At 40.6% G+C, this 120,534-nt stretch overlaps 3 protein-coding genes and 1 non-coding gene across 4 annotated transcripts; 1 reads left to right on the top strand and 3 right to left on the bottom strand.

The window, feature by feature from the left end:
- Positions 1-7,681: 7,681 nt before the first annotated feature.
- On the top strand, positions 7,682-47,419 carry SMC4 (structural maintenance of chromosomes 4). The gene is made up of 24 exons (XM_075268729.1): positions 7,682-7,828; positions 8,468-8,612; positions 9,185-9,363; positions 9,616-9,807; positions 10,396-10,572; positions 24,478-24,642; positions 25,201-25,328; positions 27,196-27,336; positions 27,421-27,571; positions 27,743-27,907; positions 30,419-30,652; positions 34,212-34,397; positions 34,744-34,905; positions 35,005-35,230; positions 35,414-35,493; positions 35,602-35,754; positions 37,588-37,714; positions 38,968-39,157; positions 40,040-40,184; positions 41,383-41,556; positions 41,673-41,855; positions 42,254-42,486; positions 45,396-45,579; positions 46,339-47,419. Exons 2-24 carry the CDS (start codon positions 8,480-8,482, stop codon positions 46,513-46,515), a joined length of 3,885 nt encoding a protein of 1,294 aa, XP_075124830.1. The 5' UTR covers positions 7,682-7,828; positions 8,468-8,479; the 3' UTR covers positions 46,516-47,419.
- A 6,244-nt stretch (positions 47,420-53,663) lies between these two features.
- Positions 53,664-61,442, bottom strand: TRIM59 (tripartite motif containing 59). The gene is made up of 2 exons (XM_075266720.1): positions 61,367-61,442; positions 53,664-55,047 (listed from the first exon to the last, which is right to left on the bottom strand). The coding sequence occupies exon 2, from the start codon at positions 55,042-55,044 to the stop codon at positions 53,857-53,859; it is 1,188 nt and encodes a 395-aa protein (XP_075122821.1). The 5' UTR covers positions 55,045-55,047; positions 61,367-61,442; the 3' UTR covers positions 53,664-53,856.
- A 17,657-nt stretch (positions 61,443-79,099) lies between these two features.
- On the bottom strand, positions 79,100-101,862 carry KPNA4 (karyopherin subunit alpha 4). The gene is made up of 17 exons (XM_075268727.1): positions 101,577-101,862; positions 93,122-93,166; positions 91,556-91,645; positions 90,733-90,762; positions 90,010-90,062; positions 88,991-89,086; positions 88,813-88,898; positions 88,178-88,264; positions 86,324-86,493; positions 85,871-85,915; positions 85,651-85,782; positions 85,398-85,526; positions 84,801-84,905; positions 84,635-84,706; positions 83,700-83,862; positions 83,324-83,418; positions 79,100-81,009 (listed from the first exon to the last, which is right to left on the bottom strand). The coding sequence occupies exons 1-17, from the start codon at positions 101,643-101,645 to the stop codon at positions 80,911-80,913; spliced, it is 1,566 nt and encodes a 521-aa protein (XP_075124828.1). The 5' UTR covers positions 101,646-101,862; the 3' UTR covers positions 79,100-80,910.
- LOC142198732 (small Cajal body-specific RNA 7) lies at positions 85,992-86,276 on the bottom strand. Its single transcript, XR_012715390.1, has one exon.
- Positions 101,863-120,534: the final 18,672 nt, after the last annotated feature.

The raw sequence follows: 120,534 nt of genomic DNA, 5'->3' as shown, positions 1-120,534 counted from the left end.
CATACCATGGCAGTATAGATGTCCCTTTGAGAATTTCTTCCCTTACCTCTTAAGCCTTATTCACACATCTGTGTTTGTTTATGGTCAGCGCAAAATGGTCCATTTTTCTTGTCGGTTTTCCCATCAGTTTACTTTCTGTATGTCATCTATATTTAACACCCATTTAAAAATGTCAAAAACGGTTGTGAAAATGCTGTTTTGTTGTTTGTTTTTTTAGCAAAGTAACTGCACTAGCACCAGAATAAAGAATTAACTTTAAAAAAAAAAAAAAAATTAGACATCCTTTTTCACATATCCCTGAAAAGAGTAAAATCTATGAGGAATCCAGGAAAACGGGCACCATATGGATGCAAACTGATAGTGAAAGATGGCTGTTTTTTAGTCACCTTCCATCATGGTCTTGTAAATGAGGTCTAAAGCACTTGACAAGGTCACATGACTGAGCAAATGTAATTTTAGAGTCTTCGAGCAAGGGCTCTTAACAACTGGATAGCACACAGAGGGCATCCATGTGCTGCCCTTGTTTTTCATGGATTCACTGACTTGCATGTGCTTATTTGATCTATAAAACAGACATAAACTAGGACATGCTTCTGTATACATATAGAAATCAACGTGTGTGTGTATGCTATCTCTGGAAAACATTCACTTGTGTCGACGTCGGCAAAAGAGGGAAGGATTACACAGGAAACTAAGGGAACAGACTTGAAGGAAAGAAGATGAGGCTAATGCTAGCCTGTTTGGTGAATTCTTGCTAATATGGCACGGGGGCCCATCTTTGTCCCATGTACAATAGGGAACAATTCCAAACCACTGGTTGCTGTGTTAGCAGACCTCTAATGCATGTGGCTTCAGGGCTCAACCACTTACACTAAAATGGAGTCTCCAAGCTAAGATCCCCAGGACTTTGAAATTCCTGAAAGTACCATAAAGTGTCATAATCTTTTGTGGTCTTTTTGCTAAAAAACTGAATGCATCCAAATAAACTAAAAAATAGCTTCCTCCTTACATAGTAAGCCCTTTGTTTGCCATGTGTACAGGCAGAGGTAAGCTATGAAGGTCAGATTCTACAACCACAGCTGTGACCACCAGCCTAGAAAGGGTCATAAAGCAGTCACTGCAGCTGAACAGAATGGCACAGTCATGACAACACTCCACCTTTATTTGTTCTACAGTCTAAACCACGTCCGCTCATTCCTTTATAATAGGTAAGTGACAACCGTCTTAGAATGCAAGAAAAGTAAGACATTTTTCTTACATGTAAGAGCAGGTGCCAGCTAAGAGAGTGATGTTGTCTGCACTGAATTCACTAAAATAGTGTATGGCTAGTACAGAATACAGTGTACAGTACAGAACTACCCCAGGTCTAAAGTGATTGTTCGCTATCACTTTTCCAAAATCCATATAGGTGGAGGATGATACTGGATGTCAATGTACAAACAGTGGTATCTATGCCACAATGCTGGTGGAATTGTATAGGTCCTCTAAGATGTGCATATTGCATCCAAGAACGATGTCACATGTGGTCACCAGCCACCAGGACATGCACATACATGGAAAGGTAACATTTGGAATGCCAGAAAGTATCTGTTAGAGGCACACATGTGGCCCTCTCCATTGTAGTTCAATGGAGCTGTGGAAATATGGCGTTCTCTCACGTTTCTTATAATAGTACTCCCACAAAATGTTATTCTCTGGCCCATTAGATAGGTACATGATGCAAACTGTAGAGAAGATAGTCTTTCAATCTTTCTACCAGTGGCTGTACTTGGGAATTATTCACTCTGTTCTGGTTCTTAGCTGTATCATGTGACCAACACTCTGACTCTCCAAGTGACACAGCACCTTGTATAGACAGAAAGTAGGTTTCTCTATTCATTGCTACAAGACTAAAATAAGGGAGTAGTTTTTCTGGGACTGTGGGTATTTCCATCAACATAATTATATTTAAAATTGCAAACAACTAAAAGTTAAAGTGTAACCAAACTTACGGACAAGTTTTGATTCCGGCAATATTTGTGCCATTAATAAATTTAGCAAAATATTTTATTATCAAATTTTGGATCCTTTCTATGAAATTTAGCATTTTTTCACTCTTTCCCTCGTATTGAAAGGGTAACTAAACTTTCAGACAACTTTTGATTTTCTTGCAGTATGTGTGTCATAAATGCATTAACAAATTTTAGATCCTTTCTGTGAAATTCTGCATTTTTCACTCTTTCCCTTGTATTGAGAGCTTTTTCTGCCTCTAACTAAAAGTTACTATGTATGGGAGTACAGGGCTGAGTACCATGTAGAGAAAATGAGGGAAAAGGAGAGTCACTTCAATCAGTTTTTTCTCTGACATTCTAAAATGTACAAAACTTGTTTTTGGTGTCATATGAAAGAGGAGATTCTCTTCTTTCATATGGCACTAAGGTTGTAGTGCTATCGAAAATAATAAAAGAAAGTCTGTATGTTTTATAATGTTGAGATATGACTGATGTGACCCTCTCCCACCCTCATTTTCTCTACATATTACACAGCGCTGTAGTCTTGTACACTATTCACAGTAACATTCACTGAGAGGCAGAAACAGCTTTCAATACAAAATGCAGAGAAAGAGTAAAAAAATACAGTATTTCACAGAAAGGAGCTAAAACGTATTAATGTATTTATGACACACATACTGCCAGAAAATCAAAACTTGTCCGAAAGTATAGTTACGCTTTAAACAATTTTGCAAATATGAAATTAAAAATATTGCAGAGTTTTAAACAATTATCTTCTAACCATCTCAATAGTGACATTCTGTTGTCTTGATCAGTTGCCAATGGATACAACCATGAATGGTCAGCCATGATTTCCTTATTGTGGGCAGATAATCTTCTCATGCATGCAGTGTCCCAGCCTCGTAACCTGTCCATAGTAAGGAAATCATGGCTGTGTTTCAGACCATTCATGTCAGTGCCACATCATAGAAAGTTCCTATATTTGTGGTCGTATCGTTTTGCTACCGATCAAGACAAAAGACTATCAGTACTAAGGCTAGGTTCACATTTGAGCCGGAGTCTTCGTTAGAGACTCTGCCCCAGAAAATCAATGGAGAGAAAAGTCCTGCACAGAGGACTTTTCTCTCCACCGATTTCAGTATAAAGACGGCAGAAATCTGACGGACCCCAATATAATCATGGGGTCTGTGGGTAACCGCTTCTTTAGCTGTCTGGCTCTGGCAAGTGTGAAGCTAGCACAAGATAGAGAATATGTTTATACTTCAGCAAAATGTTTAAGAATTTATATCTGCAGATTTGCTAATTTGTAATTTACATCATTTCTAATCATTTATATTTATTTATCATTTATATTTGCAGAAAACTGGTTGTAAGTTACTCCCTTATTGTATGGATGGTGCCTAATTTGCATTGATAGGAAAATCTCTTTGAGGTTGGGGGGTTCACGTGGTGTTAAATCCTATCCCCACTTTGTGGGAAAATACAAAGAGTGGATGTGCTACGATTTCCAAAACCGTTGTGGTTTTGGAAATAGCAGCATATCAATTAAACCTACAGAAATGCCGGTGGTTTCCCTAAAGGTATAATGGAAGCAGAAAATCTGCAGAGAAAACTTCTGTGGACTTTCTGTGAAAAGCGCTACAGGAAGACCACAAAGCATCGTTGTTGAGGTTTTTCCCTAAGCACTTTTTTGCTGCAAAACGCTACGTAGGGCCTTAGCCTAAGACTGTAGTTTTTAATCCTAGTTTTAATAATGGAGGCAGCTACCAGGATCTGCACTCATGTTTACCTGTCTGGCAGAGAGGAAATTAAATGTACGTATACTATAAGCAGATGTAAAGCAGCGCAAATTTTCACCAAAATTTGGACAGTTTTCTCCTATTCAACAAAACCTAGCCAACGCTTCTTAAAGGGATTCTACCATTAAAAACCTTTTTTCTGTGGATAAGACGTCAGAATAGCCTTTAGAAAGGCTATTCGTCTCTTACCTTTAGATGTGATCTCCGCCGCGCTCTTCCTTAGAAATATCGGTATGTAAATTAGTTCCCTTGCAACGATGGGGGTGGGCCCCAGCGCTGAAAATGCAATGAGGGCGTCCCCACTGCTGCCCGTGAACAGGATCCTGTGACGCCTCCATCTTCTGCTGGATCCTCCCCTTCCTTCTTCATCTTTCTTCGGCGGCATCACCTCTGACGCTTGTGCAGTTGGCTCTGCCAGTGAGACACTAGTAGAGCCGACTGCGCATGCCAGCCGGTGGCCATAGTTCCGAGGCCACAATTGCGCGCATGTGCAGTCGATTCTACTAGTGTCTCACTGGCAGAGCCAACTGCGCAGGCGTCGGAGGTGACGCCACCGAAAAAAGACGAGGAAAGAAGGGGAGGATCCAGCAGAAGATAGAGGCGTTGCAGGATCCTGTTCTCGAGCAGCAGTGGGGACGCCCTCATCGCATTTTCAGCGCTGGGGCCCACCCCCATCGCTGCGAGAGAACTAATTTACATACCGGTAAAAAACGGTATTTCTAAGGAACGGCGCAGCAGAGATCACATCTAAAGGTAAGAGACGAATAGCCTTTCTAAAGTCTATTCCGACGTCTTATCGACAGAAAAAAGGGTTTTAATGGTAGAATACCTTTAATAAATGTGGGATGGGACACTGTCTTTCCCAAGCATCCTTCTGTGCAGGCACACTTCATAAATCAACCAATGGATCAGTATCAGGTTGTCATTGTAAAGGATATGCTTTGGTTCTTTCAGTAAAGAAGTCTTCAGCCTCATTGTTCTTAAACTCTATGTCTGTAAATAAAATGTAGACCTATAAGAATAGAATTGAGAGTTAACAATAGAAACAACTACATAATAATCAGTATCTTGCAGTTATATTTTCTAATTACATAAATGGGGCTCTACAGAATGTGATAAAATAAAAGATAACCTGTAGTCATCTGTTTAATCCCTCTCAGCTCTGTATTACTAATCTCATGGCTCCCATGCAGGTTACAGGGCACATGACCACTACAACCATTGATTGACTTCGGTGGACACGTCATCTGCATTTATGGCAGAGGCTGAAGGGAATGCCAGAAAGCCAGAGCTATAGATTGTCGGGGGAACAGAAAGGAGAGGATTCTTTTTTTTTTTTTGTTCTGCTTAAAGGTGATTTTAATTTTTTTTTTCCAGATAAGACTCAATTCCCCTTCACTGATTTTTCCCTACACATCGGCACCCTTAGGAGTTCACACTACCAATGTTAATGTCCGCTGCTGTCTTCCGTCATAGGATGACAGCAACAGACATAAAACTGTCACAGACTGTCCAAATGTCCATTCACACTAATTTTAACAACATGACGGATATTCTGTCATGTTTGTTTACTTTAGTAACAGAAGTAGCAACAGAACTCCTAAGGTGCCGTAGTCACATCTGACTGGGTTGAGTGTCTGCTATCAGAGGTCTCTTATCACAGGCAGCTCCACCACATCTTTATTGTATGAAATAACGGAAGCCCTGTGGCTATAGCCATATTTAGAGCACGGGCAGATACTGGGAAAAATCGATTTAGACGATACTGTTGAAAAACAGAATTGTCAGAAACCTTCAGGGTGAATTAATCAAATTAATTTCATTAATGGGCCAACCCTACTTACAGGCTATATAATATGCTGATGACTTCATGTTTGTGGCCAGGGATCAGCTGGTATGGTCAAATGCTGCTAAAGCACATCACAGCTTCATCAATGTAAACTGTATTGTAAAGAGCAGTGGGAATTAAAGCCACACTCCAGAGGTTTTTTTTTTTTTTTTTGATGAGGCATTTTGACAGAAGAACAGGGAGTAGGACAGGCAGCAGAGACACCTCTTGTCTGTACAAGGCACTAATGCTAGAAAAAAGCGGTGATGTTCTGATCATGTGACTGACCGAAGCAGATGAAGGCAGGACAAGGAAAAAAATAAATAAATAACAAGTCACTGGAGGGTCCCTGTATACAAAAAAGGTGTCGTGGATTTTCATGGTTTTGTTAAATGCAGATGGAAGTTTGTTTTATTTTTGTTTCTTGAAAGCCCGGCAAACCACAGGTAAGACTATGTTAGGACTCATCCTAGGATATCTGGCACCCCTCCACATGCTGATACAGATCCATATAATGGAGTGGTGTTGCCTGTTGTGGTTTCAGCCACAAGAAAGTATAGCCATGATGCAGAAGTTAAGAAAATCTGCACCATCTGAATTATGACGTTGTTTTTGATGGAAGCTATAAGAGACAAGCGAGGCAGATATCTATCAGTTTGCATACAATGGAGACATCCATGTGGATTATTGTACATGCAATGAAAAAAGCTGCAGATAAGCTCAACACTGACATTAGTTAGGACAAATCCTCATGTCCATTTACTTACATCTCCAAGAGCGGTCACCTTGGATTTTGGATATGGTTCCCCCCCTATAAATACAAATAGGCTTTTCTTTTCCCAGGGGATCACTTAGACTGGTTTCCTTCTATGACACAATGTACATATTAGTATGGCAGACTCCTGGTGCAGATGAAGTGGCCACACAAGGGACAGAGGTCGAGCTTTGTCCCCCACATTAGCTGTTCTGGGTTCATGCCTATGTCATGCCAGGGAATCACTGGGACTGCTTCCACCCCCCATGACACAATGTACATATTAGTATGGCAGATGACGTACAGGTGACCACTGAAGGGACAGCTGCAGAGCTTTGCCCCCACATTACCTGTCCTGGGCTCAGGCACGATGAGGCCTCTTCTCCCTGCTTCAGTCCCAGCTATGCTCCCCCTCCACTCCACTGTGGCTGCGTTCCGTCGCTATGGTTACCTATCGCGAGACCTGTCTCATCGCACGAGACTAACCTATCAAAGACTAAACTATGGAACTACGTCCCGTGTCACGTCCTACGTAGCTGAGGAATAGAGCGGAGCCACTAATCTGCATATCGTACGTTCAGAGAAGAATACACACAAAGCTAACGTAAACCAAATAGAACCCGATAACGGGACACATATAGCCGCCATATTTGATTATGGCAGAAGTGATTGGAGCCCTGTGAACCTAAGAATCCATAGGAATAGGCTCAGGGACAAGCCTCGCATTCACAGTAAAGAACGTGTCGGATATATCTGCCAGTCACATAGTGTTTATTGCACTCTCAATCTTCTTTGATCATTCTTTGGGTACTTTGTAATACGCTACAAAATACGCTTCATGACCGACTTAAAAATGGCCGGCCGTATAGCCTCCCGATAGATCACGTGACCTGAGATTGCCCTATCAGCGCTTGTAAGAGTTGGAGACCGTCACGATCCGCCCATTAGGCCATCCCTGCATAGCCACACCTCCCATAGACGTCTCTTTCCGTTGCTCCGCAACCTAGCCCCGCCTCCTCAAACCGCCTAGTAGTTGAGTAACCGTCAATTATTATCTTGCTCGTTCTAATTACCGTTATTACAGCGCCCGTGCTGGCGTCCTACGCTCATTACATCCCCTCAGGAGCCCCGCTGAATAGACGTCCTGCAGCGGCGTCACTAGCTTTCTGCCGCTTGTCTTCCTCTCTGGAAAATGGCAGCCGGCCCCATTTTTTTTTTTCAAATCTGAGTAGGCTCCCAGCATGCAGCGCGCGTTTGTAACGAACTTCGGTTCGAGTTTAGATTTTGGGCGCCATTTTCGAGTGGAGTAGCTGAGGCGCTAGCAGGCAAGGACTGAGCATCCCGCGGAAAAACAGGGAAAAAGCGCTCGGCAGCCCTCAAAAACACCTCGAAAAATCGGCAAAAAATTCAGGCGGGCTGCTGGTGAGCGGGCGGCAGCGCTGAGGCGGCTTTTCAGGTGATTTTCCTCACACTTTGTCTTTTTTTAATTTTAGCGGGATGAAGCTGAGAGAAGCCGGTGTGACAGGCGGAGGATGGGGGGAGTGTGTACACACACAGCTGTCATCCACACTCACACTCACGGCTCTTCTCCACTCACATCTATCTGCTGTATCCCGCTCCACGAGTCCTCCCTCCAGCCTGAGACACGGCTCATGGCGATACCTCTACGTTTAATTATTTCTGCGTTAGATGACAACTGGTGTCATTCATCTCACCATATAGCCTACCTGGTGCCGAGTATACTGTGCAGCACTGTATGGAGCTCTATGGAAAGGTCACTACATATAGCAGTATTTATCTATAATTGCACCTACACCAAACTTATTGGACTTGTTACACAGCGATCATCAATGGAAAGCACGGATGACACGGCTAACGCATAGTGTGATCCAAGTCTAAGCAATGCTCTCTGGCCGGATATATATAGTATATACTTCTATAGAGCCACCTTTCACTTGAGGGCAGTGAGTGCTGAGCCGATGTCAGTGATAACATGTGGAGGGCACAGGCTGCAGACCCCTGATGTGCTGGATTATACAGGGCTGTACACATGCTGCCTCTTCTCACTGGATTTGGTTTGTTTTTTTGGCCTCAGATCATCATCATCATGCCGCCTAAAAAGACTAAATCGTCCACGGCTGCAGCCAGGGAGCCCACAGCCATGGCTCTGGATGAGAGTGACACAGCCCTGCCTGCCCCTGAGGACGTCCAGGCGGACGGTGTGGAGTCGGCTACTCCAGGTATGGCTGCAACTGACAGGCACCCGATCATCTGGGCAGTGAGTGGATGCCCATCGTGTGCCAGGCAGACGTCGCACAGTGATCGCCGATCTGTTGGGGGTGCAGGCTCCGCGGCCCCCTCCTCCTGTGGCTGCGATGTTTGGGGGAGCTGGCGCTTTTCGTGCTGACTTGGGAGGGGGCGCCTTTGTGTGAGGAGCTGTGGGACAGTGACAGGCGCTTAACCCTTCCTGTGCCGGGGCACCGTGCTGGACGCGGCTGTCAACCATAGAAGTTGCAGCCTGCGGCTTTATCCTGTGTGTATTGTTCCAGGTGCTGCCGACTTGTAGCAGCTGCGATCTTACATGGGATTGGTCCATAGAACTTTTTCCCGTTATGTTGGCTGGTTGTGTGCCTACTATCTAGAAAAGGGTGTAAAATCCCAATAGGAGGGGTGTGGGCTGCGGGAGGAGGAAGGGCGTCTATCAAGATCCCAGAGCCTGTGGCACTACTCGGATGGGTACAACCTGTATCTGCCCTTGTCTTTTTAGGGCAGTTTATTCTTTTGCTGGAAGAATGCTTTTTTGTCATTTTAGAGACTCCTACCATGGTGCTGGATAATAGAAGTTTAGAGGAGATTCTGAGTAGCATCCCTCCTCCCCCACCTCCAGCAATGACCAATGAAGCTGGAGCTCCTCGTCTCATGATAACCCATATTGTAAACCAGAACTTCAAATCGTACGCAGGAGAACGCATTCTGGGGCCTTTCCATAAGGTAAGAGCTGTCCTAGAGCCTGATCCAGCAGCTCTTATATAAGATTACTGCTTATGTGGAGGCTGCTGCCCTGACAATGTAAACATCTGCATGTAATTCACTTTGTTTTATGCTGCTGTACTCCACAGTAGTTTTTTTGGCAGACTGAGTGATGACTTGGTTATAAAAAAAAAAAAAAGTGTAATGAGCGTAAGAGAATATCATATAATAAAGATGTGTATCATTGCTTACACTGTCGTTTTGTTTGCCCAGCGCTTTTCCTGTATTATTGGGCCCAATGGCAGTGGAAAATCCAATGTGATTGATTCGATGCTCTTTGTTTTTGGCTATCGAGCTCAAAAAATCCGATCCAAAAAGCTGTCGGTGTTGATCCATAATTCCGATGAACACAAAGATATTCAGAGTTGTACGGTGGAAGTGCATTTCCAGAAAATTATAGACAAGGTAAGGCTTCACCGGTTTCTTGGAATTGTCGATTTAGACATTTATGTAAATCTTGCACTTGTCATTATCTATTTTAGCGTGTCCAGATAGACAGACACCTTCTTTGTGGTGTAAGGCAACCATTTTTATTTTTTTCCCCCCTCTGTGCCCCGTCCCATTTTTTTTAAAAAGACATGGAAAAAAATATTTTTGGTTACAAAATGCGTGGCCGTTGTTTTTTAGCATGCTTCGGCATTCTATTTTTGTTCATATCTTGTCTGTCTTCTCCTCCCTGCTCTCGTTTTGTTTGTTTCCTGTTTGCATGCTGATCTTCTATTGTCCTATGCCTTTATAATACGAAGAAGTACTTCTATTTAGGCGCCCACCCTGGCATCCCCACTATCAGGGGGTAAATATATGGCTCTTCATTTGTTTCAGCTATCAGAATAAAGAGGTGTTAGTTGATAAGAGATGACGTCTTTCTCTATGCACTGAAGTTGTGTCATCTCTGCACATATGACATAAAGCTTTTATTAGGGTGTAATAAGAATCATCGCTGTCTAATGACAAGACTACCACTTACTGAGATTTTATTGTTCTCTATGACAGGAAGGAGATGATTTTGAAGTCCTTCCTAACAGCAACTTCTATGTGTCCAGAACTGCTTATAAAGATAACTCTTCAGTCTACCACATTAGTGGCAAAAAGAAATCCTTTAAGGATGTTGGGGTTTTACTCCGAAGTCACGGCATTGACTTGGATCACAACAGGTTTCTTATTCTACAGGTAATGTCAGAGGAATAATTTTGCATAGTCTGTGCATATTTCATGTGTCTTCTAATATGCGCTGGAGCACTTTTAGGTTTGATATTGTTTCTTCTTCAGGAGGGGAGAAGAGTCCTTGAAAAGCTGTAGCAGCACATCATGATTTGCATACTATACTAAAGATACTAATCATTATTTGCTGCTTCAGTATTTTATGGAAAGTGATCAGTGTCGTCAGAGTGTCAAGATGCCCGAGGAAGACAATGCAGCTGTATCTGTTCTGCTTTAGCAGCACGTAAATATTGGGTGCTAAAATAGTGGACCCCAATATTATTGTGCTGCTTTAGTGTGGCAAGAATTTGACATCATCTCTGAACGTTTGCTGGCTTCATTCACAGACCGAATGGTCAAGGCGATTAATAGGATTGGATTTTTTTTTTATTTTTTTTTCTAAAAATATATCTGTAAAAGTAGTCTGTGGGTTTTTTTTTTTTGTTTTTTTTTTTATTGATTGTGTTTAATATCTGGGGATGGGATGTTGGCATGACATAATACTTGTATGTGGGTTTTGTGTAATTATTATCAGCATTCAGGTTAAGGCTGTCACCCTTGACTTTTCTGCTATTGATATTTTCTATGTAAAATGATTTGTGCCAAGATGATATAGTGCCTGCTCTAAGTTTTGGTGCTTGGCTGTTAACTCTTTATACGCCACATGTTGGTTTTGTTTTTTGTCCAGTTGTAAAGCCATATTGCTTATTTTAGTTGTGTTCATGTGTTACAAATGAGTCTGTGTTGGTGTATTTAGTGAGTTGTCTTTGTTATATACGTTTCTATTGGTTTGCATTAGTTATTACTGTCAGATGTTTATGAGAAGCTTATAAAATAATCATTACAAACATATTTGACCTTTTCCTGGAAGTGTGATGTGTTTTTTTTTTGTTTTGTTTTGTTTGTTTTTTTTCTCACTATAAAAACAAAACGTGAAACTTTTTTTTTTTTTTTTTTAAACTGTTTAACTCCTATATTCTGTGTGGAACATTTTAATCCACCCCAATCAGGCTTTGCAAAAAAAAAAGTGATTATAGATATCTAAGATTGAGAACACAAACTGTTAATAAGTTTTTTTTTTGCCCTGCCTTGTTTTATTACTTTAGGGGAAAAAGATATAGTAAAAAAAAGTTTCAAATTACGTTGTGGGTGATCCTGGACTAAATATCTTTTGGTGCAGGGGGTACCTATCTGTATATAGATATAGAGATCCAGCCTATATTACTGATAACTAGACTATAGAACAGGGCTAGGAGGGCATGCCAGGTAACTAGGCCTATTGCAGATGCCAAAGAAAACTATTGGAATATATAAATCAGGCAACTACTGTTCTATGCCTATTAAGGTGTGTTGGGGGGGGGGGGTGACTGGTATGTGTTTACATACACATACAATATATATTCTGGATATATACATAGATATATGTATTTAGAGGTTTTTTTTTACTTGTTGGGTACAACTAATTTGGCAAAGTAGCGCACAAATATATATATATTAGCCCTGGCTATTTTGTGTGTTAAGTTTACAATTTTATTCCCCACATTCTGGAAATTTGAAGCATTAGACTTATTTCACACACACAGCATTTTCTGAAAAACATCAGATTTTTCTTGTGATTTCTGTTCTCAAAAAAGTTATATTGAGATGTTACTACAAAGTCTGTATAAATATATAACGCTACATGCAAAGTGTTTCGTTTATGGTGGAGGGTTTTTTGTTTTTGTTTTTTTTTTGGTAGGTGGCATTCTCCATTTCCCCCTTCCCCTGCACTTATGATCTAGGCCTTTATATTGGTCTTTGAAAAAACAAGAGAAAAACAGTTCAAAATTAAATAAGCACAAATACACCTCATACGCTTGTATATAAACCATTTAAAAACACCTGAATTGCAAAGCATTTTTTTGCAAGCATTTAAAAACTATTAGTGTCTGAAGAAGCCCCAAGAAAGTTTTTATGAAGTTTTCCTTTTTAAACTTTTCTTACTTTCCATAAACTTTCCTAATTGTGTTTATTCCTTTGCTTTGAAATCCACACATCCACATACAGCACTCACAGATGGGAATTCAATAGCATTTTGTTGTTTGTAGACTTTCTTTGGATGCGCATATCCTATCTATTCTAGTGATACTGACATACTTGGAAGAAGAATACAACACACTGTGAAACTATAGTATGACCCTTCTAGTAACTGAGAAGCCTTATTTTATGATCATCGCAACTACACCTTAGAAAAGGCAATTCAAAGTAAAATTGCCAAGTTGTCATGTCTGTCTGTATACTGTTCCTTAGCAGACAAATATAGTGTTAAACAAGTGAGGTTTTATTGGTGATAACACAGTGCTATACAGAAACTTTCAGATACCGCTGCTTTTCTTTGCTTGGTATTTAAAAAAAAAAAAAAAAAAAAATCCTGATTACATGATATCACCCAGAACTGATCTGCAGGTTAATGCTCATGTTCTGGAGCTGCTGAAAATACTACTTCCAACCCACAAGGCTTTATAACCGTAAAACACATTGTGCTTATAATAGTAATAATTGTCCAAGTCCAACCACTTGGTATACACTGCTGATGCCCAATTGTCACATGATGGGACTGAGGATTTCTATACTTGTAGTAATATATGGCACTGAGAAGAGATAACCACATCCAACCAGGCTGTTTGCTTTCATTTTGTAAACTGTACTAGAAAACTAATGTCTGCCTTCATTATCAGCCTTATTACCCCCCCTGAGTGTAGACTTTTATGTTCAGTGCCCCTCATTGTTGGGATTGCTTTCTGTTGCCTGTGTTTTTTCATGAATATTTTGACTGCTTTGCTAGGAGAATCTCTTTACATCATGTGTCTTATTAAGAATTGCTTCATTCGTGCTGCTTGTCTATTCTGCTACTCCTAGAAATTAACTTTCCTATTATAAAGTTACCTGAAGAGGAGAACCTTATGGGTGTAGTGTACTGGTTTAAGAGTGCTGTGCTCCCCCCCCCCCCCCTCTCTTAGTTGGCATGCACTGTATAAGTGGATGGTTGGGGGGGGGGTTCCCATGTGTTATGGTGCTTCATTTTATTTTTTTGGCTACTTATAGTCTTATTATGCATAAATGATGTATTGGTGACCTTTAGTTTGCTGTTAGTGACTTTAAATATGAGTTCTGAGTCCTTTCCATTGAATATCTTTTCCTCTGCGGAAATTGTGAAAATAAGTAAATGAAGTGTCTTGTGGTGTTTACAACTTCATTTGTGGTAACACTTTAATGAAAGTTGCACCTCTCTCACAGATGAATGAGGTTAACCTTAAGGGATTCAGGAAGTGGGTTAAGTGTTTTAGGTATGTTGGCCTTACCTCTGCTTTTTTTTTTTTTCTCCTTTTTCCACTTTCAATTTAATTTCTTTATCTACAACAACAGTCCTTCTCCATGCTCATAATCCCAATTATTCAGTGTAAATCTGTATAATCTGATAAACTGATCAGTCTAGACTTTCTCTGATCAATACTGTTTGCTTTTCTAATAATTTGCTTTAGGCCAGTTCCTTATTCAGTCATTTGGCCACCAGTCAGTCCTATGTCAATATGATTTTGGCCATTTGGCACCATAGATATTTTCATGTTGTCAAAATATAACTTCTAATGCCATAAAAGATTAATCTTTTGGATCAGTATTTAACCCCTTCCCGCCGATGGCACTTTTTGACTTCCTGACCAAGCTCGATTTTTCAAAACTGACATGTCACTTTATGTGGCAATAACTTTGGAACGCTTTAACTTACCAAAGTGATTTTAAGATTGTTTTTTCATAACACATTGTACTTCATGTTGGTGGTAAATTTTGGTTGATATGTTTTGTGTTTAATTATGAAAAAATTGGAAATTTGGTGGAAATTTTGAAAAATATGCATTTTATAAAGTTTGAAATGATGTACGTTACATACAGATAATCAGACCGCCAAAATTATATCATAAATCTCATGTTCCAGATCTCTGCTTTATGTCAGCATCAAACTTTAGGCGCTCTTTTAATTTTTACGGACATTATAAGATTTACAAGTGAAACAACAATATTCAAAATTTTCAAGAAATTTCCAAAACCCATTTTTTAAAGGGCCTAATCCAGTTATGAAGGCGTTTTGAAAGACCCTTGTATTAAAGCCCCCCCCCATAAATCACCCCATTTTCAAAACTGCACCCCTTAAATAAGCCAAAACAACATATACCTAGTAGTTTAACCCTATAAGTGCTTAACAGGAATTAATACAAAATGGAGGTGAAATTTTCAAATTTGAATTTATTTTACTAATATTTTCGTTTAGCCCTAGAATTTGCACATTCACAAGGGGTTAAAGGAGAAAACGCATCCCATAATTTGTTAGGCAAGTTCTCCCGACTACCATAGTACCCCACTTGTGGGTGTAAACTAATATATGGACGCACCGCGAGATGCAGAAGGGAAGGCGCGCCAAAGAGCTTTTAGAGGACAGATCTGGCTGTGATCAGTTTCAGCAGCCATGTCGCATTTACAAAGCCCTTGAGGTGTCAAAACAGTGGAGACCTCTAGAAAGTGACCCCATTTTGAAAACTGCACCCCTCAAAGAATTTATCAAGTGGTGTAGTGAGCATTAGAAACCCCGAAGTGAATGTGTAAGCTGTGCGGAGTAAATTGGGCACACCAAATCCTATTTTATTTTCCCACTAGCTCCTATGACACGGACGGGGAAGAGGGGCATTCTGGGGGATCAGCGCTGGTGTATTATCCCTCATAAGCTCTAAATATGGGGTGTCCCCTGAAAACGCTCGCACAGATTATACATTTCCTTCTAGTCGCAGCCACTTATGTCCTAATGATTTGGGGTTTTTGTCTTCACATTGTACAAGCTAGATTTTTATTTTTATTTTCTGGCAATGTGGCCATATGAGGGCTCGGTGTTTGCGGTATTAGATGTGCTTTTCAATGCCACCATTTTGGGACCTGTAACTTATTGACTACATTTTATTAACTCTTTCTGGGTGGGATGTAAAAGGAAACATCAATTCTGGCATTGCTTTTTAGCATTTATTTTTTTTCCCGTACAGCATAAGCAACATGTGACCTTTATTCTGCGGGTCGGTACGGTTACGGCGATACCTCATTTATATTATTTTTTAATGCTTTGCTATTTGTGCAGAATAAAATTCAATTTAAGGAAAAAAAATCATTATTTTTGCATCGCCATCTTCTGTAAGGCATAACATTTTTATTTTTCGCTAGACAGAGCTGGTTGAGGGCTTATTTTTTGCGGGAACACCTCTTCTTTTTATTGGTACCATTTTGGTTTTCATCTGACCATTTGATGAAAAGGTGGTGAATAATCATTATTTTGTGCGGTTTTCTACGTTTTTTTTTTTTTACGCCATTCGGGTTAAATAATTTTTTAATTTTATTGTTCAGGTTATTACGGACGCGGCGATACCAAATATGTAATTTTTTTTCTATTTTTCTTTATTTTACATAATAAAACATTTTATATGGGGAAAATGGGATTTTTGGGGCTTTATTTATTTCTATTTTATTTTAAACTTATTTAAACTTTTTTATTTTTACTTTTTTGTAACTTTTTTTTTTCTGTCCCCATGGGGAATTGAAGCAGTGATCGGCTGATCACTGCTTCAATACACATACGCTGCAATACACGTGTTACACGTGTATTGCATTGTATAGGAAGCTGTCAGCCTGTGTAGACGCACAGGCTGACAGCTTCATTTACGGCAGGATCAGCCAGGTGCGAGGAGGGGGTAAGTGAAGGGGCAGACCCGGGGTCACTGATGAGACCCCGGGCTGCCCCCTACGAACATCGGCACCCCCCGAAACCGGCGCGGGGGGTGCCGATCAGCAACATTTTGTAACGAAACCCCGGAGGTGCCGGTGGTCATGTTGAAAACTACAACGTTTGGGCCCACATATACAGCATATATTTTCGGTGTCAAAATTTCATTGTGAATCTGTAGGATAATTTGTGTTATATGCAGGTTTACCCCAGTATTCACCCCATGAATTGTAGTCTGCAGCATAAAATGACATGCTGTGAATTTACAACAAAAAAATTGGGTAGCTTAGTCTTGTGTTCTGGTAAATAAGACAATGGGGCTGATTTAATAAACTGAATGTATAATTCAGTCTGATCTACATGCTGTGTGTTGCTTTTATTGTGGGTTTTAGAAACTTTGTTCACCTGGTCCAACAATGGGGTGTGGTTTAAAGGGGTTTTCCCATGAACGCAACCCTGGCTACATTTTTAGACAGTTAAAAGTTAAGCATTTGTTGCACACATAAGTTATTAAAATTTTGCAGATATTTAAAGATTTTCTCTAACCTTAGTGGTAACAGGATTGGAATAGGTTGCCAATGGATCACGAATGTAGGAACTTTCTGTGGTCTGGCTCTTGTCAGAAACCTAGTCATGATTTCCTTAATGTGGCCAAGTTATCTTCTCATGCATGTAGTTCTCGTACCTGATAACCCGGCCACATTAAGGAAATCATGGCTGGGTTTATAACAAGTTCCAGGCCATAGACAGTTCCTGTTATTCATGGTAGTATCCATTGGCAACCAATCAAGACAAGACCGTCATCAATAAGATGGTTAGAGATGATCAGGATATATATATATATATATATATGTATGTATGTGAAAAAAAAATTCAATTGTCTATAAATTTTATACTAAACTTTGTTCCTTGGAAAACCTTTTGTATTTTGTTGTTACATGTCTTGTTCTTTTTTAGCTATTAATTGATTAATAAAAGGTTAAGGGTTTTTCCTATGAACATAATCCTATTTAAATTTGTAGTTTATTAAGCTTTAAAGTTGTAAAGATTTTTCTCTAACTATCTCTTATACTAGGTTCACAACTAGCATTTGAGTCTCTGCATGAGATTTCGTCCCCCATTCCGCTTAAGATCACTGGAGAGAGTCAGAAAACCCGCGGACCCCATTAGTAGTCTGTTGGTTTCTGTGGGTATACAGTTTTTAAGCAGATAGGGTTTCTGTCTTTTGGGTCTCCAAGCAGACCCCAAGGACGGACACCCAAACACTAGTGGGAACTTAGCGTTAGTGTTGACAATTTTTTGTCTTCATCAGTTGCTGATAGCTGCAACCATGAATGCAGGAACTTTCTATGGTCTGAGAATTATCAGAAACCCAGCCATGATTTCCTTATTGTGGACAGGTTATCATGCAGGGACCGTAAAGGCATCAGAGGATAAGTTAGCCACAATAAGGAGATCATGGCTTCTGTGATGTGCCAGTCGGTAGAAAGTTCCTGCTTTCATGGTCGTATCTATTGGCACCTGATCAAGACAACTGTCAGCACTAAAATGGTTAGAGAAATCTTTATAACTCAGCAAAAAAGTTTTTAACTTTAATTGTCTACAGTTTTAAATATGGTTAGGTTCATGGAGGGGAAAAAAAAATCCCTTTTACACATCAGTAGTTATTTATCCTTTTCATTATCTTGCTTGACCCTTTGCTGCACCCTTGTTTTGATGCTGCCAGAGCTTGCTGTAGGTGGTATTGCCACATAAAGAACTACGATTCCCATAATTCCTTTATCCTTTGAGGAACTGCTTTAATAAGAGTCAGTTCAAATGGTTGGCTGTGGGACATGTGACAACGAATCTACCCTGTCCTACAATCTCTCTGAAGAAGATTCCCTATGCAATAACTGTTCTGTTACAACGTGGGTTTTTTTTTTCCTCTTAAAAATTATAAATAAATTGTTGTGAACATTATTCTTTCTTGGCAGTCTGTCTTGCCACCCACAATTGGTAGTGCCTAGTTGTAAATTTATTTATAAGCCCAGCCTACAGTGAATTCTGCATTTGGTCGGTCCACAATGTGACACAATTTTATTTTACTTGTATTTTGGTTTCTAAACTTTTAGTCTGAGAAGCTGAAAGATGCCAAGGTGACTTTATATTTACTTTAAACTATGTAGGAATAGGCAACTTTCCTGATCTGATTTCCCTCCCCTCCCCCTTCTATTTATTTATTTTTAACACCCTTTTTTTCTCTCCAAACCCCCATAACCCCTCCCATTCACAGAGCCAAATCAGGGCTTGATTTTGTAAGAAAAACTGTTCATAATGGTGCCATTTAATATTCCATACAAATTACTGGGAACCAGGAATAAAATGCAGAATGGGGAATTGGGAATAAAACTATTTTGCAAGTGCGCTTTGTTTTTATGGCGTTCTCTGTCCGACTTTAATGATGTGCTACCTGTATTCTATGGGTCAGCATGATTCCTGGGATATTACATGTATATTTAATGCTTTAAACTCCTCCTCCCCCCCCCCCCCCAAAAAAAAAAAAAAAGAAAAAGCCAAATTTTTGCTTAGTCGCCATATTGACTCCTAGAACTTTCTTAAATTTATGCATATGGAATGAATAAAGAGTTTGGTTTGTTTGGATTTTTTTTTTTTTTTTTTTTTTTTCAATATCAGATCTAGTTTTTGGTTATATAATTTTGCGGAATGTCTGTTAGACTGATCTTTTTGCATCAAAAAAAAAAAAAATTGTCAGACACGAAACGAATTAAAGCATCAATTCGTGCCCCCCTTCTCTATGCAATTGTGTTCACAGTATGGGAAAAGTATTTTGTGACGTTTGTAAAAAGGCATTTTCAGACACAAAGATACCGTGTGTGTGTGTAATGAGTTGGGGTTTTTTTTGTTTTTTTTTTTGTTCTTATTTATGTATTTTATGGGTTGTAGGAAAAAAGGATGATTGAAATTTTTTTTTTTTTTTTTAATTACAAATTTTTATATATTAAGACCCCTAGAAAACATTAGAATGCTAAAGCATTGCAAAATACAACAACTTCTATTATAAGCTGCATAGAACAGCCTGTAATAGGAGGAATGATGAGACCAGTCTGAGAGCCTTCAATAGGTTCCGGACCTGCGATCCTCCCAAGCACTCCCGGGAAAATGGCATTGCGGCATTAGTATAATACAGCAGAGACCCAATGACTATGGTAGCTGTTCAGTTCCATGTTTAAAAACCCAATATCTGCTGTAATACTATGGCAAATGTCTGAAAGGGGTTAAAGAGGTTTTAAAAAGCGAATGAGAGCTCAACTAATTTGGTGTTAGAGCTATAAGCGCTTTTAGTGTTGATGCAGATTAGGGTATACTAGCCAAATGGGTGGTAACACTGGTATTTCTGTGGATGGGGATTGTGTTCTATATGTCGTGAGGTGTGTCATCCCACTTGGCTAATATACCCTGATATGCATCATTGCTGAAAGGACTTGTATCTTGAGAATGGATTTCTATGAACAAAATCCAATGAATATCCTTGGGCTTTCCAACCCTGCTGAACCTGCTTTGTTTAGCGTTTCTTGCTATAAGTTGTTCTGATATTGGGTTTTCTAGACTATAATGCTAGGACTACATGGTGACTTTTGCCCCAACCAAAAATCACTGGGTCACGCTGTGACTCCTTCACTTATGTATGTGAATGTAGTTGCATTGTGACATTCCTGACAATGCACCTCCCTAAGCTAACATTTGTGAAGGAGCCAGTGATCTTTGGTTGTGCCCAAAATAACCATGTAAATGGGCGCTGACTTTTATGCTATTTGGTCCGTTAGGCATTGCATATGCAATGTTGGCCTCAATGTGCTGCTATATGCTTAATATCTTAAAGCATAAAGAATTGAATTTTAACAGGTTTTTTTTGTGTTTTTCCTAGATTTAGCTGATATATATTGAGTTTTTTTTTTTTTTATCCCTTTACTCTTTCACTGAAACAACTGTAGGATAAGAGCAACAACATAAATAACGGAGTGATAAAAATGTAGTAGTAAAGACATGGCTGAGAGCAAAAGATTGCAGGAAATCAAACATACAGCATATTAAAACAGGAAAGCGTTATTAAAGGTATTGATGTACCCATCAATATTTGTAGGATCTACTCATTTTGGTGCACTCAAAAATACATGTGGTGTGTGGGTTTTTTGTGGTTGTTTTTTCTGTGTTTTGTTCTTGTATATGTTTGTGTATGTATATATATATATATATATATATATATATATATGTGTGTGTGTGTGTGTGTGTGTATATATATATATATATATATATATATATATATATATATATATATATATATATAAATATCACACACAGTATATGTGTGTGTAGTAGTCGCAACTGAGTTAGATGACTGGATTTATCCCTCCTCCCATGTATTGAAATTAAATACTCAGGTGGGAAAAGGAAGCTTGTCAGCATCTCTACTCCAAAGTAAAAAGTACACAATAGAGTGTATTTTTTTTTTTTCTTCTATGCTCTAGTTCGTCGGCTTGAATTTCTTGTCACTATTTGAATTAAACCTTTTGGGTTTTGCTACTTTACTTATTCCATTACTCCAGTGATTTTCAACCTTTTTTGAGCCGCGGCACACTTTTTACACTTAAAAAATCCCGGGGCACACCACCAACCAAAATGGCACAAAATGACACTAAAACAGTACATATTATACATATAGTTAATAATATAGATTCTAAATGGTTGATTCTTTGGTTGAAATAAACTGCCGCAAAATCTGCAACAAAAACGCTGCGTTTATGCAACGTGGGGCCTCAGCCTTACGCCTTCTGCATACAAGTGGCACGCATGTGGTTTTCACTGATATAAACATTAAAAATTAATTGACAGGGCCACAAATGCAGACAGATATAGGGTATGTATAGGACAGATATAGGGTAGGTATAGGACAGATATAGGACCTGTTCTATAATTTTCAGCTCTTCAATTTGACTCAGATACACAGCCACAAAAAGAATGGCTGTATATATGGGTCCTTAGAAATGTATAGGTCTGTACTCTTATCCACAGTTGTGTATAAAAAGTCTGGTCATGTATATTACAGGTTACAACTCAATATGCCTCATATTAATAGCAGTGAACCCCATCATGTCCCTCACATTAACCCCCTGTGTGCTTTACATAAGGGATACTGATATGTGAGACATATGGAGGTGATAATTAAGTAAATATCTTCATTATATAGTACCCCCATATGTCACACATGTTATTAACTCTTATGTGAGCCACACAGGAGTTAATATGAGGGACATGATGGGGTTAATTGCTATTAATGTGAGGCACATGGAGTTACTAAAACTAAAGTAATAACCCCAAATGCCTGACATTCATAAGAATAGTTACTAACCTGGTGTTTTCTTTTACTTTCACTTTGTTCAGCTTCCTCTCCTCCTCTCCTATTCAGGGCTGCAGACGGCAGGAGCTCCTCCTCACATGTAGCAGCAGGTCCCTTATCCTGTGCAGTGAGAGGCTCACCTCTGATTGGTGGGCAGGGAGAGAAGGGGGCGTGTCCTACACCTCAGCTCTAGCTAGCAGAGCAGTGAAGGGACGCTCCGTCTACATTTACACGGGGACTGGCTGCTGTGCCAGCAAAATAGGTCTCCCGTGCCAATCTTGGCATGCGTCTGGGGAACTTTCCCCGCGGCACACCCGACCATGTGTCACGGCACACTAGTGTGCCGCGGCACACTGGTTGAAAATCACTGCATTACTCCACAATATACAAACTTCGTTCTACTATTGGCGATTTAGGCGCGGCTGTGACAAGTTGTCACCCTCTAAGTTAAAGGCATGGGTAAGGTGATGGGGTATAAACAGACCATGTTAAATCTCTAAACCTCAGGGTAATGTAAATTATAAAAGATATGGGCAAATTAGGTTTTGTGTTTTAGTCTGTATTGATTATATAAAAATTCTCCCTTTTATGATACGGGGTCCCAGACGAATTTCTACTTATCTTTACTTTTGTCACTTTATTTTATTATTGTGTCAGGCAAAGGCCTTGGGGGTGGGGAAGGAAATCTTGTACAAAACGATAAGTAATGATCCTTCAAACAGCAGATATAGTGTGTGTATATGTATGTGTGTGTGTGTGTATATATATATATATCTATCTATCTATCTATCTATCTATCTATATATATATATATATATATATATATATATATATATATATATATAGGTTTTAGAGGAGGTGAATAGGGAGAGAAAAATTTTGAAGCGCAAAATGGTACAATATTTAATATATAGGAGTTGTAATTTTGCAACAGCTGCAAGGCCACATTGACAGGTGACCCTGCAGCTGTACGTGGATGCATAGAGCATTTTTTTCCGGGCTCAGATGTACTTTTTAGTTATACCATTTTGGGGAATGTCTATTGCTTAGATCACCATTTATTTAAATCAGAGGTAAAACGGTGAAAAAAAACCCGGCAGGTTTAGCACTTTTGATTTTGACGTTCACCGTACAGAAAAAATATTAGTAGACCGGGCATTTTCGGACACAGGGATTCCTAATGTGTATGTGTTTCACAATAATTTTCTACTTTTATATGTATTCTAGGCAAGGGAGGTGATTCAGAACTTTTTTTTTCTTTTTTTTTTTTATAACTATTTATTAGCCCCCTCTAGGGGACTTGAACCCGCAATCATTTGATTGCAAGTCCCGTAGACGGCAATACGAGTGTTTTGCCGTCTATGGGAGATTCTACACATTACTATTGCGGATGGTCATAGACTAGCCACAATAGTAATATAGCAGTGACAGGCCTGGGAGCCTTCAGTAGGCTCCCAGCTGTCACCAGAACAGGTCGGCTCCTGCGATATCGCCACACAGGAGCGGGCCTGCAACTTTACAGGTATGGGGCTGGTGGGGACTGGCGCCGGGGGGTATTTTACACTTTGGGGGGGGGGGAGGGGGGTGTTTAAGTTTTTATGCCCACAATTAGAATGCGGGCCTCCGCATATAGCGGAAACCCGGTTGCTATGGCGACCGCTGTTACAGACTCTGCAACCGCTGTAATAGAACGACGGATGCTGGGGAGAGTTTTAGACGTCGACACAGGTGCCAGGGCCTGCGGCATCACTACACTCCTGTCCTGCAGGAAGCCAGCAGCAGCATGGCGATGTTGCAATTCCACTCCTCCACATTCGGACTGTAAGATGCACCCTCATTTTCTCCCCAAATTTGGGGGGGGGAAAGTGCGCCTTATAGTCCGAAAAATACGGTATATGTATATATATAAAAAAAAAATATATTTTTCTTCTTCCTTCTTATTTTTCTTAAAGATTTAGGGTATATTCAGATTGTGCAGTTAAAAACCATGTTAAACAGATGTTGTTTTACTGCACTTATGAATGTGGTTTCTACAGGTCAAATGTGAAGGGCAAAAAAAATAAATCACAAAGTAAAACTGAAGCAACTTGCATCTGAATTTACCCTTAGTCTGTTGACATTTCTCTGATCATTTACACTCATCCATTGCTGCTACCATAAAGCACAGACACGTCTGCAGTACAGACCATATAAAAAGTGACAGTATCTAATATGGACGTTTGCTTTTAATCATAATAGAACAATAATTAAAGGAACTAAAATTAAATATTTGATTATTTCCCTTTTTAAATAAAATTCTTGATGTTCTTTCCAGCAATTCCTTGGGAAAACGTGTAAATATGCATCTTGCTTGGTGTTTATATCGGGATTTGTGTTGGGGAACTACACTGTACTTTGTTTTTAGAACTGTGCTCAATATTCAGGTTACTCGGAATGTAGTGTCAAGTAAGTTTGCAAAGCACAAAAAGATTGCATCAGAATTGGCTTGTAATGAAACTGGGCCCAGTGTGTGTCCTTGGGAAATTAGATTGTAAGCACCATTAGGAACAAAGACTGATGTGATCAATCTCTGTACAGTACTACAAGTTGTGTGTTGCTGTGTAAACCAAATATAATCATTTTTGTTTTTTTAATTTTGTACTTCAGTTCATATACCTCTTCCTTCATGTTAATCTGATAGGGTGAAGTTGAACAAATTGCAATGATGAAACCAAAAGGACAAACTGAGCATGATGAAGGTATGCTGGAATATTTAGAAGACATTATTGGCTCAGAGAGGTTAAAGGAGCCAATTGAACTTCTTTGTCGCAGAGTAGAAGCCTTAAATCAGCAGAGAGGGGAAAAGGTAAGTCCTTGGTTTCTCTACTAAAACCAGCTTTGTTACTCTACTGTACTGATCTCAGTTATACTTAGAAATGCAATGCGCCTGTGAACCCTTCAGAAATTGGCCTTGGGGCAACACGGTGGCTCAGTGGTTAGCACTGCAGCCTTGCAGCACTTGAGTCCTGGGTTCGAATCCCGCCAGGAACAACATCTGCAAGGAGTTTGTATGTTCTCCCTGTGTTTGAGTGGATTTCCTCCCATTCTACAAAGACATACTGATAGGAAAAAAAAAATACATTATGATCCCTATGTGGGGCTCACAATCTAAATTAAAAAAGAAAGAAATTGGCCTTATTTTGCAGTTGAAAATTTTTGCAATCTATGTGCCAGACTTTTATCTTTTACAAGACCTATATCTATATGAACTAATGGAAATGGCTGCAATATAGAAACACATGCTATGCTCTTGGGTGGAAATCCAGGGTAAAAAGATCTTTAGATAAAATAGCTGCTTAAACACTGAATTCTATAAGCAGAAAATACTGTTTTTATAGCTACATTTTTGTCTCCTTCTGAAAAGCTCAATAGAGTGAAACTAGTAGAAAAAGAAAAGGATGCATTAGAAGGCGAGAAAAATAAAGCCATTGAATTTCTTACTTTGGAGAATGAAGCCTTCAAAAAGAAGAATCAGATCTGCCAGTATTACATGTAAGTGACATAATAGATTATAAGAAAATAAAACCTGGGCCATTGTGGTTCATACTTAAAACTGACTTGCCACAACTTCTAAAATGTCTGTTTTAGTAAACTCCTGCATGCCCATGAAATATGAGAAAGTATGTTCCAGAATATCATATGTGCATTGTGTCATTCCTTGCAGAAATAGATCAATATATTGACAGCTGACTGTTGCCTTACCCTTGTAAGGGGAGTTTCTTTATATAGTCGCATAATGTCACTTTAATGTTGTCAGATTATGGAAAATCCATAATTTAAGGGTGCACACTGCAAATTGTGAGAACTGCATATGTGGACCAAAATGGTTGTTGGTAATACTGACTTCTCACAGTATGCACAGTGTCTGTAGATGGCCAGACCATCTTTTCTTTGACAAAGTAACAGATTTTCAGTTCCGCTGTACATTATACATACTGGCTGCCTCCTCTAAGTTCAAGAAGAGCATTTCCCTAGAACATCTCATCACACTACTTCTTCCCTCCCCCTTCCCTTTTTCTTTGTCTTTGCAAACTGCAGAGTAGAATCCCTTGAAAACGATGAGGAAAACTTCAGGTGGCTTTCATGTGGAGTCATGCGCAGGATGTGCCATGAAATCTACATGAAAATTCCACCATTTGATCACTACTATTACATTTCTCCATGTATAATGTGAAAGGGGACCAAAGTGACTGTGGTATTAAAGGGGTTTTCCCATCTTGGGATTTAACTTGTTACCCTATCTCTACTCCCCTCAACTTCCTGGTTTTATTAGCGTGTTAGGCAGGCCAGTCTCTGAGATGGATAGTTTGCTTGTTCTAAACTGGTTATCTCTGAACTTGAATAGAGGTAATGGAGGTACCTATCAACCAACTGTTTGAGGCCTTATCAGGGCTCAGTAGCAGAGAGCACTTTACAGAGAAAGACAATAGAGTATAGGTGGTCAGGAACAGGGATTGAACCGTTATCCTTTCCAGAGAGGTGATCTGGCACTGAGAAATGAGCTGTAAGCACAGAGAAGATTATAGATAAGGCAATGTATTGGGTAAAACACTTCAGTTGGGTCAAAGGGGTTGTGTGGGATAAAATACTAATTAACCCCTAAAGTGTACCCCCCTCCCCCTGTCTAATTTACTTGTATTAAAAATAATGTATAATTACCCATACTTTCTGATAATCCAGTTCGAAATGGAAGGTCACCAGTATTTTACTGGCACTCCATCTCTACTGCACAGGCCTCACAGGTACTTCTGGTCTGTGCACAGCCACTCCAGCCTGCGTACAGTGAAAGAGAAAGGAGGCGCTGTCTCCTAAAGCGGAAGATAGGTAAGTATAATACAGCGGGGGGCTTAGTAGTGGCTAAGATAGTTTAGCTTGGGAGATAGGGGGGTGTAACGGAGTGAGAGTTGGGAGGAGCAATAACTGTTGAGGTAGGGTGAAAACTACACCTGAAACTACATAGGAGGAAGCTAACACCCTGTAAACAAATGCAGTAGATGTCAGGAGCTCCAACAGAAACCTAGAAATCCCTCCAAACATTGCTGAAAGTATATGGGTGTACTTTTAACCCATTAATAGCACTAATAGACCCTTTTTAAAAATAAAATAAAAAATTGCTTGGAAAACCCCATTTAGGCTAAGATCCCACGTTGCTCAAAAAAACGCAACAAAATAAGATGCGTTTCTGCATTATGAGGGCCTTAGCCTTGAGCTGCAAGTTTAAATATGATCCTACGGGTGGAAATAACCCTTCTAAGGGATTAGACTTGTTTAGAGTTTTTGTCTTATATTTTGCAATATTTTTAAGTCATTGCAGCGTTGTGACCAATAACTTAACTTTTTTTTTGTTGTTGTTTGCCAGACATGATTTACAGAAACGTACTCAGGATATGGAAGCTCAAAAAGAGAAAATTCAAGTAGACACTAAAGAAATCAATGAAAAAAGTGCTTCACTCTCTGAAGAAATGAAAGAGAAGAATAAAGCTTTGAAAGATGTTGAAAAGTAAAACTTTATTTCGTTTGTTTGGCTTATGTATGATACTGCAATTATTATTTGATTAATTTTTGGGTTTATTTCCTCATGAAGGCAAATAAATAAAATCACCAAGTTTATTGAGGAGAATAGGGAAAAATTTACTCAGTTGGATTTGCAAGATGTTGATGTACGTGAAAAGCTGAAGCATGCTAAGAGCAAAGTGAAAAAGCTACAGAAGCAGCTTCAAAAAGACAAGGAAAAGGTAATGTTTAACTAAACTCTGGATTTCACTTATCCCTCCATGGCATATGGGCTTAACCATTCTCCAAAAAGATGTTCTAGATTGTAACGGCAATTCAATTGGGAGATAAAGAATGAGGGTCTTCCTTTTCATATAGGACTGTAAATGAAATTAATAAATTGTTTTCTTCAGGTGGAGGAATTAAGAGGTGTCCCTGCTAACAGCCAGAAGATCATTGAGGAGGCAAGCAAAAATAAAGAAGTTCTTGAAAAGCAGAAAGAAAAGGAGGAGGAAAAGCTGAAGCAAGTTATGGATAGTCTTAAAAAAGAAACCCAAGGTTTACAAGAGGAAAAGGAGGTTTGTAACTTTTTTTTTTTCTTAATATTTTTACCTAGGCGATATGTTCCAAAAAAGTAAAAAATTGGCAATGCAAATGGTATTCACATATGGTTATAGGATTCAAGTAGCCAATGTACCTGAAAAGATCTATGAGAATTCTTATTGTCTAGAAAAATTGAACTTACTTCTACAGTAATGTCTACACTTATGTTATAACGTAATAAGTGTTCATTAGCAGCAATGTAACAGCTTGGTCAGGATTTGATTATTTCTAAGGGCTCGTTCACATCTGTGCCTGTACTCCGTTCTGCAGGTTTCCGTTTCCTGCATAAAACAGGGGCAGGAGACGGAAACATGTCGGCATGTTTCAAGCCCATTCATTTGAATGGGCTTGAAAAGTCTCCGTCCCTGTGCGCCGGTGAGCGTTTTATGCTCTCCACGGCGAAACCGTTTGTTTTTTTTAAAACCGGACACAGTCTCGGACATGCAGTACTCTGTGTCCGGTTTATAAAAAAAAAAAATGTTTAGCTGCGGAGCGCATAAAACTCTCCCCGGCTCTCACGGCCGGATTCGGCATGACAGGTTTCCGTCTTCTGCGTGCAGAAGACGGAAACCTGAAAACTGAGATGGAACGCTGGTGTGAACCCAGTGTGAGTGGTGTAAACCTATTTAAATGTTAAAGGGATTCTATCATTTAGTAAAGTGATTCTGAAGTAAACTTATGCATGAATAGCCTCTAAAAAGACCCCACACACACAAACACACCGTAGGAAAAAACGGGTAAATAATATATGCAAATGAGGCTCACCGAGCACCCTGGGTGTTCCCTAGGGCCAGCGAGCACCCCCCGCATCATACCTCTGAAACGCCCTCCTTTGCTTGTACTCTGAAAGACCTCCTCCTCAACACGTCCTGACTGCCTATATCTACTGTAGTCTCGCAGATTCTCTGCTTACATATGTATTTTTATATAGTTCTTTGTCAAGATCAGAACTCAACTTCATTAACAGACTTCTGTACACTGCTGCAGTGTGATATATTATTGCTAAAGACAAGCAAAAACACTGAAGAGTTATGGGAAAAACATTTTCCTCACCAGAGATACACTAAAGACACTTATTGTCTCTCTGATTCATTCTCGCCTTGACTACTGTAACTCCTTACTAATCGGTCTTCCCCTCACTAAACTCTCCCCTCTACAATCTATTCTGAATGCAGCGGCCAGGCTCATCTATCAGGCTAGACGCTACAGCAATGCCTCCGGTCTGTGCCAGTCACTACATTGGCTGCCTATTCATTATAGAATAAAATATAAAGTTATCACCCTCATCCACAAGGCTCTCCATAATGCTGCACCTCCCTACATTTCCTCCCTCATCTCTGTCTACCGCCTAACCCGTGTTCTCCGTTCACTCAATGACCTAACACTTACATCTTCTATTATCAGAAGCTCCCACGCTCGTATACAAGACTTCTCCCGAGCTGCACCACTTCTCTGGAATGCTCTACCCCAGACAATCAGATCAACTCCCAATTTCTACAGTTTCAAACGCAAACTAAAGACACATCTTTTCAGACAGGCCTATCACAATTTCTAACGTAAACCCTTCCGTGCTATAATTAGAATCCCCAAAATGTAACCTTCCTCTGTCCCCGCTCCCACATTACCCCACATGATATGATGTCTTTTCAGGCTAACTTTATTTGTCCAAGCTCCATCCACATGTTACAGGACACTACTAGTGATGGCTCATAAGGTTTTGTTTGTGTAATGACAGTCACCTTTATTACAAAATTGTCTGAATACTGTATAAGCAATGCTGCCCCTGCTACCTCTTGTGTCACCCCCTCTATCTCATAGATTGTAAGCTCTTGCGAGCAGGGCCCTCAGTCCCATTGTGTGAAATGAAGTTCTTTGTTATGTATCTGTCTGTATTTGAACCCTACAAATTGTACAGCGCTGCGGAATATGTTGGCGCTATATAAATTTTATTATTTTTCTATGGTTTTTGTTGTCTTCTGTGATAAGAGATCATTCTGCAGAAGTTCAACCAATCTGCTACATCTCTATCACCATGTTCAGTTTATTTCTGGTCTGTTAAATGTTATGTCCTCCTGCTCCATAAAAGCTGGTCTGCATTAAAGCACTTGCCTATGTATGCTTTATTGTCTGTAGATTATTAAATTAAAAGATTCATTAATATTTAGATTTTTTTGTGTTGGTCAGTTTTTCAGTACATTGTACGGCTCCATTCACATCACGTCTTTTACATCCGTTTAGCAGATACAAAAACATATACCCGGATCTCTCTGTAAATGAATAGCCATCTATTTGCTGCAGATTTTTGGATTTGTTAAATGGATGCAAAAAATGTGATGTAAATAGACCGTAACATTGCATTGTTTAATGGTTTAGTATTCTATATGTTTAGGAAGAGCTAGTTTCCTTGTAGAAGATTGTAGGGTATCCTTTATGTAATATACAAACTTGTATTAAAATTGCTCTACTCTGTATCAATCTGCAATTAGGTAAAAGAGAAAGAACTGATGGAGTTGAACAAGAGTGTGAATGAAACCCGTTCAAAGATGGACGTGGCACAATCTGAGCTTGACATTTATTTGAGTCGTCATAATACAGCATTGTCCCAGCTCAATAAAGCTAAGGAAGCATTAAACACGACTGCAACTACACTGAAGGAGAGAAAAACTGCAGTAAAAGAATTGGAGGTGAAGCTGCCAAAGTCGGAGGAAGACCTTAAAAAGGTTTGTTTTTATTTTTTTGCTAACTGTCAAGGAAGGTTCTGATAATGTTAGGGCTTCTGTTGAGTGATTATCCTCTGATGTTTCTCACTGAGTTTAAGTGATTAGGTTTTCTGGTGCAGTTTTCTGAAGCCAAAGCAATGTGCGGGTTTTTGGTTTTTTTTTCATAAATCCACTCCAAATTATGGCATAAAAATGCTCTAAAATCCTGGATGTAGAAATGTATCCTAATGCTTAGAGGGTCTGTTATAAAGTACAAACTGCTAAATGACATGCCTCGTTTCTTGCTGTGCCCTTTATTAATTTGGCTTTTTATTTTTTAACCCCTTCCTGCCAACGACTTTTTTTTTTTTTTTTTTTTTTTTTTTTTTTTTTTTTAACTTTCTGCTCTCAGCCATATGAGGGCTTAATGTTTGCGGGACAAATTTTTCTTCATGATGCCGCTGTTATTTATTCTGTACAATATACTGGGAAACTGGAAAAAAAAAAAATCAATTCAGAATGGGGTGGATTTGTAGATAAAGTGCATTTGTACAACTTTCTTACGAGCTTCATTTTTACGGCATTCACTATGCAGCTAAAATGAGATGTCACCTGTATTCTATGTTTCGGTACGATTCCGAGGATGGTTTTATTTACATTTTAACCCCTTAACCACTTCAGTACCGGGCCAATTCATTTTCGGTTTATTTTGTATGTGCAGTTTTGAGGGCTGTAAAATTTTTCTCATAAGTCTCATTCAACTAATTTCTGCATCTTTTTTTCGTGGACACATAGGGCTTTATTTTTATGTTTTTTTTTTATTTTCGAATATATTTAAAAAAAAAAAAAAAAAAAAAATTATATCCGGGAATATATAAACAAAATAGGAGGGAAATCGTGTCTGCTTTTCACTTTTCTTTTTTTTTTATTTATTTATTTTTTTATTTAATAACACAATGTGCTACTGAAAAACTTTATAAAATAGTTTTCCCTCTCCATTACGTAAATTATTTTATATGGTGTTGTCAGGGGTGGGGTATTTAATAACCTTTAATAATGGCATTTTATTGGCGCATTATTTTACTTTTTTTAATTTACTTTTTTTTTTTTGTAATTTTTTTGGATATATATATATATATATATATATATATATATATATATATATATATATATATATATATATATATATATATATATATATATATATACACACTTTTTTTTTTTTTTTTTTTTTTCTTTTTCCAGATGGTGTACCCATAAGGTCGTAAGAGACCTTTGGGGACATCTGATCACTTTTTTTTCTTTGTTAGGGTGGCTGGTTTCCCCTGCAACTGGGGCTGGTACATTTAGCCCCAGTTGTAGGAGGAATCCAGCCTCCTGCACGTTGTATACACAGTATACAGAGTTGATCTGGGTCCTGTAGTTACAGCCGGCTCCCAGTGAAAGCAGCTGCACGATCTTGTGCAATAGCTGTGTTCTGTCAGGACGTACCGGCACGTACCTGGACGTATAGTGGTCCGGAAGTGGTTAACAAGAATCCAAAACTTTGCCAAAATTTATTTATTTTTTTAAAGTCACCATATTCTGACACCTGTAACTTTTTTATACTTCCGTATACGGGGATGTATAGGGCGTCTTTTTTGCGGGGTCAGGTGTACTTTTTATTTCTACCATTTTGTATAATTGCTTTTGCTTTGATCTTTTTTTTTTATTCAAATTTTTATCATAGGCAAAACAATGAAAAAATGGCGGCTTGGCACTTTTGACTTTTTTTCCCCCGCTATGGCATTTACTGTATAGAAATTTTTTTATTTATTTTTTTTATAGATTTGTGTGCGCGCGTGTTTTGGACACAGGGATACCTAATATGTATGTGTTTCACAGTTGTTTAAAGGGGTATTCCCATGTACATAATCATATCTATATTTGTAGATAATTAAAAGTTAAACATATTTGCAAATATAAGTAATTAAAAATTTTGCAAAGTTTTAAAGATTTTTTTCTTAACTTTCTTAGTGGTGAGAGTCTGTTGTCTTGATCAGATGCGAATGGTTACGACCACTAATGCAGAAACTTTTTATGCTCTAGGACTTGTCAGGAACCCAGCTATGATTTTCTTATTGTAGCTGGGTCATTAGACAGGGACACTACATGTATCAGAAGATATCCCGGACAGAATAAGGAAATCGTGGCTGATTTTCTGCCCTTAGAAAGTTCCTGCATTCCTGGTCGTATCCATGGCCACCGATCAAGACAAGACTGTGACCAAAAGATATTTAGAGAAAATCTTTCAAACTCCGCTAAATGGTTAATTACTTATATTTGCAAAAATGTTTAAATTTTAATTATCTACAAATTTAAAAATAATTATGTACATGGGAATACCCCTTTAAGTGCTTTTATGTGTTCTAGGGAAAAGGGGTGATTTAAAAAAAAAAAAAAATTAAATACTTTTAAATAAAAAAAAAAAAAATTTCTTGCATTTATTAGACCCCCTAGGGGTCTGCTCACTAATGCAATGCAGTCATAACAATGCTAATGCATTGCAAAAAAAATAGTCATTTATTTTGAAGGCTACATAGAGCAGCCTGCAAAAGAAAATCACTGCAGACAGGCCAGGGAGCCTTTTCAAGGCTCCCGGCTGTCATGCCAACGTGACGTCGGCCCTGGTGCTTGCTCCAGGCGCTGGCGATCACCGGCAAAATGGTGCCTCGGTCAGCTCCCAGGCGGCTGCCATAGTCAAACACCTGGCATCTGCCGTAATGTCAGGAAGACGTTAAATTTGTCCACCTGTTCAAAAGATATGGCCCCCAGGAAGATTATAGTTAAATTGCCTCTTATTTACTAAGTGGCTAATAACGTTTTGTTCTTTCTACAGAAAATGAGGGCTAATTTATATATAATAGGTATTCATTGTGTTTTGCTTTTTTGTATTAGGCTGACTCTTCCTGTACTGTAGAGATCAATGTTCTGTAGTTTTTATTTTGTTTTTTTAATAAGTGGACATTACAAATGAAAGTTGACCGCTATGTATAGATAACTCATGGTCAATACCATTCAGAATTGGTGGTGGTCACAACACTTCTCCTTGCGTAGGTCACAGAGCATTCCCACAACATGTTCCCATAGAAGCCAATGAAGAGCTCCCTCCCCTCCCTTATGCTCATGTGATTTCTGTAAAGCATACCTGTGAATGCTGTGAGCAGAATCTCAGGCAAGATTGGAAAACAGGATAATCCTGCACAAGCATAGAAGAAATCTGTAATAATTTGAGATTTTAAAAAAAAAAAAGACCTGAAAGCTGATGTAAGGGGCCTTGCATTTGTATTGTAATGGAAAGTGTTCCATTCGTGTCTGTCAATCTGACCCTTTAATACACTATCAGAAGAATTCCATCATTTTGAAGTTGCTCTATGCCTACATCTTTCAGACCATCTAATAAACAAGGTATCCATTGTCTGTATAATATACAAATCATTTCATTAGGCTTTACCATGTGGTAAACAAATGTTTTCTGTTTCTGCCAGAAACAGGGCTCCTTGAATTAGTATTTAATAGACTTCCTAAAATATATTTACAGAAAGAGAGTGAGTTGGAATCTCTTGTGCAAGAAGAAATGGCTGTGAAGGATGAAGTAAGAGTTATACGTCAAAAAGTGGAGGAAGCAAGAAGTTCTTTATCTGCAAACCGTAGTAGAGGAAAAGTCCTTGATGCTCTGATTCAGCAAAAGAAATTGGGAAAAATCCCAGGCATCTTTGGGAGATTGGTATGCTGCTTTTACATGTGCTCTGTGATAAATGTATTCAAGTGAGTTATCCAGGGTTAGAAATATGACCAATAGACATATAGCGAACTTTCCTTATCCTGGACAACAGCATTAAGATGAATGCATTGTGTCCAGGTCAGTGTTTAGTTTGGAGCAATTTCTTTCCTGACCTAGATATAATCCAGCCGTTTACTCTTTCACTTTTTCCTGAGGTAAGTGACCCACTTGAGGAACCGTTTTTAGAATATTATATCTTATATTCAGAGTGAAGGTTTTTGGGGGGTGTGGTGGTTTTGTTTTTTTGTTTCAGGGATTTATTGTCTCCCCCTCCCTTTTCTGTATTTAGGGTGACCTTGGAGCAATTGAAGAAAAATATGATGTTGCTATTTCATCCTCATGTGGAGCCCTTGATCATATTGTGGTGGATACTATTGATACCGCACAGGAATGTGTTAATTTTCTAAAGAGACAGAATGTTGGAGTAGCAACATTCATTGGCTTAGACAAGGTAACTACCCTGCATTGGTAAAATTAAGAAGGACATTTCTCGTTCTCAAGTATGCATTTTATGACCTGTATTAAAACAATATTTTCTGCTTCATTATAGATGAAGGTGTGGGAAAAAGGACTGAACCCTATTCAGACCCCTGAAAATATTCCTCGCTTGTTTGATATGGTGAAAGTTAAGGATGAGCTGATAAAACCAGCTTTTTACTTTGCACTAAGGGATACGCTTGTGGCAAATAACTTGGATCAGGCAACCAGAGTAGCCTTTCAGAAAGACAAGAGATGGAGAGTGGTGACTTTACAGGGACAAATTATAGAGCAGTCAGGTAATATTTTATTTCCATGCTGTGTGTGGGTTTTTTTTTTTTTTTTTTTAATTTGTTTAGCTCATAATTATTGCATGAGGAAGTCTGATGCTCCTATGAGTGTGACCTTTAAAAAAAACAACAACAAAAAAAAACGCATACAATTAATTGTATATAAATGGGTATAGTTTCCTTATTTCCCAGGTACAATGACTGGTGGTGGCGGCAAAGTCATGAAAGGCAGAATGGGAAATTCTGTTGTTGTTGAGTTTTCTGAGGAACAGGTTAGAATTAATGTGAATACAAAATTTTCCTGTTTTGTGATGCTTGGTTTTGTTGTAATGTATTTATCTCTCCCCCCCCCCCCCCCCCCCCAATATATGTACATTTAGTTGCAAAGGATGGAGGCTAAACTTAAGACTGACTCTGAAAAAGCTACAGCTATTCAAGATCGCAAGGTACATCTTGAGGAAGAGCTGGCTAAACTGCGACAGTCAACCAGAGAAATGAAAAATACATTTGAGAAGTACACGGCCAGTCTGCAGGTAAATAAGAATATTGGGGCTGATTTATCATTGGCTTTGTACCAGGAAGCTGTACAGAGGAGGAGGGGGGTGTCAATTTTTAAAAAATATATATATATATATATATATATATAAGTTTTGGGCCCCAACCTTTACTTTTCTCAAAGGGTGTTCAGCAGAGCAGGACTTGGGACTATTGGCCCCTCTAGATTTATCATGTATGCTCGTTTTCTGTAAATGATGCAGGAAATGTATGCCAACAAGGAGCTGGCCTTTAATTTCTCTTAAGGCACACCGATCCCAGAGAACACGCCAAATTTATAACTAATTGTGAGCCCCATAATTTAGGTGCAAACTCAGGTAACGGAAAAAAAATTAAGATTTGTTTTATTCACTCCAAATATGCATTAAGTTAATATTGTGGCAGCAAAGTGGTCAGTTGTGTTTCTTTGCAGAGCTGATCAGATACGTCTACCACATATACACTCACCGGCCACTTTATTAGGTACACCATGCTAGTAACGGGTTGGACCCCCTTTTGCCTTCAGAACTGCCTCAATTCTTCGTGGCATAGATTCAACAAGGTGCTGGAAGCATTCCTCAGAGATTTTGGTCCATATTGACATGATGGCATCACACAGTTGCCGCAGATTTGTCGGCTGCACATCCATGATGCGAATCTCCCGTTCCACCACATCCCAAAGATGCTCTATTGGATTGAGATCTGGTGACTGTGGAGGCCATTGGAGTACAGTGAACTCATTGTCATGTTCAAGAAACCAGTCTGAGATGATTCCAGCTTTATGACATGGCGCATTATCCTGCTGAAAGTAGCCATCAGATGTTGGGTACATTGTGGTCATAAAGGGATGGACATGGTCAGCAACAATACTCAGGTAGGCTTTGGCGTTGCAACGATGCTCAATTGGTACCAAGGGGCCCAAAGAGTGCCAAGAAAATATTCCCCACACCATGACACCACCACCAGCCTGAACCGTTGATACAAGGCAGGATGGATCCATGCTTTCATGTTGTTGACGCCAAATTCTGACCCTACCATCCGAATGTCGCAGCAGAAATCGAGACTCATCAGACCAGGCAACGTTTTTCCAATCTTCAATTGTCCAATTTCGATGAGCTTGTGCAAATTGTAGCCTCAGTTTCCTGTTCTTAGCTGAAAGGAGTGGCACCCGGTGTGGTCTTCTGCTGCTGTAGCCCATCTGCCTCAAAGTTCGACGTACTGTGTGTTCAGAGATGCTCTTCTGGCTACCTTGGTTGTAACGGGTGGCTATTTGAGTCACTGTTGCCTTTCTATCAGCTCGAACCAGTCTGGTCATTCTCCTCTGGCATCAACAACGCATTTCCGCCCACAGAACTGCCGCTCACTGGATGTTTTTTCTTTTTCGGACCATTCTCTGTAAACCCTAGAGATGGTTGTACGTGAAAATCCCAGTAGATCAGCAGTTTCTGAAATACTCAGACCAGCCCTTCTGGCACCAACAACCATGCCACGTTCAAAGGCACTCAAATCACCTTTCTTCCCCATACTGATGCTCGGTTTGAACTGCAGGAGATTGTCTTGACCATGTCTACATGCCTAAATGCACTGAGTTGCCGCCATGTGATTGGCTGATTAGAAATTAAGTGTTAACGAGCAGTTGGACAGGTGTACCTAATAAAGTGGCCGGTGAGTGTAGTTCATAGGTTTGGGATTTTCCTCCTCTTTTATTGCACGTATTGTGTGTTCCTGTGAAATTGGTCTGTGTTTTTTCACCTATGAGATAATGTTTTTGCACACTAACTGTCATTAAAGAAGTGGTAAATAAATAAATATACTATATTGTTACCTTTCAGAGTCTTTCTGAACAAGAAATACACCTGAAAGCACAAGTCAAAGAGTTAGAGGCCAACGTAGCTGCTGCTGCACCAGACAAGAAGCAACAAAGCCAAATGGAGAAAACATTAGAAGCGTTTAGAAAAGGTGAGCGTTGTGCCTACAAATACTAGTTGGTCAAAATTACTTATTATAACGTGTATATTTGGTAATAGTTTACAATATGCATGTTCAAAGGGCTCCCCATTTATCTCGTTTTGATAACTAATATCTGTATGGTCAGATGAACAAGGTGATCAGTGGGTTGTTTTGTTGTGTGATTTTTATGCAGTTTAAGACTTTTTTTGCTTCTCTCCACCTCCTCCATTCACTACGTGTGTGTGTGTGTGTGTATGTGTGTGTGTGTGTGTGTGTGTGTGTAGATAGATAGATAATATATATATATATATATATATATATATATATATATATATATATATATATATATATAATATAGATAGAGATATATACTGCTTATTGATGTATAGATTGCAAGAGAAAACATGGAGGCCGGGTGGTAATGCAGACATAATGGAAAAGACAGCTTAACATATATACCCTAAGACAGTGATGGCGAACCTTTTTGAGACTGAGTGCCCAAACTGCAACCCAAAACCCAATAAATTATCGTGGAGTGCCTGCATGGCAATTTAACCTATAAAACTCTGCGGATCCACAAATTACAGTCGTGTAGTAAGTAGTGAAGGGCCTCCACACAGTACAATCTGCTCTGCAGTAGCCCCCCCACAAAGGATTATATACTCCAAAGTACCCCCCATCCCCACTCAGTATTAAATGCTCCACAGTAATACCCCCTCCTCACACAGTGTTAAATATTTCACAATAGTTCCACCACCACCACTGTATTAAATGCTGCACAGTAGTTCCCCCTCCCAACACAGTATTAAATGTTCCACAGTAGTCCCCCTCCCCACACAGTACACACACAAATATACTTACCTGAAGAGCCGCCGGGCGTCCTTGTCCTGTTGTCCGCGGGCATTGATGACTTACGTCATCACGCCGGGGCAGAGGTCACACTCTGCAGTCAATCTACACTGACAGCTTTTAGCTGGTTGTGCATTTGCACATCCAGCTGAAAGTAGCAATCACTCCCGAACAGGGAATCCTGTACCAGATTTTCCGTTAATGAGCAATTCAGGCAACGGCACGCATGCCAAAGGTTCGCTATCCAGGCCATAGGATGAGGGGAAGAGACCTCATGGTGCAGTCTGCGAGGATGTTTTAGTCGGGTCTGTGAGGGTGGATCCCCATGCAGCAGCGATATTATATCATTTCTATATTGAGTATACGCTTTTGGAATTACATTTTTATCTTGTTGTAATTTTGTTTAATTTAAGAATTTGAGAAGGCGGCTGAAACTGCTGGAAAAGTAGAAGCGGAAGTAAAAAGACTTCACAAACTTATAGTTGATATTAATAATCACAAGTTGAAAGCACAGCAGGATAAGCTGGATAAGATCAACAAGGAGATGGATGAATGTGTGTCTTCTATAACAAAAGCCCAAGTGTCAATCAAGACTGCAGACAGGTAATGGTGCAGCACACAGTGCCACATCTGAACTATAAGTAATATGTGATGTTTGTAACCAGTGTTGCCATGGAGATCTTATGAATTTAGGACAGATTTACTAATACTGCTTAAGACAATACAAATGTAGACTTAGTTAGATCTATCACAGTTACTTCTAGGTAATATATTTGGTGCACTGTTGAAAAATGTAAGCTTACTTTAGTTGGCTTAGTTTCAAGCAGTGTGTCAAAATTTTCAGCACGTTTTTTTGGTGCAAAATGTCGTATCTGAAGCCACACTTCTTTACAGCCAAACCCCGGCCATCTTGCAAGATGTAGAAAGTGTCTAAAATCTATAGACTTTAAACTTAATGCAGCAGTTTCTTAAGAGTTCAGTTTTCCCTCATACTTTTGAATCTGTAATTTTAACATTGATAACAGAAAAAATTAAAATTTGACAAAATATTTTTCATAACTTCATATGTACATTGAAAGGACTTTATTTTATGCATGTGATTGAGAATGTTGCATCATAGAAATGGGGCTTTGGACCTCTAAAGGAAATGGTCATAAGTGGAATCTATGACACTATTTGGGATTGGTATGTAAGTTTGTATGTCTACTCTAATGTATATGGTAGACAAAAATCCTGGTATTCTGTACAATAAGTTCTTCACACGCGTGTGTTACTGATGGACAGTCATGATCCTACTTTTCGTGTGCTGTCCGTTCTTTTTCAGTGTTCAAAGTCTGTTTATATAAATGAATCGCTTCATATTCATTCTGATTCATGTGGAAGTCACCCCCTCCATATAAAACATGCATGTGCTAACCCCTTACCTTGTGTTGACAATATTGTTTTGGTTTTTTTTTTTTTTTTTTCTTTCCTACCATTGCAAAGAAACCTCAAAAAAGCAGAGGAAACCGTTGTCCGCACTGAAAAGGAAATGGTTGACAATGATAAATCCATAGAAGAATTATCTGAAGAACTAAAAAATCTGGAGGAAAAGGCAACAACCGTCATGAATGAATGCAAAGAAGCTGAGGTATTGTTTACAATTTTGTACATTGCGAAGTGCTCTCTTTTTAAATGGAAAGTTAAAAAAATATATATATATATAGATCTCCCTGATGTATTGTCAGGCTTATGAAATCCTCATGAAAAATAAGATGTGAACATGCCCTAACTTAAATCAACTTTTACATTCTTGTCTGAGGGGCTTTCACGCTACCATTGGATGTCCGCTCTGATAAGGATCAGATAAAAATGAACATATTAGCGTTAGTTATTATCTGGTCTTATATTAGTGTAGGTCTTTCTTTCTCTGCTTTCTGAGCATGTGTTTAAAAAAAAAATAAAAAAATCCTCCATTACAATACATTAGCTATAGACATTCCTGTTAAGCATCTGTGTGGTTTTTGTGGGGGTGGGGGTTCTGTTTTTAAAAGTTTGTCATAAAGCCATTGTTTTGAAAAGACCTATTATGTCCGCTTAAAAAAAAAAAAAAAAATTACGTGTAAGGGAGCGTTCACACTACAGTCGGTGTCCGACATGTAGTGTCCGCTCCTAGTGTCCGCTCAAAATCTGTCACGGACACTAGGAGCGGACACTAGATGTGTCCGTGACACCTGTCATTCAAATGAATGGGCATCGGGTGCGTTCTTTTGCACTCCGTGCCCGTCCTTCCCTGTCCGCAAGAGAAGATGTCCGACTTCACAAGCGGACAGAAAAACCCTGCATGCAGGGTTCCTCTGTCCGCTTGAGAAGTCGGACATCTTCTTTTGCGGACAGGGAAGGACGGGCACGGAGTGCAAAAGAACGCACCCGATGCCCATTCATTTGAATGACAGGTGTCACGGACACATCTAGTGTCCGCTCCTAGTGTCCGTGACAGATTTTGAGCGGACACTACATGTCGGACACCGACGGTAGTGTGAACGCCCCCTTACAGCTTTATGACAGGTCTGTTGGTGTAACATTTTGCAGTCTGCTCAGTTCCCAGATTAAATGTACCCATAAACGTCCTCTTTTTTGATTATCATCTTCATTGCTGCCCTCAAACTATTCCACACAGAGGGTTCAAGTTTAAGAGACAAAAAGACTTTGGCATCTGTTTTGTGAGCCCGCCCAGCGCATGAACTGGACACAGTTTGAAAGTAGCCTTACTACTCAGTGCATAGCTTTTAATATAACTTTTTAACTTGCTTTTTGTTTTTGTGGGTTTTTTAATGTTCATTGTATAGGGCTCTCTTGGTGAGATCCAAGAAAGGCACAAAGATTTACTGCAAGAAATTAAAGGCATTCAAGAGAAGGAACATGCCCTTCAGAAGGACGCACTTAACATCCGATTGAAAATTGAACAAATAGATGGTCACATAGCTGAACATCAGTCCAAGATAAAGTACTGGCAGAAAGAGGTAGGGTTTAGATTTGTGGATGATATGCTTAAATATTTCCTTCCTGACCAAAGTTGTGATCATTTCCTATGTATTGCTCTTGGTAATGTTTGATATCACTTGTGTCCCCCATTCAGATATCCAAACTCTCACTCCATAAAATAGAAGACAATCAAGAAGAAGTTCTTCCTGTCCTAACACAAGAAGAGGTAGAAGCAATAAAAGATCCAGATCAAATAAATAATCAAATAGCTCTGCTGGAAGCAAAGAGTAATGAGATGAAGCCAAATCTTGGCGCTATTGCAGAGTATAAAAAGAAGGTATGACCTATTTTCATACATATTTGGGTTTGGCTAACAAATCTATTAACGTAAAGTACAACAGTGTCAAACTACTTGCAGTCTGTAACTATGGAGATGCCCAGTTTTAAGAGCTGTATGCTCAAGACTCAAGGAGACTTTTAACCAAGACTGTTAACCATACTACATTATTTTTTCATATGCATTAAAGAAAGCGGTTCCCATAGCCATCAGGCCTTTGGTCACTTGCAATTTGATTTTCAGTGTTGTTTTTGTGTATGTTGCCCATGTGAACTGGCAGAAAGTTCAGAAATTGCTTCAGTCTTTGTAGAGGAGTGTTTCCATGTCTGTATTGTGAAGCTGAACGAAGTACAAAATTTCCTGATAAATTGATGTAATGAAATGTCATTTATGAATAGGAAGAACTATACTTGCAAAGAGTTGCTGAACTTGATGAAATTACAAATGAGAGGGACCGATTTAGACGAGCTTATGAAGATCTTCGTAAACAAAGGCTTAATGAGTTTATGGCTGGATTTAATGTCATAACAAATAAGCTGAAAGAGAACTACCAGATGTTAACTTTGGGAGGAGACGCAGAGCTGGAACTTGTTGACAGCTTGGATCCATTTTCAGAAGGCATCATGTTTAGGTTTGTGAAGTATTTTCTCAATATTACTTGTCTATTTACGCTGTGAAAGCTCAGTTAATGTTCAAACTGTTGAGTTTTAGATAATTTAGGCCTACCATATTTAAAGGGAGTCTGTCAATTCCAAAATGCCTTCCATGCCAATAGAGCTGTTTTTGTAGGCACCTTTTAATAGTCTTTGTAGCCACATATCAGTGAAGAAATGCAGAGATGCTAATCTTTTCAGTGTTGGAGCTCTGCCTCTAGTGCTTGGGGGAGGGGGGTGAGCCTGACTTGCCAGATTTGCCTACTGATAGCCGAAAGTGCTCTGAATGTCATTTTAAAGTTACTGCCCATTGTTTCAGTGAATAACATTTTATGCTTTTGCCCCAGCTTTTTATAGGGAAATTGAGCCCAATGCGCTTGCAGGCTGACTTGCGTATCCATATCTGCTTTGCTTTTTCAGTTTGTGGTCATAAAGGTGTGTTTTTATTCCTACTAAAACCCCTACATGGCACAAGTATTGTTTTGGGAGGCATTTTGGACCTGTCAGATTCCATTTAAAGTGGAAAATAATTTTGTCCACTTTCAAGCATTGGACAACTGATAAATGTATTTTAAGGTGATTTTTGTCAAATTGAACAGGCGAGGAAAGAAGTTGCTTTTCTATCCAGTACATGCATCATTACCGTTCACTTAAGTGTTGTATTAGGAATAACTTGCATACATAAATGACTTGTTGCCACAAATCTTAGCCATGAGAACCCTACAGATCCTGAGGACAAAGATCCCATGTCCTCTTGTATGAATGGCGCTAGGGTCCAGCATGCATACTACCACTCCATGTAGCTGTGTGGGACATGTACAGCTGGAAGATAGCTGTACTCTGCTTCTATTTAACAATCCCAGAGAGATGAACTGAGAAACCAAAATATTACCACCCACATGGCTAATAGACCTTAATTTGTATAAATACTAACCACAAATACGTTCTTATATGTTTCCAACGGCTAAATGGATTTCGATAAACAATATCAACATGCTTGTGTGAAGGTATCCATCAGATGAGGTCGGTCTTTTCATCCTATGGTAACTAGAATTACCAGATTATATTTTAGTGATATTTATATTGGCTCCATGTATTTGGGATATATTTATTTATTCCTTGCCTTGTTTTCCTTTGTGTCTGTCTGAGGACTAGATGGGTGGGGCTGCCCCTAATTCTGTCAGAGGTTGTTTGAGCTTAATTTCACTGTGTGTGGGGGGGTAAAAAAAAAAAAAATCCTGATCCTTGGATCAAGCAGCATTTCCCCTGTTCCTGGGGCTAAAGAACAGAAAGTGAGGTGACCCCTGAGGCCAGTGATTCTGGCCGTGGCACTCCATGAACTAGGGTGCACAGGAGACACACTGCCCGAACAAAGGACAAGAGGTAGCTGAGATAAGCATGGCATCTAGCTATAGCTCCTTGGCAGTAAAAGGGTTAAAGAGCATCTGTCATTGTTTAAGTTCATTAACCCCCTAACAGTCACATTAAAATTGCAAAACCCCTCCCGAAAATCATCTTTGTTATTGCAGATTTAGAATTTATGGCTCAATTAAATATCACAGGCGCATCTCTGGTGCCTTATGTACATACACATTTTATCCTTAAACCAGTAACACTTCAAATCCCTCTCTGCATTCCCACTTTCATGTTTTTGTTTTTTAAATTTTATTACAATGTAGCATTGCAGGACCTTGCATGTTGTGTGTACGTAAGACTTTTACCGATCAGTATTTTCTTACTTTTTAGTTTTTGAAAAATGAGAAACAGTAAACTTCTGAATTTTAAGGTTTATTTGGTTATCATGTAGAATAATTAACTTACTCATGTTTAGGGGTTTTTTCATGTATGGTGTTTTCTTTCATTAAAAAAAATGCCCAGGATAACCTTTTTTGTCACCTTCTCTTTTTAGTATTGGGGGGGGAGGCTGAAAACCACTATACTCTCTTGTCCCTGGTGCGTTGGTCTGTACTGTCAAGTGTAGGTGTGCTTTATGTATTTTTTTTTCAGTTTTTTTGCCTTCCCCAGCCTTATGTTTTCCTTTTTTCCCTCTGCTGTGGTCAGCATAAGAGGTTAAATGATAAGAATGCTTCTTGATTGGGAAGGAGGGGGTGATATCCCATGAGGGGGAGGGGGGGTTTAGAGATTTAGCGCTCCAAATAAAGGCAGCCCGTGTCAGAGCTCAGAATCGCACCCCTTGGCTGGTCCTGCCTGACACCGCCCCACCTTCCTGACAGTACATAGACTAGCGCAGGGGTAGGGAACCTTTGGCTCTCCATCTGCTGTGAAACTACAACTCCCAACATGCTCCATTCACTTCCATGGGAGTTCCAAGAACTGCAGAGCAAGTGTGCATGCTGGGAGTTGTAGTTTTGCAACAGCTGGAGAGCCGTACGTTCCCTACCCCTGGACTAGCACATCAGGCACAAAACTACCTAAATCACTAGCTCAGGAATGATGGAGGCTCAAGAGAAAAAAATATTCCAACTGTGTCGGTGGGGTGGTGCCCATTATATGAAGTAAAAAGCTGGACTTATTAGAGAAAGTGAAAGGTCCTCTTAAGTTGAGATAAATGACCCTTACACAGTACAGAATGTATTTACTCCAAAGTGATTGGAACAAATAAGCCATTTTGATGCTGGATGTGCCTTTAATGGAAGGTACATATTATGCGGTTACCTACCAACTACAACAAACATCTATATATTGTCTATTAGAGGAATGGGAGAATGCTTGCAGTTTGATGCAGGTAATGTTGCATCCAGTCCAAATGGTTTACATCAACCTCCAAGTCGCCATATTTTATTACATACCTTTTGCTCTTTTTATTAAGATTAGGGAATGCATATTTCTGTGTATATATTATTTCCAGTTTCCTCTTTCTTTACAGTGTGAGACCACCGAAGAAAAGTTGGAAGAAAATATTTAATCTATCAGGTGGGGAGAAGACTCTAAGTTCATTAGCTTTGGTATTTGCTCTTCACCACTATAAGCCAACCCCCCTGTACTTTATGGATGAGATCGATGCAGCTTTGGATTTCAAAAATGTGTCAATTGTTGCATTTTATATTTATGTAAGTATCTTCACAATGTTCTTATTTGTAACTTCTTGTCAACTATGAGCATTATTCTTAAAGAAAATGAAGCTGGTCATGTTAATTGGTATTCCTATCTGGGATATTTATGACGTCTGCCATACATGCCTTATAGATACAGATTCCATCCCTAGGATCCACACATTGAATGGGGGTTAGCTGTGGAGAGTCAGACTATTAAAGGGGTTACTATAACAGACACTTTTATCCCCAGTCCTTTAGATGAATTAAGTGTTACACCAATAGGTCCCTCAGCAATCTGGAGAACACAGAACTGAAAGTCCCCCATGCCTCCATGTGAATGAAGCGCCTATGCGCTCCTGTCCCCGGCACTGCAGTCTCTGGCAGCCCTATAGCCGTGAATGGAGTGCCTGTCACATAACCACACTGGTGCTTCGTTCACATGGAGGAGGCATGGGGGACTTTCAGTTCCCTGTTCTTATGATCACTGGGGGACCTAGCAGTCAGACACACAGCGATGTGACATTTATCCCCTATCCTGCAGATGGTATAAATGTCTGTAATGGGACAATCCCGTTTAAGAAAGCAAAAGTGATGTGGTCACCTCTACAGGAACTTAATCTATTGAGCATTTGCGGTATATCCTGTAAATATTCCATGTAAACATCCCCACTTAAGGTTAACAGTTTTTGTGAAGTTTTTTTTTTTTTATACTACTTTTTGGCAGTGCTACTCAAACTGACTTTACTATAATTTTTTTTTCTCTCTCTCTTTTAGGAACAAACTAAAAATGCCCAATTTATAATAATATCTTTGCGTAACAACATGTTTGAGATTGCTGACAGGCTTATTGGAATTTATAAGACTCACAACACAACCAAAAGTGTGGCAACAAATCCAAAAATTATTGCCTCAAAAGGACTTGCTGAGCTTGGTGCAACACAGTGTGCCTAAGGAGATGGTGCCTACATGCTGGTCATATGGCTGCAGGCTTGGAAATAACTCATATGGACTGCCTTTCTATTTAAGATAATCTATTAGGTTCTTTTACAGAAGACTCTCCTACCTGCCTCCCCACTTAACCTTAATTCTTTATTTTTCCTTTAAAGGGATATTATGCTTCCTGCCTTTTATGGCTAAGATCGGGATAGCCCTGTTTCTACCTTCCTCTGGTACTAGGGGTTACAAATCCAGCCAACTGCTTCTGTTCTACTCCCCTAGAGGTAGAGAAGACTCTAGAGTTACACAATGTATAGAACAGCAGCACTTGGTTGCTTCTGTAACTCACAACCCAGAGGTCGAAAGAGTGAGCGGTATACTGCCATCTTAGCCATGTTTGGCTGAGCTGGAAATGCCCTTTTTAGGATAGCCCATCAATGTATAACTCCTTGAGGTGTAAACTCTTCTGATGCTGCTATTGTGACAACAGGCCTTGGTTCTATTGTCTTTCACAAGAAATCTATCTATCTAAATCTGTATTGTATGCAGCAGAGACACTGGATTGCTTTTACCTGTGAGAGAGTTTGGTACATGTATCACCTTCTACAAATAGGTAACATACTCGGACTCTCTAAGCCAAGGCTACATAGTTTTTTTTATTTTTTGTATTGCTACTGATTTTAATTAGAGTGACAGGTGCAGGCCACAAGATTACATACAACTCAATGAATTCATTAATTCATTTGGAGTTCATCTATAACTCCATAGTTAAAGATCAACTAACAGTGCTACGAAAAGTTGCATTGTAGCCTTGGCCTAACCTTCAATACAGGTAAATACAACCCATACTTCTTTCTGCTGCAAGTGTCAATGTGTAAATGTTGAGCTTAACCCCCCCTCCTTAATTTCCCAACTTTATCGTGTGTTTAAATGTATATATTTGTTTTTACATATCATTTTCTATATTTTCAATAAAACTTAACCATTGAAGTACCCAAGATATGGATTGTTTATATTTGTAACACTCGTGTTTACTTGTTACTGTTGGGAATACAGGAATCCATCTCCAGGAATTTTTACTCCTCAGGTCTTGTTCACATCTGCGCCCGGTAGTCCATTGTGCAGGTTTCCGTTTCCTGCACAAAACTGGGCAGGATACAGAAACCTGCCGGCATCTTTTCAAACCCATTCATTTGAATGGGATTGAAAAGTGAGCGCTGGTGAGCATTTTATGCTCTCTGTGGCGAAACCTTTTTTTTTTTTTTTTTTTTTTTTAAACAGAGAGTCGGACATGCAGTACTGTGTCCAGTTTAAAAAAAAAAAAAAAAAAACTTTCGCCGCAGAGAGCATAAAAAGCTCACCAGCGCTCATGGCCGGTTTTGGCATGACAGGTTTCTGTCTTCTGCATGCACAAGACGGAAACCTGATAACGGAGTGGCGAATGCTGGCGTGAACCCAGCGTTATCCTGTTTATAAATTTACGTACAATCTATAGATAATGTATAGGTGTTACATGATCACTTTTTTGGGGGGGGATTTTTGTATTAAAATATATAGTGAATTCCTGTCAGCTGGTAGATATTTCATTTTATACATGTAAAGTTAATGGTAACACACACTGTTCAGTAGAAATAAGGAGCCTGGACTAAGCCATTAAAAACAGCGCTATGTCATTCTGTCACTGCAGGTAGGTAGGTAACATTCTCTGGGTATCAGCCAAACCAGATTTGTGCACTGACATAGTGAAAAGTGATCCATCACTCCAGAAAACATATACTTGCAGAGCGTTTTTTATTTTTATTTTTTTTATGTGACAGGTTGCTTTTAATAAAGACACAAATGGTGTCTGCAGGACATAAAGAACATAAAAATTTCATATTTATAAATATTCTGCAAGTTAATTTATACATGTAAGTCTCTATTTGTTTTGTGAAATGGCAATATTGTCAGTATTGGAGATGCATGATTACGTTATTTCTCTGCTACTCTGCCTGTTTTATATGTATCTAGTTTCAAAGGTTCCGCAGACATTTTAGAATTCTTTTGGTTGGGTACCCCTTATAGTAGCGGGATCAAGGAACAGCTACAAAGAGTTTTGCTCTGGAGGACGTGTATCAGTTATCTTGAAGATGAATGTCAGACTTGTCACTTGGTATTGTATAATGCTTAATACCTCTGGCTCAACTGCAGGGGTCAGCAGATAAGTAGTTGCCAAATAATAACCTTACCGGTGTGATAGTGTTTGTGTGATCCTTGGGATACAGGATACCATAATATGCTACCTTTTATTCTTGATCTAGTACGTTCTGTTGCAGATGAAGTTCTTGGTGTGTGGTGGTTTGGGGTTTGTTTTTTGTTTAATTCTACAACTGAGAATAAAAATTCAGCAACCCATTCTTGCCCTGAATGATTCAATGGTAAAGGTTCTGTATGTGATTGAACACTTTGCAATCTGTAACTGAAAAATGTAAATTTTGCACAAACCTATATAAACTATAAGACCAATAATTCAGGTAAAAACTTCTATATGTATAAAAATGTGAAATCAAATAATTTGTGAAAAAGCAAATCACTTAACACATCTAGTATTTACAGCTATTGAACTGACTGCGGAAAACCCCTAAAGTCAAGTCATTAAGACCTGACACAGTATTTATAGGATAAGTTAGGCTCCAAAATTATTTTTTTTTATAATATAACTTGTTTATCAGACCCCTTTAACAGTTGCAAAGAATGGTCACCCATGTTCATAGACTTTGATGATGATTGAGAGAAAAAAAAATCACAAGCCAATTTTTTTTATTGACTGACAAAGTATGGTATACTACATTGTGTCCCAAAATCTTTTTTCACACTGTGTATGTAAGCAGATGGTCAACTGTTTGTACTTTTTTTTTTTTTTTTGCATCCATTAAATAATGTATAAGGAAAATTGTTGATTTTCTACCGTGTTAGCCAGTGGGTAGGAAATATAAAAACTTGAGTCTTCAGTAGATGATACCTTTTTTAATGGCTAACTCATAATGATGACAGATTATAACGTTTCAAAGCTCTTGGCTTCTTCAGATATAACTAAAAACAATTTCTGAAGGCTGCATATTTATGTACAACAGGACACATAGGGATAGAATTTTAGGAGGAAGAGGCTTATTGGTATATACACGTAAACAATTCCACAGTTCTTATCAGTTCAGAGTGCCTTTATGGCTGTCTCAGGTCAGTGATTTCTGTAGGATGCCATGAACCCATGTGAAAGATTCATTCCATTATCCAGAGTATTAAATAGGGTCATGCACTTGTACTCATAAATCCGTCTATTCTTCTTGGATTTAAAATTCCCTCTTAAAATCAAATTTTTCATGTCATTGGTGATATTATGATCTTCATTGCAGAAATGTTTTGACACTGGAAGGTCAAATAATATAAAATTTAAAGTGTAAAATTTCAGTTAAAAAATAATTTATACACCTACAAATATTTGCCAGTAATATAGTTTATTAGAAACAGACTACCTTTAATTACTATATACATATTTGGTATCTTGGTTTCCTTTTTATGGCACAACTTTATTCATTTCATATTTATAGAATGAAAGAGAAATAGAATTGAAAAGTCAATCACATAATAAAATACGTCACAGACAAGACAAAACTATGAGGGATTGAATGACCATATGGCTTTGGTCAACAACTTCAAAGTTAGACAAAATGTCCACCCAATAGTATTCTGAGCCTGGTGTAGTGTAAGTAACCATGTAAAGGAATTGCTGAGTATTTTCCCTGTGGATTTGTAGTTAATATCCACAGCAGATACTGGGGCCGACATTTGGAAAACTCCACAAACTGAACTATAATGCAACTCTTAATCTGCTGCGTACCAACTTCTCTTGTATAATGCTCACAGATTGATAGAGGTTTATTATCGTTGACCTAAATTTGGAAGTCAAAATCTACTGTAAAATCCTCAAGCAATTGTTTATACACTGTTTTTTTTTTTTGTTTTTTTAAATAAAGCTTTTTAGGAAATCGGTCAAGTTTGCTCGACTGGTATAGACTTGACTAATACTGCAGTATGTATAAGCCCTTAATCGTTTACTAATAGAGAACAAAAAAAAAGATCTGTTTTGTCTAAACCCATCCTTGTCAGTAATGTTACATTGCTTTTTAAGTCCACTTACAATTGGTTGAACATTTTATTGCGTAGGCTTCTTTCTAATATATGGGTGAGCTCTTATTGCAGCTCATAAATTCAAGTAGGCATCAAACAGCTCCCCATCAATAAGACTTTATACACAGTAAATCATACCCATGTGTTTGGTCCTTTTGATCCTTTTACTAGAGAGTAAAGTGGAATTAAGAGCTTAATATGGCTAAATATTATTCCCATCATCATATAAAACAGTCACTAGACTACAGCATTTGGAAGTCATTCTGTAAGTAACATTTTCATGTTACCCAAATAACACTTGATAAGTGCATATATAAAACAAGTTTTCAGCTTTCGTCCTAAGACTAAGCCCAGGTCCACACGAGACCTAGCAGATTTATGCTGCAGGATTTCCCCATGACAATCCAAGAGGAATGCTACTGCAAAAACTGCCCCATTTTGTAAACAGTCTCTTGCAATAGTAGAGAAACCTCCAGGAAAATTCAGTAGAGTCATCTTGTGACCTAAGGTCAAGGCCCCACATTGCAAAAATGCTGCATATTGTTGGCTGCTGTGGGGAAAAATTGTGTTTTACAGTATTAGGGTGCATGCACACTACGTAACGCCGGGCGTGTATGAGAGCCGTACACGCCGGCGTTACAGCAGGGCTGCCGAACACTTCCCATTCACTTCAATGGGAGCGCTCGTAAACGCCGCTGTTACGAGCGCTCCCATTGAAGTGAATGGGAAGTGTTCGGCAGTCTGCTGTAATGCCGGCGTGTACGCCTGTGATACACGCCCGGCGTTACTCAGTGTGCATGCACCCTTAAGGTGATTTTGTAATTTTATCCACACATTATAGAAAATCTGCATTTTCGTTTCACTTTTTTTTTTTTTTTTCCATATAGTTTTTATTAGGGAAAGAATAAATGCATGTGCGGCCCTATAGCGTGAAATGTACGGATCAGCCAACATTAAACCACTAACATGGGGTATGAATAACACTCACTACCTTACAACAATAGCACCTAGCCAGCTGCAGTTATAAGGTGCTTTTCTGCTGCAATCTTAAGTCCTACATGCAGGACTGTGTGTCCGTGCAAAAAAACAAAAATGGGCCACGCTGCATATGGACATTGGCGGTCACCTTTAAAAACGCATTCAATTGAAAGGGTTTTAAATCTGACCACCGGCAAGCCAAGTCCAGTTTTTCCAGGGGTTAATGACAAACCCTATAACAGACAGTGGCGGTAGTATGAACGCCACTTTAGCACAAGCTACTGTTCATTTCACCTGTATTCTAACAGCCAGGAAAACTAAGGTTTCCGTTGTTAAATCCATTATCATACAGCTGACATGTATAATATGCTATCATTATGATTAAAAACTAAATGCAGTATTTGTTCTTTTTAATTATATAGGAAGAGTGCCATGTAAATGCAGCGTCAAGGGATGAGATGTATTAAGCACAATAGAAATAGTCTACAGGTTGTGTTGGAAGTCATTACATTGAGCAAGGATCTGAGTAACGTTGGCAGTGGCCAAATTGTGAAGACTGCTAATGTCTTGGTGATAGATACCACAAGACCCCTTCATGGATCCTGCTGGGTCTCCTGGAGGGAGGAGGGCAACTTCCACAATATTAGGTGAAATCTATTATCTGCATTGCACCAATATCCTGAATGTTACTAACACAAATGAATAGGATTCTCAAGCTGTTAAAGTTTTACCTTCTAGACCAGCAGCTCCCACACCAAAATGACCAATACTGCAGAACATGCATTCTATTATTACACACCTCTGCTGCATGTTATTTTACACTGTGACAACCATCTCAGAAAATGCAGCTGCATGTACAGTCAGGCCACAACGTTCTGTATAGGTTAACATCACAACAGCCTAGCTCTATGATACTTAAACCTCTACCACTGTCCTTCTTCATTTGTATAAAAAGATCATTTTATGATTAAGCCTATGGAGAGGGGAAAACACTGGCAAAGACTGGAGACAAACTATAGCATCTAGTGAGTCATTTTTCTCACAACAGAACTGGGGAGTGTCACCTCTCTCTACCCCTTCCTTTCTCCATAGACTTCTATGGTTTGCGAATTAAACGTGGGGAGATAAGTGACGTAACAGATGCTTTTCTTTAAAATATATTATTAGTTTCACTATTATGACCTGTATACTATATACACACACACTGGTCCTCCGTTTTTGGGTGTTGGTTTTTTTTGTTGTTTTTTTAAATCTGCAGGACGCTATATTTTTTTCCACCGTATAATATAATGAAAATCACTCATTACTCTCTTGTTTCCTGTATACTTAAAAGAATATCCAATAATAGACAAAATTTTAACTGCTTGATGGTAAGTAAGGCCTCACATTATGGAATTGCTGCATTTTTTGAGAATGGCTACAAATAGAATGGGAAATATAAAGGAAGCTCTTACACGTTATCTTCTGCTTAATCCACTCAAAAAAAGAAAAGAAAAAAAAGCTGTATTTCTGCAATGTGGGGTCTCAGCCTAAAGATTGTTAAAAAAAAAAAAAAGTCCACTGTGTGAACATAATTTTTCCTTGGATTTGCTTTGTGCTGAAATGCTGCCTTCTCCTTTGTGCATGCATATAGATAGAGATTATATATAGCGCTATATATAAAAATACTAAAAAAATGTAAAAAATATACTAGTCTAAGGCCTTGTTTATACAACTGTACATTTTGCGCCCGACTACTGAAACCGGGATTGCTCCAATACTGCTGTAGTATCTGGGATTCATATAAAAGTCCTGAATACACTTGTCTGTATAAAGTTATGTGCTATTTGTGTATTAACAGAAAGAGTAGGGAGTAAATAGCTTTGTTGGATATATAATTAATATATAGAGAACGTATAGTGTATTTCCATTTTTCAGCACTGTCTACCAATAATACATAGACAGCACACATATCATGATTAGAGATGAGCGAGTATTATTCGAAACTCCCGTTTCGAATAGCACGCACTCATAGGAATGAATGGACGCAGCCGGCACGCAGGGGGTTAAGCGGTTGGCCACTTCCATTCATTCCTATTTGTGCGAGCTATTTGAAATGGCCGTTTCGAATAGTACTCACTCACCTCTAATCATGATTTATTTATTTATTCTTTCCTCTCACACTAATATATATATATATATATCACCATAAAGAGATGGTGTATATACTATTTAAAACCTAAGTAAAGAATGTAGCTGAGCAATGAAGTCCATGTATAAGCTAGAAAGCCTGAGAGAGACTGTATTTACTTGATTCTCCCCGAAATGAAGCACCAGTCCCGTGACTTCAGAAAGACATGTCAAATAGCGGCTAGTGAAGTCTGATGATGATTCTGCACTAAAGTAAATGAATAAGCATATAAGACTAATGAATAGGAGAAAAGCAGCCGCTATCCATGTCCACAGAGGACTGCTTGGAACTGCCTTGTAGTCGTTCTCCTGAGAATGAATGGCAAACTTTGGTGTGGGCAGAAGGGGAATGTCCCCAATATTTGTCTTTAGCCATTTATCTTTTAATATTTGCCCAACCCTAGGGTAGATCTCAACAGGGCGAATGGGAAGCAGCTGCTGCTTCTTTAAGGCTTTCATTCTTTGCTGTATGTCATGAATAGTCTCTAGATATACCAGTGAAGATTCTTCCGTCTGAGCGGAGCTGCACAAAGACACCAGATCCAATTCTTCATCTTTGATTTGCTTCATCTCCTCTATTTGTGGGGCAAAAACACCAACCACTTGTTGGTTAAGATCATTGAGGGCAGCTAGCATATCTTGCTTCTTCTGCTCGAGGACTTCAATTAGATTGTCAAAAAACACAAGCACCTCCTTTTTGTCTTCCAGAACAATGTTTTTACAATTGGTCATCTGCTCCTCTAGTGCCCGGATGACTGGGGACACTCCGGTGAAGTTCTTATCACTGAGGGCGGCCAGTAATTTAGAAGCTGTCTGCTGCTCTTTCATGTAAGCAACATCAGGGTCATCTACAGGGTGACCTCTATGTGGTCCTACTGTAAGACACTGGCCACATATCAATTGTCTGTCTTTAAGACAATACATGTTTAGCTGATGTTTGCTATGTTCAGCACAAGTTTTAGATATTTGGTTACTTTTATATTTTTCCACAATAGCCTTTAATGCAAAGTTGACCGGCAGGGAATGAACTCCAGCGTGAATGTCAGTAATCCCTCTGCAGGCTGGACATTTCAATCTCCCCATTGACAATCTCCATAAATAGCTTTCTGTAGACCTGATTAAGTTTTCAAGGCACTTTCTGCAAAAAGAATGAGAGCACTGCAGAATTCGAGGATCGTCATATATGCTCAAGCAGACCGAGCAAGTCATCTCTTCTTCTAAATGTTCCATTTCCTAAAAGAGATGGAAGACGGTACGATTAAAGATCAGAGGTAAGAGACTATGACTAGGGTGTCACACAAGCCAAAGACTGTCAACATGTCCTCACATCAATATGAAAACTTTATCAATTATCTGAATATAACAGTGTTTCCACCACCAGAAAGGCACAGGAAAATAAAAAGCACCAAATGCGGTACTTCTGTAAGGCCAAGTGCACAGGGCAGTATATTGTAAGGCAAGACCACAGCAAGAACCTACAGAGAGAAAAAAAAAAAACTGCTGGAAAGAGTTTTATTTCTTTCATGGTTCTTAATCCACTTCTGTTTGTAGCTTACAAACCCTAAAGGAAAAGACTAATCAAAATATTGCCATTAACAAATCTTGACCCAATCGACACTAGTGGTCGCCAATCTGTGGCTCTTCAGCTGTAGCAAAATGTTCTTACGGTCAGTGAGTTTCAGGTCATGCTGGGAGAGCCATTGACTCTCCCAAGGCTGGGGCGTAGGCAACCTCAACTTCTCTTTTGCTTCACATTCTGACTCCTTCATAAATCGCTTATCTGTAATTATAAATATTACAACACTAGCATCTGCTCGCGACTTCGTCCGAGGGTTGGCGGTGGTGCTGAGCCGCGTACAGTTGGCTGTATTGGTGGGGGAGAGGTTCAGCCGTGCGCCAAGGTGGACCCTTTTCGCTGCTGTGATGTTCTCTCTCTCCTGCTACTGCTCCCGTGGCCCCCTTCCCTCCGCCCTCTTACCTCCCGCGGGTCCCCCATCTTATGGCACCGCTTGCACCCCTGTGTGGGCCCCCCTTTCTGGGGACCCCCATCCTCCCCCACGGTTGCACCTCTGCTCCCGAGGCAAGCCTTCTCCTGTGCTGTCACTGCCTCGTGTTCCCAGGCCACCCCCTTGTACCTCCCAAACTGTGGCCTGCGCACCATCCTTCCAAGCGCTACCCAGGGTCACCAATGTTTTTCAGCCCGACAGTTGGCTCACCCTACAGTCTCCAGGTGTACTTACTGAGCCGGCCGAGCCGATGGACATGTTGCCCTGCGCAGAGTGCCGCAGTGTGTTGCACACTCGCCGCCATTGTGGATAGCGTCGTCGTGGCACGCAGAGCAGGCTGCGACGCTCTGGAGCCACGAGTATCCGCCATGTTGGCCGGGTCGCACAGCGGAGCCCAGCCCGCTGTGCAGACTGCCTTGGACGTATTGGGTTGCACCGTTTCCCCGCCGGCCCGCCCAGAGCCTGCCGCGCACCAATGGGAGCGCCGCTGACAGACCTGTGATGACGTCATCTCAGGTCCTGCAGTGGCACCGGCGTATTGTTTCTCCGGTCGTGGTCAGGCTGTCGGGGGAGTGCGCGTCTCGTGAAGTGGCCTATGTTTCCTTCCGGCAAAATATCTATGTATGTGCAAAATCTCAGCCAATAGTGGAACAAACATCCAAACACACAAACTTTCACATTTATAATATTAGTAGGATAGGATTTACAGTAGTAACAGGAGGCAGCTGGATCAATCCATAGGCCCTCAATACTAAAGCAAAAAATATATATATATATTTAGTAGGAAAAATATCTATTCAGGTCTGAGAAACCATTTGTTGCCCATAGTGCAGCTTTCATATCTTACATTGCAGTTGAAAAATGAAAGCTGCACAGAGATTGGACAAATAAAAAAAAAAAAAAAAAAAAGTTTTTATTTTAGACAGTTTTCATGAATGTGATCATTGTAGTTTACCCTGGTATTATGTCACCATCATACAGAAAAATCCCAGTTCACATCTACATTCGGGGAGTCTGCTTAGGATCTCCCCAAATAGAAACCTATCCACATAAAAAGTGGCTATCTAAGGAAACCCGGGGACCCCATAGACTATAATGAGGTCTGTTTGGTTTCCACTCAATTCTTGCATGAAACATGCGGAGAGAAATGTGCTGCTACGGCCCGAATGCAGATGTGAACTGGGCCATAGCCGACCACAATAACTGGCCCTTTAGATGCAGTCACATAGTTGATGTGTTATAAGTAAATAAATTAATTAAACAGTTTATAAAAATTTAGCTTATCATAAGAGTGGACAACCCCTCTGATACATAGGACCGCCATTTTCTGCACTTCCTGTTACGTCTCAGTAAAGAGCAGGCCTTTCCTTAGCATGAAATGGCTGATTCCAGGGAACAAAAGATTGTACTGAGCTGCAAGGTAAAGAGATGAAAAGGTTTTCCAGGGACTAAAATAAATGTAGCGAGTGGTAAAAGAATACAAATTCCGAATATACTCTTGAGAATTCTTTGTGGCTTTTTGGGCTCCTGACCACATCTGTTTGGTGTTGTAGCGCCATGGGAGCAGGCCGGGCAGTCTGAGCCCGCTCCAGTGATGTGTTGGCCATACTAATGTCACTAGGGTGGGCTGGCCTAACACATAACGTGTTCCCTATGGATTACATGTCATCATTCAGGAGTGTACTGCAACCCAAGTAGTGGCAACAAAGAACTAATATGAATATATTTCTATTTTATCCCCAGTGCCCCCTAAATCAGTATATAAGCCCCCGATACACATCAGATCTAGTATGGAGGGTGTGAGGAGGGTGGTGTTTCAGACATGCGTAGATGTCTCCTCTAGGGGGAGAGCAGTTATCGACCGCTTGGATTTTTTGCTGTCCAATTCTATTGTTTCTCCTCAGAATAATCACCGCCACAGGTGACTGGCAGCTGCTCACTCCACCCTCCTCCATAGGGATTAATATGCACGTTTGGCCATGTTAAAGTGGGGAAGGGGGGAATAGGGCGTAAACTGATGACCAAAATGCCATTCTTATAAGGTTGGCCAGCTTTAGTGTCCTTTTAATTGCATTTGTCTCAGACATGATTTAACCACGTACCACTCAGACAGCGGGCAGACTATATTTAACAAGCTGTTCCTTAATTCCCCCTCCCCCAACACTCCTCCTTTCTACCCATGGGCAGATCAATACGTAATAAAATGTTTATTGAGATGAACTGTTATTTTACTATATAATTTGTGCCCGGCTTCATGGCAGAGTACCATTTAATATTAAAGAGGAGCATCACTGGGCAGGCTGGAAAATCACTGGGCCTGCAAGGGTTGAAAAACTAGATGTGCTCCTGTCTGGCCACGAATCTGCCGTCTTAGTCTTTTTAGGGTGAATCCAGACAATGAGTCAGCAGAAACAATGCAGCAGCGTCCTGTATCTATGATGGAAATGTCAGACATTCAAATGGATATGTCCCAGAAAAATAAAGTATCACCAAGATCACAGTCTACTGAATGCAATGCAGACATTTCAAAATATATACTATATATACATATATATATATATATCCCTTGTGATGTTCTAACTCAGCGTACCCCCTCTTCGTTGCATAGTAACTGCACCATATTTGGGGGTTCATAAAATGTACAATATGTTGATAAAACTGGCGCCTATGTCCTATCGGCTAGCCACGCCCGTTCTTTACATTAAACTGACCAGTAAAGTAATACATATGGCACCTATATCAAACACATTTATTTCATTTATTTATACCACACATCAATTCACAATCTCTACTTTTATAGAATAGAGAAAATATGAGAAAGCTTGCCTCATTTATTGGAAAGTACACAACGTTCTGTGCACAGCACAACAGGAGTTAAATCGGGTTTTGTTTGACTGTTCTGGAGTAAAAATTTCCAGTTTACTCTGCAATCCAGTATTTTCCTAGGTATACATATATATTATACTGTCCTAATTACTTCTCATACAGAAGAAGCGAAAATGTAAAGCATAGAAAATATATAGAGTATAGGAAAAAAACTTTGAGCAATAATTATACAGACTGTACCTTACATATTATTTAGCGTAGTCATCATTCCAATATCATCAGCATTATGTCTTGTTACAAAAGAGTTATAAAGAAAAGGAAAAAGACCTAGAAATGTGCCAGGATATGGCAGGGCTGAGGCAATGCATCGTCACTAATAAAATAGGCTTATTTCATCTATCATAGCTATGCCAAACTTATTTCTGATGGATAAAATATATCAAATAGAATTTAACATTTTATTTATTAACATTATTTTATTCTAACATTTTTTTTTTACATTTATTTTATATTGAAACAACAATAATTTATACAGTACAGCACAAACATAGGGATAGGATAAATATAAGTAAGTCTTACTGTGTCTATTAAATTATAATATATATATATATATATATATATATATATATATATATATATATATATATATATATTTTATACATATATATATTTTATACATATATATATTATACATAACACCATGATGGCCTTGTATAAAATATTCTGCTTTTCATTCTGGGAAATAAGTACTTAGTCACTGATTTCACAATTAGGCCTATAGATTTTGTTGTCAATTATTAAAACTTTTTAACAATTGAGAATAAATTTTTAAAAAAAATCATATAATTTTAAATAAAAATGTCTTCTTTTTTTTTTTTTTTTTTAGGTCTTGTAAATATAAACTCCAAGGCAATATAAGGACACAGCACCTTCCCACATTTCACACTATATCTCAAATGGATACAGTACCTTTTCTTTAATTTGTTCCTAAATATTTTAGAATTTTACAAACTGTTTAATATATTTTTACAGTTTTTTAATATTAGTTCTTGACAGTTTCAAAACTTCCAGTCCTAGTTTAATTCACTACACTACACTCATATTTTAATCATGTAATAATTTTATATACAAAAAAACGCAACGCATAAAAAATTCTATTAAAAAAAATATTTTTTTTTTTTCTTACAAATGTCTCACAGGACCTTTGCTTTTCTTGAGTGGCTGTACAAGGTGTTAAATACAAATTGCTAACTGTACTTGAAGATGAGACGCTCTATATTTTCAGTACAGATTTAGAGCAATTTAAAAAACTCTGAATACTTAAAATATGGGTTTCCTAGTCTATAAAATAAACCTCAGTGTAATAATCGGTCAATATAATATAGAAGGAGAAAATATCTCATATATTTGGTGTTCCAGATGTGCAGAACAAATATGTAGTGCTTAAATGAGGGATGTTGGAAAAAGAGCAGGAGAAAAAAAATATATTTGATATATATATATATATATATATATATATATATATATATATACACACTCGCACATATATATCGATGGAGATCTATCTATCTATCTATATATATATATATATATATATATATATATATATATATATATATATATATATATATATACACAAAATATTAGACAAAATATATATGACCGCACCAGTATAGGCATAGGGTGCTCACCAATGGGAAAAGAATTTATCCCGTTCAATATAACGTCAAAAAAGCAGGCGGCACACCAAAAATTGTGAAAAAAAGTGAAGGAGCAATAAACCTCCAATATGAGGCAATAAGCGTCTTTCAATTTTTTTCACAATTTTTGGTGTGCCACCTGCTTTTTTTGGATAGATAAATATATATATATATATATATATATATATATATATATATATTTTTTTTTTTTATTTTTTTTTTTAAATACATGTATGTACAGTATGTATGTATTTATGAACGTACATACGTATACACACATACATGCACATACACAGACAGTTCTTTGTGTTGGATGAATTAATATTCTGTCTGTTTTTCTTGCTTTGATGAAAATCTGTCGTAATATTATTGTAATTAAATAAATATGAAATATTATGAAATAATTGTGGACTTTGCTGCCAGTAGGGGGTGTAGAGCTGGTTTTCTGCATAATCTGCACAATCTGAATACAGGGTAAGTTTGCTAATGAGAAATTAATGACTAAAGACATTGCATTTAGGGACAATTGTAACTATTAGAAGTACAAATAAAAGTTGTGATGTCCGGACATTACATGTTGCCCCAGGTGGATGAGATCGCGCTTGCCAAGTGCAGGCAGGGTGTGAGTACCCCGGGTATGGGCACATGTTAGTATAAGTCTTTACCATCATAAGGTTACGCTAATGGTAAGTGGCAAATAATGTCATGTAATGATTTCGTGGATTGGACAGACAGACAGTACACTTCTGTGGTAGGTGTATATTATAGACTTGTGCTCTGCAGCTTCTGGCTCTCCAGCATGCTGGGGCTTGTGCTTCCACAGCAGTTGTAGCCACAGGTTGCAGAGTCCTATAGTGATGTATATGGTTTCTAACCTGGCACTGCACCTGAACCTATAGATGGAAGTTTCTCCACAGCTGGCATACTAGGACACTAGTGTGTAGACTGTGCTTACATGTCCGGTGAGCCTGAGAAGAGCCTGAGAGGCTGCCAGTCATTAGCAGAATAGAAATGTCTTACCTTATAGCGGCAGAAACTTGTGACAGCGCCGAGTACACTGCAGACAGCCGGGGTGGCTGTGCCGGGCTGCCTGTAACGTCAATGTGCAGAGGCAGCAGTGCGCCTGCGCATTCCATTCAAACGGCAGAGGCGGCGAATGGTAGATGTTCTTTTCGAAAGTAATCACCGCGGGGCCGCCAGTCACAGCCGCACGGCCATAGTAACCGGGGCGTCATTTGAAAGCTGCTGGAAGCCGCCGCCACGAATAGAAAGTAGACAGCCACAAAATCGCTGCTCACCCGGGACGTGCGACAGGGGCTTGGCTGTGAACGGCTGCCTTTATTCATGTGTGTACGTGCTGAGTGACTAGCGGCGGTGCTGTGTAAGCGCGGAAATGGCGCAGGCACAGGGTTTTGTACATAGCCGGTTACAGCCTGGGGCAGGTGTGTGCTGCTACCTGTCTGTATTAGGATACAAATTCACATGCTGCGGTCCTCATGCAGAAATATATAGATAGATATACACAGCAGTCTTCTAAAGATACCGCAGACACGCCTGAAGTATGTAGAGTTCTGCGCCAATCAGGAACTAGCATAGAACTCCTGTATAATTCACCTCAGAAAAGTGGAGAGTGATAATAAATAAAAGGCGTCCGTGGCCCAGCCTGTCCTCATGTGACACGAGTGTGTGACACGAGTGGCGTGCAGAACGGGGATGTGTGGCAACTGTTCTGGCGAAAGAAAGGGCCTTGCTGTGGAGATGCATCACATATCTACACCAGAAAACTGCCATGTATTCGTTGATAAAGTCGCCCATATTCCAAAAATGTCTGAAGTGGTCGTGTTTCACTGACTAACGTGCGTAAATGAAACAAAAAAAAACTGCAGTGTCTGTCCATGCAAGTGCAAAGAAGGCTTTTATTCACATGGTATTTTCGTTTTCACGGACATATAGGGTATGTTCACACGGTGAAAAATGGATTCCGCGTGTGAACATATTGCGCAGCTAGCCGCGACAGAATACTGATCCAGTGCACTAGCGTTCTGTTCCGGATTAGGCCCGAATGAATGGGTCTAATCAGGAGGGAGCCTCGCGCCATGGGAAGAAGGGGCATGTCGCTTCTTTTTTCCGCTACTAGGTAGTGGAAAAAAGAAGCGAGTAGCTCCCACTGAAGTCAGTTTTTGGCGGTGGATTCCATGTCAAAATCCGCTGGCAAAAGACTCCATGTGAACGAGCCCATATAGTGCATTTACATTTTTTTGATGGTTGTGAAAAACAGGCCACCAAATAACGAGCTAGTGAATATGCACATTGTATACTAAGTGTTGTCATATTGGCTGTCACACAGTCATTTATCATGGTCGTATGTAAAAGCCCTTAGCCTACACAGTCTTCAGATGCAGCAAATTGATCACAGCAATGCATCTTTAGATTATTTTATTTATACCACTTACCGTATATACTCGAGTATAAGCCGACCCGAATATAAACCGAGGCCCCTAATTTTACCACAAAAAACTGGGAAACTTATTGACTCGAGTATAAGCCGAGGTGGGAAATGCAGCAGCTACTGGAAAATTTCAAAAATTAAAATGGTCAGAGTTTTTGGGTGCAGTAGGTGCTGGGGAAGGGGAGGGGGTGTTTTAGTTGTCTGTCTGCCCCTTCCCTGAGCTTGAGGACTGTTTTTTTTTTTCCCCCATTTGGAATTCAGCCTTGCTGAATATAGGGGATCTTCAGTGCTCCTATTAACCCCTTCCTGACCGAACAGGAGCACTGCAGATACCCTATATTCAGTAGACCGGGCACTTTCAGACACAGGGATACCTAATGTATGTGTGTTTCACAGTCATTTTCTACTTTTTCATGTATTCTAGGGAAAGGAGTGATTTAGAACTTATATTTTTTTTTAAAAATTTAAAGCTTTTTTTTACACTATTTTATGGAAGATTCTATACATGGACCCCCCCCCCCAAAAAAAAAAAAATAAATAATAATTTTTTTTTTTGCTGACTCAAGTATAAGCCAAAAACTGCTGAAAGATTCGGCTTATACTCGAGTATATATGGTATTTGTTGGTTTAGTTTGTGCCTAAAATTTTGTCCACCAGAAACTTTAATTGCAAATTGGTCTAATCCGTCCTCCGATTTGTACAAATTGCATAAATGTATCATAAATGATCACAGATAGACAAAGCCCGCTTTCCCCAACAAAAATGGCAAAATGACAAGTGCAAACACATAGTAAATCTTGCACACACAGAGCATAAGGCTACATGCACATTAAAGTCCATGTTCAAACAGCGTGGACAGTACATGGATAACTTCTGTGTACAGGGGTATAACAAGCAAAGACTTGGTCCCATAGTGCCACCTTTCCTGCTCCTGGGATGTGATATAGGAAGCACAGGGCCCCCCGGAGGGCTGAAGGCAGCCAGCAGGGACCTGTAAGTAAATAGGGCCTGTAATCGGATGTGGTAGTTTCACCACTGTTAACTTTAGTCAGCCTGGGCTGCAAAATGAACAAGTATAGGATCTGTCCTGAGTTTTGCCACACACATGGGTCCGTGATACACAGGCATGTGTACTGGACCATAGAGATAAAAAGAAGAAAAAAAAGGCAGAAAAATGGTTTGATAAATGCCCTTCACAGACTTCATAAATGTTTCCTAACCACACCCACATTCGAGTCTGAAAGTTGAGGATGTTTGAAAATCTTATTCTTTGAGAAGCAGCCCGACCGCTACAGTAATGAATATAACACTATCAGTTCATTACAGTAGCGATCAAGCTGTTAGGGAGCTCACTGCAACATAACTCATTACTATGATGCAGTGAGTTCTATGCACACGTTCAGTTGGGTACTGCAGCCCACACACAGAATATTTTCTCGATTGTGTTCAAGGGCAATTTTTTTTTTTTTTTTAAAGAGAAAGTTTTTATTGTGCAAAAGTAGTAAAATGTATAAAAAATTACATATAAATTGTATGTACAGTATATATATATAGTGACGGAATTAATTGATCCCTTGTTGATTTTGTTAGTTTACCCACTGACAAAGACATGAACAGTCTATAATTTTAAGGGTAGCTTATTTTAACAGTGAGAGACAGAATATCAAAAATAAAATCCATAAAATCACATTGTATAAATTTTACAAATTTATTTGCAGTTTGCATAGAGAAATAACTATTTGATGCCTCTGGCAAACAAGACTTAAAGGGATTCTATCATTAAAATCAAATTTTTTCTCGATATCACGTAGGAATAACCTTAAAGAGGACCTTTCATGGTTTGGGCACAGGCAATTCTATATACTGCTGGAAAGCCGACCATAGGTCTTTACAGTCAGAAGGGCGTTTCTGACAGTCTGTCACGAACGTCCTTCTCCACAGCAGCGCCTATAGCGCTGTACAGTGTGAGCAGGGAGGAACGCCTCCTCCCCTCCTGATAATACTCATCTATGGACGAGCAGAGGGATGGCGGCGTTCCTCCCCGCTCAGACTGTACAGCACGATAAGCGCTGCTGTGGAGAAGTATGTTCCTGACAGACTGTCAGGAACGCCCTTCTGACTGTAAAGAGCTATGGTACCAGCACCGAAAGCTCTTCATCGGGGGCACAGATCGGGAAAGCAGACAGTGCGCTGAATTCAGCGCACTGTTTGCTTCCCAGCAGTATGTAGAACTGCCTGTGCCCAAAGCCATGAAAGGTCCTCTTTAAAAAAAAGGCTATTCTTCTCCTACCTTTAGATGTCTTTTCAGCGCTGCCGTTCGGTAGAAATCCCGGTTTTCGTCTGTATGCAAATGGGTTCTCTTGCAGCAGTGGGGTGGTCCCCAATGCTCAAACAGCACTGAGGGTGGCCCCAATGCTGGAAGAGAAATCTCCAGCGCTGCCTCCATTTTCTTCAGGAACGGCCTCTCTGTGTGTCTTCTTCCGGAGCTGGGTTCAAATTTCTATGCATGCGCAGTCGGCTCTGCTGTCGGGACTCGGGCAGAGCCGACTGCGCATGCCCACCTGGTGTAAGCGGCCATTTTCTTGTGGTCGCTCACACAGTAAGCTGAGGTAAGCGGCCACAAAAAAATGGCTACATGCATGTGCAGTCGGCTCTGCCCATGTCCCGATGGCAGAGTCGACTGTGCATGCGTAGAAGTTTGAACCCAGCTCCGGAAGAAGACGTGCAGAGAGGCTGTTCCTGAAGAAGATGGAGGCGGCACTGGAGATTTCTCTCGCAGAATTGGGGACGCCCCCAGTGCTGTATGAGCGCTGGGGACCACCCCAAGTGCTCCGAGAGAAGTCATTTGCATACAGATGATCGAGAAAAAAAATGTGATTTTAATGATAGAATCCCTTTAATACTTGGTGGCAAAACCCTTGTTCGCAAGCACAGTAGTCAGACGTTTTTTTGTAGTTGATGATGAGATTTGCGCACATGTCAGGAGGAATTTTGGTTCACTCCTCTTTGCAGATCATCTCTAAAAAGTTTTTGAGGCTGTCACTTGGCAAATCGGAGCTTCAGTATACAGTGTACAATGTAAATTGTATGTAATTTTTGGGAGTTTGTTTCTCAGTAAATTTTTAATAATTTAATTGATAAATAGAGATCATCCTCCACCTCTCCCTGGCTGCTCTGGCAGTCAATACACAACAAGTGATCAGGAACAGTAAGGAACTGATTGTAACAAGGACTGCATTGCTCATGCAATTCTGCAAAAAAAAAAAAATTGAGGACATCTTTATGTAGTCTAAATTAGACAAAAATGTGGTTAGAATAATCCTTCCCTTATAATTGTTCCAAATTATTCATTTATATTCTAGATCAACACCTAGCATACAGGGGTCACAAAATGACCTTGCTCTTTTTAGCACTCCAAAAGAAGACAAAGTTGAACACAATATCTAATTTTGTGGATGACTTACCCTCACACTTTGGGAGATGATTCATCTAGAAAAGTGGTGTAACAAAAGTCTTGTGGGCCCCGGTACAATCTTTTGTCCAAGGCCCCCTACCTCATCCCTACAGTGAATTCTTGATAGTTATGGTTATGGGTGCTGAAGAGTTTAATCATCCTTAGTGTGGTTAGGGTATCTGTGGGTCTCTTTGGCTTATGGGCCAGATGGAAGCTGCAATCTCAATACTGATCCCAGTGCTTATGGGCCCCCTAAGGCTCCTGGGTGTCGGTGCAACTGCACCCCCTCAAGTTACGCCCCTGATCTAGAGCAACTACCTTTCTAAACTAATATAGGGGTATGGTCATATTACAAAACAAACTGTATTTCAGCACATACTCTGCTACAAAAATACATAAAATCTGCACATACACTGCCGTTCAAAAGTTTGGGGTCACCCAGACAATTTTGTGTTTTCTATGAAAACTCACACTTTTATTTATCAAATGTGTTGCAAAATGAATAGAAAATATAGTCAAGTCATTGACAAGGTTAGAAATAATTATTTTTATTTGAAATAATTTTCTCCTTCATACTTTGGTTTCGTCACAGGATGCTCCATTTGCAGCAATTACAGCCTTGCAGATCTTTGGTATTTTAGATGTTAATTTGCTGAGGGAATCTGGAGAAATTTCACCCCCTGCTTCCAGAAGCCCCTCCCTCAAGTTGGATCGACTTGATGGGCACTTTTTGCATACCATACGGTCAAGCTGCTCCCACAGCAGCTCAATGGGCTTGAGATCTGGTGACTGCACTGGCCACTCCATTACTGATAGAATACCAGGTGCCTGCTTCTTCCCTAAATAGTTCTTGCATAATTTGGAGGTGGCTTTGGGTCATTGTCCTTTTGTAGGATGAAATTGGCTCCACTCAAGCGCTGTCCACACAGTATGGCATGACATTGCAAAATAGAGTGATAGCCTTCCTTGTTCAAAATCCCTTTTACCTTGTACAAATCTCCCACTTTACCAGCACCAAATCAACCCCAGACCATCACATTACCTCCACCATGCTGGACAGATGGCGTCAGTCACTCTTCCAGCATCTTTTCTGTTGTTCTGCTTCTCACATATATTCTTCTGTGTGATCCAAACACCTAAAACTTCGATCTTAGCTATCCATAACACTTTTTTCCAATGTCTGTGTTCTTTTCCCCATATTCCTTTTATTAGCCAGTCTCAGATATAGCTTTTTCTTTGCCACTCTGCCCTAAAGGCCAGCATCCTGGAGTCACCTCTTAACTGTAGACGTTGACGCTAGTGTTTTGCGGGTACTATTTAATGAGGCTGACCAGTTGAGGTGTCGATTTCTCAAACTAGAGACTCTAATGTCTTGTTGCTCAGTTGTGCAGCGGGGCCTCCCACTTCTCTTTCTACTCTGGTTAGAGCCTGTTTGTGCACACTGTTCCTACACACCATTGTAGGAAATCTTAAGTTTCTTGACAATTTCTCACATGGAATATCCTTCATTTCTAAGAACAAGAATAGACTGTCGAGTTTCACATAAAAGTTCTCTTTTTCTGGCCATTTTGAGAGTTTAATCAAACCAACAAATGTAATACTCCAAATTCTCAACTAGCTCAAGGGAAGGTCAGTTTTATAGCTTTTCTAACGAGCAAAACTGTTTTCAGCTGTGCTAAGATACTTGTACAAGGGTTTTCTAAACATCCATTAGCCTTCTTACACAGTCAGCAAACACAATGTAGCATTAGAACACTGGAGTGATGGTTGCTGGAAATGGGCCGCTATACACCTATGTAGATATTACATTAAAAACCAGACGTTTGCAGCTAGAATAGTTATTCACCGCATTATCAATGTATAGAGTGTATTTCTGATTCATTTAATGTTATCTTCACTGAAAAAAAACAAACACTGTGTTTTTCTTTCAAAAATAAGGACATTTCTAAGTGACCCTAAACTTTTGAATGGTAGTGTATTCTTTTTTCCATTTATTTCGATAGGAATCCACAACATAATTTATACTATGGGAGTTTGAAATCCATATCACGAGACAAAAAAAAGTGTAATGTTGGTGTGAAATCCACTGTACGTAGCCACACATGGACTAACATCAACCAACATTAAAATTCTGTTGTTCAATACCTGGGGGTACATCTTACCCTTTTTAATTCCACAGTATACAAAGCCAATTTGCCCTCGCTGATGCAGAATTACGCAAGTTTGTAGAATAGGTGGTGGCACCGGCCTATGTCCTTTTTAGGATGTATCACAGTGGTTAAGATGACCCTACTGCCAAAGCTTTTACACTATTTTGAAACTCTACCAGTGGCTGTCTCCCATAGGGAAAGCTCGGATTCAGTCATGTATACTCAGCTTTATTTGACGCTCAGAGAGACATAGGTTCCTCAAGTACATCCTGAACATCGGGGAATGCAAGCTGTCCCAGAATATTAATTATTATTGAATGGCCCACCTCCTGCATATACTTTCCTGGGCTTCCCTTCGTACTTATAATCAACAGGTGGAGATAGAAAAACTGTGGCTTACCCTACACATCCTAATTCCCTCCTATGAAGGACCTCTCCTTCCCTTGTACATTACCTTCTATGGCTCATACATTTCTAGAGAGATCTGGTTGTAATTGAAACAGCATTTCCCTCTCGCTTCACCCTCCTCATCTCTGATATCAATCCTCTTTAAGGGTATGTTCACACGCCAGCCTTTTTTTTCTGTATATTTCCAATTTTTTTTTCTATATACAAAAATATTGATCAATATTTACCACTAACTAAGTAAAATATGTCACAAAAAATGTCTTTTTATTCAATGTCAAAACAAAGCGAGAGAGAAAGGAAGATTGAAAACCACAAAGAATATTTAAAGTCTTCCTGATGTGTACCTGGCTGTTACATATACAGTACAGACCAAAAGTTTGGACACACCTTCTCATTCAAAGAGTTTTCTCTATTTTCATGACTATGAAAATTGTAGATTCACACTGAAGGCATCAAAACTATGAATTAAAACATGTGGAATTTCATACTTAACAAAAAAGTGTGAAACAACTGAAAATATGTCTTATATTCTAGGTTTTTCAAAGTAGCCACCTTTTGCTTTGATTTATTGCTTTGCACACTCTTGGCATTCTCTTGATGAGCTTCAAGAGGTAGTCACCGGAAATAGTCTTCCAACAGTCTTGAAGGAGTTCCCAGAGATGCTTAGCACTTGTTGGCCCTTTTGCTTTCACTCTGCGGTCCAGCTCACTCCAAACCATCTCGATTGGGTTCAGGTCTGGTGACTGTGGAGGTTAGGTCATCTGGCGTAGCACCCCATCACTCTCCTTCTTCGTCAAATAGCCCTTACACAGCCTGGAGGTATGTTTGGGGTCATTGTCCTGTTGAAAAATAAATGATGGTCCAACTAAACGCAAACCGGATGGAATAGCATGCTGCTGTAAGATGCTGTGGTAGCCATGCTGGTTCAGTATGCCTTCAATTTTGAATAAATCCCCAACAGTGTCGCCAGCAAAGCACCACCACACCTCCTCCTTCATGGTGGGAACCAGGCATGTAGAGTCCATCCATTGATCTTTTCTGTGTCGCACAAAAACAATGTGGTTGGAACCAAAGATCTCAAATTTGGACTCATCAGACCAAAGCAAAGATTTCCACTGGTCTAATGTCCATTCCTTGTGTTCTTTAGCCCAAACAAGTCTCTTGTGCTTGTTGCGTGTCCTTAGCAGTGGTTTTCTAGCAGCTATTTTACCATGAAGGCCTGCTGCACAAAGTCTCCTCTTAACAGTTGTTGTAGAGATGTGTCTGCTGCTAGAACTCTGTGTGACATTGACCTGGTCTCTAATCTGAGATACTGTTAACCTACGATTCTGAGGCTGGTGACTCGGATGAACTTATCCTCCGCAGCAGAGGTGACTTGGTCTTCCTTTCCTTGGAAAGCCAGTTTCTTTGTCGCACTTGATGGTTTTTACAAGTGCACTTTGAGACACTTTCAAAGTTTTCCCAATTTTTTGGACTGACTGATCCTTCATTTTTCTTTACTTAGCTGTTTTTTTCTTGCCATAATACAAATTCTAACAGTCTATTCAGTAGGACTATCAGCTGTGTATCGACCTGACTTCTGCACAACACAACTGATGGTTCCAACCCCTTTTATAAAGCAAGAAATCCCACTTATTAAACCTGACAGGGCACACCTGTGAAGTGAAAACCATTTCAGGTGACTACCTCTTAAAGCTCATCAAGAGAATGCTAAGAGTGTGCAAAGCAGTAATCAAAGCAAAAGGTGGCTACTTTGAAGAACCTAGAATATAAGACATATTTTCAGTTGTTTCACGCTTTTTTGTTAAGTATATAATTCCACATGTGTTAATTCATAGTTTTGATGCCTTCAGTGTGAATTTACAATTTCCATAGTCATGAAAATAGAGAAAACTCTTTGAATGAGAAGGTGTGTCCAAACTTTTGGCCTATAATGTATAATAGATATAGTTCTATCTTATTAGTAATACAAGAGGAGAATCTTCATGGGTACCACTGTGTATATTGCCATGTAAGCTGTTGTGTCCAAGCAGAAGATCAGTGTCGACAGGTTATCCAGTACAAGAGTGCACATACACTACATAAGTGCTACTTAATACAGTTGTGTGCATAAAGCTGTGTACAACGGTTTGTAAAGCCATAGGCCTTCGTTCTTATTACTATGTAATATGGACCCTCTCTGCATGGGACATATCGTGGATTGAGCCAATGATGGCATTAATTCCATCCTCCAGCAGTGCTAAATACTCTCCGTTCCCTGGTGCACCCTTTGCTAAGCTTTATTTAAAATGCTATTTGGCCCCTGCAAGACCAAGGTCCCACGTAGCAAGCCACTTTCCACTTAATTTTTTTTTTTTTTTTTAAACAAAAAAACACTCACTAAAATTAAAATTTTTGAAAATACAGCACTTTTTTTTTTTTTTTTTAAAGAAAAAAAAAATGTTTCCACAATGTAGGACCTTAGCCCAAAATAGTTTTATCAAAATTTAAAAGGAACCTGTAACCATAAAAATAAATGTTTGTTGTTGTACCGTGTTAGCCATTCATTCCATTATCCAACAAAGAATGGACCTTCCTGTGCCCAAACATTTCTGCCAGGAAGATCATAATATCACCAATGACATGAAAATTTTGATTTTAAGAGGGAATTTTAAATCAAGAAAACAGCGACTGATTCATGAATACAAGAGCATGACCCTATTTAAAACTCTGGATAATGGAATGAATGCATCACATGGGTTCATGTCATTCTATACAAATCACTGAGCTAAGACAGCCATAAAGATAAAGAACCTGGGAACTGTTTATTTGTTTTTATATGTATTATAGTAATAAGCCTCTCCCCCCCCCCTCCTGAAATCCTATCCCTATGTGTCCAGTTATACATAAATATGCAGTCTTTAGAAAGTGTTTTTAGATATATCTGAAGAAGCCAGGAAGCTTTGAAACGTTATATTCTGTCATTATGAGTTAGCCATTAAAAAAAGGTATCACCTACTGAAGACTTGCAAGTTTTTTTTGTTTTTTATATTTCATAAAAATACAGAGCAATCTCTAGGCATCCTATTACAGAGAAGGAGGTGCTGAGCAGATAGTGATGCAGCACTGGCTTTGGATACAGCTTGAAATACATAGAAGAGTTCTTGCAAGAGGAGGACCTGTTTTTTTTTTTTTTCTTTAAAAAGGGATTTTTCTGGTTGATCAGCAGCTTGAAGAGGTTACAGGGTTTGTGTGAGCACTGCACCATATATTTATGCAGCAGACGTCCCGGAATTAGGCAAGCTACACACAACCAAGTTTCACTCGTAAAACTCAATGTGTTAGGCTAAGGCCCCACGCTGCAGAAAGCTTTTTTTTTTCCCCCTGCAGATTGTTGCTTTTTTTGAGCCAAAGCCAAGAATGACTACAAGAGAAAAGGAGGAGATATATAAAGTACAGGGTGGGCCATAAGTATGGATACACCCAGATAAAATGGAAGTGGTTGCTGATATCACCTTATCGTTTACGCCATATTAGTATATAGGAGGGGGAAACATTTCAGGCCGGGTGATGCCCATGGCAGACATCTGCAAAGCTGCCATTTTGGATGTACCTACTTTTTTCAAAGGGAAGGGGGTCATTTGACACCTCAAACATATGGAGAAGTGCACAAGAAAAACAATGGTGTGGTTATTTTTAACATAGCTTTATTCATTATCAAGTTATTGACACGTCTGTGACATGGAGCAACGACAGTAAACCAGTTTCAGGTTCCCCAGATCCTGGATCTTCATGGAGTACACCATTGTCTTCAAATAGCCCCGGAGTTAGAAGTCCAAGGGAGTATGATCCGTAGAACTTAAGTGTGTCCATACCTATGGCCCACCCTGTACTTCTACTTTCTGCACTCCTGGATTTGGTTATAACATATTTAAAAAAAAAAAACCCCACAAGATCTGCAATTTAAAAATCTGCATTTCAACAAAGTGGGGCCTTAGTCAGATTTACCATCTTGAACTTAATGCTGGGAGTGGGACTCTTAGCAGTAGTTATCTATGACAATAAGAGTCCCTGCACACCAGCCACATACTGTAATTGTTACACAGCAGTATATAGCTGGGAGTTAGGACTCTTAGCATCCTAGTTCTTCATTCTGCTCCAAGAATGAAGTTCAAGCCATAAAATCTGGCTAATGCATGGACTTCGTTTCACAGGTGAAGCCTAGCCTTAGATAGAATTGTGATCAGGCCATGTGATGAACATGACGTCACATACATAACCTGTGAAGTAAAAAGCCTCGAACATCCATTGGATAAGTTAGCAATTTGAAAGTCCAAGAAAACCCCTTTAAGGCTAAGGCCCCACGGCCCGGAACCACCGCGCTAATGAAACAAAGGCCTGCTTTTAAACTTTATGGGCAACGGCTGAACACCTTCATGGCTCAATTTTCACCACTGACCCAATTGTCCTGCTTTTTCCGTACATCACATCTCTATGCCACATGGACATTCACGTTATTCTACAGGCAGGAGAGCTGAACGTGATCGCTGTTAGTTTGTATGCTCACACACTTCTGCTTAATTTATCAGCTGAATGCTGTGACTGTGTGCATGGTTGACTTTCCTTCAATCTTTTTGGGGAGTATTGGACTGTTCTTGTGATCGGTGGCGTTTCAATGCGCAGGACACTTATAGTTGACTTTAAATCTTAGTACAACCCCTTACAAGCCTTTTCAGGGAAAGACTCAACTTTCACACTATGGGACCCACGAGCTGAATCCCAAGCGGTAACAAAACACTAGCATTTGTTCCGATGTAAGTAGGAATAATACATTTTTACAGACAGTTCTGTTTTGGCTAAATAAATTCTTTATTTTTACCAGTTTTAACTCACATTAATGGGAAAGGTTTGTAATATTAGTTCCACTGTCAAAAAAAACAAAACATCTGGTTAATTGGGATGTCAAGAATTTGATATTCTTACAGTGTGGCCAATTTCACTAGATACAGTAACTATACACATGATATATTCTGCTTTGATATAGACAGCCTTCACAAGTATGCTTGTTTCATCAGCATGCCACAATAAGGTTGCAATGTCCATGCAAATAAATATACATAAGAGTATAGGGTGAAGAAATCCTTTAAAATTCTGAATGGATGTTAGGGCTTCTGGATACACGCAAGAATATCATACATACTCTAATATATAGAATATATATGGGAGGATATTTAAAGTAGTAAACAAACTTTTGGAGGGCCACATATGAGGTTAACTAACATGACAATTGGGGTATTTGTCTCATGACTAGATATTAATGGAAGGTTTCACATAAGTACAAAGTATGGCCTGAACACAATCTATATAACTACAGCTGCATCTAACAGTAAGGGGGCGGTCACACTACAGTCGGTGTCCGACGCTAATGTCCGTGCAAAATCTTACGTGGACATTAGCATTGGACACTAGCGGTGTCCGTTACATTTTGCATTATTTTAAATGGGACACCATGCAGCGTCCTTTACTGTCCGTGCCTGTCCTTAAGTGTCCCTTCACAAAGATGTCCGATATGTAGGATTTAGCGGTCCGCTTGAAAAGTCGGACATCTTTGTGAACAGACACTAAGCATGGTGTCCCATTTAAAATAATGCAAAATGTAACAGACACAGCTAGTGTCCAATGCTAACGCCTGCGCAAGATTTTGCACGGACACTGACGCTAGTATGAACGCCCCAAGTCTTACATCCCCAATCTGGTATTCAAGTACAATATACACCATGTAGTATTATTCTCAGCCAGCAAGTCAGGAACTATTACTGCAGATGAGCAAATTCTAATCTGAATTCAAGTGAAGCAGTCGCATTGAAAGTGCACACCAATCTGAAGGCAGAATGTTATAGAGCAGGGAGAATAACTTCTCATTCTGAGCTTAGTAGTGCACTGGGGGTGGGTTAATAGTCAGTGATAGGGCTAGTTCACACATGAACTGCCCGCGCGGGTTTTGACACCGAGAGAGACGCAGCGAGCCATTGCGGTCGTGGCTTTCCCCTCCGCTGTTGACTCAAATGAATGAGCCGACATAGGAGGGTGCTGCTGGGGGCGGAAGCCGCGCGGCTTCCGCCTGAAGAAAGGACATGTTGCTTCTTTTCTCCGCTAGCAGCAGCCCACCGCTAGCGGAGAAAAGAAGCCTGGCGGTCTGCATAGACCACCATTGTAAGGGGAGGTTTTTGACGCAAAATCCGCTGTCAAAAACCTCCCCTATGCTCACGTGTGAACGAGCCCATATACAGCTATGAATATGAAGGGAAGGCCATCAATCACCAAATCGGACCACCCACTGGACACCTATATCTCAGACTATTCTATAACATATGGACTGCATTTTCAATGTAACAGGCTCCCCTTTAAGGCTCAAATGGTTACTTTGCTTAATACGAGATGGTCCTTTATAAAGCTTGTGCACACTCTTCTATCTTGTTCTCAATCGATATTAAGTGAACTTTGTCATGACACAAAAGTTGATAGATTGCCCATCAGCAAGATATGGGCCAGCAGGCCATGGGGACAGCTTCAGATGAGACTGAAAGGGAAGTAACTATGCTGTCAGAACCCCAATGACATAGCTAATGCTAAAAGACAGAAAAATGTGCACAAATCCTATCATTTACCCAGATTGTCATATATATATATATATATATATATATATATATATGTATTATATTTTATCAATTCTATTTAGTACTAAGTCACTGAGAGGAATCTCCATATCAGTTGTCCATGTTACAGAAAGTTTTATCTAGAGTGTTGCAAGTATCAGGACTTAACCCCACCCATAAAAAACTAATATATGTAAGGATGTAACTCATGTTTTAATTCTGCCAGTATTTCCCATAGCACGTTGAGATTTTTCACTTTGTCGTCCCACTTTAATCCTACAGGAGCTCTGCACGATCTCAGACACTAACAGGCAGCTAAACTCCGACCAGTGAGAAAAGGCTTTGTTACTATGCGACTGTCTCTTATGTGTGCATTGAGCCCAGTCCACAAACAGACAGAAATAGGACCTATCCCGAGTTCTGGCCCGGGCTCACAACCCCCTACACAGACCCTCTCTATGAGATCACAGTAAATAATGAATTAACGCTGGTAGGACACCGACAAAGCACACTTTCACATGCATGGAAGGCTAAGTTTACATGGTGCATTTTCACTGATGAACTGCATGCAGTTGTTACAGTGCAAACCCATCCTAAACCTGGAACCTCACCCCAAAAATAAACAAGCCTAAAGGGGAAGTTGTGGATTTACTGAAATATAAGTAAATGACCCCATCTTCATATACAATGAAAGTTATAATTTCGTTAGCAAACCTTTTAAATTAAGTGCCCACCTACCCTAAACACACAATCCTACCTAATGGACATTTATTTACATATTCACAGTTAGGAAACAATATGAGAAACTTATCTGAACTAGACAGATTAAAACAAAAGGACTTCTGCAATGGCAAGCCGCAGCTAGGATTACCCATAACTTATTACTAAAATAATGCTGTAACTGCTCCATGTATACTCCCAATTATCCTAAAGGGCTTGTAGTTGGATACATTCACACGACACATTTCCTGCTCAAATTTCTAGGACTTTCCCATTCAGCTCAATGATGCGTGCAAGAAATCCATGCACATGCTGCAGAAATCATCGCATTCAGAGTCACAAAATTTCAGCAACAGATATGCCATATGCAAGCACACCATCAGTTGCTTTCACACTACTGAGGCTTTTGTGCGTGTGAGCGCCTTATAAGGGTCCATTCTCATGGAGGAAAATGGTGAGAAGTTTCAGCGCTGAAATGCCACACCAAATTCCTCCATGTGAATGGACCCTAAACTTGTACCATATGCTGAGAGGGAGACTCCATCATTATAGTCATATGCTAGAAGACCCTACCACCCTGCAACATTCTGTCCCATAGTGATTATAGTACAGCACAGTATGGCGCTAGGAGGTAGGCACTCAGCATCATACATAATGAGAACGCTAGGAGACTCTAGCACCTTAAGGTACAGGCTAGATATAAGGTGCAGACATGTACTGAGCCTCATGTAGTGTGAGAACAACCTTACCGTGAGCTGGTTATGCAGTTAAGTGAAGGCGAACCATTTAGCTTCCCTTGGATGCAGCCTGCATAGACCTGTGTCTTCATGGAACATAGCAGCATTAGGAAAATATACAACGCCTTTAACCATTTTAAGAAAATTAAGCGCCCAAATTTTGCCAACTACATTAAAAAAAAAAGTCATGTAAATTGTGAAACTACCGTGATAATGTATCAGTTACTGAGGAGACCATTACCATGTGTTAAGGTTAGGTCACACAATTTGTGGCAGTGCAGGAAGTGTGAACAAGGTTGGGTCATCTATGCAAGCTAGATACGCAGATATCAGTCAGGAGTCATTTACAAGCAGACCATATGTAACAGCAGAGAAAAACTTCTATAAAATTCTAGGATTTTAAAGAAAGCAACTTTATAAATGCAATGTAGCAGTTTCATTTGCACCCAGTTTTGTAGTTTTTCTATATAGGTGGATCAGAAAAAAAAAGAAAAAAAAGTGGTCATGAAGGAAGTAGGGATATATAGATATAGATTGTGCATATCTATCAATGTTGGAATGCTTGAATTGTAAAATGTGAATTTCATAAGGATATCCAGGCTAACTTCTTGTCATGTCTGTTGATAAAGGGGCTCTAGGAGTTTGTCCTCATACACTCCAGTTAGCTAGAATAAAAACTAACCTATTACCATTACTAACCATTGCCAGGTACTGCAATATTGTCCACATAATCCAGGTCTGCGAGATCACTGCATACAGCCATCAGCACGCTCCCCTCAAAGTAGTCTGACGGATCATTTATGGCAATGTCTAACAGCTAGAAATGGGAAAGGATATTGTTGGCCAGCTCAATTGTAACAGATATTAGGTTTCTGATATTATATTTCAGTAGCCATGTGGCATACCTAAAAGATGGCTGCTGATGCAGGGGCATGTCACCTCCTTTATTATAAAACATAACTACTAACTACATGTGTACCACCAGACTGTCTGAATAGAGAAGGCTGAGGGATGCATCTTATCACATACGGTCTCATCTTATGAGGACAACATATGAGACAACAAGGGGATGTGGCTTATGAAATATAGAAATGCCATATACATAGTTAACAGTAGCCAACCTCTAACATCAATAAACTGAAGGCTCACTTCAGACCAGAGTGTTGCTGCTGTTTAATGTGACATACTGTAGATAGAGATATGCCACCCACCCACCCAAAAGGTGCAACGTGACATGGCCTGTGAGACAAGTGCTGCTTACATAAGCACTACCTCCACTTTCAACAGCTAATCTGTGGACGTCCCAAGTGTTGGGCCACCAATCTGACTGACTGGAAGCCCCTTTTCTCCACATGTTGTGAGAACAAGTTAACCATAGGAGTAGATTGAAGTGGTCTAGAGGCAAAACCGCCTTAGTTGTTCACCGCAACGAATCACAGTGCAGCTTTAATTTTTTCTGGAACAGAATACTAAACAAAAGCTGTGCTATGATGGCTGTGGGCAAATAAGACCATTTCACTATTAGGGTGCATTCACACTACAGATACGGTGACTGATTCTGAACGTTAAAACACGTTCAGAATCAGCGCGTATAAAGCAGATCCCATTCATTTCAATGGGAGCCAGCATACGAGCGCTCCCCCATTGAAATGAATGGGCTGCTTTTTTTCTCTACGAGCGCTCCCATTGAAGTGAATGGGAATCGCTCGCGTGTACGGCTCGCCGTGTGAAGGGGCCCGGCGTTCGGCTCATTCTGAGCCATACATGCAAGCGCTTCCCATTCACTTCAATGGGAGCGCTCTTAGAGAAAAAAAGCAGCCCATTCATTTCAATGAGGAGTGCTTGTATGCCGGCTCCCATAGAAATTAATGGGATCTGCTTTATACACGCTGATTCTGAACATGTTTTAACGTTCAGAATCAGTCACCGTATCCGTAGTGGGAATGCACCCTTAGACTGTTAATAAATCTCCCCCATAGAGATATTTCAGAGTCTACAAAATCTAGATGCTGCGAGTCACCTTTCTGTGTGACGAAAAAAACCTCTTTTGGACTAGTAGCAAGATTAGAGATCTAGCACCCATTTTTATTTTCCAGCCAGACCCTAGCACAACCTGTACCTTTACCACAAAGCTATACAATTTCTCTTGCATCTAAACTCAGGATATGAGGAAAAAGAAAAGACAAAAAGCAATCGGAAATTGTGTCTTAAGGATTACTCTTTATTTCCCACGACAGCCTAGCTTGTCTTCTACAGTAATAAGTTTACAAGCTAGCTAGATTCTGTTTCTAGATTAAACTGTAACCATGTTTCAGATGACAAGGAATGCTGCAAAAATACTCTAATCCAACAAAGTAAGATTCACAAAATAATCTGTATCCACTCTACAGTGTTTTACCAGTTATCTTTAACACAAAAGTATAGATATTGATGCTAATGGTGGCTATAGTTGTATGTCTTCTAGCAACTTGTTGTTCATGCAACACTTGTGCTCAAAGGGAAGGCACAGCATTTCCTACAATGAGCCACCTTATAAAGAGTTCTGCTATTTCTAGAAATCCCTGTTGCTTAGAATTTAGTGTGCATTACCTCACATAGAGGCAGTCTTCCAATTAAAAGTCACTTGCATACGCTCAATGCAAGTTGTAAAAAATACAAAGTTATCTCCCTAAAGTGGCTCAAGATAGATTGTTCATGGCTGCCTACATCTATAGATAAAAAAGATTCTAAAACAATGTAAGGGCTTCGGCATAGTAAAGGTGTTGAAACCATGAATCAGTTTTTACATCTAAATCACACCTCCTAATAATCTGAATGTAGCAGTACAAATGCACCAAATATCTTTTTTTTTTTTTTTTAGAAGTGTCCATATCATTTTCATAGAAAACAAATGTTTGAGAACTAACAGGATTGAACACGGCACAGTGTCTACCACAACTGAAACATCTGTACAGGACTCAACAAAATGTATCTAAAAAATAAAACTATGCTGTTCGTTGCCACATGCAAATATATTCATGAAAATGAAAGGATTGCGGGTAACCACCTTTTTCTGTATGGCATCTCGTACTAGGGAGAAACAGAAAATAAAGGGAAAATTCGACTTTTCATGCGTAGTCTTTTTTTTTTGTACACAATTCAGCTTTGATGATATGGAACAGTCTGCATAACATCAAACATTTATCTGGTGCAGATGCACAGGGTTGCCTTCTTCAATTTCCTTATTTTCTAAGCAACTTAAAATATACAAGCCATACAAGTTAGAAACTAAAAAAAGAAAAAAAAAAAAAAAAAAAAAGAAGTGTAAAAAGAAAGCACACAGGCTGCAAGAGTAAACCAAAATCTGCTGCTATAGCGGTCTTTGTTTTGACGTCCAGTGTAAGGTAACACTTATGAACTTATTGTTTTCTAGGTTTAGGATCAACCCCCTGAAGGCGATTCAAGCTTGCATGCGTTCACATACAGCACCACACCCATACTCTCGTACACACGCCACTCCTGGACTGGGAGTCTGCTTCATGAGTGAATTGCCTCACGTTTGTAAAATGAGCCTGGCTCCACAACACGGTGTCCAGACATTCATTCAATGCTGTCCATTCATACGGAGCTTCTTAGCAAGGCCTGGGCTTATTCTCCTTGGACTTGTGTGGGCATCCTACCCATGTGTTTTTCTTTTATGCTTACAAGGCTTGATGATGACGACAGTACTGCATTTCCTCATTTGCTCTGTTAGATCAATGATCCCTCTCAGGCACTGAAGATCTTTGACCTGTAGCCCTTTTCCTCTGCACAACCTATATAAGCATTCGGTGTGAAGTTTTCATTACATTTGCCACTCATTCTCACTCGCACCCACTCGCCATCTTGACATCATTTGGTCTTTACTGTCATCCAAATGAAGTCCGCACATTTCCGTCTCCGATTTAATGCAGCAGCAGATCCCATGAGCCAAGCTTGATGGATCAAACCAGTTTTCAGTGCTGCACTGTACCTAACTTCCAACCATTCTTCCTAAAACTGGAACCCTTCTGCTGGTACATTGGCAGCTGAATTGAAGTTGAATGTTCCACCTTGTATTGTCTCGGGAACAAGGCTAGAATCTTCATCAATCTATGGAAGACCAAATAAAATAGTGTATGAATATCCACACATTATAAAGCATGTTAAACAAAAAGCATGTTAAAGGAATTTCCCAGGACTTTAATGGGACTGGGCATCAATAGTAAAGTAAACTAAAGAGAGTTGCACTAAACAGCATGGCCACTACATAGTGCTGTACATCTGAGTGGTAAAAAGCCAGCTGGTTCTGGAGAGGCAAGTCCTGTAATCCCCTTCTGGTGACACAGTGGGCATGTAAATGGCTGAACTTAAAAATGGAAGATAAAAACTGAAAGGGGTTATACAGGGAAAATAAAGCTTACCAGTGCTTTCCCAGCAATAGATAGGCTTTATTACTAATACATAAACAGATTTCCTGGAGCGCCGATTATCTTTGCCAAGCAGAGCAGGGGAGGCTGAAGATTAATTCTATGCCTGTCATGGAGACTGTTACATGACTGACTTCACTCTACTCAATGGACCTGCAGCCAGAGTAGAGTAAAGTCAGTAAAGTCACATAAATGGGAGTGGCAGCAGAGGAGGCAATATAGAGACTTCTGGAACCCCACTGTGCTCCGCAAAGGTAATCCAGGTACTGGGGCCCTACTTATATATTAGTAATGAAGCTTATATGGTGCAGGGAATGCATTGGTAAGCTTTATTATTTCCTGTATAACTCCTGTGAGGTCACAGACATGTTTGCATACATTAGTGTCAGAGGTCTACTATAGTCAGTACTAGACCATTTTTGCACTTCAAACAATGACTGCATTGTTTGTGGGTACTCTAAGGCATTGACTGCCACCAACATGACCCTCCCTCCAGATTCAGACATGTTAACTGGCCTCCGGTTAAAGGGGTATTCCCACCTCACATACTCAGCAGTCTTTACTGCTGTAAAATCTTCTTTCTTCCTGGTTTCTTGCATCATTTGGTGGGCGGGGTTTCACATGCAACCTGCCGTTTAGCTCCGCCCCCAAATTAGTGTGTAGCTCCGCCCACCCATATTGGACTATGAAGTACAGGCAGGAGCAACTCCATTCTGTGTTACATACAGAGCCTGCCTGTCTCTGCCATAATGAATACAATTGAATTAGCTAGCCTGATAACTGGGAGAACAGAAGAAATGAAAGCAGCTCCTCTCCCCTATCTGATAGCAGGAAGCTTGGTCACATGGTGTAGACACAGGAATAGCTAGATACACAGGCTCGCTCCCTGCACTTAGCCCCTCCTCCCTCCCCCCTGAGAGCAGCAGATACATCACTTGACTCATGAGCAGCTAAGTCAGGGCTGTGGCCACAAAGAATTGAATAAACTAAGATAGTGGACAAACAAAGCAGATTTGCTGAAGCAATGCATTTAGGAAAAGTCTTATATCCACATTAACAAGCAGTATAGATAGGATCCTTGTGATGGGACAACCCCTTTAAATTTACATTGTGTGCAATTCAACTACATAGTAAGGAAATTCTATTACATGCTTTGAGGTGTTAAGAATAACCTGCATTACTATAAAATAACCTTATTAAGCATCATCATATACATCGAAAAACAAGGGGTTGGGGTTTTTTTGGCGACTCTACATTTATGCAAGACCAGTCTTTTTCAGGGCAAATGAGCTGTTGACAAATGCAAACATTTGGGTTGAGAATTAATTAAAGCCCATATAACGGAGAACACTACCCTATTTATTGACCAGTGTAAAAGAGCCTGTAAACTGGTGGGGCTTCAATCGCATGAGATCTTAAAGGGAGTCTACCAACTCACCCTCCAGTCTTAAGTAAATTAACACAGATTTGCATACAAGTAAGTTATAGATGCAGGCTCTCCTTTGCCTGATGTCTTTCCTTAGTTACTGACATTTTCGAGCTGTGTCTGCAGGCAAATCTGGTAAATCAGGATAACTTACATTTCTGTAAAAATGGCTCTCTTTTCATTGATTCCTCAATCTGCGGTAAACTTATGGTTCTGCTTCTATTAAAGGCCTCTACACAGCACTATTACTGGTTTGAGATGCATTTTGGGCCCAACATCCTTTAAATATTGTAATTTTATCTTCTAGTGAAAGCTACCACAGAACTTTTCCTTTAAGAACATGCTACAGATAAGTCTTTGAATTGGACCTCTGATCGTTCATTTGGTTGGCACTGTAAAAAACTGAAATAGCTAAACAAATACGCCATTGGAAGAAGACCACTGAGTCAGCTCAGTAAGAATATTTGTGGGACCTTGGAATTTGTCTAGACCTGATAATGACCACTTCACAGAAAAGAATTTATAGTATGGACATTAGTCGCATTTCTGTCAAGACATTATGGCTACTTACATCGTCTGATGAGAAAAACTGGTCAATTATTTCAAATGCCAGTTTGTAGATATCTTCATTCTCGTGACTCTGCAGCTGTTCAATCTTTTCCAAGCCTGTGAAGATGGATTCACAAATTACTGAATATCTAAATGGGTTACTTGTGGAGATGTTTAGTCACCACGCCAATTACTTATACGGACTGCTGGAGATCAGAAACCGTACAAATTAATAAAATCTAGTGATGCCCAAGTATACACACCACCACTCCACACAAGTGCATCACTCAGGAGCACTTGCAGACCCCCATTTTTGTAGATATTTTTTTTCACTAATGATCCTATTTATAAAAAAAAAAACACAAAAAACCCTAAAAATAGGGAAAACAAGCACAAACCTCCGCATTCTTCAATAAGATTGGCTATAGTTTCAGCCTCATCATCAGCCATTTTTAATATGTTGCTCAATCCATCCAGCACCACTTGAATGACTTGGGCGTCTTTCACAGTCAACAAATTGCAGAAAGGTGGAATCACATTTTGCTGGATAAGATATGCAACCTAGGGGAAAAAAAACACCCAAACACAACATTAATAGAAATAATACTGTGAATTCTGAAAAACAAGTCTCACAGATGAGAAGAGCAGTGCTTGAGACCATGAAGGCAAAGCTGCAACCCCAGTGCCCATAACCCATCTCAATCTCTCCTGATAGAGACGGACTTCACATGACGATAAGCTGCGGAAAGCAAGTTATATAAAAGGGAGACACCTAGTGGCCAGCGCTATGAAGCAAAACCAGGATTTTCAGTAAATTAAGTGGTGCTGTTATTCGGGATTCGAAGAGAAACTTTTACATTTCAAAAATTGCTTTCTGCCCTAATCTGTGCAATGTTTCCCACAGCATGGAAATCCATTCACCTGCACTGTACAGTAAATTATTGCAGATTTCAAGTACGTGAACCAAGCCCAAGACTACATGAATGCATAAAACTTCTACCTCAGCTCTATCAGACCATTGCAAAAGCCACATTCAAGGAAACTGGTTAGATAACAGATGGCGAAAGCAAGTAACTGGGAAGGGGCTGAAAGAACTTTACTCTGCAAGGAGTTTATTATCAAGAGACTGTCTCAGCCAATAGGAATGATCAGAAGCAGGTAACCCCTTTAATGCTTATCTCAGATAGCAAGAAGCATGGAGAAGACAATGAATATTAACTAAATTTCTAAATTCTATATTGAGCACAAATTAGAATTACAACGAATCTAAAAGCAACATAGAAATACTGCACTGACTCACGACATGAACAGGATTTTATATCATAGTACTTACTTGGTCTTTTCTTCCACTAATTGTTAAGTTGCTTATAGCCCATGCTGCCTCCTTCTGGGTCCCAAAATCTCCCTATTTGAAAAAGAAAGACGCCAAACCTTCATTAGAGGATTGAAAAGAAAATAATGGAATGAATGCTACTGTGTCACTACAAATATGATTTTACCTTATCCAGAAGGTGGATGATCATTGGTACAAGGTTGGCATCAATCACTGCTTGTACTTGTTGCTGGTTGCCTGCAGTAATGTTGGACAAAAACCAGACTGCCTCCTGTAAGAGTTAGAATACTGGTTTAATGGATAAAACTGTTCACTACACAATGTTAACCCACTGAAAGGTTCAAACACAACCAGCAGTAAGGCTACATTCAGACAGAGGTCCAGAATGGCCATTTTTCACAGCCGTTTTGCACCTAAGAAGCACCTGTTTTCATATATCCCCCATACATTTATAGAGTGTATGGAGGGATCTGTGAAGACGAGAAAAAAAAAAAAAAAAAAAAAAAAAAAAAGGACGACCTATATTTTGAAATTTGAGTTAAAAGCGTCCCATAGCCTTTACTGACATTAATTTATTTTAGTTACTTATATAAAAGTTGAAAGTTGTTCAGTTAAACCAGCTGACAGCTTCTTCTCAAACAACGACCAAGTCCTCCTGAGATGATCATCTGACCAGAATTATGATCAAACCAGGTGCCAGGGAAAACATTAAAACCTTTTTCTATAGTTATCTACGGAAGCAGTTCAAGTAGTCGTGACTTACCTTGTTAATCTTTTCCTTGACATGAGTAAGCAATGCTGGAAAGTGTGAAAGTGCATCACAATTCAGAACAACCTGTGTCTGTTCATCTGTTCCAGTGACAATATTACCTACAGCCCTCAAGGCAGCAGTCTAAAAGACAAACACATACACAAGTCCATATCTGATGATCAAAAACCATATCAAATACACAAGTTGTACTTGACCATAAAATAAAACAAACGACTTTGCTCATTGCTCTAGCATCCGTACTTACCTGCACTTTTACTTCTGGATTGCTTAGAAGAGGAACCAAGTTTGTCACAATCCCAGAATCTATTACCATCTGAATTTGCTCATTTCCAGCATCTGTTAAATAGGAGAGTGCCCACACTGTGTCCACCAAAATCTAGAGACATAACCAGACAAAAGTTTATTTTCACATTATAACACAATTGCACAAAAGTTAGAAATGGGACAAAACATCAGAAACTTACATTTACATCTGTGTGGTGAATGAGAACACAAAGCGCTGGCAGAATCTGTAAAAAACAAAGTTTAAAGTACATTTATAAATATACAGAGGGAAGTAAAAGACTGAATTACTGCAGAAGTTGTCTGGATCAGAACACAGGTCTGACTACTTAGGCAAACCTGTCAGAGACTAGGGTAGACAGGTTATTTAGGAGACCTCTGGGGGCTCTAATCATTGGAATTGTTGCTATGAAGCCCCTCTTCTTACAACATTCCTCAGATGCACTCCGATATCAGCAATACTCTTTCAGAGTCCCCTTGTAATAACCAGACACACTCGCACACACACAGAATTAACAATTACAGTAATGAATGTTACTATATACACACACACTCACCAATACCCTGTTCTCTATTTCATCACTTCCAAGAACAGCAGTCAATATACTACTACTACTGTCTAAAAGTAAATTTACCTCCTGAATGGTCTCCATTGGTGGTGGAGGGTCTTTATGCCGACACAAGTTTACCATTACCCAAGTGACATTTCTCAAAAATGTAATGGGTATTGATGGATTGATGAATGATAGCAGAGGCTTCACTACCCCAAGGCTGATAACATAATCCCTGCATTGTGGACCATCACCTGAAGAGAAAATCAGAGGAACACTTTTAAGGCCAAATTCTTGAAACCAAAGCCTTGATATGAGAAAAGACCCCTTGCCTAAAACTAAAACAATATTTTGTAGTGTTTGCATTATGTACTGTATATACTCGAGTATAAGCAGAGTTTTTCAGCACAGTTTTTGTACTGAAAAAAAGTGCGCCTCGGCTTATACTCGCGTCAATACAGTAATTGAAAGTGTCACATGACTGGTCCACAGCGAAAGACATCTGTGGGAGGGTGCTGGAGCAGCAATAGGAGAGTGGTGAGGCAGCGCTGCCTCCAGGACCACCCCAAGAGGTTTCCAGAGCATCTTCTCTGCCTTGGAAACATCTTAAGGCGGCCCTGGAGACAGCGCTGCCTCACCAACCACCTATTGGCAGCAGCGCTGTTCCAGCGGCCTCCCACAGATGTCTTTTACTACGGACCAGTGAAATTACCACTCGAGTCAATACGGTAATTGACACGACCGTATTGACTCGCAGCATCGGGCCTCCGCTCCAGTACCCTCCGCCAGCTACAACACACGCCGGGTGACGTGGCCACGTTAGCTCAGGCCCGCACTCTGCGTATGTCGATGACGTCTTACTGCGTCTCAGCACAGGTGGCGTCATCACGCAGGAGCAGCCACGGCAGAAGACGAGCATCGGCGGCAGTGGGAGCAGCATCGCGAGGTCGGTAAGTATGAGAATTTAATGTTTGTTTCTCCCCAAGGCCTGCTCACTGCCGACCCCAGCGTCACCTTATACTATAGGCCACAGAGGCTGGCAGTGACTAGGCCCGAGCCCCAGCCGCTATTATTATACTCGGGGGTCTTTTCAGACCCCCAAGTATAATAATCGAAGCCCCAGGGGGAGGTGAGAAAATAAACAGTTTTACTCACCTCTCCAGGATCCAATGTTAATCCTAGCTTGCTTCAGGCCTATATGGTAAAATCCCAGATGTCACACGGTCTGGGATATTACCATATAGACCCAAAGCCTGTGGTAGTAGTAATAGCCTGTTACTGCTAGAACAGACTTTGGGCTTGTATGGCAACAGGCTATTACTACTACCACAGGCTTTGGGCCTATATGGTAATATCCCAGACCACGTGACATCTGGGGTTTTACCATATAGACCAGAAGTCAGCTAGGATTAACATGAGCACAAACAGGATGTCATTCATTTTCCCCCTTCAAGTCAATAAGTTTTCCCCGTTTTTCTGTGGTAAAATTAGGGGGGATCGGCTTATACTCGAGTATATACAGTATATGGGAAAGCAATGTTAATGTGAGTCAACACAGAAAGGGATTTCCTGTGACTGATGAACAAGATGTCACATGGCCTATGAAACTTAAGCAGTGGTGAGGGAGTGCGGCCACCGATTTAAATGGCTGATCCGCAGTGCTCCTGGGCGTTATACCCCACACCAGTGATTTTCAACTGATGACCTTTAAAGACCTATCCTTTAATATCTAAGTTAACGGTGGGCTCACACCCACCCCTGCACCCAGTGGTGCAAGGCCAGGTGTTGGCCTTAGATACTGATAGACTCTCTTAAGGAGAGAAACAAATCTGGGAAAACCCCATAATATAATCACCCCCTAAAAAAAAAAACCCACAAAACACAATTTCAATGTTTTAGAATTCCATAATAAATAATTCAACACAGTATATGACTTACCAATTATGTTTCCCAGTGCCCACACAGCCTGCTCACATACATTCTGATGAGGAGAATGCAGAAGTCTTAAGAACAGAGGAACAGCATCTATTTAAAAAAATATTAAATAAATTTATACAGAGTTAAGACAGATGATTGCTATAAAATAAGTAAGTGCTGGTCGTTCAGTTATATGTTATTTGATGAAGACATTGATGGTGGATATGACCATTCTTAGTAGATAACATTACATGGTTCACATTTATGCTACACCTCTGCTGGAGATGCCATCAAATTTGCCACTTGACCGTAAGACTAGAATAGGACACAGCCCAATTCTTGCCATCAATGCAATCCAATTCAATGAAGAATGCTGTACCTCATTTGGATTGGTCATAGCACAGACCATAGCATTCAGATTAGACAGACATTTGCACATTAGAGATGGTGAGCCCTATTCCACAATACTGCAATGAACTGAGAATCCTTCATTATATTATATACTTTGTATAACAGATTATGTGGTTAAGCTCCAGACGTGCAGAAAAAACAGCTATGAACGGTAGCAAGATAACCTGTCGACCATCTTATACTGGCTGTAATACTGGGCAAATTTTCTGACAGGCAGATCTAACATATAAGCTGTATATACTAACGTGATTGGACCACGGCTTGTGTTTGCTCAGATGTTCCTGAAGCAATGTTGGTGAGAGCCCATGCAGCTTCAAACTGGAGGGAAGGACTAAGGGAAGAAAAAAAAATAAAATAAAAATGCATAAGTACAAATCATTGTCTTAGAAGAAAAAGGGGAGGAGGGCAAGAAAGAACACTTACTTGTCATCTCTTTCTAGACAATGGACCAAAATTGGCAAAATCCCTGATTTAATGAGATCATCAATTGGGGGATTACGGTCACTTGACAGAAGTTTCCTGTTAACAAAGGGCCATGTTAGTATCAAACAAAGCAACTCAACTATGGAAATAAATCAGTCACATGTCACCTGTAGATTTTCACTAAGTACAGCTATGATATCACTTCTCTAAGATTATTGTACCATGTACACCCTGCTATCTAAAGTCAACCCCGTCCATTCATTGGAAGGAGCTTTACCAAGAAAAGAGTCGCAGAGCTCAGTCATAATTTGCACTGTCTTGTGGTGCTTAAAACATGTCAATTTTTTTTTTTTTTTTTTAAAGATACTTTAATTTGTTCAACAGAGCTGTGGCTTTTCTGAAAAGTGACAGGGTTTCAGAAGTGATGCCACTCCTAAATATGTGCCAAAATTACCAAGGTTATAATTGGTGTAATGTTAGACTGGTCAATAACAATACACCATATCTATCAAAGTCAGAGAGGAGCTTCCAAGGCATAAACTAGATTATGTGAGAGGCTTCAGTCCAATACTTTGACTTTTTTTTTTTTATATAAATATTTCATATTGCTAACTGGCCAACACCACATTCATAGTAAAAACCCTATAAAGAAATAGAAGATACTAGTAAACAGGTGATTGTCCTGCCTCCACTGTTTCAGGAGCAATGAAAAAAAAAAAAAAATCCTGCAGACTGACAATGGTCTTGTCCTGCAGAGAATATAAGGGTTTGGGATTGTTGCGGATTCTACTTCCCATTGTTATCAATGGGAGGCAGAGATCGGGACAGTGTGTGTGAACATGGTTGGGCTTCTGAGACACAGAAGACCCCTTTATCTACCATTTTGTTTTACTCTGAACATGAGACAATACAGACTCAAAGTAACGAAAGACTGAGGAAAAGCTTGAATATTTTGTCTATTTACATTGCTGTTTCATTAAAACTGGTCTCAACCTCATTTCTGTAGCCAAACAATTTACCTTGCAGCCTGAACAGCGCTGAGCTGAATTCCTTGATGGTCACTGGATGCATTCTGAAACAAAACATTAAGATTAACAACAAAAATAAATTAAAAAAAAAAACCTCACAAGGCTGTGTTCACACTATATCTATTTATTCAACATGCTTGTCCACAGGGATACAATGACCAGAAGCTAGAAGTGTTCTCCTGAAGTTACATACGTCATTAACTAGACCTACACTTAGCACATGTGTGTATATCTGTTTTTTTGGGTTTTTTTTCCACAACTAACATACTCATGCATTAATTTCATATATATGCCCACGTATTATCATGGGTCTGTGTATGCGTCTATGAACCTGGGGCAAAACACAGAAGGGTTCCTATATCTGTTATTTGCAGCCTGGTCTCACGGAATTAAATTAAAGGGTCTGTGGAGGCAGGGGGTCGCACACCGATATGATCCATGTGTTCCTCCCATGCAGTTTTTCCACAGACCTGTTGCTGCACAGGTTTATGTACATATGGCAATAAAAGAATATTCCCATATGGCATTTTTATTCATAAGATACATGCTCACTAAGTATAGGGCCCCAAAGATCTACATCTATCTGGATGGGGGCCTGTGCATGTGCAAATCTCTCCCCTCGCTTGTACAGGACTTCTAAAAAGAAAATAGGTGAAGTGAAAAGAGCCCATGACATGGTCATCTCAACCAAATGCAGACTATTATTTACATTACCTGCACAATTGCTTCCAAAGAGGTGTTTTGCTATAGGGGGGGGAATAAATAAATACTGGTTACACAACTGCAGCCATACGCATTAGAAATTAATTTCATAGATAAAAAAAGAAAAAAAAAGTGAACATAATCATAATTATTTCCATAACAACGAGACTAAGATATTCAAGCGCCAAAACCCCTTAAAGCTGAGGCCCCACAGTGCGGAAACGCAGCTTTTTTTGCTGAAAATTTAGCTGTGTTTCTTTGGGCCAAAGTCAGGAGCAGTTTGAAAAAGAATGAAAAATATAAAGGAAGTTTGCTAAATCCACTCATGACTTTGGCTCTAAAAATAAAAAAATGCAGCAAAATCTTTAATAAAAAAAAACGTTGCGTTTCTGCAATGTGGGGCCCTCAGTCTGTCGTTCAGTGATCTGATAACTCCAACATTAAAAAAACTTCACTTCAGTTCTGAATAGCAGATAATCCTAGCTCATAGAACTGCAGTCACTCCATCTATGCTATGATTAAGGGACACTGACGTCCTGAAATGCGTCAGCGATTGTGGTTTTTAGTCACGTTTTCACTATGATTTTTGTATACCCGCTGTCTATTTTTAAACGAAATATGGATTAAAAGTGAAATTTTAAAGAGCACTCAAGTGTTGCAGACCCATCCATCCTTTTCAGTGACTGAATTTATATTTGGCCGCTACAAAAGATTACATAAATCAAAGTTTTTGCAACATGTCATTCGTACCACCTTCAAAATGCACTTCTAACCTGCACTATGGCAAGGATTAGAAGGTGTACACCCGTGCACAAGACATTTCCACCATACTCACCACTTTGAAATCTGCATCCGCATCAGAGTCCTCGCAGACGTCATCATGGGGAACATTTCTTCTTTTTAACAGATGCTCATCTCTCTTATTCTATGTTAAATAAGAATTTCACATTAGCACTATAAAGTTGCAGCAACTTCCAAGAGAATGGAATTAAATAACTTTTTGGGGGTTTTACCACTAATGACCCATCCTTAGGCTTCTTAATGACTGACAGCCTGTCCATCAGACATGCAGTGTTTCTGTAGCTCAGCCCTATTTAAAAAGGGGTTATGCCAGGAACATTAGAGTGAGCAGAGGTGTGCATTCAGCATCCAACGCTACACTCCGAACAGGGGTAAAACACTCTGTACAAAAGGATCGTGAAGGTTCCAGGTAGACAGTAGCTCACGATTAGAAATTTAATCCCCCGATCCTAAGGAGTCTGATGCCACCCCGATCTATTGCTGGCATTCTAAGGAAAAGCCATCAATAGTAAAATTCAAGAAAGTCCCTTTAATCAAATAAAGTTTAAAGGGGTATTCCCATTTCAACGATCCTAGATATACTGCTAGCTTATATAAATTCAAGAGTTTTCATAAATATATAGTTTAGCAATGCTGCTTTGTGAAATTATTCTTCCCTTTGTTTACACAGAGTTTCCATGGAGCCAGACCTGTCTGACAAGACTGGACAAATGAAGTCAGTCACCGTTCTCTGGGGAAGCTCTCACTTATCTACAGCTCTGCCAGCAGGACAATCCATTCAAATAATTGCAGTTAGCTGATCCAGAGATAGACAGGGCTTTATGTAATCACAAAGAAAACAGAGTCCCTTCTGGCTAGTGTTGTATACAAACCTGTGTAATACAAAATACATTTACTGTGCATAATATATATGATATGCATTTATATCAGATTTCTAGTAATCAAAAAAAAAAATAAAAAATCTCTCCTGGTAAAGGCAAAGCCTATATTGTGATATTTCATAGTTTCCAGTTCAGCGAGCAGGGGTAGCTGGTTTTGACTGCTTGAAGAGACAACAGGCAACGCTGCTGAAAAAGGGAGATGGGAGAAACCCTTTAAGGGTATGTTCACACGGTGGAAAAGGTGGTGGAAACCTTTTCCACCTTGAGAACATGGCTAGTCGCGACAGGATGCCGATGCAGCATCCCACTTTTGTTTAGGCCTGAATGAAAGGGCTTAAACAGGAGCGTGTCTTGAGCCACGTACACCACGGCCGACTCAGCTGCGGAATCCGCAGCAAGATAGGTTATGTTGCTTCTTTTTTCTTTTACTAGCTAGTGGAAAAAAAGGAAAAGAAAAAAAAGCAAGTAGCTCCCATTGAAGTCAAAAGCCATTTTTGCAGGCGGATTCCGCCTGCAAAAAAACTCTGTGTGAACATACCCTAACAAAGTTTTGACTTGAACTTGTCTCACACAGAGTGATGACAAGAGTGGCCCCATCAAAATCAAACATGACCAACAAGTCAAATTTGCTTTCAGTTCCAGAGGCAGAAGTTTTCATTTCTGACTAGACACTCGTATATTATAATAGAACAGTGCAGATGAGTAGAAAGTTACTATACCTTTCTTAGCTCCACTACCACTTCATTCCTCTGTCTTCTCATGCTCTGAAAAAAAAAAAAAAAAGATTAAAAAAAACAGTTAAGCCAGGAAACACACAGACCTTTACTGTATTGACAATTTATCGCCAAGACTCTGAAATGTCTTGTTTGTTCCATAACATGAATCTTCCCTTTTTGGGCACTGAGCACATAAGCGCCAAAATTAAGAGGCTCAGGTTTCCTAATTCTAGCACCCCATAAGAGGTGTCATGCTCCATTTATATTGCTTCCTTGTCAGAAACGAAAGACTGGAGTACATTTTAAATTTGAAGTAATTTTAGCTGTTTTTTTTGTATCAAAATAGTGTGAAGTTGTAAGAAATTTATGCTCATTTACTGGTGTAATTTATTTTTTTCACCTTTGCCACAGTCATGGTGATCTCCATCACCAACTTGACCCATAGCAATGACGTGACAATCATGCTCAACTGAAAGCTGCAGCCAATCCCTGGCCCAAGTGGTTTTGTGGTTTACATGCAGGCCAGTGAATGGCTGTGGTGACCACTTACACCCAGAAGGGAGGACCACAGTGGCAGAGGAATTTACAGTCGGGTATAGGTCTACACACAAATAGTCTAAGAAAAATGCCTATGCTATGGGAAACAAAAGTATTCACTAAGGCAGACGTGTCAGAAGAGGCAACAGGTCCTCTAAATAGAAGCTATATTCTCTGCCCCCCGCTCAACAGCAGATGACACATGTAATGGATGAACAGGACAGTTCCTACAGACTGTTTGAGACTACCCTTTGATGTATAATGTATATGACCCAAAAGAACACATGAAACCGGTTTGGAAGGGGACCAAAAAAAAAAAAAAAAAACCTACCTGGACGACCAATTGATACCAATTTCTCAGTAAATACTTTTATGCCTCATCAGTTAATACACATGACATGATAGATAAAAGGAGGTAGATGAAGTTGTGCTTACATTGTAACTAGTAAGTTCTCCTTGACAGCTTATTATGGAGTCTGGTTGGCAGACATTACTGTAACTAGGCAGAATTTGTGAGTAGAGCCCATCGCTGCTCATTTAACTAGGGAGATACTAAGCGCTCCCATAAAACAAAAACAAATCTCTGGGCGAATAAGAGTGCAGAGAAAGAAAGGTATAAGGAAAAAATCCTTATTCCAGTCACATGGACAAGTGGTTTAGGTGCCTGAAAATGCAGCGGTTGCACACCGGAAACTACGGACTTCACCTGTCCAAGCCACGTGGCCAAAGACTGGATAGCAACAGCGTGCAACCACTGAATGTATGGACACAGACTGCAGCCACATTATTGAAATACATCTTCAATTCAGTATTCAGCTTCACTGGACAAGAGCCATGGTCCCCAAGTACACAGTGTCCTACAACAGAAGCCAGGCACAGGGGACATGAGTGTGCGGTATAAATTTAGACAGACTTTGAAATCCGATAATGTAAGGCATGAGGTTTAAAATAGACAATTGTATTAAAACCACATCAAACAGATCATAGGGGGGTAAAGCATGACAGTCCACACGTCACCAGCAATAGGAGTGCCACAGACTGAAGAAAAAGCTACCAGAGACAAGTAGTGCCCAATTTCTGGTCTGCCATACATGCACAGGTTATTACTCAGTGGCCAAGAACTACACATTGTTCTACAGAAAAATTGCTATCGTTTCTACAATGCAGTTCTCAGCCATGCAGCAAAGACAAGTGAAGCAGCGAACCATCTGCAAGTGTGACCACATCACAAAACTGGTAACAGCACCTACCACGACACATACAGGCACCCTAAAAACAAGCTGTGTGTCTTTGCAATAGTTTTTTTTTTTATATAATGTTTTAAAGTAATATACATGAATGGATGGATATAATAAAAAATAGACATGACCAAAACATTAGCATGGCATAACAAAGGGGCAGAAGAATAAAATGGAACAACATATGTTGTAAATCATACTCCAAAATAAAGTAAAATACAGAAAATATAAGTTCCACGCAAAGGTCTTTCGTGCCCAAGAAACGCAGTCCTTGCAAAGACATGCCTATCTGTTAATACACCATAACTATGTGTGCTACATCCGACCTCAACACCTACTGTACATGAGAAGCACTGGTAACACTACTGAAAAGCAGCTCCTACATGCTGTGTCCTCAAGGCAGCAGGGCCGCTCAATTACTCACTAAACCCGCCATCTCAGAGAATCACGTGAATCATCATAACAATATAGTGAATAGTAGCAGAAGAAAGCTTGCATAAAATATACCTGCCGTATTCACATTGTGCCAGCTCACTGGACTGACTAAGGAAAAACAAGAAAAACAAGACTAAAGGCAGTCACCAGGGAGAAGCATATTACATCAGCACATATAAATCAGGCTAGCCGGATATGGCGCTGTTCTAATACCACAGCACAAATGGAAGAACACAGGCCCAGGTGAGATGTCAGAATAGCCCCTGATCTTGTCACTCGAAGAAGAGGGGGTATGAGGACATATTCACACAGCCGTTTGGAGCACTGAAGGCAGGTACAGTACTCTGATCCAGACAGGACATTTGCATATTGTGAAATAAATGAATATCAGCAACCGAAGCAAAAATTTCAGGCAATCCTGATCTATATTGCTGGTTTAATATGCTTCACCTCAGTGACAGACTGCCTTTAAAATTGAGAATCGCCCATAAGCTTTGCATACATAGGCAAAAATCGCACAGCCCTACCCAATACCTGTCACCACCCAAGTGGGTCTCTGGTGACTCGCATCTCAATATTTTCAGAATGGTATTCTAATGAGCATGGGGTCTGAAGATATACCGGTACATCTCAAAGGACATGCACCCTACCCTTTATGGAGTGTGACAGGGGAAATGCAGAAAATAAGGAGACTGAGCACCACAACAAGAACCATGTAGGAAGTCTGTCACAGAGGAAGAAGCCCTGGTTGTGATGTGTGGGGGTGGAGCAAATGATACTCACCTCACCCCTGATCTTCAGTTCTGGCAGCATGTCCTCCCCCCTACTTCCCTCTGGTCTTTGGACAGCTCTAGCCAGATGTACAAGCTCAGGTAAGCTCCCCTCACATACTGCTGTGATATTTCTCTAAGACTTAGTGATATTCTAATATACGTGTCAGTTAGGTTTCTGCTTCTCACAAACCAATATGAATGTAACTATAACAATCAATAAAAGATGTTCTGCAGTATCTAACAGTAAAATATTGATAAATGTGGCTCCATATGTATAACTTATGTGAACCTAGCGTTAGACGTATGAGAAGCCAAACCGTTGTGACAATCTGAAGGAGCTTGTACAGTATGTTCAGCCTTCTGTAAAAGTGGAAGTAGTGAAATTCATGCAGCTTGCTGGTGGAGTTCACACTTACCTCTCTGAAATTTCAAGAACTGAGTGTGGTCAGTGACTAGAAAACGTTATATGCAGCAGCTGAAATGCCATTACTGCAAAACTACCCATGATATGTAACTAGACTGTAAAGCAATGCTCAGATAGCAAATAGCCATACATACTCTGAGTACTGCTATATAGACAGATAATCTCCCCTAAAAACAATGCTTCCCTACACAGGACGGATTTACTGAACTTTTTCATAAGGCCTGATATGTATATGTGTAAAATTGTTTTCATACACAGAACAGAAAGACTGATATTGTCTCCAAAAGACACAAAGTCAATGTCCTCTGTGAAATAGACTAACTTGCAAGTGCTGTGACATTTCCTCAGAGAAACGTACATCAGTCTGGAAAACAGAGTTGTGCAACCTTCAGCATTAACTACTATGAGAAGACTTCACCCCAAGAATACTTCCTACACACACCTATCACCCCCAGAGGAGCCTAGGTAGGAGGGCCAGCCTACACCTGCATCCCACTCACCATAATATCAGATTCTGATTTTTTTTGCTCTCAGTGGGTTCCCTTACATTTACAATGAATGAATCAATACTATGGTTGGCCATACATTTCAGGTAGCTGTTATATACCCTATATACATTAGATGGTTGGCTGTTATTGGACAATGTATATGCCACCTTTTCTGTGTAGCAACCTCTTAGTTAGCATTATCAACACTTACCATCAGTGGCTTTGATTGTTTAGGTCTGGTGGTCAAGTGCCATCTGTGGGGAAAGCCCCATAAGACCATGGCCACATGTTAAAAAAAAAACAAAAAAAAAAAAAACAGTTTTTGATCTGCTGCAAAAACAAAACAAAAAAACAAACAAACAGTTTTTTTATTATCTGCAAAGTGGATGGGATTCTGGTTAATGCAATCAACACATCACAGAAATATAAATAACAGCTGCATGTACCTCATACCTGCAGAAACTCTAGCATTTTCCATATAGGTAGAATAGAGGCAGAAAGTCCAGAGGAAAATTCAGCAGTGGTTCGCTGTATGGGGCCTTAGCCTAAATGTGTACTCCCACCATGAACATTTATGGCATATCCACCTCAGGGACCTGCTATCAGGCTAGCCATTCATTCTTAACCATTCTTTTCTTTCATTTTTATAGAGATTCAGTGAGACACCATAGATGGGCCACAGATCTATCAGACATTTACAGCGACTCCACCCTAAACTGGCCCCAACCCGACTCCTTATCCTGCTAAGCACAGTGACATTCCACACCTGGATTAACAGCTTGCTACAACCACATCCATATTGATCCTATTGGGATTCAGACAGCCTTGTCCTTTAGGACGTGGAATGCTTTACACTACATTCATTCTGTAGTTGGGCATTTATCAAGGTGTGTAAAATCCCAGAATAGTATGGATGTCCCCAGTTACAATGGAGCAGTCATTATATCAGGGCTTCAGTGGAACGCTACACTCTGTATACTTGTATAGTGCTTATATCTAAGTACAAGTGCAATGCTAGACTGCCATAGTCTGCTATTTACAGTAACTAGAATCAGATCTCTAGCACCCAGCAAACATCTTCACACTGAGTCACATGCATGATAAGCTTTCACAAGAGGTCCATACATGTCCTCCATTACAGCAGGCTCATATACCACTATAGCTAAGGGAGAAACCTACTAAATGCCACTGGGGAAAGGAAAATACTGTTTTACACCCACATGCTAAAAGACCTAAAATAAAGGAATTTTCCCCACAATTAATTATTTCCTAGTCACAGGACAGAGGATAGTTATCTGGCTACTGATGATCAGGCTAGAAACCTCTGGGACTATGAGAACTGGGACCCACATTAAAGGGGCTCCATCAGCAAAATTATGCTGTTTGAGTCTATTCAGGCACCGCTAATCTTATTATAACCCCCCCCCCACCCGTTTTAAACTAATACCCTAAAAACCAATATGCAAATTATACCTACCGTGCGCAGTGGGTGGTTCATGCGCTGGTGGACGTCATCTTCGGTCCCGCCTTCCACTGGTGTCTTCTTCCAGTGACGTCCTCCCGGGCCTTCTCTTCCCTGCCTCCATCCTTCTTATCTTCCTGCAGGCTGTGTTCAAATCCCACACGTGTACAGTGTCGCTCCCTCCGGAGCGCTACTAAGCACGCGCCAACACCATTTTTGTTAATGGAAGTTCGGAGCACCCGCAGAAAGATAAGAAGATGGATGGGACCGAAGATGACGTTCACCAGTGCATGAACCGCCCACGACAAGTATAATTTGCACATTGGTTTTTAGGGTATTAGTTTAAAACGGGAGGGGGGGGGGGGTGTTAAAATAATATTAGCGGTGCCTGAATTAGCTTTTTTAGGCTATTCAGGCATACGTGGGGTCATACAGTATAATTTTGCTAATAAGGCCCTTATAAAGCAGTGGTGCACATACTCCATTGACTTCCATAGGTCCTTGAGAACAGATATCAGGGACCCTTAGCCTCTTTCTATAGTATAGTGAATAAGTGTCATTAATGGAAAAATTCCCATTAATTTCCAATAAGGGTACAGCATTTATCAGCACATCAGCTGGTAGTATAGGAACCGCATATTCATGTACAAAACAAACTGTCAGGATCAGGAGACCAGAGGAAATGTAAACTACAATGTTTGTTCAAGTCAATAACACTAAACACAGGCGTCAGTCACGGGATCAGTCTTCAGGTACACAGCAGAGGGGCTACACAAGCCTGCTCACTCCAATCTTCTTGTCTTTCAGTTACCTACGTACACATTAAGGGCCCCTTCACACGGAGTATATGCTGGCTGATTCTGAACGTGCAAACGTTCTGAATCAGCAGCGTTTAAAACAGATCCCATTGCTTTCTATGGGAGCCTGCATACGTGCGCTCCCCATAGAAATGAATGGGCTGCTTTTGTAAAAAAAAAAAAAAAAAAAACTCCATGTGAAGGGGTCCTAAAATGTACAATCCCAATTCAGGTTTCTTCCAGATGCTACTTGTACTATGTTAAGAAGTCACTACTGATCCCATTCTTACTGAATGGACTTGCAGCAGTTATACCAACACGGACATGAACACCAAGTCTGACCCACGCAACAGGTTAGGAGTATGGAGAGGGTCATGTTTGGGTTTTGTTTTTTTAAGAAACTGTATCAAATGAAGAACTGCTCACCAGCCCCCACCTATGTAATACAATAACGAAACACACACTATAGGCTATGTTAATATACATATTAACTAAGGGTTAAATGTGTTTATTTAGGGTTTATATAGGGTACAGACCCTACAAAAGGTTTCAGACTACCCATTATACTTTATGTTTCATTGCGCCATTTAGAGCGCTTGGCTACACATCAGTTAATAGGAACAATCCAGCTTATATCTAATGACTGGAAACCTATATGGGCCTACTACGCAACACCATTTTATATGTAAATATTTCTTCTATAAGCCCAACTGAAGCAAAGTATAATAGAAAGTTACCTTTACTGGGCTACAAGTTAGGTTTCCTTTACCTTAAAATAGGTGCAAAGAGTGTTCACTATGAAAATAAATGCAAAGTTTCCATGTTACCCCTGGTTATACCTTCCTTAGCAGAGCATGCTGGAAATGTATCCCTGAGTTGATAAACCCACTTTCCTGGACTGATATTGATCTGTTTGACTTCTAGTAAAGGCTAGGTTCCCATCTGCACCCAGGACCTCTTTCTGCATTTTTCTGGTGGAAGACCCCATTATAGTCCATGGAGTCTGCGAGTAACTGCTTTTTAATCACATTGGTTCTCCAAAAGGAAACCTGAACACAGGTTTCATCCTCTTGTTTGTTTTTTGGTGAGAACCTATTTATTTAGAACCGGGAACACATATAGGATGTTTCAATAGAGATTATAGGCCATCACCATCCTTTTACCCACTGGATTCCCCCAACTTGAGTTATATATTGAAAATGCAAACACTATTCCCTGACATAATAGTAAAGCTTCATATAGTGCTCTGTGGGCTCCACTAAAGTAAAAGGCACCCATAGAAGCCTAAAGACATGGCTGAGGATGCGAGTATTCATCCTAAATACAGGAAAATCAGTTTAGGTGAAATCCAACCACAGAAGAGAACTTCTCAGACAACAAGAACATAGGCCAAACGGTGGAGACTTGCACAGGCCATCAGCAGCAGGGCACCGCTGGGGAACCTCCTGGACTGGAGACACATATTTACATAATGATGGAAAGGGACCTGAATTATAAAATAGGAATATACTAAGATAAGACTACACCTCCCACAGGAGAGCCACAGACATGAGACTGCTATTCCGGCATCCCTCCTTGTTACCCAACAATCCACCTATCCTATAGTGACCCACCATACTCCAGCACAGGCCTGCAGAGCACCGCCATAGATAGCTTATCTGTGGGAGATGTGAACCATTATCTGGCACAAGCACTGGGGGGGGGTGGTGACACCAAAACCATCAGCAGCTTGTTCCATATGGAACTGTCCATTACACAATAGCATCGACCACCTATATACAGATGACTCTGGGGGCCCTATAGGCATCAGCTGTAACAATAGACTGTATACAGATGCACAGTGAATGGAGATAAGAGGTAACCCGGCCAACAACAGAGAGCATGCCCACTACAGGGAGGAGACAATGGCTAGACACTGCACACAGCTCGGCGGGCAGACCTAAGAACCAAAGCATGGCGAGAAGGACTAGGCCGGCACCAAGGCCTCATAGACGCCGGGTAGCCGGCCTCCTCCACATCGCCATGCCGTGCCCCGGGTATAGGGCGGTGGATTACTGGCGGGTGACTCCCGCATTGCGCCCACTGAAGCCCGGGAGCCGCCCTCACATAGCCCCGGCCAGAATCGGTTCCCACAACGCCACCGCGCCCCTTCCTCCGTCCAGGCCTGGCCCCACATTCCTCCGTCAGGCCCCAGCGGCAGCGACGTCACAGCTGGGCCCGGGAGCGCTGCGCCTCAGAGCGGGATCGCAGGAGCCGGGTAAGGCCAGTGGCGGACACACGGCGGAGCAGGCGCCGATAACTTACCTCTAGGTCGCGGCCTTTGTTCTTGAAATTCTTCAGCCGCTGGTTATCCAGTTTGTCGTTGTCAGCCATGATGGGAGCGCCGGGGCCTCTGTCAGCCGCCCGTGTGTGTCAGAGAATGAGACGACTCGGGCAGATTGAGCTCGCCTTGCCGTAGTATGCTTCTCTTGGCCGGGACGAAGACCGCTAGAGCGCCGCCTCTCCGGTAAGCACTGTCACCACCAGCTCTCCTGCCGCTCGTCAGGGCGGAATGCCGGTAACAAGAAAGCCTCGAACTGGTGAAAATGACTCAGCCCACAGACAGGAATCCCCGGCGCTGATTGGCTACCCGCTGACCCTGGGGGGGCCAGAATTGCGCAAGGCTTCCGGTTGCTGGTTAGTCAGCCGAACAGAGAGGGCGCTGTATGCGCTCCGGGCAGTTAGCATAGAACGAAAGAATAGGAATCGCTCTGTGTAAGAGCACAACTTCCGGAGGTGTGGCGCCTGCGCGGGGATAGTTGGGGCTGGGTGGGGTCATACATGAAAGTACCGGGTTCCAACTCACTGTATACTGCGCAGAGTCACACGGCTACTCATCAGGAGTGGTCGGGCTAATGAGAAGTAATGGAGTGAATCTAAGGCTCTATGCACACGAACGTGCGCTTATTTGTGTGTTAGGCGTGTTTTTCACCGCCGGCATACCACTGGCCAAGAGAAAGTACTTTATTCCATGGCCATGTGTAATTCCTGGTAATCCCGCTTTATAGATTCTTCATAGACTCGAGTCTATTGTGAGACCTGAGAAACAGCACATTCTGTATAATGGATCTGTCATATCTCCGTGGATAAAAACAGTTGTGTGAATGGATCTATTATTTTCTATGGCTGTAAATAAAATTTGCTAGCAGACGGGCATGAAACCTTATTGTCTACGATCTGTACACACCCGAATTGGTCTGTGTATGGGAACATCAGTCCGGGGCCAAACTCAGGACAGGTCCTATATTTGTCCTTTTAGTGGCCCAAGTTCACTGAAGAGTCAGTGGGTGTACAGAGGCAAGATGGCACACATATCATTTATGCATTCATGTGCATAGAGCCTTATACTAAAACCACTTTCACACAGTCAATATTTTGTTAATTGTTACAATTTTTTTTAGACCACCATAGGTTCCATTGTGCAGTATATATGAGTTAAGATATACAGTATAAGAGTGTACGTATATAATACAAACAAGTACAATACACTTTGTAATGAACTGTGTAAATGATCAATCTAGGGGCCACACGGTGGCTCAGTGGTTAGTAATACAGTAGGGTTGAGCGATCGTGTTCAGAAAAGATAGGATTCCGATCGGCGATCGAGAAAATTTCACGATTGTGATCAGAATTCCGAACACGATCTTTTTAGGTTGGATCAAGATCAGTGATTATTTCCCACAATGCTTTGCTACTGGCCAAGCATTGTGGCAAAAGCTAACAATGTTAGGGTATGTTCACACATCAGTATGCCATCCGTCCATTTGAATTCAGTTTGACGCTAGGTTCACACCTGCGTTCATCTGTCCATTCTGTGCTTTCCGTCTTCTGCATGCCAGAAGTCGGAAAGCTCAGACCGGGTCCGGCCGTGAGCGAAACCGGATTTTTTAATCCGGACACAGAGTACTGCATGTCCGACTTTGTGTCCGGATTAAAAAACCCGGTTTCGCGGCGGAGAGCGCAAAACGCTCACCGCCGCTTACGGCCGGACAGCTTTCTCACCCATTCAAATGAATGGGTGAGAAAGCCTCCTGCAGGTTTCCGTCTCCTGCCTCTGTTTTAGGCAGGAAACAGAAACCTGAACTACGGAGTGCACAACGCAGATGTGAACGAGCCCTGACACTTCAAAACGGACTGATGCACATACTGATTGTATACTGACACCTTTTTATGCTGATAGCAAACGTTCTCCGTCCCCTAGAGGACAGATAAGGGGATTAAAAGTAGCAATTGTAAACAGAGTATTATTATTATTGTTTATTTATATAGCACCATTAATTCCATGGTGCTTTACATTTGAGGGGTTACATACAATACACAGAATATACAGGTACATATCATACTAACAGTGATCGGCTGGCACAGTGGGGTAGAGGGCCCTGCCCGTGAGGGCTTACAATCTATGAGGGAATGGGGTAGAGAAAGAATGAGAGGGGGAGACTGTACAGATGGCAGTGCGGTGATAGTGTTATTGGAGGTTGTAGGCCTTCCTGAATAGGTGAGTCTTCAGGGCCTTCTTGAATCCTGTGATTGTGGGGGTCAGTCTTATGTGTCGTGGTAAGGAGTTCCAGAGTATGGGGGATGCACGGGAGAAGTCTTGGAGACGGTTGTGTGAGGAGCGGATGAGGGCAGATCGGAGTAGGAGGTCGTTGGAGGATCTGAGGTTACGTGTGGGCAGGTAGCTGGAGATGAGGTCAGAGATATATGGAGGGGCCAGGTTGTGGATGGCTTTGTATGTTAGTTTAGTAGCTTGAACTCAATTCGCTGGGCTATAGGTAACCAGTGGAGGGACTGGCAGAGGGGAGCAGCCGATGAAGGTCGGGGTGTGAGGTGGATTAAGCGAGCAGCGCAGTTTAAGGTGGACTGGAGGGGGGTGAGGGTGTTAGCTGGGAGTCCATGCAGAAGGGTGTTGCAGTAGTCTAAGCGGGAGATTATGAGGGCCTGGACGAGCATCTTGGTAGTTTCTGGGGTGAGGAAGGAGCGGATTCGGTGGATGTTCTTGAGCTGGAGGCGACAAGAGGTGTTGAGGGTTTGAATATGTGGTTTGAAGGATAAGTCGGAGTCCAGGGTTACCCCAAGGCATCGGGCCTGTGGGACAGGGGTAAGTGGGGTTCCATTAACTTTGATAGATGGGTCAGGTGGAGGGGCCATACAGGATGGGCTGAAGATGATAAACTGTTTTCTCCGTGTTGAGTTTGAGAAAGCGAGAGGAGAGGAAGGAGGCTACGGCCGCTAAACAATCTGGAACTCTGGCCAGCAGGGAGGTAATGTCTGGTCCAGAGATGTAGATTTGGGTGTCATTGGCATAGCAATGGTACTGAAAGCCATGAGATTCTATGAGTTGGCCCAGGCCAAGGGTGTAGATGGAGAACAGGAGGGGTCCTAGGACGGAGCCTTGGGGGACACCTACAGAGAGAGGGCGAGGTGAGGAGGTGGTGTGCGAGTTGGAGACGCTGAATGTGAGGTCAGAGAGGTATGAGTAGAGATAAGGAGGTATAATAAATGTCCTCCTTATCTCTACTCTATTTACAATTGCTACTTTTAATCCCCTTATCTGTCCTCTAGGGGAAGGACAGCGTTTGCTATCAGCATAAAAAGGTGTCAGTATACAATCAGTATGTGTATCAGTCCGTTTTAAAGTGTCAAACTGAATTCAAACGGAGATGGCATACTGATGTGTGAACACAGCATTAGCCTTCACACTGAGTATACTCAGTGTGTAGGCTCCGCTGCAGTTCCATAGGAATGAATGGAAGCAGCCGGCACACAGCCTTAACCCCCTGCATGCCGGCTGCGTCCATTTATTCTAATGGGAGACTAGCTAACATCTCTATTAGCTACTTACCTGCAGAGATGGCTGGTCCGATTCCCGGTGTTCTCGATCCCGATGCGAATCCCATCCCCACTTTGCGGAAAAGATTGCAGCGCGGACATGCAGCGATTGCAAAGCCATTGTGGCTTTGCAAATCGCAGCATGTCAATTATATCTACAGAAACGCTGGCAGCTTTCCCGTAGATATAATGTTAAGAGAAAGTCCGCAAAGGAATACGCTGCGAACTTTCTCTTAAATGTGCTGCAAAAAGGCTGCTTTCACACGGTCAGTGATTTTGTTCAGTGATTGCGAGCCAAAATTAAGAGAGGGTTAAAAAACACAGAACAGGTACAAATATTTCTATTATACCTGATCTCGCGCATATCAGATTGAAAGCAATAGGTAAAAAAAATTTCAATGGGTAGCACACGTATGCCGGCACCCATTGAGGTCAATGGGATCTGTTTTTTACGCCGCTCACTCTGAGTGAGTTTACGTTTAGAATGAGCGGAGCATAAACTCAGTGTGAAGGCTCCCTATGTCTGGGTCTGAGGTGTAATTGGATTAATGCACTGATGGTGAGGTGCAATTTCAAGGGCAGCATGATGGCTCAGTGGTTAGCACTCTTGACTTGCATCAATAGAGTCCAATGTTAGAATCTGACTAAAGACAACATCTGCAAGGAGTTTGTACGTTTTCTCTGTGTTTGGATTTTCTCTGGGTACTCTATTTTCTCCCACACCCCAAAGACATACTGATCTAGAATTGATATTGTGAGCTCTCTTTTGGACATTGACTCATGACAATGTATGTCAAACACTGCAGAATATGTTGGCCATACAAGTGAAAGAAATAAAAAAATAGGGTGGAAAGCTTTTCGCTAGTGATGTTTAACCCCTTCCCGACATGCGCCGTAATAGTACGGCGCGTGTCGGGTCTGTAACTATGGCGACCGCCCGGGAGCCGGGCGGCCGTCATAGCCGCCGGGTGTCTACTGCTTTAAGCAGTAGACAACCGGCTCTAATGCCTCCGATCGGTCCCCGGACCGATCGGAGGCATTAACCCCTCCGGCGCTGCTGTCAAAGGCGCCGGAGGCGCCATCTTCCCGGCGGCGCATGGGCGCCGCCATTTTGGCAGGGATCGCCGGCTCCTGGAGCATGCTCCAGGGCCGACCCCCCGTTGCCATGACAGCCGGGAGCCTTGTTAAGGGCTCCCAGCCAGTCTGCAAATTCTCTTTTGCAGGCTGGTGTATACAGCCTGCAAAAGAGATGATGATTTTTTGCAATGCATTAGCATTGTAATGCATTGCATTAGTGATCAGACCCCCTGGGGTTCAACACCCCTAGGGGGTCTAATAAATGCAAAAAAAAAATAAAAAAAAAAGTAAAAAAAAATATAAAAAAATATAAAAAGTATTAAAAGTTCAAATCACCCCCCTTTCCCTAGAACAAATATAAAAGTAGTTAAAAACTGTGAAACATATACATGTTAGGTATCCCCGCGTCCGAAATCGCCCGCTCTACAAATCTATAAAAATATTTTTCCTGTTCGGTAAACGCCGTAGCAGGAAAAATAGTCAAAAGTGCCAAACCGCCGTTTTTTCACTGTTTTAATTCTGATAAAAATTTGAATAAAAAGTGATCAAAGCAATAACATTTCCCGAAAATGGTAGAACTAAAAAGTACACCCGGCCCCGCAAAAAAAGACACCCTATGCATCCCCGTACACCTATGTATAAAAAAGTTACGGCCGTCGGAATATGGCGACTTTTAGAAAAAAAATTTTTTAACACCGTTTTGGAATTTTTTTTAGGGGTCAAAATGTAAATAAAACCATATAAATTTGGTATCCCCGGAATCATACCGAAACACAGAATATAGGGGACATGTCATTTTGGCTGCACAGTGAACGCCGTAAAACCAAAGCCCGTAAGAAAGTCGCAGAAATGCATTTTTTCTTCAAATCCACCCTATTCTGAATTTTTTTCCTGCTTCCCAGTACATTATATAGAATAATTAATGGTGGCATCATGAAGAAAAAATTGTCCCGCAAAAATTAAGACCTCATATGACTCTGGGAGCGGAGAAATAAAAAAGTTATGGGGTTTAGAAGGAGGGGAGTCAAAAACGAAAATCAAAAAATGCCATCGGCGGGAAGGGGCTAAGTAGGATATTATGGAGAAAGAGCACTGAAAAGCTGAGTAGAGGGGTGGACAGGAAATGTAGGATGATTTGGCAATTTTGTTTTTGTGCAGAAAAAAATTCAGGTGATGAGATGTAGGTTGGGTCAACACTTGCACCTGTAATATGGACACTAAAATGTGGCTGCAAATTATCATCTGATTGAGGCTTTGGAGTGGTTACACCCAGATGACTGCAGATCTGATGATATGAACTACATCATTAGAAGGGGTCATTCACACGGGGTAAAGTTGCACTGATTCTGCCACAATAAGGGCCCCTTCACACGGCGTAAGCGCGACACTCATTTAGACACGTATACAGTTGTCCGAGCGCTGCGCTTCAAAACAGAGCCCATTGATTTCAATGGGAAGCGCGTGTATATCGGCACACATTAAAATCGATGGGCTCTGTTTTGAAGTGCCGCGCTCGGACATGTGTATACGTGTCGAAATGAGCGGTGCGCTTACGCCGTGTGAAGGGGCCCTAACTCGCGGCAGAATCAGCACTGATAAAAAGACTCCCATTGAGTTTAATGCGTTCCGTATTCCGCGCGGAACCCATTGAAATCAATTTGTTAAAAAGCCTCCCATTGAGTTCAATGGGTTCCGTGCGGAAGACGGAACCCATTGAACTCAATGGGAGTCTTTTTTGTCAGCGCGGAAAAAGGAAACCATTGAATTCAGTGGGAGGTCTTTTTTTAGATGGATATTGACGTGTGTGAACCCAGCCTCAGAAGCTGATAGGGCACCCAAGATTGCCCCCAATGGATCCCATACATGCCTCAGGCATCACATTAAGGGAGTTTGTCACCATAAAATAAAATATGAAACCAGTCATAGAGCATTGCATGGTAAGTTAAAGTGAGCAGCATTATTCCTTTAGCTAGTCCAATAAATGTTCCCTTGAAAATTATGTTTATATAGATATGCAAATGATACACAAGTACAAAAGGCCATACCAGAGCCTCAGGTTTGAAAACCTGAATATAGAGCCTTTGGAGCTTTCTGTATGCCCCTTTACATCCCACTGCACTTGACATAGTAGTGACCAGGTCAGGCACTGCTGAGACTAATCCATAGCAGGTCACCTCTTAGGGCTAGTTCACACGTGAGTATAAGGGGAGGTTTTTGACAGCGGATTTAGCGTCCAAAACCTCCCCTTATAATGGTGGTCTATGGAGACCGCCGGGCTTCTTTTCTCCGCTAGCGGCGGGCTGCTGCTAGCGGAGAAAAGAAGCGACATGCCCTTTCTTCAGGCGGAAGCTGCGCGGGCTGCGCCGCACGGCTTCCGCCCGGCTGCAGCACCCTCCATGTTGGCTCATTCATTTGAGCCGACAGCGGAGGTGAAAGCCGCGACCGCGATGGTCGCGGCGGGCGGGTTTTGACAAGAGAGAGACACGGCTCGCCGCGTCTCTCTCTGTGTCAAAACCTGCGCGGGCAGTTCACGTGTGAACTAGCCCTTAGGCTGCAGCGGAGACCTGTAAACAGATGCATGGAGCTTTGAAATGGAGGACATGGGAGAGGTGGGTAAATGTTTTTTGTTTTGTTTTGATTTAATGCCCCTATTTTAAGCACATAGAATGTTATCAGAAAACCATAAAATGTTATGGCTCTCAGGATATAGCACATAAAAATTTAACCCCTTCCCATATTATCACATGCGTGTATGTAGGGGAATGTGGTTAATCTGTGCAGTCAGTGATCACACAGACTAAGAAGCTGAGCTAATTGACAGTTGGGCTCCCACTGCAACAGCCAGGAGAGTAATAATACTAATCCCAGCTCTTTAACCCCTAAAATACCAGGGTCAGTGTTATATCATAATAGAATGCCTGTTACAGTTCTGTGAAAGGTCCAATACACTGTATTGTACTGTATTGTAGTAATGGTTGAGTCCCCTAGTGGTAAACTATCCTAGGGGGACTTGGCAAAGAAAAGAAAAAAAGAAAATTTAGTGCTTAAGAAGTACATAAAAAAATTTAAATTTTCAAATGTAAAAATTTTTCCCCATTAAAATGGATTTTTTTTTCTATGTTTTCAAAAATAAAACCATATAATATTTGGTATCACCATGTCTGTAGCATCCTGACTTTTAATACCATTATCCGCATAGTAAATGGTGAAAAAATTATTTTAAAAAATTAGCAAAATATGGAATACAAAGTGATTAAAAAGTTGCATTATCCCAAAATCACACCAATGAAAAAAAAGCCACTATACAACTCAAGTGAAAAAGAAAAACATTTTGAATGTCTATAGTGGCCTAACAAACAAATGATTTCTTTTAAGAATAAGGGAGCCTTCACACGGAGTAAACGCTCCGCTCATTCTGAACGTAAAACTCGTTCAGAGTGAGCGGCATAAAAACAGATCCCATTGACTTGAATGGGTGTCGGCATACGAGCGCTACCCATTTAAATCAATGAGAGGCCTTTTTACCTATTGCTTTCAATGTGATACATGCGTATGCCAGCAACCATTGAAGTCAATGGGATCTGTTTTTTATGCTGCCCACTCTGAACGAGTTTTACGTTCAGAATGAGGGAGCGTAAACTCCGCGTGCAGGCTCCCTAAGGCTCCACGTAGAAAAAATGTGGCAAAAAAACACAGCGGAAATTCACAGATTTTTTTGCAATGCTGCAATTTTTATTTTTATTTTTTGGAATGTGTGGATGGGATTAGCTAGAATTGCTTCCACTTTGAAGGTAATGTAAAATGCAGCATTTTTTTTTTTGCCGCAACGTTTCCGCCAAAATAGGCCTTGCCCATAACAGGTGGTTTTTTGTTTGTATTACAAGGTAACCTGCAATCCTATCCCTGACAAAAATTCAACAGTATGTTCATACTGTGTGTCCTCAGTAAGTAATAAAACATTAAAAAAAAAAAAAAAAAAAATCAATATATATTTTGTATTGCTATAATCTTATTGACTGACGAAGTGAAATAAAGTGGTTGTCCCATGAAGTGAAGACTGCAGAACTTTTCTCCTGCTCCACATTCAACCTGGGCACAGCCATTCTGAATGTGGACGGGACTGGTGGCAGTTGTCATGCCTATTCACTTCAATGGGAGGGGCAACCACCACCAGTTCTGTCCACATTCAGCCTGGCTATGCTCATGGGACAACCTCTTTAACATACTATTTACGAAATATGCTGAAGTTCAGGCCGGTAAATCCAGCGACCAGACAGTCCAAGTTTCAAGGGTGAAACTCAGTCAGGTAAATCTAGGCTTACTGTTTTTCATATTTGCCCATAAATAAATAAAAGTTAATAAACAATGTTATAAGCACCCTTAGGGTATGTAGGATTTTTTTGTGTGCTGGAAAAAAACAGACTTGAGTGTAAATGGACATAAATGGACACAAGATAAAATCTCATTGAAATGAATGGAAATTTTAACGGATTTCTGAAGGTTCAGCTAGTGTTTGTTGCTAAAATCTTGTAACGGACAATAGTTACAGACACTGCTGACGGTCACCACCGATAGTGTGAACGCCTCCTTAGAATAAGGATGACAAAGGCACCTGGCCTATGCCCAAATGCATTGTTATGAAATGTGTGAATACATTTTGACTGAAGCAGGATTCCTGATGTATGGATTAATGATTTCCATCAAGTCTGCTTTCTATGTTTGTCCACTTGCCATGCTTTGGACAAGGACTATTGAGTTGCACCCATTTGGAATTGTGGTCTTCTGTTTGACATGCCAAACAGTAGAGATTTGCCAGTTTTAGGCTAAGGCCCCACATTGTGAAAAAGCTGCTTTTTCTGTTGCAGATTTTTTTTTTTTTTTTTTTTTTTGAGCCAAAGCCTGGAGTGGATTTAAGAGAAGGAAAAAGTATAAGTGTTTCCGCTGTATTTCCCATTCATTTTCAAGCCACCCTTGAGTTTGGCTAAAAAAAAAAAAACCACAGCAAAATCTGCAACAAGAAAATCTGCGATGTAGTTTTGGAAATCGCAGCATGTCAATCATATCTAAGGAAATGCCAGCAGTTTCCCTATAGATATAATTGAATTTTCTCTGCAAAGTGCTGGAAGAACCGCAATGTGTTACCACCATGACTTTTCCTGCAGCTCTTTTTTGCTGTAGTGCGCCACATGGGATCTTAGTCTAAAAAGGTTAAAAAACTTAAAAGTTTTAAAAGCATAAAAAGGGTATATTAGTGAGGGAGTGGATACTGGTTTGCTACCCCCCAGTGCCACGTCATTTATTTAACTGGAAAGTGCTATTGTCTTTTGTTTCATTATAAACAATTGTGTCTAAAACAAATACGACTCTGAATGAAACTAAATTAAAAAGCTGTGGCTATTTTAATTCAATGATGAAACAACAAAAGAAATGCTTGGACTGTGTACTGTCTGCAATTCCATCAGGCCCATAGACTGAATGGGCGTATTTGGACATTAAAATCAATGGGACCTGTGTGTTGTTCATTTTTTGAATAACCCCTTTTTCTATATGTAAATCCAGTTACATAAGAAAGACTGACAATTAGAAGGGATGGACTTCCTGTTTTCACATTGATATCTTGTTGAGCTTTCCAATGATTACAAATTGTGGCGGATAATACTGTGCAGGTCAGGTCAGCCACAGATACAAGAACATTTTTTTTGCAATATGATTTACCAACGGAAGGATGTTTGGCACAACTTGACAGAATCCACAACACAAACCACTGCTACTTTACAAACATTTGATGGGATAAGAAACCCTGAATGAGGCCGGGGCCCCACGTGGCGTAAATAAAGTGATTTGCCCGCGGCACAAATAATGCGGAGAAAATTGCTGCGTTTTACAGTCAAAGCGAAGTGGATGGGATTCTAGCAAATCCCATGCCCACTTTGCGGTAATAACTGTGGTGTGGACACGCAGCGACTTCCAAAACCGCGCAGTTTTTGAAATCACCATATGTCAATTATACCTATGGAAACCCCAGCGGTTTTCCCATAGCTATAATTGAAACAGAAAATCAGCAGAGGAAAGCTGTACAAACTTTCTGTCTAAAGTGCTGCGGCCGCCGTGTTTTTTCCTGCAGTGCTTTTTTGCTGCGGGACGCCACGTGGGGCCGTAGCCTAAAGCACTATTCTTCCTATCAAATAAAATCTGCAACACAGCCTTTGATATTGATGTGAACATAGCCCAATGTTTACAAATTGGACAAAATAGTTACATTTAATAGCAAACAAGTTCCAAAAGTCAGGAAAATAATGTACAAAATTAATTCTGGTTTATGTAAAGTGATTGGATATGATGAATGTACAGTCATGGCCAAAAGTTTTGGGAATGATACAAATATTACTTTTTACAAAGTCTACTGCAGGGGTCCTCAAACTTTTTAAACAGTGGGCCGGAGGCAGGTCGCACAGACATCGGGAGCGGTGCCCTCCAATAGATAAAGTAAAGTGCGCTCCATGGCCTGGCCTGAGCTCCCCAGGAGCTTCATTATAAATGCACGCCTGCCAGCGTTGTCGGCGGAGCCAGACAGAAGAGCTTGGCGGGCCGCATATGGCCCGCGGGCCGCAGTTTGAGGACCCCTGGTCTACGGCTTCAGTTTTTCTAACAGCAATTTGCATATACTCCAGAATGTTATAAAGAGTGATCAGCTTAACAGCAATTACTTGCAAAGACAATATTTGCCTAGAAAATGAACTTTATCCCCCAAAACACATTTCAACATCATTGCAGCCCTGACTTAAAAAGACCAGCTAACATCGTTTCAGTGATTACTCCATTAACACAGGTGTGGGTGTTGATGAGGACAGGACTGGAGATCAATCTGTCATGATTAAGTAAAAATGACACCACTGGACACTTTAAAAAGAGACTGGTGCTTGGCATCATTGTTTCTCTTTTGTTAACCATGGTTATCTCTAAAGAAACACGTGCAGTCATCATTGCAATGCACAAAAATGGCCTAACAGGGAAGAGTATCGCAGCTAGAAAGATTGCACCTCAGTCAACAATCTATCGCATCATCAAGAACTTCAAGGAGAGAGGTTCCATTGTTGGCAAAAAGGCTCCAGGGCACCGAAGAAAGACCAGCAAGTGCCAGGACCGTCTCTTAAAAGTGTTTCAGCTGCGGGATCGGGCTACCAGCAGTGCAGAGCTTGCTCAGGAATGGCAGCAGGCAGGTGTGAGTGCATCTGCATGCACTGTGAGGTGGAGACTCTTGGAGCAAGGCCTGGTCTCAAGGAGGGCAGCAAAGAAGCCACTTCTCTCCAGAAAAAACATCAGGGACAGACTGATATTCTGCAAAAGGTACAGGGAGTGGACTGCTGAGGACTGGGGTAAAGTCATTTTCTCTGATGAATCCCCCTTTCGATTGTTTGGGACATTTGGAAAACAGCTTATTAGGAGAAGACAAGGTGAGCGCTACCACCAGTCTTGTCTCATACCAACTGTAAAGCATCCTGAAACCATTCATGTGTGGGGTTGCTTCTCAGCCAATGGAATCGGCTCTCTCACAGTCTTGCCTAAAAACACAGCCATGAATAAAGAATGGTACCAGAATATCCTCCAAGATCAACTTCTCCCAACCATCCAAGAGCAGTTTGGCGATCAACAATGCCTTTTCCAGCATGATGGAGCACCTTGCCATAAAGCAAAGGTGATAACTAAATGGCTCAGGGAACAAAACATAGAGATTTTGGGTCCATGGCCTGGAAACTCCCAAGATCTTAATCCCATTGAGAACTTGTGGTTAATCATCAAGAGACGGGTGGACAAACAAAAACCTACAAATTCTGACAAAATGCAATCATTGATTGTGCAAGAATGGACTGCTATCAGTCAGGATTTGGTCCAGAAGTTGATTGAGAGCATGCCAGGGAGAATTGCAGAGGTCCTGAAGAAGAAGGGTCAACACTGCAACTATTGACTTGCTGCATTAACTCATTCTAACTGTCAATATAAGCTTTTGTTACTCATAATATGATTGCAATTATATTTCTGTATGTGATAAAAAAACATCTGACAAACACACATAAAAACCAGAGGGCAGCAGATCATGTGAAAATAGAATATTTGTGTCATTCTCAAAACTTTTGGCCATGACTGTACATGTGGAATCCCATTATGAGGAGTCACCGGAACTAAAATGGGGACCAGTAGTGTTTGACAGGTTAAAAAACAGTACGGGAAGAGACTTTGCAAGTAAAGCTTAATGCAGAAAAAATGTAAGGTTACACACTTTGATTGAAGAAAAAAAATGTATGTTTATGCGCTTAAGGCTAAGGCCCCACACAGTGGGCCACAGCCAAAAGCCACTGTGGAAAAGACTGCAGTGGAATCACATCATGTTTTTTTCAACAGTGGTTTTCACAGAAAGCCCTCAGAGTTTACCTCTGGAGACATTCTGCTTCCATTATACCTATACGGAAACTGCTGGCGTTTTGAAATCACAGCATATCTGCTGCAGATATTGTTCTGCAATGAGTGGATGGAATTAGCTAGCATCCCATCCACTTTTCAGGTACTGTAAAACGCTGTCTCTTCTCACTTTCTGTATTCTTCAGAAGGTTGGTGTAGGGACACTATGAAGTTCCCCACTAGATATAGAAATTGTCATTACCATGAGAGATTATTTATTATGATGACTAGAAATCTAGAAACATACAGTCTCATGACTAAACATAGTTCTGCCTATATATAAATCACTGGTACGGCCACAGTTAGGGAAAGTTCACACAGGGTTTTTTGGATCGGAACCTGAGGCAGAGACCACCTCAGGGTCTGATCCAAGAACCGAGTAGCCACGACTGAAAGCCGATGCACTGCACCGGCATCCAGCCGCACACTCTGCTCTGGATTAGGCCCAATGAATGGGCCCAGTCAAGAGGAGGGAGTGTCTTCAGGCCGATTCGCAAGGCCACTCCGTCTGAAGAATGATCACCTTGCTTCTTTTTTCCGGGAGATGGAAGAAACGGCTTCTGGAAAAAAGACACGAGTGGCTCCCATTGATTTAAATGGCAGCCGTCGTTTTGGTCAGGTTTTGAGGCGAATAGAGGCCTCAAAACCATGACCAAAAAACTCAGTGTGAACTTACCCTTAGACTATTGTGCACAATTTTGAGCCTCAGTATACAAGAACATAATTAAACTAATGAGAGTGCAGAGAAGGACAATCTTGATACTGAGGGAAATGGGTGGATTGGAGTACAGAGACTGATAAAAAAAAAATCTGGGGTATTTAGTTTTGGAAAAAAGAAGTCTACGGAGAGATCTAATAACAATGTACAAATACATGGAGAAACTGTACAAAAACTTTCCAATGATCTTTTTACTTTTAGGCCAATCATAATGACTAGGGGACATCCTCTCCGTCTAGAGGAGTGAATATCTCACTAGGAACATAGACAGGGATTCTTTACTATAAAAGCTGTGAGACTATGGAATTCACTGCCCCAGGATGTGATGGTGGACACATTATGCAAGTTCAGAGGGGCCTGGATGCCTTTCTTCAATGGAAAAATATAGGTTATGAGTTTTAGATTTTGGTAAAGACTAGTCGATCCAGGGCTTTATACTGATTTCAGAATTTGCAGTCGGAAAGGATTCTCCGTTCTCCAGCTCACCCCGTCCAGTTTGTTTGTCTGCAGCTGCACCTTTATTTCTGTAGGGGTCACCACCTTAGAAACCCCAGTCCCTAGCTCTCCTATAGCTCTTGTCCTATCTCTCTGTTAGGTCTTCGTGCTAGAGAGCCAGGAGTTGTCGGGGCCAAGGCTAGCTTGGGGACAGCTGACCACCACCCGTAGGCAGGGCCTAGCTAGCCACCATAGTGCCAGGGATAGTCTCCTTCCCCTGTTTCCTTAGCGGTGCAATCTGGAGCCCGGAATCTGTGTCTGGACTCTGACACGAACGTGACAGTAAAACCGGCCCAATATACCCATCGGTCCGTTGTATCATGGCCTCCCTGGAAGATGTGGTGACACAGATGCAGAGGCTAACCATGAAGGTCGTCGAAATGGACAAGCGTATGGAAGCAATGCCTGTAGTCGTTCCTCGGACAACGGACCCTAAGGTGGGCCTGCCGGAACCTTTTACCGGGGACCGGCAGGATTTTTTTCGTTTTGAAAATGCATGTAAATTGTATTTCCGGCTCAGACCTCAGTCCTCTGGTGATGCATCACAACAGGTTGGCATTATCATGTCTCTGCTTAGGGGGTCTCCACAGATGTGGGCATTCTCGTTGGCAGCCTCTGCTCCTTGCCTACAGTCTGTGGAGGAATTTTTCAGGGCTCTTGGACTTTTATATGAGGACCCTGATCGGGAGTCTACTGCTGAATCTATGCTGTGGTCCTTGCGTCAGGGAAAAAAGACACTGAGACCTACTGTGCGGAGTTCCGTAGGTGGGCAGCAGACACCACTTGGAACTCTTCAGCATTAAAAAGTTTTTTCCTGACTGGGTTGAATGGTAAAATTAAGGCTCTTATGGTCGCTTTCCCCAAGACTAAATCTCTCGAGGACGCCATACTGTCAGCGATAAGGGCTGACAGGCGTCTCAGGGAGAGGCAGGCTGAGGATACTGACTGGCGTTTCAGGGCGCCTGAGCTTTCCCGCCCAGCTGAATTTTCTGATGAGCCCATGCAGCTGGGTGGTATGGTCAATTGCAATGGAGAGCGAGAGAGGCGCCGTCAGACTGGTCGGTGCTTCTACTGTGGAGAATTGGGCCACTTTATTGAATATTGTGAGAAACATCCTAATCGCAGACCTGGTGGGGATGTAAAAAGGAGAAAATCTCCCTCTCCCAATGATATTTCTGTATCTAGTCCGGTTAGATTGGCGTTTATAAAATCGTCTTTAGTTCTGTTTAGTGGCAAATATTCTCTGTGCAGTAACAGGGGGGAGATTAATGTCCTTATTGATTGTGGTTCAGCACTGAACCTTATTGACGCTAAGTTTGCACAAGACAGATCTTTGGAGTTGAAAGAATTGTCTCTCCCTATCCCAGTGTCTGCAATTGACAATTCTCCATTGGGTCTTAATGCCATTACTTATTCTGTTGCTGATTTTGATTTATGCTTAAAGCCTGATCACCAAGAAAAGATTGAATTGTTTGTTTTGCCTAATTTACCTGCCAGTATTGTTTTGGGGCTTCCCTGGCTGAGGAAGCATAATCCTGTGATTGATTTGCCCAATAATGTTATTTTGTCTCGGAACAAAGAATGTGTTAAAGAGTGTGATGGCACCATGATTGCCACAATAACAAATTGTACCTTACCTGCTGAAATATCAGATTTTCATGATGTCTTTAGTGAATCTGAATCAAAGACTTTACCACCTCACTGGGAGTATGATTGTTCCATAGAATTTATTCCTGGGGCGTCTATGCCCAAAAGTCGCCTCTTTAACTTGTCTATACCTGAACGTGAGGCATTAAAAGATTATATAACCAAAAGTCTTGAAGCCCTAGTCTTGGAGTCCCTAGCTCTTTTGAAGCTCTTGTCCTATCTGTCTGTTAGGTCTTCGTGCTAGAGAGCCAGGAGTTGTTGGGGCCAAGGCTAGCTTGGGGACAGCTGAGCACCACCCGTAGGCAGGGCCTAGCTAGCCACCGTAGTGCCAGGGATAGTCTCCTTCCCCTGTTTCCTTAGCGGTGAAATCTGCAGCCCGGAATCTGCGTGACACTCCATTCATTTCTATGGGAGCCGGCATATGAGCGCTCCCCATAGAAATGAATGGGCTGCTTTTTTCACTACGAGCACTCCCATTGAAGTGAATGGGGAGTGCCCGCGTGTACGGCTCGGCATGAGCAGAGCTAGCCGTACACACCAGCAAATCCCATTCACTTCAATGGGACTGCTCGTAGTGAAAAAAGCAGCCCATTCATTTCTATGAGGAGCGCTCATATGCCGGCTCCCATAGAAATGAATGGGAACTGCTTTATACGCACTGATTCTGAACGTGTTTTACGGTCAGAATAATCTGGCGTTTACGTAGTGTGAATGCACCCTAAGGGTGCATGCACACTACGTAACGCCGGGCGTGTATGAGAGCCGTACACGCCGGCGTTACAGCAGGGCTGCCGAACACTTCCCATTCACTTCAATGGGAGCGCTCGTAAACGCCGCTGTTACGAGCGCTCCCATTGAAGTGAATGGGAAGTGTTCGGCAGTCTGCTGTAATGCCGGCGTGTACGGCTCTCATACACGCCCGGCGTTACGCAGTGTGCATGCACCCTAAGACTGTTTTTGTTGCCCGCAGAAACCAATCAGAGAGCAGCTTTCATTTTTTCAGGACAGAAAAGCTTAATTCTGATTGGTTGCCATGAAAAGTAAGGTCCATATCTTCTATATATGTAGAGGGCGCCTACCAAATACTTGTGGCTCATATTCTAGTAGCTCTCTGTCTTGTCATTGCAGGAGCTTTTAACTTCCATTATGGGAAACTATAATTCTACTAAAACTCTTATGACTCTTAATAAATTTGGAACATCTTCTGGCAGTCTGTTTGACATAACAGTGAATCTCTGAGTTTGCATAGATATGTACTATAATTTATGTCAGTTTCTCATGTAATTTAGAGTAAGTGCATCAAGCTGGGATAGGCCTTTTATCCTCCACCTAAACATTCAGTTGGATCTCTACCACCAGCAATATCTTGAGCTGGATGTTCTTATCATCAAGTGCATCTTCTTTCCACTTAGGTATATTAACCAGCCTCCCTTCCCTCACTTTGCCTATGTAAATGGACTTTATAGACTACACCCATCATTTTGGCTGTTCTGATTTTGTTCCATCTATTGATCATTTTGGACCCAACAGGAGGAGATGAAGAAGCCAAAACCTGATATTGATCTCACCTGATGCCCCAAACCATAAGGATCAGGACCGCCTCATCTCAGTATCCCAGTGGACATCAGCACCCAGGAAATGGCAATAAAATCTTTCTCCTTTCTAAGATGTATTTCTTCTCCGTGATTTATTCTACACAGGAGTATACAACACATAAACTATATGGACAGTAGTACACAATACCCACCCAGTGCCATTGACCTGATCTTTGCAATCCACAACATAGTAATACCTCTTTCTGGCCCCACAGAATATAATGCCTTCTTATAATGGCCCTTCTTATATTAAAGGACAATAGAACAGGGGACATTCACAAGGCGGAAAATGTGTTACATGAGATTCTCTTCTTTGAAATGAATCCAAGCTCATCTTCATAGCCGAACAGTCATCCACACAGTTTTATGTCCCTCGTCTACCACAAAAAACCCACTAATACTCACCTCTCCTCCCTCTCTCTGGAGTCTTCAGGGAGTTGCAGACGCTATGTAGGTGACATCATCACATCGCGCCTGCAGCTCCCGGGGAAGAGGAGTAAAGCATGGAGTGGAGGGCTCTCTGGTTCATCATTGTTTGCCTGGAATGGCAGGACTGCATATGCAAGACTGTCCTGCTCTCTCAATGGGGTCCTCCCTATCATTTGGCCCAGTGCAAGTGCACCGATGGCCCTATGGTTAAAGTGGCCCTGGAAACAACAAAGGGATTCTATTATTGGGAAAACTCATTTTTAACTAAGCATATACTTGCATAGCCTTTAGAAAGGCTAAAGAGTCATCATAACCATCAGCAGCAGCCTCCCTGCTCTCACACACAGCAGAGAGTGCTCATTGAGAACTGATGCTCGTTGCTGACTAATTAGCATCTGAATAAAAGTGGGCTCATTCAAAAATGACTGGGGGGATTATCATACAAAAGATGTGTGTGGAATAGCCTTTCTAAAGGCTATGCAAGTATATGCTTAGTTAAAAATGAGTTTTCCCAATGATAGAATCCCTTTAACCACTTAGTGACCAGCCTGTTTTGGACCTTAATGACCAAGCCAAATTTTTGAAATTTGCCCTGTGTGACTTTATCAATGAATAATTCTGTAACAGTATATTGCATCCAAGCGATTCTGATATTGTTTTTTCGTGACATGTTGTACTTTACTGTGAAGGTAAAATTAGACTGATATAACTTGTGTAAATTTATTAAAAAACTCGCAAATGCTGAAAATTTTGAAAATTTTTCAATGTTTTCCATTTTTAGCTGCGATATCTCACATGTACACAATAATACAGGGCAAAAAAGTTAGTAGTTATATATTTCCAAATGTTCCTTTTGTGTTTCAAGCATATTTGAGATAATTTTAGCATATTTGAGTAACTTAGACAATTTACAAGTTTATCAAGTTTGGGTGAATTCACACTGAGTAAACGCTAGCTTATTCTGAACGTAAAA

This window comes from Leptodactylus fuscus, chromosome 3 (assembly GCF_031893055.1).
Source record: "Leptodactylus fuscus isolate aLepFus1 chromosome 3, aLepFus1.hap2, whole genome shotgun sequence".
Lineage (NCBI taxonomy): Eukaryota > Metazoa > Chordata > Amphibia > Anura > Leptodactylidae > Leptodactylus > Leptodactylus fuscus.
The sequence above is the reverse complement of the archived record's forward strand: the minus strand, read 5'-3'. Positions and strand labels throughout refer to the sequence as shown.

Coding starts and splice junctions, on each gene's coding strand:
- SMC4 (XM_075268729.1), top strand. CDS start 8,480: ATGCCGCCTAAAAAGACTAAATCGTCCACGGCTGCAGCCAGGGAGCCC. Junction 25,329..27,195: donor CAGATCTGCCAGTATTACAT/GTAAGTGACATA, acceptor GTTGTTTGCCAG/ACATGATTTACAGAAACGTA. Junction 45,580..46,338: donor TTGTTGCATTTTATATTTAT/GTAAGTATCTTC, acceptor TCTCTCTTTTAG/GAACAAACTAAAAATGCCCA.
- TRIM59 (XM_075266720.1), bottom strand. CDS start 55,044: ATGGAACATTTAGAAGAAGAGATGACTTGCTCGGTCTGCTTGAGCATA.
- KPNA4 (XM_075268727.1), bottom strand. CDS start 101,645: ATGGCTGACAACGACAAACTGGATAACCAGCGGCTGAAGAATTTCAAG. Junction 90,063..90,732: donor CTTTGGAAGCAATTGTGCAG/GTAATGTAAATA, acceptor GTTTTGTTTCAG/AATGCATCCAGTGACCATCA. Junction 89,087..90,009: donor AGCGCTGTTCAGGCTGCAAG/GTAAATTGTTTG, acceptor CTTTGTTAACAG/GAAACTTCTGTCAAGTGACC.